General features: G+C 41.4%; 4 protein-coding genes across 7 annotated transcripts; 3 read left to right on the top strand and 1 right to left on the bottom strand.

The window, feature by feature from the left end:
* The first annotated feature begins 24,891 nt into the window (after positions 1–24,891).
* LOC147603657 (Transducin/WD40 repeat-like superfamily protein) lies at positions 24,892–27,552 on the top strand. 3 transcript variants are annotated; one of them, XR_015265524.1, is made up of 4 exons: positions 24,892–25,598; positions 25,866–26,169; positions 26,247–26,532; positions 26,973–27,552. XR_015265524.1 is itself a non-coding variant. In XM_086796007.1 (3 exons), the coding sequence occupies exons 1-3, from the start codon at positions 24,960–24,962 to the stop codon at positions 26,459–26,461; spliced, it is 1,158 nt and encodes a 385-aa protein (XP_086652133.1). In that variant the 5' UTR covers positions 24,892–24,959; the 3' UTR covers positions 26,462–26,693. The 3 variants fall into 3 exon arrangements, 1 of the variants encoding a protein (XP_086652133.1); XR_015265523.1 differs by having other exon boundaries at positions 26,966–27,552; XM_086796007.1 differs by lacking the exon at positions 26,973–27,552 and having other exon boundaries at positions 26,247–26,693.
* A 13,134-nt stretch (positions 27,553–40,686) lies between these two features.
* LOC147603656 (uncharacterized) lies at positions 40,687–42,054 on the top strand. The gene is made up of 3 exons (XM_086795952.1): positions 40,687–40,764; positions 40,867–41,145; positions 41,236–42,054. The coding sequence occupies exons 1-3, from the start codon at positions 40,687–40,689 to the stop codon at positions 42,052–42,054; spliced, it is 1,176 nt and encodes a 391-aa protein (XP_086652078.1).
* Positions 42,055–62,343: 20,289 nt separating this feature from the next.
* On the top strand, positions 62,344–64,913 carry LOC147603655 (uncharacterized). Its single transcript, XM_086795998.1, has one exon. It carries the CDS (start codon positions 62,827–62,829, stop codon positions 64,573–64,575), a length of 1,749 nt encoding a protein of 582 aa, XP_086652124.1. The 5' UTR covers positions 62,344–62,826; the 3' UTR covers positions 64,576–64,913.
* Positions 64,914–81,458: 16,545 nt separating this feature from the next.
* Positions 81,459–124,419, bottom strand: LOC147603654 (polyadenylation and cleavage factor homolog 4-like). 2 transcript variants are annotated; one of them, XM_086796362.1, is made up of 8 exons: positions 123,581–124,418; positions 101,179–101,280; positions 99,555–99,812; positions 85,010–85,639; positions 83,738–84,916; positions 82,937–83,461; positions 82,750–82,854; positions 81,459–81,970 (listed from the first exon to the last, which is right to left on the bottom strand). In XM_086796362.1, the coding sequence occupies exons 1-8, from the start codon at positions 124,190–124,192 to the stop codon at positions 81,935–81,937; spliced, it is 3,447 nt and encodes a 1,148-aa protein (XP_086652488.1). In that variant the 5' UTR covers positions 124,193–124,418; the 3' UTR covers positions 81,459–81,934. The 2 variants fall into 2 exon arrangements, with proteins under 2 accessions (XP_086652488.1, XP_086652487.1); XM_086796361.1 differs by having other exon boundaries at positions 82,937–84,916; positions 123,581–124,419.
* Positions 124,420–144,179: the final 19,760 nt, after the last annotated feature.

Genomic DNA, 144,179 nt, shown 5'->3' with positions numbered 1-144,179 from the left:
GATCTACAATTCTCCTTAGAAAAAAGGTGCCAGCGATTTAGCGAAAATCTGCACTTGTAGAAGGGGGTTTGGTGATTCGTTTGAATGGGCTGAAGCACAAGGCTTGTGGCTATGTGTGGCTAAAGTGGTTTGGGACAATTTTATGTATGAAGGGAGAGAGAGCTCCTCCACCAGCTGGGGGTACAGAGGCTAATTGAAAAAGAGGTAAAAAAACTTAATTATCTACCACTAATCCTAATTAGCTAAGTGATAAGCAAAATAATGGGCTCATAAACTTGATGGATTCTAGGCTAGGCTCTGATACCATGTTAAATTTGTAGCAATATGATGAGCTATGGTGGATCAAATGCTAGAATCAATATCATTAGAAAAGAGATTAGACGATAATTAAGATGTGATTAGTGAGTAATTAACTGATAGCTTAATGTAGGCATGGATAATAAAAAACCAGCAAATTCTCATTAGGCCGATACCTCAATTTATAGGGTTTACATCCAAGCATCTAATCCCACTGATTTCTCCTTGATTCACTCCACCTCTTTTGCTTGATTCTCTCCACCTCTTCCCAAAATATCTTCACACCTCCTAAATCTCCTCATGCTACCCTTTATTCTCTCCCAGTAGATACTTCTCACCTTTTCATAGCTTCTATCACATTTACAGATTCTCTTTTACAGCCTCTTGCTAAGGGCTTGTTCCTACACACACCCTATTCACTTGTATATTTCAACACATACTTGGGCACCTGTTCCAAGTGGTGCATATGGGGATTCTAACCTATGATAAGGTTGGCGATAAATTATTGGGTAATAATTTTAATGCTTTAAATCACAACTTTTACTCTAATCCCACAGCAAATGGAGCTCAAAACTTATGTTTTTCAAAGTGGATTTACACTCCTAATCACAAATTCTAAGCTATTTCTTAGCTCAATGAAATAAGATCAAAGCCTTATGGCCTTCAAAATCACATGCACATCACCAAAGGAATTCTAAGCTGTTTCTTGGCTCAATGAAATAAGATCAAAGCCTTATGGGCTTCAAAATCACATGCACATCACCAAAGGAATAAGGGTTCCTTTATTCCTCAAGATAGAGAACTTAAGATAAGAATTTTAAATGAAGCTCATAGTAGCATGATTTAGAATTAAAGATAAATGGAGCTCATAGTAGCATGATTTAGAATTAAAGATATATGCCTATACTTCAATAATCGATTATGTGTTCCCAAGATAGAGACCTTAAGATAAGAGTTTTAAATGAAGTTCGTAGTAGCCGTATAATGGGACACCCTGGATATGCGAAGACTTTCATGGCTATAAAGAAGAGTTTCTTTTGGCCTAGACTTAAGAGATATGTACTTGAGCATGTTCCTTAATGCTTAGTAAATGCGAGGAAGATTATATCCCTTAGATATTTGGTAGATGAAGTGGGAGTACATAAGCATGGACTTCCTTATTGGATTACTAGTGCATAAGCATGGACTTCATTATTGGATTTCTAGTGCATGAGCATGGATTGCATTATTGGATTGCCTTCAATTAATGCTGGACATGATTCCATCTTAGTTGTGGTAGCGACACTCATTTCATTCCACTAAAGAAGGCTTATACATCCCTTCATGTTGCCAAAGTCTTTTTGAAGGAGATATTCATACTCCATATGTGAGATCCCTCTGCCCCCTCCGTGCACCAGACTCCCGGTAGTAGCTGACAACGGAAGCAGCCCCCTCATGCGCGGGGCAGGGTTTCTCACTCGGGGCCTCGCCAACGAATGTCCGGGCACGAGAGTAGGCTGGTGGTCACTCCAAAAACCGAAACCGGAAAATTTTTCCATGCCCGAAAAGCGGGGACGATTCCACCTTTTTGAATTTTCTTAACGAATTTTTTTCTAAACGAGATCAATTATAAACTATCCTTCACCTGAATAAACCAGATAGAAGGAAACTATCGCTGATATAATTTGATCATTTGAGTAATTTCAACGCTTTTTTCCTAATAATCAAGATCAGGCACAACCGTTGATCCACTCAATTGAGAAATTTATCAGGGAATTAACTAGCTACTCGAATCCTAGCATAATCCTAAGATTTTTCAGTTTGATTATTAAAACTCCACTAATTCCAGCCTAACCCCATCCGGCCCATGGGTTAGCCGCCACCCTGCACTGGAATCGGTATCCAAACAAGTACTCACCCACCCATAATTGAAATGCCTTTCTTAACTTTAGCTTTAGAAAACAGATATGCACACACTCCTCTTTAAAACTTTAATGTAAAAATAATCCATTGACAAAATAGATATGATCACAGATTTCATAATTCAAAATTTTCATTCAATCCCTTGTTTCACAAAAATAGTACCAATCTGGACTCTCCATTGGGACCAGCTATTTAGCAACGAGATCCAGTAATAGATTACAATAATCATTTCGTCACCATATATATATATATCTTCCTCGACATACGCATGGGTGTCCTAAGCACCGCGAGCCTATGCATCGCCTGGTCAGAACCCTCCAGGATCCTCCTTAGGTGTCCTGGCACTTCACTTAGGGACCGCTTTATCGGGCCTTTGCCCATCGTACCGGAAGTGCACCATTTTTTACCATACCCAGGCTGGTCAAGACCTGGGCAGGTTTTTGCCGCGTGAGCTGTCCCTCGAACACTCCCCACTAGCTGTTGCAACCAAACTTCCCTTAGATAAACATATATGCCAAATGCTCCCTCCACATCATTCTGGCGTAAGACAGTCCTTTAAGAAAACAGGGTTTCTATGCAAGTTTTCAGTTTTGATTTTGTTTGAAAACCATGAATCATCTTAAATCCGTATTCCAATACTTCTAGATCCAGGTCTGAATTCCAAACAGAATTCCTCGAATTCTGTTAACTTGATCCTCAGATCAAAATCAAAAGTCTTAACTTAGTTTTAGATTCGATGGGAGATTTGAGTACATTTTTCCTGAACTGGGCACATCTTCATTAATTGAAATTGACGAAGGAATTAGGTCTTGGTCAATAGTCTGAATCAGAGTTTGGGTCGAGAAAGGTTCTTCCTAAACTATCTTTCTCGAAAGGTACTATTTCAATTTCTATTTTTCTAAATTTCATTCGATGAATATTTGCTTACAGATTTCTAAAACATGAATTTCTTATGAGGAATAAAATAATCATTTATCTCGATCTCCGACTTCTATAGTTTTATTGAATTTTCTCATTACCATCTTAATGAATATGAAACGGTAGCATTTCTTCTCACAGATTATCTACTTATTCATTTTTCTAATTTTTACAAAAATTAAACAGAGGATTAAGGAGAACCCTTATTTAATTATAAAGATTCTATATGCATCTAATTATGTATAAAATCCAATTCTGATGAAAGTCACAGTTTTATCATCATAAAAATCATTTATGTTGAAAATCACTCTTTTATCATGAAAGAATTTCTTTGATGCACATGTTTATGCATATAAATCATTTATGATGAAAATCACTCTTTTAATATAAAAGAATTTCTTTTATGCATATGTTTATGCATAAAAATCATTTATGATAAAAATCACACTTTTAATATAAAGAAATATCTTTTATGCATATGTTTATGCATAAAAATCATTTATGATGAAAATCACACTTTTAATATAAAGAAATATCTTTTATGCATATGTTTATGCATAAAAATCATTTATGATGAAAATCGCACTTTTAATATAAAAGAAATATCTTTTATGCATATGTTTATGCATAAAAATCATTTATGATGAAAATCACACTTTTAATATTAAAAAAATATCTTTTATGCATAAAAATCATTTATGATAAAAATCACACTTTTAATATTAAAAAAATATCTTTTATGTATATATTTATGCATAAAAAACATTTATGATGAAAATCACACTTTTAATATAAAAAATATATCTCTTATGCATAGAAATCATTTATGATGAAAATCACACTTTTAATATAAAAGAAATATCTTTTATGCATATGTTTATGCATAAAAATCATTTATGATGAAAATCATACTTTTAATATTAAAAAAATCTTTTATGTATATGTTTATGCATTAAAATCATTTATGATAAAAGTAACACTTTTATAATTTAAAAAAAGATTCTTTTATGCATAGAAATCAATAATGATAAAAGTAACACTTTTATAATTAAAAAAATATTCTTTTATGCATAAAAATCAATATGATGAAAATAACTCTTTTGTAATTTAAAAAAATATGCTTTTATGCATAAAAATCTATAATGAAGAAAGTAACACTTTCATAATAAAAAGATTATCAATAAGTATCTTTCATAGAATTTAATTCTATTGAAAATCATTCTTTTATAAAAATTAATCAATATGCATCTTTCTATGCATGAATGAAAATGACACTTTTAGAATACTCTAACGATGGGGATTATTCTTTTTTATTAATAAAAGATGAAATTTATTTCACAAATTTTTTAAAAAATTTGCCATAACCTCCTTTGTATGGCTGACCATTTTTCAATTTTTAGCTCACTAAAATTAATTAGAAGTTCACCAAGAGTATTTAAATCATTCTAATGTAAACATTTTCTACTTATTTAAAAGAAACATTATGAAAAATTTGATTTTATCCCATAATCAATCATCTAGGATAAAGAATGGTTGGATTTACTTAAAGAAGAGAAGGGAATGCCTTTTTTCAATGAGGCATAACATCATTTTCATTATAGAGAAGACAAAAATCATAAAAACCATAAAAAACCATAAAACGAATAGAAAAGAGAAGAATCTCCAACTTACAAAGGATTTTGAGAGCTTTCCTTTGGCTTGATGGTTTGAGGGTTCTACTCTTGTTTGGAAACAAGAGTGGCCACCAATCTTTTCGAAGAGGGAAGGTCAAAAACTAATGAATTATGAGTAAAATTCACAGTTTTTGGTACTTGGGAGAGGCAGGGTAACAGTGCAAAACACTATTGAGTTTCAACAAAGGCTAAGGCTTCTATTTACAGAAAAAAGTGAGCTTCTAACCAAGCCAACTGATTCTATAATTTTCCAGATCAGTTTGGTCAATTTTTGACCATTTTTGGGTCAGTTTAGTCCACTTTTTGGATCTAGTTGAAACAAGAGAGAGGAGAGATAAAAATATCACATTATTTGGGAGTTTAAAACTCATTCAAGCGTGTGAAATAGGCGCCTCCTTCACGAGGAAAATTCCCCCATACTGAGGTGTCAAGAATGCATCATTACTTCTAAATATCTCTCTTTTTTAACTATTAACCTTGTCCTTAGTCAACTCTTCATCTTATGTGAGTATTTACTCATTTTTGGGGGATTTTTCTTTTAGTCTTCTATTTATCTCCTCCCTACATTTGGATGAATCTTAATGGTCCATAGGAACCTTAATTTAAAATTTCAAAAAAATCTTGACTCCCAGGATAATGCCTCTTAAACAGATTATACTTAATTTCTAATGCACCTTCTGAAAATCTTTTTGAACTTCTGTTTTAGGGGAACTTATTTTAATAAGATGAGGTATTTTTCTATCCAAAAATATTTAAAAACTAAATATTCTCTCTCTAGAATATTTTCTCTCTCTAAGCCAAAGCTAGTAGAAACAAGATCTTTTATATTTCTGAAGAGGGATTTGATTACAGGGGAAGATGCTGGACATCTTGAGAGGCTGGGGAGGAATCTTACATTCTCTCCCACTTGAAAAACGCGAGATGTTCTCATCTCAAAACTGGGGGTAATCCCGCAACAGATCGGTTTCATTCTCCCAGGTGGCATCTTCAAAAGGATAGAACTTCCATTTTACCAATAATTCTCTGAGAATTCTGTTCCTGATCTTTTCTCAAACATCAAGAATTTCTTCAGGTTGGAGTTCCATCTGCCCTTGGGTTGAAGAGGTTAGGATTTCATCATCAAGCACATGATTTGGGCTTGGCATATATTTCTTTAGAAGGCTTACATGAAATACATTATGAACTTTGAGATAAGGAGGCAGAAGAAGCTCGTAGGCTAAGTCACCTACTTTCTTTGTAATCAAATATGGCCCATAATATCTGGGGGATAACTTCTTGTACTTCCCAAGAGATAAAGAACTTCTTTTGGGCCGTACTCGAATGAAGACCATATCTGCTTCTTTGAATTCTCTGTCTGTCCTCTTCTTATCTGCATATTGCTTCTGTCTATCCTAGGCAGCTTTTATATCTTTTACGAATTGCCTGCATCTGCTGCTCCATGTTGTCAAGCATCTGTCTGGACATCTTGACCCTAATCAATGGGTCAGACCAAGTTAATGGAGTTAAGCAATCTTGTCCATACAAAGCTTTGAAAGGGTTCATCCCAATACTTCTGTGATAAAAAGCATTGTAGGCGAACTCGACTAGGTGCAGATAGCTTAGCCACTTCTTGGGTTCCTGCCCACAACATGACCGAAGTATATCTTCGATTACTTAGTTTACCCTTTCAGTTTGACCATCGGTCTCAGGGTGATAAGCTGTGCTGAGATCCAAGAAAGTTCCCACTGCTTTGAAAAATGCAGTCCAGAACCTTGAAGTAAACTTGGGATCTCGATCACTTTTACTATTCTCCTAGGTAGGCTATGCAATCTGAAGATTTCTTTGAGGAACACTCTGGCCACATCCACTATAGTGTAGGTTTCTTTTACTGGGATCAGATGGGCAACTTTGGTTAGTCTATCAACTACCACGAAAATGGAGTTGTAACCTGATTGCACTAAAGGTAATCCAGTAATAAAGTCCATACTGATACATTCCCACTTCATTTGGGGGATGTCCAATGGATGTAACTTTCCACGAATTTTTACTCTTTCAGCTTTGACTTTCTGGCATGTCAGACATTGATGTACATGATTCAGTACATCCTTTTTCAGACCAAGCCAAAAGAAGCTTTTCTTTACAGACAGGTTTTGATGAAACCTGGATGTCCTGCTCTATAAGGCTGTCATGGGCTTCCTTCAGAATTTGATCCTTGGTTACCTCATCATTGGGAATGCATAGCCTGTGATTATAATACATAATGCCATCATCCAGGCTATATCCTTGAACTCTGTTCAACTCCTATGGAGTTTTGCTTTCTTGCATAAGTAGGGTAGCAATAGGACCAAAGAATCTATCCTGCATGATCTTCTCTCTTGCTTCAATAATCAAAGGATTTGATATTACAGTAATTGCAAGCAAGGAGGCTTTTCTGCTGAGGGCATCTGCTACCACATTTTCTTTGCCTGGGCGGTACTTGATTTCAAAATCAAATTCTTACAAGGTCTGTATCCACATTCTTTGGCGCATGTTGAGGTCCTTCTAAGTGAAGATCCACTTTAAACTCTGATGGTCTATCACATCAAAGTGAATCTTTTTCCCAGTAGTAGTAGTAGGTAATGTCTCCACAACTTTAAGGCATAGACTACTGAAAGTAATTCCACGTCGTGAACACCATAATTCCTCTCATGCGTTCTGAGCTTTCGGGATTCATAGGCCACTGCATGACCTTCCTACATGAGTGCACCTCCCAGGGCAAAACCACTTGCATCAGTTACTACCTCAAAGGGTAGAGAGAAATCTGGCAGCTTCAGAACGGGACTGGTTACCAAGGCGGTCTTCAGCTTATCAAAAGCACTCTGGCACCTGGCAGACCACTGAAATGGGGTATTCTTTTTGAGAAGGTTAGTCAGGGGGGGGAAGCTAAGTGAATCTTTTTCCCAGTAGTAGGTAATGTCTCCACAACTTTAAGGCATAGACTGCTGAAAGTAATTCCAGGTCGTGAACAGCATAATTTCTCTCATGCGTTCTGAGCTTTCGGGATTCATAGGCCACTGCATGACCTTCCTACATGAGTGCACCTCCCAAGGCAAAACCACTTGCATCAGTTTTACTACCTCAAAGGGTAGAGAGAAATCTGACAGCTTCAAAATGGGACTGGTTACCAAGGCGGTCTTCAGCTTATCAAAAGCACTCTGGCACCTGGCAGACCACTGAAATGGGGTATTCTTTTTGAGAAGGTTAGTCAAGGGGAAGCTATGAGAGCATACTTTGGTATAAAAATTCTATACCAACCAATCAATCCCAAAAATCCTCTGACTTCTTTCACTGTCGTTGGTTCAAGCCAATCTATGACTGCTTGGACTTTCGCGGAATCTGGAGAAATTCCATCTTTGGATACCAGAAAGCCCAAGTATTCAACATGGTCGGCAGAGAAAGTGCATTTGCTCTTTTTGGCAAAGAGTTGGTGCTTCCTTAGAATCTCAAGAACTTTTCGGACATGAGTCTCATGGTCAGCTGCATTCCTTGAGTAAATCAGAATGTCATCAAAGAAAACTAGAACAAAATCATCCAAGTATTCTCTGAGGACATCCTGCATTAGGCGATTAAATGTAGCTGGGGCATAAGTTAATCCGAACGGCATGACAGTAAATTCATAATGCCCATAGCCAGTATTGATGTTTGTTTTTGGTATATCTTGATCATTGATCCTGATCTGGTAATACTCGGATTTGAGATCTATCTTTGTGAAGATCTGGGCTCCATTTAGCCTGTCCAGAAGCTCATCAATTCTTGGGATAGGATACTTATTCTTAACTGTCAGCTGATTTAGACCTCTATAGTCCACACAGAGTCTAAGCGTTCCATCTTTCTTTTTCTGAAAGAGAACCGGCGCACCCCAAGGTGAAACACTGATTTAAGTAGAAGAGCAAAGGCCTGGTGATATTCCTCGATGGTTTTGCTCTCCTGCTTTAGCTCTAAGAATTCGTTCATTTTGATTTCCAAAAATCCAGGGAGACAAAATCTCTTTCTTAGATAGGTTTTTAGGTCGTTCTAGGACTGAGTATTTCTGTCCAGAAGGTTGGTGTCATAGTGGTTCCTCCATGCTACTCTGGCTGTTTCCACTAATTTCAGCCGGGCAAGAGCCATTTTGCTCCGCTCATTGTAGCCTGTGACGTCAAAATATTCTTCCATGGCTTCAACCAATTTCTCCACAGCCTCGCCCAGGTTCTCCCCTTCACCTTTGAAGGGTCCTGGCGCTGATCCTATGAAGAGCCTTGCGAACATCAGGGTCAAGCTCGTCATCTTCAGAGAGAGGTTCTGGCTGACAGCCATAGTTTCCTCGTCTCATGATTCTGCCAAAAATTTATATATTATTAAATTTTTACTTTGATATCATCCACGAGATCCTAAGACTTAAGAGGTTTGGAAAAGGGATTTGAGTACATTTTTCCTGAACTGGGCACATCGTTATTGATTGAAATTGACGAAGGAATTAGGTCTAAGTCAATAGTCTGAATCAGAGTTTGGGTCGAAAAAGGTTCTTCCTAAACTATCTTTCTCGAAAGGTACTATTTCAATTTCTATTTTTCTAAATTTCATTCGACGAATATTTGCTTACAGATTTCTAAAACATGAATTTCTTATGAGGAATAAAATAATCATTTATCTCGATCTCCGACTTCAATAGTTTTATTGAATTTTCTTATTACCATCTTAATGAATATGAAACGGTAGCATTTCTTCTCACAAATTATCTACTTATTCATTTTTTTAATTTTTACAGAAATTAAACAAAGGATTAAGGAGAACCCTTATTTAATTATAAAGATTCTATATGCATCTAATTATGTATAAAATCCAATTCTGATGAAAGTCACAGTTTTATCATCATAAAAATCATTTATGTTGAAAATCACTCTTTTATCATGAAAGAATTTCTTTGATGCATATGTTTATGCATATAAATCATTTATGATGAAAATCACTCTTTTAATATAAAAGAATTTCTTTTATGCATATGTTTAAGCATAAAAATCATTTATGATGAAAATCACACTTTTATAATATAAAAATATCTTTTATGCATATATTTATGCATAAAAATCATTTATGATGAAAATCAAACTTTTAATATAAAGAAATATCTTTTATGCATATGTTTATGTATAAAAATCATTTATGATGAAAATCACACTTTTAATATAAAAATATATATATCTTTTATGCATATGTTTATGCATAAAAATCATTTATGATGAAAATCACACTTTTAATATTAAGAAAATATCTTTTATGCATATGTTTATGTGCATAAAAATCATTTATGATGAAAATCACACTTTCAATATAAAAAAAATATCTTTTATGCATATGTTTATGCATAAAAATCATTTATGATGAAAATCACACTTTCAATATAAAAAAATATCTTTTATGCATATGTTTATGCATAAAAATCATTTATGTTGAAAATCACACTTTCAATATAAAAGAAATATCTTTTATGCATATGTTTATGCATAAAAATCATTTATGATGAAAATCACACTTTCAATATAAAAAAATATATTTTATGCATATGTTTATGCATAAAAATCATTTATGATGAAAACCACACTTTTGATATATATAAAAATCTTTTATGCATAAAAATTATTTATGATAAAAGTAACACTTTTATAATTAAAAAAAATATTCTTTTATGCATACTTTTATGCATAGAAATCAATAATGATAAAAGTAACACTTTTATAATTAGAAAAAAATATTCTTTTATGCATAGAAATCAATAATGATAAAAGTAACACCTTTATAATTAAAAAAATATTCTTTTATGCATAAAAATCAATATGATGATAGTAACTCTTTTGTAATTAAAAAATATACTTTTATGCATTATTTTATGCATAACAATCCATAATGAAGAAAGTAACACTTTTATAATAAAAAAATTATCAATAAGTATCTTTCATAGAATTTAATTCTATTGAAAATCATTCTTTTATAAAAGTTAATCAATATTCATCTTTCTATGCATGAATGAAAATGACACTTTTAGAATACTCTAACGATGGGGATTACTCTTTTTTATTAATAAAAGATGAAATTTATTTCACAAATTTTTAAAAAATTTCACCATAACCTCCTTTGTATGGCTAACCATTTTTTAATTTTTAGCTCACTAAAATTAATTAGAAGTTCACCAAGAGTATTTAAATCATTCTAATGTAAACATTTTCTACTTATTTAAGAGAAACATTATGAAAAATTTGATTTTATCCCATAATCAATCATCTAGGATAAAGAATGGTTGGATTTACTAAAGAAGAGAAGGGAATGCCTTTTTTCAATGAGGCATAACATCATTTTCATTATAGAGAAGACAAAAATCATAAAAACCATAAAAAACCATAAAACGAATAGAAAAGAGAAGAATCTCCAACTTACAAAGGAATTTGAGAGCTTTCCTTTGGCTTGATGGTTTGAGGGTTCTACTCTTGTTTGGAAACAAGAGTGGCCACCAATCTTTTAGAAGAGGGAAGGTCAAAAACTAATGAATTATGAGTAAAATTCACAGTTTTTGGTACTTGGGAGAGGCAGGGTAACAGTGCAAAACACTATTGAGTTTCAACAAAGGCTAAGGCTTCTATTTATAGGAAAAAGTGAGCTTCTAACCAAGCCAACTGATTCTAGAATTTTCCAGATCAGTTTGGTCAATTTTTGACCATTTTTGGGTCAGTTTAGTCCACTTTTTGGATCTAGTTGAAACAGGAGAGAGGAGAGATAAAAATATCACATTATTCAGGAGTTTAAAACTCATTCAAGCATGTGAAATAGGCGCATCCTTCATGAGGGAAATTCCCCCATACTGAGGTGTCAAAAATGCATCATTACTTCTAAATATCTCTCTTTTTAACTATTAACCTTGTCCTTAGTCAACTCTTCATCTTATGTGAGTATTTACTCATTTTTGGGGGATTTTTCTTTTAGTCTTCTATTTATCTCCTCCTTACATTTGGATGAATCTTAATGGTCCATAGGAACCTTAATTTAAAATTTTAAAAAAATCTTGACCCTCAGGATAATGCCTCTTGAACAGATTATACTTAATTTCTAATGCACCTTCTGAAAATCTTTTTGAACTTCTGTTTCAGGGGAACTTATTTTAATAAGATGAGGTATTTTTCTATCCAAAAATATTTAAAAATTGAATATTCTCTCTCTAGAATATTTTCTCTCTCTAGGCCAAAACTGGTAGAAACAAGATCTTTTATATTTCTGAAGAGGGATTTGATTACAGGGAAAGATGCTGGACATCTTGAGAGGCTGGGGAGGAATCTTACACCATAGTAATATTACCTAGAAGAATTGTCGGTGATTGAGATGCAAATTTCACATTCCATTTTTGGACTACATTCTTCAAGGCTATGGGATCCTCTCTAGATCTCAGTACTACCTATCACCCCAGAGGGACTGATAGCCAGACCAAGAGAGTGAACTAGGTGATCAAAGATATCCTTTGATCATTTTGTGGATGAGAACCCAAAAGATGGATGAAGTATCTTTGTTTAGTAAAGTTTGCTTATACTGCATCTCATTAAAGCATAGGAATAAGTCCATTATTTAAGGCACTTTAAGAATAAGATTGTGTAATGCCCTTGAATTAGTATGACCCACTAATCAGAGTGGAAGTATCGAGCAGATATTAGATAAAATAGATCATCAGATACAGTCAATATAGAAAGATATCAAAGCTGCTCAGGAAAGACAAAAGCAATATGCCAATCTAAAAGCGTACTTCCATAGAATTTAAAGAAGGTGACCCAAGAGTACTCCACTTTCCTTAGAAGCCATCACCCAGATATTGTGAACCCTATGAAATTACAAGGAGAATTGGAGATCAAGCTTATGAACTTTTGCTTCCTCCATACTTAAAGATCCACAATGTCTTTCATGTGAGCTTATTGAAGAAGTATTTACCAAGCCTAAGTCATATATTAGATGATGAGTGCAGGTTACGTTTGTTGCTCAAGGTCAAGTGAAGTTTAACTAGAAGAAATTTTGGATGCTTTATGAAAATTGAATCTAAAAGGAGTGTTTGATTAAATGGAAGTTCTTCTTGGTTGAAGATGCTACCTCGGAAAAGGAGGAAAATATAGGAAGAGATAATCACTAATTTGCAAGATGAGGACATGTCATATTTTCAAGTGGGGGAGAATATAAGATCATTCTTACTAAGCAGTAAAATTTAATTAATTATGAAAAGTATTTATGTTCATTATTTTAGAAAAAGTGTGTAAATAAAATTATTAAAGTCTTTTTAAATAAATTTTTAAGGTCTATGTGCAAAAATAAAAGGGAAGACCCTTGGGTCCACGTGCACACTTGAAAATTAAATTCATATTTAAAAAAAGATAAATATAATTGAGAAAAATAAAATTAATTAATTAATTAGGTGCTAGTGTCTAATTAAAAATATTAGAGTATTTAATTACAAGGTTACAAATAAACTAATATGCACCACTATGTGTGCACATTAATTAAATTAGTTGGACTAAGGTAATTCTTCTAAGGTTTGGAAAACTATGGTTTAGGAAAAAACAAGGTGGATTGGGTTGGCAGGGTGGTGGTTTATCTACCCATGGTATTTAGTTGATAGTTTATAGTAAATGGTTTATGAAAAACTAGAGTCATGCACCTTCAATTAGTTCACTTTAGATAAAGTGCAGGCATGTCTAAGGTTTAGTTTAGCCCCCAATTTCTATGGTGTACATGAGTTGCATGGTAGGTATGGCATGACATTAACTCTAGAGGACTAGTAGCATGTGGAGACTCCCATCCATCATTTTTTTGTATAAATACCCTCCTTCATTCATGAGAAATCCACAAGTTTTTCTTGAGGATTGGGAGGTCCACTTCATTGCTTTATGTACCAAGTACCCTTCCAATACTAGTACAATCTCTTTTCTAGCCCTTTGACCTCTTCAAAAGCACCAAAACCTCTTCAAAAGTACCAAAAGTACAACCTTTTTTCCCTAGGTAGGGAAGTGTAGAAAAGCTCGTGGATTCTAGGGTGCAGTGCAGGTCTCTTTTATCCAATTTTGATCAAAGTCCAAATCAAGCCCCAAAAGGTACAAGTCATATTTATAATTTAAAATTGACCTTTTCTAGCATTTATCTTGCTTTTTATTGGCCTAAATTGAATTAACTTAAATAAAATATCTTCAACATAAATCAATATGCAAGAACCTTATAATTTTATCAAGGTCAAAAGTTTTCATATGATTGTGTGCCGAGATTTAATTAATTCAATTAAATGAGCACCATGTTAATTCTAAAGCTTGGAATTGACCTAGAATGAAGGATTAATTTAATATTTTGAGAAAAGAATATTCTTTGTTTATACCCTTAAAAATAGAATATTGAAGCTGCCTTGTGTTTAATTTACCTTAGGTTAAAAATCTAGTCTAAGGATATAGCTCAAAATTTAGAGAAATTGATACTTTAGAATATGAGATTGAGCCTTGGGTAGGATGGAATAATAATCTTGATTTTTAGAAATTCATTAGGTTAAATTAATGAAGTGCATTAATTAATTTATGTGCATAAGTGTATACCTTGAGGATGCACACAAATGTGCACATTGATATGTATAAATTAAACCTCTTCAAAGAAATTTTGGTTAGAAGGATATTAATAAATTGAGAGTCAATATTTTTTAATAATTATTATTTTTAAGGTAAACCTAGGTCTAGAGAGAGAGAGAAATAGGATTAGGATTTTAGAGACGAAAAATGGCCTTAGGTGAATAAAGAAAGCTAGAAGGTGACCAAGTGGAATGCTTAGAATTCCTTTTGAATATCAATGCAAATAATTTTAGAGAGAAAATAATTTTACAAGTAAAATTCTAGAAAGAGAAGAAGATAATTTAGAGAGAGAAAGATAGAAGATCTCTTAAGCAAGTAGGATTAAGCATAGGGTTAAGTTAGAATCCTAAGTTTAGCTCAACAAAATCTAGTTAATCCCTGAATATGACTAGATTAAGTCCATCCTTCTTAAGAAAAGAAGATTTTCAAAGAGAGAAAGTCCTCGACAACCCTTTGCTCAAAAGATTGAGAGTACTCTAATCAAGAAAAGGGTGTCTCCCAAAAGCAAAGTATGGAAAGTCTTAAAAAAGGCTAGATTAAGAGACATTTGATGAAGAATAAGGATCTAGACAAGAAAAGATTATTGTGCCGCTAGATTCAAGAAGACCCAATCTTTAAGAAGTATGATAAGGAACTCTCAAAGAGAGGTAGTGTGACATGAAAAATTGATATCTTTTATTTTCAATTTTGTACATATTTTGATGGTTTCTCAATGGTAATAAGGTGGAAGCTTGTCCAAGAAGATTACGGCGCCCATAATGGAATAACGGCATGGTAATGCAGCGGCTTGGCAGCTACCCTGATAACAGCATTCTATCTTCAAATATAATGGTTTTACTTGACTTAGGGTGCACACATTGTAAATGCCACAAGTATGCTTGATAAATACTTTGGTATGGTAGATAGGCTAGTGATGTGGAAAATAAAAGTGGGCCTTTATGCTTACATGGATTTTAATTGTATTATTAATCCATAAGGCTACAAGTTGGGAAGTGTGGAAGGCATGTGGAGAAGTGTGTGTAGGTGCATAATTGGGAAAGATTCTTCTAGAATGCCTACATGGAAGAGGAGAATTCCGCCATGCGTAAGTGGGATCTCCACCTACATGCCACTTAGACTTGGCTATTATCTCATCACACTTTCAAAGTCAAAAAGTCTTCAATTTAATAATCAATAGAAGACTTAGTCTAAGAGGACAAATGATGGTGACATCTATCCTTATGTCACTGAAGGGTTAAAGATTTTTATGTTGTAATTTGTAACAATGGAAGAGAGGGTGATTCTCCACCTATAAAAGGAGCCCTCCTCTCCCTTTCAAATCAATGAATGAAGCCTCCTCAATTGAGCATTTTTGTATCATTGCCATTCTCTTATCTTCAAACCCTTATTTAAACACTCTCTTTACATGTGAATGTCTCATTTAGCATTAGCTCCTCATGCTTAACCCAATTTTGGACCTCTTTGATGATTCATGATAAGTGGGATAAGGAATTATTATCTTGGTGGGCCTGTGACTTCTCAAGGTAGCCCTTGCCTTATTGCCGCCCTCCTTTGGAGGTACCAATGGTTTTAGCGGTAATGAACATGTGGAAAGACTTTGGGGACCATAGGTAAATCTTTACGATTGTCCGCTGAGCAATGTTAACCCTTACCCTCTAACTTGAATCATGAAGGAGATGAAAGGCAAGAGGCTGTGTGAAAATTGAGGTTTCATGCAAAGAGAGGGAAGTGTAGTTTTTGTGGTCTAATACCCAAATTTCAACCGACAATTACTCATCACTCGGGTATTGGTTTCTAAAATTGATCATATGGCTAGGAAGCTCTTTATATGCTCTTTCCACTCATGTAACTAATTTCTTAATCCTTTACTTCATTGATGATCATAATTTCTCCCAAAGTTGCTAACTTTTAGGTGCATTTTGGTAGCTTTATAGTCTTGTAGTAAAATGCTCATAACTTTCAGGTGCATTTTGGCAGCTTTATAGTCTTGTAGTAAAATGCTCATAACTTTTCGCTCGGTTGCCCATTTTCTAAAGTTTTTATATAGGCGCGAAGCTCTCTTCAAGCTCTACGTACCTATGTAATCCTCTTTTGTACAATCTATATGGATTTAAAACTGCAATTCTCTATGTGTCTTTGTTTTTATAGACTTTTGGCCATTATTTCTTCTTAATAATGATTAATTTCTCTTAATCTTTTATCAAAAAATTAAATCCCATGTATTTTATCCTCTTGTAAGTTATTGCTATATTCTTTTACTTTAAGATGTTCTGTCCAAATCACCCAATTCGAATGGATGAACCTTACCAACATTCCCCTGTGTTTCCGTTCACATAATCTTGAGTCGGAAGATTTTCTTCCAACAAAGAATTGCCCTCTTGTTTGGAGCTGCAAGACTGGCAGAAATTCTTGCTTCTCCTGAGCCTTTTATCTTTCCTTCCATGAATTATGATCTCACCTTTGATGTGTGTATCTTTATCTTAACCTAGGGAGAGAAAGGGAGGTGAGGAGGCTGTGAGGTTTCATACAAGTGTGTTTTGATTCTAAGAAGTGACCGAAGTCAAAACCCCAACTTTGTGTCACATCTTTTAGTGGAGACGGCGAGCAGGTTTTACTTAGAATTATTCTATTTTAACCTCAAGGTCCCGCATGATTAAAGAAAAGTTATTTTGAAATAAGTAAATTTTCCTTGTTGCTACTCATCTTTTGGTGCAAGATATTCAACATTCCGGTGTTCCAAGGATCGAAAAGAGAAGACTCGGGGAGTTATCTCCGAGAGTTTAACCGAGCATGCCGCTTGACGGGTTGGTCTATGAAGGAGAGGGCAGAAATACTTCCAGATTTCTTGGAGGGTGTGGCCTTAGCTTGGCATGAGGCTTTGCCAGAGGAGTCCAAGAATGATTGGGAAAGGTTGACCAAAGCAATGAAGGAGAGATTTGGGACAGTGGAGTCACCAAATGCTTTACTATTGCAATTGGATCAGATTTTCCAAAAGGAAGGAGAGTCAGTTTCTGCCTTTTCAGTGAGGTATGAAGCCTTGTTCCATCAAATATCAACAAGCTCCTTTACATGTTGCTTCTTCTTTTTCACCTTCTATGGGAGATTCAAAGAGTTCTTTAGCAATGGAGCACCTTAAGATGAGCAAGTTTATCATGGCTTTGGATCCCCACTTGCATGGAAAATTTCTTAGCAAAGATCCCACTAATTTTAAAGAGGCTCTTCGTATTGCTTTGAAGGAGGCCACTCTTCATATTGAGTCCACATTCCAATCTTCTTCGAGTGTGCCGACCCCAGCACGCGAGTAGAGATAGCCTCAACATCTCAGGTACAAGCTCCATCCTTGGATCATAACATTGCACAACTTATGGCAGAATTTGCAGATTTGAAGTTACACTTAGTCAACGCAAGGCCACCTAAGGTTCCATGAGTTGAGGATAAACCTAGGGATAGAAGTAGTGTCACATGCTATGAATGTCAAGAGAAGGGGCACTATCGCACTGAGTGTCCAAAAGAGAGGATAAAAGTTTAGCACTTTTAGAGGAAACATGCTCGGAAGAAGAAGAGGAAACATTGATGCCATTAATGGCAAAAAGGGGTCGTAAAACTAGGAGCCAAGAAGAAGAAGAACAAGAAGATAAATCTGAAGAAGAGGAAAAAAATAAGAACAAGAAGAAGTCGTCTAGGAGAAAAATTGGACAATCTGACTTTCCTCTTGGACAAGGATCTCTTAGTTATGACCTCTTAACAGATCTTAGGGAGAAAACGGCACAAATCACATTTGGGTAGCTTTTGGCACTCTCTCCAAAGCTCAGAAAGGAATGGGGTAAGCTGGCTAGCAGCACAAGGGAATCTAAGAAAAAGAAGAAGAGGGATAATGGGACTCTTATGGCTCAAAAGGTGGATATTGATATAGGAGATGATGTGCCTGTGATGATTGATGTCATCATGGAGGGGCAAACAATTTCTAATGCATACATTGATGGAGGTGCGTCAATCAATGTCATGAGTGAAAAAACAATGAAAGATGCCGATTTAAAGTTGTCTTCTACTAACTCTCCCTATCGCATCAAACTTGCTGATAATACTAGGGTGAAAACCTTAGGAATTGTCAAGAATTTGGGAGTGGATGTATGTGGTATTTCTGTGCCTACAACTTTCCAGGTCATTCCTACAAACCCTGATGCTAGGGCTTACCCATTGATATTGGGTAGGCCATGGCTTTGCCAAGTGAAGTCAATTCAAAAGTGGGAGATAGGTGATCTTATTCTACAAGGTGAGAATAAGAAGGTCCACTACAACATCAAGAGTCGTCTCGCAAGAAAGTGGTAAGAGGTGAACCTTCAACTTCTGAAAGTTCAGAGTCAGAGTCATCCGATGAAGAGGAGACAAGTGGTAGCTCCGAGGATTCCATCTCAGAAGGGGAGATGGAGGGAGCTGCATTTGGTCTTTCCCTAGGAAGGGATCGAGGGGATGCTTGAAGAAAATGGAGCCTTGGAAGGGGAAGCTTCTTCAACCATGTTTAAGAAAGGAGATGTGGACCTCACTAGTCTTCACCAATATAATGAACTTCTTCTTGATGAGTCCATAGTAGGTACTGAAAGGGAGAATTACTTAACTTCTTTACAATTCTTGGTCCGCAAACCCAATCCTCTAGGAGAGAAGTTTGCAAAGTGGATTTGTGAGCTTCAAGAATTCTCTTTCACTTTTAGTACAGAAAACACCACTAGGGCCTCTCTTTGCAGATTTGCTTACAAGAAAGGAAGAGGAAGAAGGAACAGGAACAAAGGAAGAAGTATATGAAGATTTGAAGACACCACCAACTGCTTTCACCATGCATTTTGATGGAGCCTTTAGCCCTTCCAGGCAATGTGGGGCTGGGGGGGATAGTTTTATTTGATCCAGAAGGAAAAGAGGTATGGGTCAAGGGTAGGGAATTTCCAAAGGCTATATCAAATAATGTGGTTGAGTACAATGCATTAATTTGGGGATTAGAAGATTGCATAAAAGATGGAATTAAAGAGGTAGAGGTAAAAGGGGATTCGCAATTGGTCATCTGACAAATGAAAGGAGAATATAAGGCAAGGAGTCCTAATCTCCAAGAATTGTATAAAAGGGCAATAGAGTTAAAAGAAGCTTTTGAGTTTTGTAAATTTGTGCATGTTAACAAGAAGGATAATCAAAAGGTTGATGAATTGGCTACTAAAACTTTGGCTTCTTTCAAAGTAGCTATTCTTGCATTAATGGATACAGGTTGGCCTCAGCTCCAAGATGTTCAACACTATTTAGATACAGAATACTTCCCTCCTAGATTGAATCCTCAACAGAAGCAAAGGCTTACAAGGAAAGCTCATCCTTACACAATTCTAGGGGATGTTCTTTACAAGCAAGGTAAGGATAAGATTCTTAGGAGGGTAGTGAGCCTGGAAAAATCTAAAAGGATTATGGAATTATGTCATGAATATTCTGGTCACTTTGCCTCAGCTAGCACAACTCGGAGGATCCTTAACATAGGTTATTATTGGCCTTGACTCAGCAAAGATGTCTGTGAGTGGTGCAGAAGCTGTGAAGTATGCCAGGCATATGGGCGTAAGCAATTGGTTCCCGGACCCTTAAACCCTATCCCAGCATATGGTCCATTTGAAAGGTGGGGATTAGATTTTGTGGTCCACTTTCTCGTTCCTCACATGGGAAGTATTACATATTGGTGGCCACAGATTATGCAACAAGGTGGCCAAAAGCAAAGGCCATGGTCAATAATAAAGCAGTGGTAGAAGTGGCATCCTTTCTCAGGGAATACATATGTGCCCGATTTGGGTGTCCATTAGAAATACTTACGGATGGGGGAAGGTCTTTCAGAAATGACTTGATTGAAGCTTTGGTGCAGAAATTTAAAAAAAAGCATGCTATGTCAACTCCCTATTATCCCCAATGTAATGGTTTAGTAGAAAAAACTAATGGGCTGCTTTGTGGATCTTTGTCTAAGCTAGTGGATACTATGAAGAGATGCCAAAGGTCCTATGGGCCTATAGGACAACTCACAAACTCTCTCTTGGTTTCACACCTTTTCAGTTAGTTTATAGAATGGAGGCTATTTTGCCAATAGAATTGGAAATCACAAGCCTTCGCACATCTTTTTTTGCACGCTTGAATAATGAAGAAGAAACACATGCCCAACACCTAGTACAACTGGAGACCTTGGATGAGAGGCGACTTTAGGCACTTCATTCTTTGGAGGCTGCACAACAACGGCGCAAGGCAAGGCATGACACTCTCACGAAGAAGAAGAAGAAGAAGCCAAAACTCAAGCAAGGAAGCTTAATCATGAGGTATGATGGCCGTATGGAGAAACGGCTAGATAAGAAGCTTCTTCGACGCTGGGAAGGCCCCTTCATGATAAAGCAAAAGTTCAAAAATAACACCTATCTTCTAGAGGATGCAAGTGGCCAGGAGGTTCTCGGACGAACCAATGAGTACCCTCGAGCACCATGGCCAGTAGACCCCCAAGACAAGCATGGAGAATCTGCTGGAGAGAAAAGATGTGACATGAAAAATTGATACTCTTTCATTTTCAATTTTGTACATATTTTGATGGTTTTTCAATGGTAATAAGGTGGAAGCTTGTCCAAGAAGATTGCGGCGCCCACAATGGAATAACGACGTGGTGATGCGACGGCTTGGCAGCTACCCTAATAACAACATTCTAACTTCAAATATAATGGTTTTACTTAACTTAGGGTGCGCACATTGTAAATGCCACAAGTATGCTTGAAAAATACTTTGGTATGGTAGATAGGCTAGTGATGTGGAAAATAAAAGTGGGCCTTCATGCTCACATGGATTTTAATTGTATTATTAATATAGTATTCACCATAAGGCTACAAGTTGGGGAGTGTGGAAGGCATGTGGAGAAGTGTGTGTAGGTGCATAATTGGGAAAGATTCTTCTAGAATGCCTACATGGAAGAGGAGAATTCCGCCATGCGTAAGTGGGATCTCCACCTACATGCCACTTAGACTTGGCTATTATCTCATCACACTTTCAAAGTCAAAAAGTCTTCAATTTAATAATCAATAGAAGACTTAGCCTAAGAGGACAATTGATGGTGACATCTTGAAGATTTTTATGTTGTAATTTGTAACAATGGAAGAGAGGGTGATTCTCCACCTATAAAAGGAGCCCTCCTCTCCCTTTCAAATCAATGAATGAAGCCTCCTCAATTGAGCATTTTTGTGTCATTGCCATTCTCTTATTTTCAAACCCTTATTCAAACACTCTCTTTACATGTGAATGTCAAACACTCTCTTTACATGTGAATGTCTCATGTGAATGTCAAACACTCTCTTTACATGTGAATGTCTCATTTAGCATTAGCTCCTCCTGCTTAACCCAATTTTGGACCTCTTTGATGATTCATGATAAGTGGGATAAGGAATTATTATCTTGGTGGGCCTGTGACTTCTCAAGGTAGCCCTTGCCTTATTGCCGCCCTCCTTTGGAGGTACCAATGGTTTTAGCGGTAATGAGCATGTAGAAAGACTTTGGGGACCATAGGGGACCATAGGTAAATCTTTACGATTGTCCGCTGAGCAATGTTAACCCTTACCCTCTAGCTTGAATCATGAAGGAGATGAAAGGCAAGAGGCTGTGTGAAAATTGAGGTTTCATGCAAAGAGAGGGAAGTGTAGTTTTTGTGGTCTAATACCCAAATTTCAACCGACAATTACTCATCACTCGGGTATTGGTTTCTAAAATTGATCATATGGCTAGGAAGCTCTTTATATACTCTTTCCACTCATGTAACTAATTTCTTAATCCTTTACTTCATTGATGATCAGAATTTCTCCCAAAGTTGTTAACTTTTAGGCGAATTTTGGCAGCTTTATAGTCTTGTAGTAAAATGCTCATAACTTTTCGCTCAGTTGCCCGTTTTCGAAAGTTTTTATATAGGCGTGAAGCTGTCTTCAAGCTCTACGTAGCTATGTAATCCTCTTTTGTACAATCTATATGGATTTAAAACTGCAATTATCTGTGTATCTTTTGGCCACCATTATTTCTTCTTAATGATTAATTCCTCTTAATCTCTTATCAAAAAGCAAATCCCCTTATTTTATCCTCTTGTAAGTGATTGCTATATTCTTTTACTTTAAGATGTTCCGTCCAAATCACCCAATTTGAACGGATGAACCTTACCAACATTCCCCTATGTTTCCGTTCACATAATCCTGAGTCGGAAGATTTTCTTCCAACAAAGAATTGCCCTCTTGTTTGGAGCTGCAAGAAGGCAGAAATTCTTGCTTCTCCTGAGCCTTTCATCTTTTCTTCCATGAATTATAATCTCACCTTTGATGTGTTTATCTTTATCTTAACCTAGGGAGAGAAAGGGAGGTGAGGAGGCTGTGAGGTTTCATACAAGTGTGTTTTGATTCTAAGAAGTGACCGAAGTCAAAACCCCAACTTTGTGTCATAGTAGCCTTAAGATTTATCAAGGATTGCCTGGAAGGAATCTCAATATGAGATAAAGTACAAATTCAAGAGTTAGACTGTTGATTTTAGAAGCTTAAACCCTAGAAATAGAAATGACCATCCTTGTATGTGAAGAACCGACAAGATTAGTTGAATTATTTGAGAAGCAGGATATGTTATGATTAGAGGAATTCGACTTATTTGGAGTTTTGACTAGAGAGTTATGATGTCTTTTCGAGCTTGCGATGGACTATTCTTCTTTTCGGAATGAGATTATGATGTGTTTTTATTGAAATGCTGCTTATTTATTTGGAATACTATATCATATATTTGTTTGTGTGTAGCCCACACAAGTTTATAGATTGCTGTGTGGGTGTCATCCATGTGGGGTGTATCACACGAAGTTTATCGTCCGAGGCCTTGATCCCTCTTGACCAAACATGGGTGTGCTCTTGGCACAATTGGTGTTTAGAGTGAAACGGGTAGGGTAGTGCATGGTGGCTAAGTATGCATGCTGGTACTATTATATGGCTCTTGACGTTGGTACTTGGAGTGCTTGTGCTTCTAGGATAGGTGATGACCAATAGAAGCGACTCCTAGTATTTATTGACATTTGTGTTGAGGCGAATGTGAGACATCTTTCGATCATCATGGTGGTCTAGGAGTCATTAGTGTACCGTCATGGTCTAAGGATCATAGTCATGCGTGAGGAGATTTATGTTGATGAGGTGACACTAATGTGTTACTTGGATATTTGTTATGTGACGTGGACATATGATATATGCATGGTTTGAAAAGAACAATATATGTTTCTAAAGGATTGTTTTATAAAGGAGAGTGTGTGTGAACTCTTGTTTTTTGTAAGTGGTATGTGTGAGTAAAGTGGTAATTTCAATTATGGGTACACTTCACACCCGCTCCATAGGTCCAATGCAAGGTGAAAGGCTAGACCCATGGGATTAGATGGGGCTAGGCTGAGCCTATGGATTTGGTTGAAGTAGAAAAATGATTAACCACTAGAAAGTGGGTAACCTGGTGGACCCGAGAAGCATGTACTTTTTGAAATGAAACAAATATGTATCTTTTAAAGTGAGAAAAACCTCGGACGAGTAGTTTAGTTGGTAAATCATGTGAATAAGGATAGACACATTGTTGCATTCATAACCGAGGAGTCATTAGGACATCTTGTTGAGCTCGGAGGAGCCGTTCAATCTAGCCTAATGAAGGGAATAGAATTGGAGGAATCATAGAAAGCGTTTGAGGGAAATCAAGCCTATTGTATTCCTTACCAAGCGTCAATTAACAAGGGAAATGCTTCGTTGTGGAAAGGTCCATTGCATGCTCCCAATGCGAGATTGCTCTCCATTTGAGACTTATACTAGCAAGCTCTCATTTCCATTCCCACTCCTTACACTTCCTCAAGCGGGGTTAACTACCCACTCTCTATGCTTCTCTCTCCTAATCACTAGCTCCACTTACTTCCTCAAGCGGGGTTAACTACCCACTTTCTATGCTTCTCTCTCCTAATCACTAGCTCCATCCCATTCCTAAGCTTCCCTCTACTGAAGGAAAAGACTTCAAGCAAGAGGGTTTGCATGGCACGTATAGAGCTTGATTGTACTAGTGAGAACGTATAGAGCTTGATTGTACTAGTGAGAACTACACCGGGTGCCTAGGAGTACCTGATTATACGTTTAAAAGATTATTATCGAGCATGTTGTGGTTGAGATAACACTTGATGTTGCCAGTGGCAACAAGTAATCGAGTGATTGGCTACACCTCACATTCACGGCTTTAGGCCCATTACACATACCCCACCGCCCATGTATGGGCACACCCACGCCCATGTATGGGCGGGGGAGATTGCCGCCCATGAATTATGGGCGGTGGATACCCCCACCACATCAGCATGGGCAGGTAGGGGTATGGCGATGTGTAATGGGCCTTACAGTGGTGCCGATAGACTCGAATAGAGAAATGCTTTTGTATCAGGAATTACTTATAGTGCCCTTTGAATTTGGAACTTGAGAAGCGGGGTTTTAAGCTATGGCATTGTAGTAACACGGAAAGGAAAGCTATGAAGCTTGTAGCTGGGTCATATGAGAGGTACCTATGGGGATGGAGAGTGGAGAAGAAGAAGAGCCATCTGCAGCCCATCTTCTCCTATCCAGCCCATTTGGCCCCCATCAAGTGCATAGCCTCATGGGGCGCAGTGCTGGCGACAGGCGGGGCAGACGACACCATCAAGATCTTCGACACGAATGCACAGAGGGACATGGGAACCCTAGTCCACCACACAGGGGCGGTGACAACACTGTGTTTCTACGGCTCTGTGGTGCCCTCGTATCCAAGCAATCTGCTGAGCGGCTCTGAAGATGGCATGGTGTGCATATGGGACACAGACTCCTGGCTTCTCTACACGACCATGAAGGGCCACAAGAAGGGGGTCTCTGATCTCTCCATACATCCTTCTGGGCGCCTCTGCCTCTCTGTTGGGCGGGACTCCCACCTCAACATGTATGACCTTCTCAAGGGTAGGCGTAGCTTCACCTCCAAGCTCCCAGCTGAGGCCTCCCTCATCAGATTCTCTCCCCAAGAAGGCAATACCTACTCTCTGTGTGTGGAGAATACTGTCACTGTCCACAGTGCTGAAGATGGCCGCCCCCTACACAACCTAACTCATGACAAACGCGTGCTCTGTATGGCTCAACAAGAGGTACGCTCTTTGTGTTTCTTCTTGAAGTATACACTGCTGTTTTCTAAGGTTTCCTTATGTGTTTTTGCTTTGAGGGTTTCCTCCCAGTGTTTATTGCTGTCCTTTGGGCTTCAACTTTGCCTTTATGGTTTCCTGTCGTGTTGCCTTTGCCTTTAGGGTTTCCTGATGTGTTGCCTGCTTTCTCCTGAACTTTGCTTTTAGGGTTTCCTGTTGTGTTACCTCTTTCCATCCTTAGGGTTGTCTTGTGTTTTGCACACTTTTGGTCAGGACGATCTGATCTTCACAGGAGGGGAAGATCGCATTGTAAGGGCTTGGGATACAAGGAGTGCAAAGCTTGCCCTCTCAGTTATGAATGCACACTCAAATAGAATTAGAGGGCTCAGTGTCTGGGCCACAGACCTGACATCAGAGAATGCTCCTTTCTATGTAGCCAGTGCATCTTCAGATGGTTGCATACGTGTCTGGGATACCAGACTCCTAGGGAAACCGGACAGTGTGACCCCCCCAAGCCCTGTGATGGAGGCAGAAACCAAAGCTCGTCTCACCTGTCTTGTGGCGTGTTCTCTCAAAAGTAAGTTGGTTCAATTGTTTTGATGGGTACTTCAAATCTATGCAGCTGGCTGCCTGCTAACTCACTCCCACTTTCAGAAAGCGCACAAAAGACGCTCAACATTGATGATCGTTCTTTGACGGAAGAGAAACTGCTCTCTTCACCCAATTGGGCCTCTGTCAAAGATGCCAATAATGGGCATGACTTGAAAGACGCAATTAAGAGACCTGCTGCTACAGAGCTCAAACTTTCAGATAAGCCCCTGTCAAAGAAGTTGAAGAAAACAAAGGCCAAAAACATTGAGGATAAATAGTGCTCTGTCTTGATGGGAGAATGTTATCATCTGGACACCATGGCTTGTGTAGGAAGTAACAGTGACTACAGGTGACTCTTCCTTGCTCCTTTGCTTACACATACTGAAAGTGACTGCCGGTGACTCTGCCTTGCTCCTTTTCTTACACATGCTGAACTGTCTCACGAATGTCGGGGGTTTTACCACGTATTATTTTTGACTTAATTGAAGGAAGCAACAAATATATTAGCGTTTATCACCTAACATAGGGAGTCTTTTTCTCCTCTGCTGAGAGCCATCATGATCTAGCCAGGCGTAGGAAAGTGTTAGTTTTAGGTGACAAGATCGTCTTTCCAGTTTGCTTGCATATGCCAAGTTTTGATTGTAATAAGTTTTTTGTGCTTACTATGTCCATGTATGATCTCCTTTCGGAAAATTTGCTTTTGATGCATGGGCGTTAAAGTAATCTGGAGTTAACCTCTTCATGTTTTAGGTCCTCAGTTTCTTTTTGGGTTTTGTCTCAAGCTTACAGAGACATCCATTACTAGAGCACAAGCCTATGATTCAACACTGTGTTCATGGCGCTTCAAATGTTGGTTGGTAGCCATGTGTGAGCCTCCCAAGCATCTCAAGAAGTACAAACAGTGAGAAAGGGAAATCTTGCTATCAACTTATTAATAGGAGGCACAAGGTTTGTTTTGCTTGATGGAGAGACTGAGTCGTACCCTCCATCGATGGTGTTCCCACTCTCTCTCCTATACTCTGCATAGTCCTATCGAATGTAGCCTTGATTGTTGTGCTTGTCTATGACAGCCATTATAATTTCTTAAGCATTGGGAGGAACTTAAGTGGGGATGTATATTAGAAGCCTTGACAAGTTAGGAACATCAGGCATTTTCATCGATGGCTCGATTCATGAATCATAGGCAGAGTTCACTTTGCCATGTTTGGGAATCCTCCCATTTTCATAGATGTCTTGAATGACATATTTTCAAGATATCATTTGTGGGATGTGCACAAACTCTAATCATTATGTAGTGTTAAGTGTTTGCTATTTGTCATCCATTACATATTTTGTAATACACCAGCTCATGTTAACATGAGTTGAAATTGTCGATTTGGGTGTCGTTTAAAGGTGAAACTTTTCACAAGGAAGAGCCAGATTGTTGCATTTGTATGAGCAAAAAAACATAAGATCCAAGCTACAAGATTTTTTTCTTTTTTTTTGGAAAACTTGATTGCTAAGTTTGTGCATCAGCCAATCGAAAAAAGATAATATTAGAACTGAACTTACACTGTGTGTAGTTGCGTTTGATTTGCAATTTGGAGGTGTCTTGTCACTACAATTAATAAAATTTCTTTTATATTTGATGACCTAGGGAGTAGGAATATACCATATTTTTGCGTATTTGGTGAAATTCAATCAAATGGTTAGTTTTATTTATTTTCTGAGAAATTTCGAGAAACATTCATCTACACATTTGTAGTAGAGTACATAAGGCTTAGTTGCATGTTAAGCTTAAACTTTATTTAATCTTATAAGTGAAATATATTAGCACTCCAATAAGGTTTGCATGAAATTTTAGCTTGGATTTCTTTGGAAGATATAAAAGGGCAAAAATAAACCTAATTGGCAACTGATCTTTAATTGAGTATTAAAAACTTGCCTCAAGGTTCATATATTGGTCTCACTTTCTTTGATTTCAGTAGCAGCTAATTCATTGGAGACATTAGACTTATCCTTATTGGTTGGAGACATTTTGTGCATTCAAAGTCATGAGATGCAATAATTTATTATTTGCATAACACAAGTTGCATAATGGCCCTCTTAACTTTATGTGAAACTCCTCAGTAGCATTCTATGACGAACCCTTGACTATTTAATTGAAGTGTAGCTCCTCGATAACATTCTTGTCCATTCCCTCTTGATACTTTTTTTTTTTGGGGTCTTGCAAGGATTGGTATTGAAATTACATGTAATCACTTCTCTCTTTGGGAAGTGAGTGGATTTGAATCCAACACCTAGCTGAAGGGCTAGGTGCCGTCGTTGGAGTAAACCTAGGAGGCACTTGCACTACCAATCCATATTGCAGCTTCTTGAAAGTTAGGCTTGTGGTGGTTAGCTTCTTGAATTCCTTTTTCAACCTTCCCTTTCTTTCTATCTTGCTCACTATCCATTAGTTTGTCTCTTTTGTACCTCACACTTATTGTGAATTGTAATTTTAGAAGATCACAAGATTCTTTGATGGTAGATGGTCCCTCTCTTCATATAAACATCTTTTTTTTTTGAGTTTAGGTCCATATCCAATATATCTTCCATTCAAGTAAGCATTGTGTACTCTTGACATAAACATATCCCGCTTTGTTTTGAGCTTAGGTCCATATCCAAGATGCTCCCCACTTGTGAGCATTGGTACTATGTAGTTTGAATCACTACTAAAGAAAGGCTTGCAAAAAGTGTTTCATACAAGGAAACAACCAATGAATGCTCTCATGCTTGAATATTTATTGTCTAATATGTTGTTCAGAACAAATGAACCATTAATTGAAGAATGATGCATTCAAGCATCCCAATGGGAACCACAAATCTCCCATCATACAATATAAGTGTCCAAAGTTGGAATCTGCTCCTACTCAGGAATCTCAAGCAACAAGACTTGCCTTGTATAGATGGTCATGCACCCGAATGGGAACCACAAATCTCCCATCATACAATATAAGTGTCCAAAGTTGGAATTTGCTCCTACTCAGGAATCTCAAGCAACAAGACTTGCCTTGTAAGATGGTTAGCGTTAACGTCAAATTTATGCTTAGCTTTATACTTCAGCTTATAAACCCATTTTGTACCAATGGTCCTTTTACCACCATAAGGCAAATCTTCCAAATACTAAGTGTCATTTTTTAGGATTGAGTTGTACTTATCCTACATAGACTTGCATCCCACTGATCATTTTTATATGCTTTCTCGAAAGAAACAAGTTTCTCGTCATTCCATATATTGGCAATGAGAGCATGATCCACAAATGGATGATGAGAATGTGCACGTGTCTTGCTAGGCAAAGGTGTAGCTAATTTTTTATTCCACAAATGTCCGCACACCAACCATCGTGGCATAATTGTGGGTACTTGTATCACTGTCCTTTCCTCATCCACAATTACGTCATCAATAGGCTGATCGGCTGAAATTTGAGTCGATTGTCAGTATGGGCTCATTTGTTTGCAGCCCCTTGTTGAGCATTCATTTTCTCCACATATGGTTTATGGTTGTTTGGCATTGTACAAAGGTAGGAGTGTATCAAAGACGTTGCCATGTAAGCATACGTTTTGCTATTTTTTGCATAAAAGCACGGTCTAAATTGAGTTTGTAACAAAGATAATATCTCTACTCACAAAAATCTGCCTTGTGGGACCGGATGGTAGAGTCTATACCCTTTGCTTTATGGCATTTTATTGCCTTATCATCAGCTTATTGGGTTGTTACTTAGGCACAATGGTATAAGCAAGATAAGCAAAAGCATGCAAATGAGCCAAAGAAGGCTTCCTATCATTCCAAGGTTCATAAGAGATAGTTGTCTCCAGGGCCTTGGTGTGGGACATCTATTTAGCACATAAGTGGCACATATAATTACCTTTAACCAAAAAACACGAGGCAAATCATGGCCTCTAGCCATGCAATGTGCCATATCCATGAGAGATCTATTCTTTCTCTTAACCATACTATTTTGTTGAGATGTGTAAGGCTCTGTGCATTGATGTTTTATGCCTCTTTCAACCATATATATATGAAACTCCATTGACAAATAATCATCGCCTCGATCTGTGTATGAAGGGTGCTAACTTTAAATGTAGATACATTATTAGCCTTAAAAACAAAGTATCTAAAGCATGTAAAAACCTATGACTTTGTCTTTAACAAATACACCGATGTGTGCTAGGAGTAATCATTAATAAAAGTCACAAAGTAGAAATATCCCTTGATCGATTAGGACCACATATGTCACTATGTAAAGCTATAATTTTTGGATAGCCCTTACTGATCCATCGTGATGCCCATTGTATCTTTGCCCAAAATCTTTGACAAGGGCCTCAAGCTTTGGTAACTCTGACACCATTTCTTACCTTTTAAGGTACAACAAACTGCCAAGATTCAAGTGACCAAAGCAAGCATGCCATAGGTCCGTATGACTCATAGTATATGTGGCAATAACTGAACAAGCATTATGTGCGAATCTCTCATATACATGTCCAACTTGTATAGTCCATGGGTTAGAGTACTAGATATACCACAGTGATGTCTCCATCACTCTGATCATGAATTGTATAGAACTGTACACTTGTCACATCAACAAATTTGACCACTAAGCATGTCCTAGTAATGATAGGAGACTGACAGCACCACATGCAAACAAGACTAAGAGAGTGATTGTCCCACTATTTGCAATAGTGAGAGCACAATCTTACCAACTCCTTTCATTGGATATAATGAGTTGTTTACATATGTGATTGTGCCTCCTTGAGGAGTGTTACCATATTATAGTAGTGATGTGTGTGAACACACTTAGGACCGCCGGGGCACTTTTTCCCTCACTAGGAGGTTTTTTCCCCCGTGCATTGTATATACGCCCATTATCTTCTAGGGCTTGTTATCTTTCATTTTTGGCACTCATAATACACTACTGTGTTGTGCTCAAGCTTCCTTATCTTCTTGAAGTTGTGTGTGCATTCCTGCAACCCTAATTCCAACAATTGGTATCAGAGCAGGCTTCCTCCTCCCGGGCAGCATCACCGGCACCTGCCGCTTCATCTCCTCCGATTGCGACGAGGTTTCACGAGCGTCTGCAGGTTAGTATATGCCGTGGGAGAGCCCGATGGGCTTGTTCGTTTCAGAATTTTGATCTGAAGTCATTTCGCCCTCCGTTTTTGCATTCCAAGTACTGCGCAGGCAAAATCGTCCTACTGTGCAGATTTTCTGTCAAGATTGAAATCTGCAGGACAGGTGCCCATTCGTCTGTTTTGGGCTGTGCTACATAGCACAGGTCGATTTTATACAGGTTTACCTCTTACAGACAGCATTTACATCTAGTAGTACAGTCATTGGCCATGGCTGACAACAATGATGTATTCCGCATGTTGGCTGCTGAGGATAAGTTGGATGGCACCAACTATCCATTGTGGGCATATATGATGCGACATGTATTGGTAGCAAAGGGGTTATGGAACATTGTGCAGGGTATTGATGCACGTCCTATTGTGGCTGGGAATGCTGCAAACACATCAGAAACAGGTACTGTTGATGATGGTGCAGGCACAAGTGCTGTAGCAGCTGTTCGAGAACCACCACTTTCAGCAGAGCAGATTCGTTGGGATGGTAGAGATGCGCAGGCTCATGCCTTGATTGCGCTGTCTGTCAAACGTACCATTATCCCACATATTCGCTCCTGTAGGACTTCTAAGGATGCTTGGGATGTACTTGCCACATTGTATCAGGCAAGAAATGAGGCTCGTGTTGCTTACCTCCGAAAACAGTTGGAGAGTGAGCATATGAACGAAGGTGATTCTATGGATAGCTTTTTGACAAAGATCAAGGATTTCAAAGAGCAGCTCATTTCTGCAGATGAAATCCTGTCAGACAGTTCACTTGTGCAGACTGTTTTGAATGGTCTACCAGATTCTTATCAGGGTTTTGCTTCCACTCTTCGCTTGATGATGAAAGGCAATCCCAATGCCTTATCATTTGAGGAGTTAGTTTCTGTTTTGCTGCAAGAAGACCAGTCAAGGCAAAACAGGAATATTATGCGTGTCGCAGATCAAGCTTTCGTTGCTAGTCAGAGAAGCGGGAAAGGTAAAGCTGGCTTTTCTTCTAGTAAGCAGAAATCTGCAAATGCTGCGCAACCAAAGAAGGAAGACAAAGATGAGAAGAAGGGTGACAAACAGAAGACATTTTGCAAGTACTGTAAGGGAAATGATCATGTCATCAAAGCGTGTCCTAAGCTGGCTGCGAAAGAGGCTAAGAAGAAAGAGGCTGGTATGGCTGTTGCAGATGCCTCTCCTTCTAACAATGAATCTGCTAATGTTGTGCTAGATACAGAATGGGCATTCAATGCGCAGTGCAGTTATGACCCATCTTTGCATGACACATGTATGTCTGCAGTAGATTCAGATGTATGGTACTTTGACAGTGGTGCCACTAAGCATATCACCTCGCAGCGCAGTTTATTCACTTTCCTTGAGTCTGCTCCCACAGGGAATACTGTCACTTGTGCCAATAACTCCTCTTATCCCGTTAAAGGAGTTGGACAGATTGTGCTGAATGTTGCAAATGGCAACACCTTTACACTTTTTGATGCATTGTATGTGCCAGGGATCAAAAAGAATCTGCTGTCAGTCTCCGCATTTGCCAAAACAGGTTTGGTTGTAAAATTTGTGGATGACAGATGTACTGTTCATGATCTCTCTTGTGGTGACATCATTGTAGCATCTGGTTCACTATGTCGAGGGCTGTATAAGCTCAATATGGATGGCAAATGTGTAGAAGATTCAGCATGTGCTATTATGGATACGCAGGCTATTTCAGATGCAAAACTGTGGCATGCACGTTTTGGTCATCTGAATTTTGCAAGTTTGCTGCGCCTGCAGAAATCTGAAATGGTGTCTTCTTTGCCTAAGCTTGAGGCACCTGTCAAGCATGTTTGTGAGGGCTGCATATTGGGTAAAATGCAGCGTGCTTCCTTTCCCAAAGATGGATCAGTGAGAGCTGAACGCAGATTGCAGCTTGTTCACAGTGATGTTCGTGGTCCCATGCAAACTCCATCATTTGGAAACTACCTTTACTTCGTGACTTTCATTGATGATTTTACCAGGCATGCATGGGTATATCCTTTGAAGGCAAAGTCCGAAGTGTTTTTGTGCTTCAAACAGTTTTTGGTTATGGCTGAAAATGTGTCAGAAAGTAAGATGGGCACCCTCCGTTCAGATCGAGGGGGGGAGTATATGTCTTCAGAATTTAATGCATTTCTGGCTGAGCGTGGGATAAAACACCAATGTACAGTGCCGTATACACCACAGCAAAATGGTGTGGCTGAGAGAAAAAACAGGTCTCTCATGGAAATGGCAAGATGTATGGTTAAGAGTCAAAGTCTACCACATGGTTTTTGGCTTGAGGCTGTCATGTGTGCCACTTATGTACTAAACAGGTGTCCCACCAAAGCATTACAGGTTGTCACTCCATATGAGGCTTGGCATAGCCGCAAGCCATCTGTTGGCCATTTACGTGTTTTTGGTTGCCTGGCATATGCATTAGTGCCTGTGCAACATCGCAGAAAATTGGATGACAAAGCTGTCAAATGTATTTTTGTTGGATATAGTGCTGAGAGCAAAGGCTATCGTTTGTATCATCCACAGACAAAGCGCATTTTGGTTAGCCGTGATGTTGTATTTGTGGAAGATGCAGTTCAGCCCTTGGTTTCATGTACTAAGGAGACAGATATCAGCTCACGTGATGTCTATGATACATTGTTGCCTCTTTTCAGTGGTGCACAGTCAAGTGCAATACCTCATGAGGCAGTTTTTCAGCCTATGCAGGTTTTAAATGATGGCACAGATCAGCCTATATCTGATGCAGATGTGCATGATGCACTTGAGGATGAGAGACAAGAGATTGAGGGCTCTAGGAATATGCCTAGATGGCTGGTGCAGACTTTGCGTGACAGCAAGTTGGATGCCCCTTTGTCTAGTCGCACTCGTTCTGGCTCTCATGGTGCCTCTTATGCGTCAGATTGTTATGCATTGGCTGTTTCTAGTATGTGCGATGAAAGTGAGCCTGTTTCATTTGATGAGGCACAAAGTTCAGAAAATTGGATGGCTGCTATGCAAGCAGAATACGATGCTATTATGAAGAATGGTACATGGTCTTTATGTGACTTGCCCCCTGGCAAGAAGGCCATTGGCACTAAGTGGGTATACAAATTGAAGCGTAAGCCTGATGGCACAGTGGATCACCATAAGGCTAGGCTTGTTGCAAAAGGTTATGCTCAAGAGAAGGGCATTGATTTTGATGAGACTTTTGCTCCCACATGTCGTATGACCACTGTTCGTAGCATCTGTGCATTAGCAGCTCATAATGGTTGGAATGTACATCAGCTGGACATAAAGACTGCGTTCTTAAATGGAGATTTGCATGAGGAGGTGTATGTATCGCAGCCTCGTGGTTTTGTTCAAAGAGGGCAGGAAAACAAAGTGTGCAGGTTAAAAAAGGCTTTATATGGTTTAAAGCAAGCTCCACGAGCTTGGTATGAAAAAATACATGCATATTTGACTGCACATGGGTTTCAGAATAGTCCAACAGAAAGCACTTTGTATGTTAAACGTGTGGATGGTGTACATCTAATCATTGCTCTCTATGTCGATGACATGCTGCTCACAGGACCAAATGAGAGTCATATTGCTGATTTTAAGGCTGATTTGAATGCCTCTTTTGAGATGTCAGATTTGGGGCATTTGCATCATTATTTGGGGATACAATTTAAGCAGTGTGATGGAGGTATTGCTTTGTGTCAGACAAAGTATATTGAAACATTGTTGCGGAGATTTGGCCTTGAAGACTGCAAGCCTATTGCTACTCCAATGGAGACAGGTTTGAAGTTGAGTCTTCATGATGCTGGAGATCACTTTGATGTCACACTCTATCAGACAGCTGTTGGTTGCCTCATTTATGTATGCATTACGAGGCCAGACATTCAGTTTGCAGTCTCACAGGTGAGCAGATTTATGCATAGCCCAGGCATTAAGCATTGGCAGGCAGTGAAGCGTATCTTTCGCTATTTGAGTGGTACTCGGCATCTTGGGTTGTTTTATCCCAAGGGGGGATCATTGCCGCCAGATTTACATGCTTTTTCAGATTCTGACTGGGCTGGTTGTTTTGACACACGCGTGTCCACGAGTGGTTTTTGCTTCATGCTTGGAAGCTCATGCATATCATGGTTGAGCAAGAAGCAGCCTACTGTGGCCACTTCTAGTTGTGAAGCTGAGTACAGGGCAGCTTTCACAGCTACGGTTGAGTGTGTGTGGCTCAGACGCCTTATGGCTGATTTGGGTGTTGGGCAGCCATCTGCCACCACCATCTTCACTGACAGTCAGAGCGCATTGGCAGTTGCGCGGAACCCAGTGTTCCATGCTCGTACGAAGCACATTGAGGTGCACTACCATTATGTCAGGGAGAGACTCTCTGCAGGAGAGATCAGTTTGGCTTATGTGCCAACACAGGATAACCTTGCAGACCTTTTCACAAAGGCTCTGCCTCGTGAGAAGTTCGAAGCTTTTCGCAAAGCTTTGGGCTTACTCCCTTTTGTGGATTCGTCCACATAGCTAGACACTTCCCTATACATGAGTGCTAGCTCTTGTTCACCGCATCACTCCAGGGGGGATTTGTTACCATATTATAGTAGTGATGTGTGTGAACACACTTAGGACCGCCGGGGCACTTTTTCCCTCACTAGGAGGTTTTTTCCCCCGTGCATTGTATATACGCCCATTATCTTCTAGGGCTTGTTATCTTTCATTTTTGGCACTCATAATACACTACTGTGTTGTGCTCAAGCTTCCTTATCTTCTTGAAGTTGTGTGTGCATTCCTGCAACCCTAATTCCAACAAGGAGCAGCTCAAGGGAGGAAAACAAAATACATTGAGAAGTAATATGCTTGTTGCTAGCACCATTCTTAAAACATGGAACATGTTGATTTGTCACACTAACATGCATACATCATCATGGACAAAAGGGTCATAATTGTAGTGCATGCGATGATGCGTCAACCACCACAGTCATGTTGACTCTTTCTTCTTCTCCTTCTCCACCCTTTTTCTACATTCATTGATATAATGGCACAGCTTAATTGCATTTGACTTTCTTCTTTGGCTTATTAAGGTCATAATTGTAGTGCATAATAAATGCCCAATCATCATGTACATAGTTCATTCTCCTTCTTTTTAGCACTTGGTGATGATGCATCAACCACATTCATGCTGACTCTTTCTTCTTCTCCTTCTCCACACTTTTTCTACATTCATTGATATAATGGTATAGCTTAACTACATTTGACTTTGTTCTTTGGCTTATCAGCCCCCTTCTTGGCATCCTTGCCAGAAGACTGGATTGATTCTACCTTTGGCGTGTAGCTTCTCTAAGAGAGAAGGATTTGGCTTTACCTTTTTGATTAGAAAAACGATGATCTCCCACACGCATAACTATTCGATTTTTTTAGAATTTATCTTGACAAGAGAACCACAAACCAACTCATCAAATGTAAGGACATTGGGTTTACCCTTCATCATAAGCTAAAATTGGTATGAATTTGGTAAAGTTGTGGGAATAGCAGATACAAATGAACTATTTGGATAGGCCTCATCAATATATACAAGGTGCTCTCTGAGATCTTTAATCCTTGTAAGAAATCATCTATCTAGTCTTCCTCGCTTATATGCTCGGACTCTAACTTCTTGCACAAGTAGGCAACGCATGTACATGCACTTGCTGGTAAAGAGTAGCAAGCGCATCCCAAACTTGCTTAACAATTTTATATGAGTGAATATGAAGAATAATTCTCCTTTTTATTAAAAGTACCACCAACATATATGCATGTGCATCCCTACCATCCCAGTGGCTTGTTCTGCTATGGGAGGTGCAGAGTTACATATGAATTAGTATCACCATCCAAAGTTCCTATGTACTATTCTATGTTGGCAGCAAGACAGGGCGTGTGAGATGCTAAGGTATATGTGTAGACATACGGCATTGACTATGAGGAGATATTCAACTCGGTTGCTAGGATGGAAACCATGAGAGTAATCATTTTGCTGGTTGCGCAGTGATGTTCTTTACGCTAGACGGATTTAAAGAATGAATTTCTCCATGATGGTGGTTTATAGGAAAAGGTTTACATGATGTAAAGAATGAATTTCTTCACAGTGATTTATAGGAAAAGGTTTACATGATGTAACCACCAAGATATAAGAATCATGCACACCCCAATTTTGTTTATAGGTTGTGTAAAGCCGTATATGGCTTGAAGAAGGTACCTAGAGCATGGTTAGACAGATAGGAGAGTATCTTGTCACTATGAGATTTCAAATATCCAAAGCTAATTTCTCACTCTATGTATGAAAAACTGACAAGGAGTTTATACTAATTGTCATCTATGATAGTGGCGATTACATGTGACAAGGGGTTTATACTAGTAGTCATCTATGACAGGATGATTATCACAGGTGACAATGATGATGATATTCATGAGGTAAAGATGCTTCTTAGACAAAGTTTGAAATAAAAGATTTAGGTGAGAAGCTATGATATTTCCTTGGCATAAAAGTGATTAGGTCATGAGATGGGATTTGGATTTTGCAGAGATAGTATGCTTTGTATGGGATGATCAATTGTACCATTGGAGTAGAACATGAAGTTCTCTATAATGTTGGTGATATTTTGGGGACCATAGTACGTACAAGAACATAGTAGGGAGTTTGATATACATAACTATCACCAGGCTAGATTTGAGCTATACTATGAGATTGGTGAGTTAGTTTATGTAAGCCCCAAGGAAGCCACACTTAGACGTAGCTATACTGGGAGGATACTAAGGCATAAAGTTGACAATACATTATGGTCTTTTTTATGAGGCTAGAATATAGGTATATACACATGGGTACATAGATGCCAATTAGGCTGGTAATGTCTTAGTCTGGTGAGATCTACTAGAAGCTTTATGTTTTCTTTTCGGAGAATTGCCATTACCTAAAGCAACAACAAGAAGTAGACTATAGTTGCTTTACAAGTATGGAGGCTGAGTACAGGGGTGCTACTATGGAAACATGTGAGGTAGCTTGGTGGTAGAAGCTACTTGTAGATATGGGTAAGCCAATGGATAGGGATGTTGTCATTTATTGTGACAACATGATAAACATATCATATGAGTTAGCTAGTAATCCAACATATTATGCTACGATGAAGCACATTGAGGTACATTATCATTGTGTGAGGGAGAAGATTCTAGCACGGTGATGTGGATTTGGTATATGTCACCACAGAGGATGAGGTAGTAGCTAACATCTTCACGAAAGCATTGGATACAGAGAAGCTCTGTAGGTTCAAAAAATTACTTGGAGTGTATGGTATAGAATTAAGCTTGAGGGGAAGTGTTGAGACATCGAGCTCAACTAGTGCGGATATGGGTGACATGCCAAGATGATAGGTCCACACTTAAGCCACTGGCACGGTTAGTGAGATGATAGTTGATAATACACCAATAGTTTACAGGTTATGTTAACCACTTTGGTTTACATGTAAGGGTATAGTTATAGTGCCAACTCATATAGTTACGTTCACACTATAGACCAACCTTGTATATCTTAGTAGATGAGAACTTTCCCTTATAGTAGGTACTTGTCTCACCAGGTGGTGAACTTTTGCAGTTGCTTTCCTTGTATTTACCTAAGTAAATACATATATATTTTCTTTTTCTTTTTGTTCTTTAGTTGCTGTTGATTTCTACCCTCAGATATCTCTTGGATCAAGCTTCGACATTGCATGACCAGAGAAGGTGGACCATTGGGACTTTGTGCGACTGATGGTTTACTTGAGCCTTGGGACCCTGAAATCCTAGAAGATTGGGCACTGAAGACTTGACGAACAGTGGACCAGGACAGTGTACTTGGCCACTGAGAATGGTGCAGGACAGTGTGCCTGGCCATAAATGTAGATACACATTTGTGAATGTCCATGAAATGAAAAAAAAAAAGGTCACTGTGTCATGACCACATTACGTTTTTTGATGTGGTCACGAAAGAGAATGTTGGTCAGATGACCTGAAGGAATGCTTTGGGCATATCTCCTAAAATTTAGGAAAACTGCTATTTTTGGACAGTCATCAGATTTGAAATCTCTTCGCGTCAATCTCTCCGGAATGGTGCAAGGATTAATAATCACCAGAGGACTGATGTCAAAATGTTAGCAGATTGGGAGATTTTTAGACCGGAAGGTTGGAACGAGAAATGAGCTGCATGACTACCATGTGGCAGCTTTTAGGCCAGTTTCTAAGTACAGGAAACTCGGCACTTGCTTATCTTCCCCCTAGGCTCATTTTTGTGGGAAAAGCAGGTGGATTGTTGCAGAGGTTAAGAGCTATTGGAGCTTCCCCTTCCCTGTTCTCTATGCACTGAGGGTTGAGCTTGCTCCCCACAGCCTCTCTTAACCTATATCCAGCTATGGAAATGCCCCTCTAGTGGGCTACTCTCATGAATTATGTACAGCTGTGTGGGGAATATGCTTTTTGGCTGAGGAAAGAGCCTCCTTTGACAGGAACAGGAGCAGCTAACTGCTGCTCCAAAGCAGGAACATGTGAGGGTAGTTACCTCACCACGCAGGTGTCCAATTCAGCACTAAATTGGTGCTGTTTTTGAACTGTTCAGGGACTGTTCCAAGGCCCAGTTGATGCCAGATTGCAGAGGGACCTTGCTAGGGTCTACCAGGACAGTGTGGTGGTTGTACAGAGCTGAAAACAGGTATGCACAGAAAATACAGCAAGCTGAAATTCACTGTTTTGGGCTTATTTGAGTGGTAGAAGGCCAAGGAAGAGGACCAGGGACTTGGGATTTTGTTCAGGGAAGGTTTATGTACCGAAATGCTGCCAAAATTTTCTTAAAACAAGGGTTTCTTGGCTGTGAATTGCTCTTATAACTACAGATACCATACCCTTGTAATTTCCCTTGAATTAATTGATAAATAAATACCGAAAGGGGCGTCGGACTTCGGGGCCAATCTGGTGTTGAGTGAGGGAGCGAGGATTCTGTTCATAAAGTCCAGGTATTTAATTGAAAGAATTACTGCGTTATGTGTCCATAGCCCGGTTTCATGGTTCCATTGCCGGGATAGGGTCCTCTTTTCTGCAAGAGCCCAGACACGGATTGGATTGGGTGAACAAGAGACACACATAGAGAGGTACAGCTGATTACAAGTGAGAAAGATTACGAGATCTTTCTTTGGATACAGGATTCCTTTGAGGGCTTAGTAGACAGCATGGCAGATAAGGGAAAAGGAAAGCTCGTGGCAGAAGAGAGTTCCTCTTCTACCCGCCGACACCGTAGAGAGATGACAGGTGCCAGAGTGTCAGCATCTGAGCGGACACAGCCATTGTCATAGCCAGCCATCTCAGTAGAAGAACAGGAACAAGAGGATTTATTTCATGCGCAGCTCCTGAGCATGGTTGGTACCTTTGAACAGCTGGTGAAGAATCCCAGGATGAAGAGATATTTGCAGTCAAGGACAGGGGATTCCGAGGTTGAATCATCTCAGCATGCAATTGAGAGGGCACAGGAACAAGTGCCAAGGATGCCACAGCATGTAGAGCAGACACTAGCAGTGGCAGCTAATCTAGTGTAGGTTACACAGGCACAGGATCAGGCAGTTAATGGTCAGGGCAGTAATGCACAAATGGTTCTGCCGACCATTCCTCCTTTGGTTGCTGCCCAACCCAGTTATTTTGGTGGTGGGTCTATTTTCCAGGCCATGGCTAGACCGCCCACAGCTTTGCCAGGTTTGATGCCAAGAGCATCACCAGGGCTGATGCATACAGAATATGTGAATCCTCTTTATGCCAACATAGGTGTGCAGCCTGGACTTCAGACACATTTCAGCCCAGTTTTCATGCCTGCAGCACCTGTTATTGTGGCTGAATTTTCTCAGCCAAATGGACAAAGGGCAGCAAGGACTGGTGCAGAGAAAGTGCACAAGGATTTACCATTCTTATAGCCGCCGGTCTATAATTACTTGACCCCCAACAGCAGTAAGCAAAAGGATTACAAAGAAGGTGGTCAAGCAGTGAAGTTTGAGACTTTCAGTGGGATGCAGGACAAATTGAAAGCGCTGACTTTCATTCAGCAGTTTGATGCAGCATTCACTGGAGGCAACTTCATAGAGTCTTCTAAGGTGCAGAAGGCTGCTACTTTCTTGAAAGCTAACACATTGCAATGGTGGACCTCACTGTTGATGCAAGGACAGGCACCTGCTACATGGGTCCAATTCAAGCAGCAGTTCTCTTTTGCATGGCTGACAAACACTTTTGAAGTGGATGTGATGACAACATGGCACAAACTGGATGCAGCTAATTGTGCAAATCTGGAAGAGTACAATAAGAAGTTTTGGGATGCACTCTTGCCAGTAACTTCTTACAGGACAATGCCATTGTCAGAGCAAATAGAGAAGTACTGCTGTGGTTTGCCCAAAGAGATCAGGGATTACTGTATTAAGACCAATGTTTCCAACATGACTCAACTAATTGAGAATGCAAACATGGCTAATGCACTGCTTCAGGGAGGTTCAGGTGGTTTCAAGAGCACAGTGAAGAAGGAACCTCAAGGCAAAGGACAGAAGAGGCCACTGTATGGCAAGTCATTTGAAGAGAGAAAGGCATTGATGCAAGCTGGGAAATGTTTCATCTGTGAACAGAAAGGGCATATGGCTGCAAAATGTCCACAACAGCTAGCAAAAGATGCGGAGGATAAAGAAGGGCCACCCAAGAAGAAGACAATGCCGAGTGCAGGATTGGTACCTGACATAGTTGGTGACTAGCCATGTGATGATGCGACAGAATTGTGTAGAGCATGGGGTAAAATCAGAGATGCTACAGTGCTGATTTTCTTCGACCCTGGTGCTCGAGCTAACTTTATTTCACCGGCATTGGCAGCCAAGTTGGGAATTTGTGCTGAAGAGATGGGACCAGTTGGACAGGCTGATTTGGCATGCCCTGGGCATTCAGTTCCTGTCACTCCTATACTTGGCAAACTTCGCATGCATATACAGAGTTATGTGGACACAGAGGAGTTTCATATCATGCCCTTGGAAGGATGTGATGTCCTCTTGGGAATTCCATGGTCTCATAGGAAACATGCAGTGTTGGATGCTTTCAACAGGAAAATCACAATTATACATAGGGACAAGACTCATGTTCTGGATGTGAAGCTGAAAGGAGAGTCTGTCGTCCCAGTTATTTCTGCTTCTGCCATAACTTCAGTAATGAAAAATCATCTTTCTCCGTACTTGGTTTTTGCAAAGCAAGTGAATGAAGTTGAAACTGATTTGTCTGCACTAGACGAAGGTAGAAAAGCTTTCCTGTTAGACACTATAGTGACATGATCTGCTTTTTGAACCTGAATTTTGAATGACCTGTACACTTGTATCATATGTTTTGTTGCAATGTACAGTTTTGACATTTGTTGTCAATAAATGAATGAATGGACTTTCAGTGCTTTGAAGTTGTATCTGTTACACTTCAATGAATGATTATACGTATTGTGACACTAATAGTGCGGGGACACATGCTATCGCCCTGTGTTGCATCCGGAAACATGTATATTGAAAGGCTCGACTTGCGATGGCACTAATGGTAGTGGGGAATTCCTATCATCGCCCTGTGTCATCCGTTAGCAAGTAATACATGCAATGGCATTAATAACATGGGGAATCTTGTTATCGTCCTATGTCATCCATTAGCATGTGTGGTATGCAATCGAGGTCGCTTGCTTCTTTCAAGACGGGGGTATGTCACCAGGTGGTGAACTTTTGCAGTTGCTTTCCTTGTATTTACCTAAGTAAATATATATATATTTTCTTTTTCTTTTTGTTCTTTAGTTGCTGTTGATTTCTACCCTCAGATATCTCTTGGATCAAGCTTCGACATTGCATGACCAGAGAAGGTGGACCATTGGGACTTCGTGCAACTGATGGTTTACTTGAGCCTTGGGACCCTGAAATCCTAGAAGATTGGGCACTGAAGACTTGACGAACAGTGGACCAGGACAGTGTACTTGGCCACTGAGAATGGTGCAGGACAGTGTGCCTGGCCATAAATGTAGATACACATTTGTGAATGTCCATGAAATGAAAAAAAAAAGGTCACTGTGTCATGACCACATTACGTTTTCTGATGTGGTCACGAAAGAGAATGTTGGTCAGATGACCTGAAGGAATGCTTTGGGCATATCTCCTAAAATTTAGGGAAACTACTATTTTTGGATAGTCATCAGATTTGAAATCTCTTCACGTCAATCTCTCCGGAATGTTGCAACAAGGATCAATAATCACCAAAGGATTGATGTCAAAATGTTAGCAGATTGGGAGATTTTTAGACCGGAAGGCTGGAACGGGAAATGAGCTGCATGACTGCCATGTGGCAGCTTTTAGGCCAGTTTCTAAGTACAAGAAACTGGGCGCTTGCTTATCTTCCCCCTGGGCTCATTTTTGTGGGAAGCAGGTGGATTGTTGCAGGTTAAGAGCTATTGGAGCTTCCCCTTCCCTGTTCTCTATGCATTGAGGGTTGAGCTTGCTCCCCACAGCCTCTCTTAACCTATATCCAACTATGGAAATGCCCCTCTAGTGGGCTACTCTCATGAATTATGTACAGCTGTGTGGGGAATATGTTTTTTGGCTGAGGAAAGAGCCTCCTTTGACAGGAACAGGAGCAGCTAACTGCTGCTCCAAAGCAGGAACATGCGAGGGTAGTTACCTCACCACGCAGGTGTCCAATTCAGCACTAAATCAGTGTTGTTTTTGAACTGTTCAGGGGCTGTTCCAAGGCCCAGTTGATGCCAGATTGCAGAGGGACCTTGCTAGGGTCTACCAGGACAGTGTGGTGGTTGTACAGAGCTGAAAATAGGTCTGCACCGAAATTACAGCAAGCTGAAATTCACTGTTTTGGGCTTATTTGAGTGGTAGAAGGCCAAGGAAGAGGACCAGGGACTTGGGATTTTGTTCAGGGAAGGTTTATGTATCGAAATGCTGCCAAAATTTCCTTAAAACAGGGGTTTCTTGGCTGTGAATTGCTCTTGTAACTACAGATACCATACCCTTGTAATTTCCCTTGAATTAATTGATAAATAAATACCAAAAGGGGCGCCGGACTTCGGGGCCAATCTGTTTGTGTGTGTGTCATAAAGTCCAGGTATTTAATTGAAAGAATTAGTGCATTATGTGTCCATAGACCGGTTTCAGTACTCTTATCTTTATGTTATGGTTGTAGAGAAGTGAAGAAGATAGAAGAAGATTCATCCATATTCTACTCTTATGTGTGTGTGTGTGTGTGTGTGAAGAAGAAAGGTTACAAGGAGAGCTCAAGCTCACCCTCTCCCCCGTATTCTTCTCATTGTGGTTCCTGTGGCATTGGCAATGAGTATAATATTATTTTTGTCTAGGCCTCAATAATGGACACTTTGTGCTTATATGGTTTTGGCAACAAATTTCACACCAAACCATAACTTTTAATGGGAATAAGTGTGGGTGCCGACTTGAGGAATTGGCCTTACCCCTAGGGTACTAGCCTTGAGATTTCCCTTAGGGTTAGTCCTTCGACTACTGGCCTCATCAGTTTGCACTGAGCATCTGCCAACTTATCCATGTTCATGTCCTTGCTTAGCAATCCTTTTGGTGGTGTTTGGGCTCCTTTATCTACATAGGCTTTGGATGATGCATCCCCTCTCTCTTAGTTTGGACAGATGACTTCTACATCCCTACCTTGTGCAGACTATCTACTAGGTCCAGTGCCTTGTAACAAAAACACTCACATCATCAAAGATAGAGTGTCTATACCTATAGAGATGGTCATGAAGCCTTTTTCTTTTAATGTCAACCATGAATCGATCAATATAAGCAACGAGTCATCCATTATTTCTTAAGGACTACATCTCATATGGAGATACTTGTTTCAAGTAATGTAGACCTGTATGGACTCACATTTCTCTTGCTTGAGGTTGTAAATTTGTGCAATGGATCTCCATCTAGATCTACTAGGTGAGAATACCACAATGAAGATGTGTCGCAAGACCTCATAGTTGGCCTTTTCAGGTGGATTTAGTGCGTTAAAACATTAGCCAGCTCTTTTAGATCGAGTTAGGGTATTCAAAGAGTGAATTGGTCTCTAGCATATGCAAGATTGAATGGATTCACACATGTGTTCTACCTAAGTTATAAAAATAAAAATTTTTAAGGTTTTGGTTTTTGAAACTTTTTTTTAATAGGCCATGCTACGTCTGTGGGGCTCACACGTGTGGGCTCACGCTAGGTCTGTTAGCTCATGGCTCACACTTTGTGGGCTCACGCTAGGTCTGTTAGCTCATGGCTCACACTTTGTGGGCTCATGTCTATGTAGGGTCACGTCTAGTGGCTCATGCTATTTTTGTAGAAAATAAGATCACTTGATTCTGGTGAGCTAGTCTCATTTCACATCTAGTAGTAGGATCATGTCTATGGGCTCACACTTTATGGGCTCATGCCTGTGGACTCACACATAGCAGGGCTCATGTCTGGTGGCTCACACATTTTTTGGTATGAAAATAGGCTCACACAATTCTGGTGAGCTAGAGTCATGCCTAGATATGTGGGCTCATGTCTGGTGGACTCATGTCTTGTGGGCTCATGCCTAGTGGGCTCATGACTTATGGGTTCACAACTCACGCCTAGCTTAAAGAATTTTTCATAAAATATGCTCAAAGATTTTAATTTTAATGAAATATGAATACTTGGGCGGCACATGTTCCAAGTGGTGCATATGGGGCTTCTAACCTATGATAGGGTTGGTGAGAAATTATTGGGGTAATAATTTTAAGCTATTTCTTAGCTCAATGAAATAAGATCAAAGCCTTATGGGCTTCAAAATCACATGCACATCACCAAAGGAATAAGGATTCCTTCTCTTCCCAAATATGTAAATAGACTAACCTAATGAAAACAAGCTTAAAACCAAAATGAAAAACACTAAATCTAAAAGCTCCAAAACCTTATGTATTTTAGAGTGTGACCTCCTAATCAATATTGGGCAACATTGTTTGATCTCAATAGCTTGGAATAGATAGAAAAATGGAGCTAAGCCCTAGCCTAGCCCCTATGGATGGTGCCAAATATGTTTAAGTCAAGATCTTACCTTAGCCTTTCTTGTAAACAAAATATCGTTTAGTATTTTTCTTAGAGCCACAAATGTAACTTCCCGATGTGGGTGCACTAGCTCCTTCGTCGTGTCCTTACACTTCACACTGAAACGTTTCCTTTGCTAAGGGGGTGAAGGAATGGTCTCTTTTCCTAGATGGTGGTAAGAAGAGAAGGGCCTTTACGATGGTTCTCTCTCACAAGAGGTTGGATGGGGGAATAAGCTAATGAGAGGGAGAATCCTACACCCAAACCATCAAGCATGCAAGAATCCAACAAAATCTACACTCAAACCTATTCAAGCAAGCAAACCATTAAGCATACAAAAATCCAACAAAACAAAAGAATAAATGAGTAGGAAAGAAGGAGAGCCCATAATTCTTTTATTGTGCAAGGGAATGAATATGTATTGCTTAATATCAAAATTGACAAATGACTAGATTTCACACTAGTCTAGAAAAAACTTAAAAATAGTCCCAGGCCACTAGTTCTTCTCTTAAAGCAAGTGTGTACATGAAGTTGGTAATATTTGGCATTAAGCTCGCTTTATAAAGTCCACCGATGTCATACAAAAGATGGGCTTCTATTACACATGGTAAGATGGCAAAGCACCTTATGATAGGTTAAGCAGGTGAAATAATGTCAATCTATGAAGTGGTTAACAATGTACACAAAGTCTTCGAAACCCTAACTTGACATTATAGGCCCAAATGGGGACCCAAGATGAGCTTAAGGGGGAGGTGGGATAATTGCTTTTGGCAATTTTTAGTACATCTTCATGAGCCAAGTCTGCATCGCATAGTGCAAAGACTATGAATGTGGACCTACACGTAGTCAAATCATGGTGACCTCATGCATACAAGACTATATAGATGCATGGCCACATGACCTCCGGTGGAAGATTTGATAATGTGCTAGCAAGTTATGTATGACTTCATTCACCAAATGTTTCCCTCTGTCACACTGATGATTTCTATGGGGCACCCAAATCTGGTGAAGATGCTCTCATCCAGAAACTTGGCCACTTTGAGAGTAGTTTTGTCCCGCGACGAGTGACGAGTGGCTCTGGCCTCATCCCATTTAGTCACATAGTCGGTGGCCCACCAAAATGCACTCACACCGTGTGGGGGGGGAGGACTTTTAGGTGATGGGTTTTCCACAAAATCAATGCCCCACTTCTCAAAGTGCTCCCAGGGTGGGGAAGCATGGAGAGGCAAGTATTGCCTACTATTTGGTTTGGATCCATATCTTTGACATCATATGTCATATTGTTGCACACACTTTTGGGTTAGAGAGAATAGGGAGGGTCACCATAGACTAGACTGCATGATCTTTCGAGTGGTGACATGGGCAGGCAAGTGACCTCCACCTAGTCCAGAAGAATGAGCATCCTCCATGATGAGAGGAACCTCATGAGGGTTGACACATCTTTGACATCATATGTCATATTGTTGCACACACTTTTGCGGTTAGAGAGAATAGGGAGGGCCACCATAGACTAGACTGCATGATCTTTCGAGTGGTGACATGGGCAGGCAAGTGACCTCCACCTAGTCCAGAAGAATGAGCATCCTCCATGATGAGAGGAACCTCATGAGGGTTGACACATCTCCTCAACACTTCATCCTTACCCATCTTGTACAATTGTCCCTGCAATGAGCTAATAAGGCCTACTCTTAAGTAAAAGCATCCTCTTTGCCTTGGCATTGGCATTCTGGGGAAACCTAGATATGCTTAAAAGCATTACAATGTCCTCATACCAAGTAGGTGTGGCATCAACAACAAACAACATGCTGCCAGGGAGATCATCACAAATCCCATCTTTAGAGGTTAGCTCCCCACTTAGGATTCTAGATAGATGATCAACCATGACATGGTCCTTCCCTGGGCGGGCGGACCATAACCTTAAATTTAAATTCTTGAAAGAGAAGGAGCCATCTCCAAATCCTTCTGGCAACTTGGGCTTTATTCATCAACAAATACTTCAGTGCTTAATGGTCCGTGATCACCACAAACCCTCCCACTCTGGTTGAGTAGTTTCTCTCAGCCCTATTGAGCTGCCTACTTGCATAGTGGTTGGATAGGCCTATCCATCTTCAGTTCTACATTTGGCTGAGCGATCACTACTCCTATTGCTATTGCATTGGCATCCGTGTGTACATGCCGAATTTGAGGTGATGAGTACCAGATCCTGCACTAGCATGGGCTTGAGAAAAGTGAATGAAAAGCTATAGGGGAGAAGAAAACTTGAGCTCTTGCAATCACACACCCTCACAGGATCTCCGGTGGAAGATTTGATAATGTTCTAGCAAGTTATCTCTGACTTCATTCACAAAAATTTTTCCTCCCACACTGATGATTTCTATGGGGCACCTAAATCTAGTGAAGATGCTCTCATCCAGAAACTTGGCCATTGTGAGAGTAGTTTTGTCCTGAGTGGCTCTGGCCTCATCCCATTTAGTCGCATAGTCAGTGGCCCACCAAAATGCACTCACACCCGGTGGGGTGGGACTTTCGGGTGATGGGTTTCCCACAAAATCAATGCCCCACTTCTCAAAGTGCTCCCAGGGTGGGGAAGCATGGAGAGCCAAGTAGTGCCTACTATTTGGTTTGGGTCCATACCTTTGACATATGTCATATTGTTGCACACCCTTTTTGCAGCAGTTAGAGAGAATAGGGAGGGCCACGATAGACCAGACTACATGATCTTTTGGGTGGTGACATGGGCATGCAAGTGGCCTCCACCTGGTCCAGAATGAGCATTCTCCATGATGAGAGGAACCTCATGAGGGTTGACACATCTCCTCAACACTTCATCCTTACCCATCTTGTATAATTATTCTGCAATGAGCTAATAAGGCCTACTCTTAAGTAAAAGCGTCCTCTTTTACTTGGCATTGGCATTCTGGGGAAATCTAGCTATGCTTAAAAGCATCACAATGTCCTTATACCAAGTAGGTGTGGCATCAACAACAAACAACATGCTGTCTGAGAGATCATCACAAATCCCATCTTCAGAGGTTAGCTCCCCACTTAGGATTCTAGATAGATGATCAACCATGACATGGTCCTTCCCGGACCATAATCTCAAATTTAAATTCTTGAAAGAGAAGGAGCCATCTCCAAATCCTGCTGGCCACTTGGGCTTTATTCAACAAATACTTCAGTGCTTAATGGTCCGTGATCACCACAAAGTGATGTCCTAATAAATAGTGACTGAATTTTCGAAATGAGTACACTATTACCAAACCCTCCCGCTTTGGTTGAGTAGTTTCTCTCGGCCCTATTGAGATGCCTGCTTGCATAGTGGATAGGCCTATCCATCTTCAGTTCTACATTTGGCTGAGCGATCACTACTCCTATTGCTATTGCATTGGCATCCGTGTGCACATGGAAGATCAACTCCGAATTCGGGGTGATGAGTACTAGATCATGCACTAGCATGTGCTTGAGAAAAGTGAATGAAAAGCTACAGGTGAGAAGAGAGCTTGAGCTCTTGCAAGCACGCACACACTCATAGGACCTCTGGTGGAAGATTTGATAATGTGCCAGCAAGTTATCTATGACTTCATTCATAAAATGTTTCCCTCACACTGATGATTTATATGGGGCACCCAAATCTGGTGAAGATGCTCTCATCCATAAACTTGGCCACTGTGAGAGTAGTTTTGTCCCGAGTGGCTGTGGCCTCATCCCATTTAGTTGCATAGTCGGTAGCCCACCAAAATGCACTCACACCCGGTGGGGTGGGATTTTCGGCGGGTGATGGGTTTCCCACAAAATCAATGCCCCACTTCTCAAAGCACTGGCATGGTTGGTGAGATTATGGTTGATATGCCGCCAGTGGGATGACAACCACTTTGGAGTACTAGAGTTATGGCATAGTTATAGCGCCGGCTCATACAGCCACTTTGGAGTACTAGAGTTATGGCATAGCTATAGCGCCGGCTCATATAGTCGAGTTCACACCGTGGACCGACAATTATATGATTTTTAGGAGGAGAGTAATTTCCCTTATAGTATGTACTTGTAGAGAAGAGAAGAAGATAGAAGAAAATTTAGCCATCCATCTCTCTTGTCTGTCTTACTCTCTTGTGTGTGTGTGTGTGTGTGTGTGTGTTTGCTTGCAAAGAACTCAAGCTCTCCCTCGCCCTCGCATTCCCTTATATGGTATCAGAGCTCCAGTTGTGTGAGAGATAAGGAGACAAGCAAGAGGGAAGAACAAAACAAGCAAGGAAGCAGTACATTTAGATTTGGTGACATACAGGTTGTGTTGAAGTACCGCTACTACAGTCATAGAAGATACTACTATGTTACAAGTTTGTATACAGAAATTATCTGTTTACATGTTTGTGATTGTTGTAGGAAAACATGTCTAACAAAATTAATCAAATTGTCAGTGTGAGAAGTTGGACAAGAATAACTTCCATGCTTGGAAGTTCAGAATGACTAATTTCTTGATGGGTAAAGGATTTTGGGACTATGTCAAAGGAGACAATTAGGAGCCTCCAGAGTTGTGTGAAGAGAATGCCACTCCAACAGATATAGGGTGCAAGGAAAGTCATGTATTGGCTTTCAAGCAGTGTCAAAGAAACGATTGGTAAGACACATACAGGATCCCAACACTCCAGCAGAGTTGCATGGAAAAACCTAGTGCAGATGTTCCAGACCAACACAAAGGCAAGGAAATTGCAATTAAAACAAGAGCTGTATACTGTGGAGAAGAAAAGCATATCTATAAATAAGTATGCTTTAAAGATCAAGGGTATTGTTGAATTCATTGGGTCTATCAATGTATTTGAGAAGATGATAATTTAGTAAGTGTCTGTTTGAATGGGCTTGGCAAAGAGTACATGCCATTCAAGACCTCTATTGTAATACCAATTTTTTAGGATTTCTAAAAGTAATTTCTAGAATATTCCTAATTTCTCTTGAGAATCCCATCGTTCATGAAATTTTCAATTCCGCCCGACAATTCTCAAATCCAATGAAAATTTTTAATTTTAATGGATTTTTTAATTTTTTGGATAAAAAAATATATTTAAAAGGAATTTGAATGGTCACGGGCACCCGAATGGACACACCACATGCCAAACACCAACCCCACATTTTCTCGAAATTTAAAATAATCTTTGTCTAATTTTTCACTAATTTTTAAGAATTTTTTGAAATTTTTAATCAACCCAGAACGCATTTAGAATACGAACGGTCAAAAAAATTCGTAATTCCGACGGTTTTCCTGGAATACGGAAAGCCAAAAGTTTTGGGAAAATGAAAAGACAAAAAAATCGGAATGTGAAAGGTCAAAGGTTTCCGGAATACGAAAGGTCAAAAGTTTTTCCGGAATTCGGAAAGCCAAAAGGTTTCGGGAAAACGGAAAGCCAAAGGTTTTCCGGAAGATGAAAAGCCTCAAGAAGAAATTTTTAGAAAATTTTCAAAGATTTTTTTCTCAAATCCCGTAATTTCTCACCATTTTTAGGCTTTTTTCAAGCTTTTTTTGAAATATTATCAAAAGCTTTTTTTAAATAAAAAAACTCTTTTTTTAAAATGAAAAAAATAAGCTTTTTAGCTTATATGGGTTTTGATTTTTTTAAGGGGGGGAGCGTTTTTTTCCACCGGCCCTGCTGTGCGTAGCCCCCCCCTCTCCCGCCACCTACGCGTAGAAGAAATTGAGGAGGAAGAGAGAGTAGATTCTCTCTTCACTTTTCTCTCCTCTCCACCTTCTCCAATACCTTCCCTCTCCACCCTCTCCTTCTCTATTTAGAAAAGATTAACTTTAATCTCTTGATTAAAGTTTTTAATTAAACTTTTCTTAATCATAATTAACATTAATTATGATTAATGTTTTAAAAAATTCATTTTAAGAGAATTTCTCACGGAAAAAAGAAGAAAAAATCAGATTTGAGAGGCGGAGAGAGTCCCACGCACACGGGAGAGCATCTCATGCATCAACACGCTGTCCCCTACTGAATTTCAGTAGAAAATTGACAGAAATTTGATCGCATTCCCGTGGAAAAAACCTGCAAAAATGTATAAAAATACATTTTTAATCATAAAAATGCTCAAAAAATTCCTAAAAATTTAGGAAAAATTTCTAAAAATTCTAGAAATTTAGGGAATCCATTCTTCCAAAAATATCCACCATAAAATATGTGGTTTTTTTGTAAAAAGTTCCATTAATGCTTGATTTTAACCATAAAAAATAGGAAAAAATAGCATTAAACTCACGGAATTCCCCTGCAACGTCGATTCGTCCATTGAATTGTAGTAACACACGTTCCAATCACCATATCGATGATCCACGTGCAATTCATCAACACAAATCAATAAAATAATATTTTTATTAGTAAATATTAAAATTTACTTCAAAAAAAATCAACAACAATTAACTAGAGATTGCTCTGATACCACTGTTAAAACCCTAAGATCTCTCTAGATAATTGTTATGCATAAACGTGTATAAATCAGGCATAAACTCAACCACCCAACCACCCCCAAGCCCAAGGGAAACACTCTTGAATCATAAATGAAATACATCATACCTCTACCTTGATGTCCCATACCATCAAGAGGTATAATTCCAATCCAATAGCATGTAGCTATAGTGTGAAATGATAGATGAGTAGATATGGACCTCTACACAAGAGACCATAGCATAAGCCTCCAAGCCTCCAAGCCCCCATGAGTGTGCCCCATTCCCCTATTATATAGGAGGGCCCTCAAGTGACTCTTGACTTTCCATTCCCCATGTGTGACCCTTGGATGCCTGACCCTAACCTTAATCCTTAAGGTTAGTCCTAACCCATGCTCCACTAGAGCTTGTTTCCATGCTCCCATGCTCACAAGCCTAATGTGGGTTAGCCTCCTAGTATATGCACACATAATGTGCATATAACATAGTACACATAATGTACATATAACAAGATGTCTTTGATGAGATGAGTAGCTGGTATGCACCAACAGAGCGAAGGCAACAAAAGATGTAAATGTAAGAAGTGCTAATTCTACACCACATGTAGAGCAGCAACAATCACAGCAGCTGCTTAGTGGACCTGGAGAGTCCTCTAGCAATGGATCCAGTGTTGGTTCATGGTCAAGTAGGTTGAGGACAGATGTAGGTACACATGTATCACACAAAGGGAAGGAAAAGATAGATCAACCTTTTGTGCTTGATCTGTCAGCAGATCACTCATATGTGGATAGTGACTCTAGTGGCTCTGAGTAGAGCCTTGATGAGGAGCTTGGCATTCCGTCTGTGGTTACTCCTGGTGTAAGGAGAACCAGGGCTATTTTGAGGACACCTAGAATATAGGTCTATGAGGGTTAGGTACCCTGTTGACAGGTTGAAATATGATGGATATACAGTCCATCATTATGCTTACATGGTTAAATCAATATAGGAGTTAGAGCCCACTTGTTTTGAGCGGACACTTGGAAATAAAAAATTGGGAAGATGCTATGAATGAAGAGATGGCAGCATTGGATGCAAATGCAACATGAGAGTTAGTGCCTTTGCCTACTAAGAAAAAGAAGGCAATTGGATATAAGTGGGTGTATAAGGTCAAGCATAACACAGATGGTTTAGTGAGCAGGTACAAAGCGAGGTTGGTTGCCAAGGGCTATGCGCAAACCTATAGCATTGACTATGAGGAGACATTCAACCCGGTTGGAAGAATGGCAACTGTGAGAGCTGTCATTGCTATGGCTACAGTAAACGATTAGTCTTTACATTAGATGGATGTAAAGAATGCCTTCTTGCATGGTGATTTGCAAGAAGAAGTATACATGATGCAGCCACCAAGTTATGAGAGTGATGCAACCTAGATTTTGTGTGTAGATTATGCAAAGCCCTGTATGGCTTGAAGCAGGCACCAAGAGCATGGTTAAACAAGACCAGGGAGTATCTTGTCACCATTGGATTTCAAACATCCAATGTAGATTTTTTACTTTATGTGAAAAAGACAGATAGAGGGATTATGCTGTTAGTCATTTATGTGGATGACTTAATTACACTGGTGATAGTGATGCTGTTAGTCATTTATGTGGATGACTTAATTACACTGGTGATAGTGATGCTGACATACATGATGTCAGGAGGCTTTTGAAGTAAAAGTTTGAGATGAAAGATTTGGGTGAGCTGTGATATTTCTTGGGAATAGAGATGGTGAGATCACCTCATGGCATTTTGTTATGGCTTAGACATGTTGTCCAAGTATGGCATTTTGTTATGGCTTAGACATGTTGTCCAAGTATGGTATGACAGGCTATAAGCTTATTTCAGTGTCATTGGAGAAGAACACAAAGCTTTCCACAGATACAGGTGAGATTTTGTTATGGCTTAGACATGTTGTCCAAGTATGGCATTTTGTTATGGCTTAGACATGTTGTCCAAGTATGGCTTAGACATGTTGTCCAAGTATGGTATGACAGGCTGTAAGCTTATTTCAGTGTCATTGGAGAAGAACACAAAGCTTTCCACAGATACAGGTGAGATTTTGGAGGACCCCACTACGTACATGCGCATAGTGGGTAGCTTGATCTACATGACCATTACTAGGCTAGGCTTAAGCTATGTCATTGGACTTGTGAGCTAGTTTATGCAGGCCCCTAGGAAGCCACACTTGGATGTGGCTAGACGGATTCTCAGGTACATAAAGTTCACAGTTGATTATGGACTTTTCTATGAGGCTGGTACAGAGATATAGCTACATGGGTACACAGATACTCATTGGGCTGGTAGTGTTGTAGATAGGAGGTATACTAGTGGCTTTATGTTTTGATTTGGGAGTGCTGTTATGAGTTGGAGCAATAAGAAGTAACCAACAATTGCTTTACTAAGTATAGAGGCAGAGTACAGGGGTGTTGTTATGGGGCAGCTTGTGAGGTAGCCTAGTTTTAAAAGCTACTTGGTGATATCGGTGACCTCGTGAATAGGGCAGCTATCATATACTGTGACAACATAAGCTACATGGGTACACAGATACTCATTGGGTTGGTAGTGTCGTAGACATGAGGTATACCAATGGCTTTATGTTTTCATTTGGGAGTGCTGTTGTGAGTTGGAGTAATAAGAAGTAACCAACAGTTGCTTTACCCGACTACAAAGGCAAAGTACAGGGATGCTGCTATGACAACTTTTGAGGTAGCCTGGTTTCAGAAGCTACTTGGTGATTTGGGTGAGCCCGTGAATAAGACAGTTATCATATATTGTGACAACATAAGTAGCATACAGCTAGCCAGTGACCCAATATACCATGCTAGAACAAAGCACATTGAGGTGCATTATCACTTTGTGAGGAAGAAGGTTCTAGTAGGTGATGTAGATTTGGCATATGTTAGCATAGAAGATCAGGTGCTAGTGTGCTCAAAGTAATAATCTTTGATGCTAAATTTTCTTGAAGCTCGTGTCTGTACCCCCTTTTTGAAGGCTTTGACTATGAAGCTTATGAAATTTATAATAAGCTTTTGTTAAAGCTAAGGCTTAAATTGTCCAAAAGCTTGAAAATGTGAGACTATAGAGTTTTCAAATAGTAAAAGTTCAAAACTTTCAAAGCTTTTAAGATTAGAAGCTTTTGAATGTAAAACTTTAACCCTTTTGAAAACCTTCTTTTTGCCATGACGAAAATTTTGCTTGAGGTTTGCTATGTTTGTTGTGAGCTTTGAGGGTATACAATACTAAATCTTTTATGAAATTTTGGTTAAGGAGAAGAAAAATTTGAGAATTTTTGAGTAAAAGACTTTACATACTTTTAAGTTTAAGCTTTACACACACACACACATATATATATATATATATATGGTAGAGAACTTATAAGCATTGTTAAGATTTTGAGAAAAGGGCGAAATCTTTTAAAGGAAAGCTTTTAGAAAATCTTTTGATTACTAAAGCTTAAAGCTTTTAAGCTTTTTTTAAAAAAAATTAAAAAAAAGGAGAAAAACTTTAGGGTTTTAAGGTTGAAAACCTTTTTAGTCTTTTAAATAATAAGGCTTTTTTTTTTGGGAAAGCTTGAGTTATGGAAAGGAACGCGCGGCAGGGCCCGTGAAGAAGGTAGGCGACGGCGACCAGTACGAGGAGATAAGAAGGCGGAAAAAAAAAAAAAAAAGATAATCAGGTCAGCAGAGAAAATTTCAAAAATAATAAGTCCACTTCTTTTGTAGCCCCTTGCCCATCCACTTCCGTGATAGCTATGCTTCCTGAGAAAAAAAAAAGTGGTATTTAAAAAGTGGGAAGTGGTTTTTGGGAAAAAGGTGACAAGGATTTGTAGCCCTTGATTTAGATTCCATCCAATGGTTCACAACATTCCCATAAACAATTTAACCCTTTTGCCCAAAGGTTTCTTAAGCTTTGCTTTCTTTACTCTTTCCATTTTTGTGAGCTCCTTTCTTTGTCCAAAGTATTTCTACCTTTCATGCAGGCTTTTTTGCAGGCCTTTCTTTTTCTCGTGATAATTCTTCTTTGATTTATTGAAGCTTTAGTAATCCCCAAAAATCAAACCTTTGGCCTTCTTTGCTCCAAATAATTGCGTAACCTTGTTTTTGAGTTTTTCTTTAAAAATCCTTCTCTTTGAGTGGTCCCCAAATTTCTAATACCGCTGTCAGGATCTTTATGGACACTTGGAGAAGGAATTCTAATTCTCAACATAAAAATTAGAGCATAACATATATTTTCACAAATTAAAGGCATAAACCTTAATAAACAAAACTAAATAAACAAAGAGAGATGGATAATAGAGTACAGATCACCATCAAAGATTCGGTTGAATCTCCCCTAGATGAGTGTGATCCTTGTACCACTCACCCATATTTATATGTATTAGAAAAGGCTTGTTTTTCAAAAAGATAAAAAAAACAAAGCACAAGTGCTTTTGAGTTTTTGAGCGTAAAAGCTCTACAAAAATATAGTGAGCAATAGTATAAAGTTTTGGGCTTACCAAACATATAAAATACTATTTGATATGTACAAAGGTATGGGACCTTAGATTTACAAAAATGTTGATGCCTAAATATGAAACCATAAAAGGTATTCACATGTCTTCCAAAATATCTCATAGTGATCCAACACATGTTTCATCCACAATTAACACATAATAATCCGCCACTAAATCATCACCTTTATCCAAAATAATATCAGTTAGTGCTGCACATAGCTCATTAAACACATTAATCTTGACCATATCATAATAGTGCACACAGCTAATTAAACACATTAATCCTAGTAGACATCATACCAGCGCACACAACTAATTAAACACATTAATCCTAGTAGATGATATAAATACAAGGCGCATCCAAAATAGAATATGCCGAAATAAAATAATGGGTGTATCCATAGAGGTTATGATTAACATTAAAATAAAATAAAAATAGAATATCTTGAAATAAAATAATGGGTGTACCCATAGAGGTTATGACTAACATTAAAATAGGAAAAACACTATGGATGATAACTGACATTAGAGGAGATACCCTAAACTAACCTATATGGGTATAGGGGGATTGGATCTTAGGGAGATGGGCAGCCAATGATGGGGCTGCTCACTTGGTCTTCAACATAATCAGGTTTTTCTACTGTGGGAGATATGGAATACCAGAAATTGCATAGTCTTTTAGAAAGAAACCATTATTGGGGTGGATGTGACAGAGTTGATGCATAAATGTACATACATGTGTTGGTCTGTATATTATGTGAACAAGCTGAATAAGGATGAGATGGCACAGCTAATTCAGGCCTTGCAAATTGGCATAGCTTGACCTTTATATCTACTAGGGTGACTCTTATGCATACTAGGTAAACCTAACACGTTCTTCTCTTGTTTTAGGGTTGTACAAGGCTAGATGTGACTTTGAAATTTGGGCCAAAAACAAAGAGGTGGTATCTAAAAGAGAAGCAAACTATCTACACCTATGTTGCATTTATTGAAAACTAGGCTAGTAGTAAAAGTGTGGACAAAAAAAGGTGATGTCTTAGAGAGATAATCTCCCAAAGGGTGCACAATTGAAGCTATGATTGAAGCATGTATACAACTAGGATATCAAACTTCCTGGGAGCAGTCCTCTTTTGTGTTGGAAGATGAAAGGTGGAGTAGGGGGTGTGACGGGGTCTCAAATGTGGACACTTCAGTGATAGTAAGGTTAGCTTGACAAATAGGGCACCACACTAGTTCCCTCTTAGGGTAGAGATGGGGTTGACCAAATTGATCCCGGTTCTCCAATGTTGGGTCATTTGTTGCGTTAATGCAGTGGGCCAGCTGTTTGAATATATAGGTTGCTTGCATGCTTCTATATATATTTATGTATTTTCTATGCTTGTTTCGATTTTTTTCTCTTCCTTGCATTCTTATTTGTAGGTGTATCCAAATCTATGGATGCACCTCCCAGGAGGAGAGAAATATCTAGAGTTTCCAAACCTGTCAAAGTTAAGGACTTTGAGGTTTCTATCACTCTCGGTGTTGGAAGCACTGATGTTGACATTCCTTCTGGGCTCCTATTTGTAATTTCATAAGGAATGAATGCACGAAGGTCCTACTGACTACATTGGAGAAGGGCGGCACTATGAACCACTTGCATTGTCAAATCGTGGTCAAGATGCGAGCATCTTCTCTCATTGCTATCAGTAATGCACTGAAGTCCTACGTGTAAGCTGGATGGTGGGCTTGTCATGTGTCATGCTCTTTGTCAAGTGAAGATGCATACCTTCGAGGGCATGTTGGGCTATTGCATGAAGGATATGCACAAACTGCACTTGAGAGTTTTTGCCCATACTGAGGCAGAACTTTGTATGGATAGCATGGTCAAGGTGATCTGAAAAACCGAGTCTGCTTGACTTCTCTCAACATCTTTGAGAGGGCATTTGTGTTCATGAAGAACTTCCTTCCGAACTGAGTGTCAGCAACTCTAGGAGTGACTTTGCTCAAGATGATATGCATGCACGGGGAAGTTCTTTCCCTCTGCCTCGTGGGTTGTTCCTCATACATGAAATGGCATGAGCTTAGCTAAGGCAAGAGCCGTCTAGAAGTGCATGAAAGATCCTGAAAGTGATGATCTATCAGACATTCACAAGGTTTTCTTCCACGACAACTATATCGAGGGAGAGCGAGCACGTTACTTTTTGCATGGATCTCATCCCAGTAACACCGAAGTGGCAGAGATGAATCCAGTTGAAATGGAAGATGAGGAAGAGAAGATCCAGGAGTTTCTTCGGGCTATAACTGAACAACAAGAATACACTCCTGTTGCACCCCCTTTAGATCTCAGTTGCAGTTTTATAAATTTTCAAATATTTGTATATATTTCCTTGCCTGTATTTTGTATCTGAATCCAGCCATGTGTTGTGGCTATTTAACAGCTGTAAATATCGGTGCCAAAATGTAAACCAAATATGCAAATAATAAAGTGAAATATTTATATATATTTTCTTTTTGTATTTTTTTGTGTTTCCAAAAGCATGATACGATTAGTGACGTATTGTCGATATGTCAATATGACGAGCACATGTGAATATGATAATACCTTAGAGTGTTAATTCCAATAACCCAAGGTGTACAACCTTAGGTCATTCGATTAATTAGTGCCCGTCGTCGTCGCAAGCGGGCACTAATTAATCGATTAATTAGTGCCCGCCGTCGCAAGCGGGCACTAATTAATCGATATGTCACTGTGAGCGAATATGTCACAGCCTTTACCAATTCTTTCCCACAAGCGGGCACTAATTCTTTCCCACAAGCGGGCACTAATTAATCGATATGTCACTTCTGTGACCAAAGATGTCACAGCCTTTACCAATTCTTTCCCATGTTTATAATCTCTATTATATTTGGCGTGCCTGATTTACGTGCTTAATGGGCCAAGTTGGTATTATTTGGAGTTTATTTAACCACCTTTTCACCCTTGTAAATTACCAAGTAAAATGGCTTTTAAACGTGCAATTGTACTAAATAATATGATACATTCAAAGAATCTCAATGTTATATGAATAATTTAATCTTTTTTAAAAATTATGGCGATTAAGAATTTATAACATAGTTGAAGTTTACCCTCACCAAAATGTAAGTAGTGTGATCGAATTCTTGAAAATAAAGTATATCAATAAAACTTCGTAGTAGCTCAACGCACTTTATGATCTCTTTCTTTAATTTACACAATTCAAACTGAAACATATAATGTATTCATGAACTTATATATTATTACATCACATGCAAGTAAGCATTTCCACATGCCTCACCTCAACTTTCATGTTTTGACATGCACCAAGCCAATATTGCACTTCGACTTCAATCCCAACACGAGATACTTCTACCAAAGATAGCAATTGCAAGTTGTATTATCAATTATGCACATCAGTAACAATGATCACTATTGAGGTTATCATTGAAAAGAGCTTTTCTCTAATGGCAATTTAAGTGCATGGATTGTGCATAGACTTGTTCAAAATATAATAACCCAAAAGTCATAGCGTAGAGCAATTTGTCAAAACTTCCATTGTCACAAATATTGTAGTTTGTAGCCCTTAAATTTGAGGATCTAGGGACTGTAGAACCACTCTTTAAAGCACCACAATTTGCTCAATGAAACCGCCCTTCACATGTTGAGTTCATTTTGCTCATCCACATCAACATCTTGGGGATGGGCAATGGGGACTATGTAACCTAGCATTTAGGCACGGCAATTGTGTGTATCTAACACCCTTCTTGACAGGTAAAGCCTTCATTTAAGGCTTGACCGATAAATCCCCCTTTCAAGGGTATTGTAATTTGTAGCCCTTAAATTTGGGGGTTCAGGTAAGATTTCATCTTATTTTAAAACATAATAGACAGGCGATGATAGGAAATCACATTATGGACATTGAATCTCCTTATCAACATTATTGGAGCGTCTTTGGTGTTGAAAAACACGCCGGGGTTTGAGAGAGAGATATTGCTGAAATTTGAAGCCTTCAAAGGGCATCAAAGCCCTTCAAACCTTCTAGAGAAGGCCACTTAGAAAATAGGGTTGCAAAAGAAGGCCACACAGGGTCACTATTTTGACAATTTCTCTACCCTCGACTATAAAAGGCACAGTGCATTTAAGAAGGGGGAGCATGGCATCGACGGCACGGAAGTCGGGCGAGCATCCCGAGGCATTTTTAACGCTCGAGATTTAAAAAAGCCCGAGTCTGCTCGAGCGTGCCCGAGTTCAACACAGTTCGCTCGCATTCAACTCGGGGCCGAGATTTGAACCTGCGCGAATGCTCTATCGCTTCGCTACATGCGTTTCGCAGGTCCATGGGCGCGTGACTTGCTTATAACCCAACCCCTGCTACCCGAGTTCGCCCCACGGGAATCAGATGGATGTTTGTGTTTCGTTTTGCGGGCCCGACTTCTGCTCCGTCTCGATGCCATGCTCCCCGATTCTGACTTTTGCGTTGTTGATGCCACGCTCCCCGCTTCTTAAATGCACTGTGCCTTGCATACTTGAGGGTAGGGTTGATTTTTGATGCCCGTAATGCACGTTTTTGGCCATTTTGAACATAATTAACTTCTAATTTTTTTGGAGAGACGTCAAAAATTACATTAAGAAGCTCAAAAACAGGTGATTATGGGAAAAGACCGTCAGTTTTGATGGGCAGGGCTACACGTGAAAAAGCGGACGAAGTCCCAGCCGGTGGTGTGGGTTTGATTCGTGCTCTCTACAGTGTTGCGCGTCTTGGAACTGGAGTTGGGTGTGTGAGTAATGTATATAAACCGGTGTTTCTTGCCAAAATTTTATTTTAAAAAAAGCAACCTTGCCTGAGGTGAGGGTGTGAGAAGGGCCAACACGTGTGGCATGTGAGAACAACGGTGCGGCTGGGCGAGTCCCCGGACCCCCAGTTCCCACGTGTGCAAACAACCCTCATTCTGAGCCTCTCGTACTCCACACCCCCGCCCTTTTTGCTCTTTTCTTTGACTTTGCGCCATCCATCAAAGTCTCTCCTGCCATGACGGCTTCTCTCACCAACCGTAATCTTCTTGCGAGCCACCGAAAACAATCATTTGTCCCCGTCCATGTCCAGTGTAGCCCGTGCGTGCTCAATTTGACTTGGTTTTGGCCTCTTCTGCAACCCATTTTGGGTCCTCATCATGTGCTCTCTGTGCCTGCTCGGATTTTGTAGTTGCCTGGCTTCAGATCTAGGGTTTTCTGAAGCTGCTCAGTGCTACTGGTTTTGAGGGCTTCCTCCAGCTGTGCAGCCGGACAGATGGTCCGGCCAAGCCCATTGACGCTACAGACAGGGAGTATCTGGTGAGGATCTAATGCTGAGTGAGTTTCATATGAAATCAGGTATGAGAGTACATAAAGGAACACTGTAGAGAGAGAGAGAGAGAAGGGCATATCTGTATCGAACACACACACACACACACACACACACACACACACACACAGGGAGAGTACACGTTTGCGCTAGTAGCTTCCAACATGGAGCACATAACCCCATCTAGCTCCAATGATGATAGTGGCAAGTACCCTATCCTTGGACACCCTCAGTTTATGCACATCACCCCTGCCCATCATCAGAACATGCCCTTGTTCCACCAATCTGAAGATAGTTTCTCCTTAGAGATAGTCACGTCGCCGCAGCAGGATCTTGGTCAGTGCACATCTCCAAACCAGCCCCTGCCACGTTCTCAGGCCGTCCCAAACCCCCCTTCTCACTCAGAGCCCCATAGAGGAGAAGCTGTAGATGCATTCTCGTCCAATTACAACAGTTATTTTGGATACACATCATCTGTTAATCAGAACTTTGGCTCTGATTATGTAAGCATCCCACAGAATGCTCTGGCTGTCTCCTGCGCTTCGCCAGAAGCTTTATTGCATGTCCTCTCATTGATTCAACATAAGTTACAGCAGTTGCAGGCCGTTGTGCAGCTGATGGTTCAGGGAGGCGGGCAACACGGTATGCCTCAGCGGCAGCAATCGCTAGCAGCAGGTGTTACGTCTATTATGTCACAGCTGTTTGCAGCCACTGCCGGTTTGCTGCAGCAGCCAGCCTGGTCATCAATCCCTGTTTCATCGCCTGCTCGGCAGTTCAACCAGACATTTGATCTGAGATCTGACAGTTTTCATGATGATGGAGTGAACAATTCTATTTCAGCGTCACTTGGAAGCTTCATGGGGAACACACATGAAAGCTTCTTCCCCCCAAGCAGCGGCTGCTCTACCTTGATGGGTGGGGTGGCAACAAGCTCAGCTATGAGAGTGGGCATGGGAGGCTCAGAAATGGGTGTAGCAACCAGAACAATGGATCAGAGACGTAAGGAGCAAGGTTTAATCTCTTCTTTTGGTGACCTTAGGAATCCTCTTGCCCCTGGAAAAATACACAGTAACACTGTTGAAACCGATTTTGCAAAGGGAAGTCCTGGTAGTGCAGTTGAAGCTGGTAACGGTCGTGGTATGGATGATATTGGGAATCGAAGGATGTTTTCATTGGAAGATCGTGGTTATACTAGTGTTTTGAGGGATGATGATGATGATGGCGAAGGCGAGAGCCTCCCACCGGGGTCATATGAGCTGGTGGAGATGGCTGCTGCTGAGATTCTTGCTGAGCATACTCATTTTTGTGAGATTTGTGGAAAAGGTTTTAAAAGGGATGCCAACTTAAGGATGCATATGCGTGGTCATGGCGACGAGTACAAGACCCATGCTGCCTTAGCAAGGCCTGACAAGACCACTCTTGATCCTCCAATGGTCAAGCTAAGGAGATACTCCTGCCCTTATGTGGGATGCAAAAGAAACAAGAAGCACCGGAAGTTCCATCCATTGAAAACTATGCTGTGTGTGAAGAATCACTACAGGCGGAGCCACTGCCCGAAGGCGCTGACCTGTAGCAAGTGCAAAGTGAAGAAATTCTCAGTTGTAGCAGATCTAAAAACCCATGAAAAGCATTGTGGTCGGGACAAGTGGCAGTGCTCATGTCGGACGACGTTTTCTCGGAAAGATAAGCTCTTAGGGCACATAAGTCTATTTGCTGGGCATACTCCTGCAGTTCCAATACATGAAGTGGAGAGTGGTATAGAATCCTCTAGAAGCTCTTTCTATCCCGGATGTGGAGAAGGTTTGGAAGGCTTAGCACACAACGAAGGAGTTTATCTGGGCACATCAGGGTCTGCCAATGTTGCTCAGGGAAGTGTCCCAGCAATAAAGTGTTGCTGTGATGGCTGGAAGTAGTCATGGGATGGAGATGCTGTGCGTCATTGAAGTTCTGCAACAGTGGCTGAAGTACATTCATTAGCGCTGCTGACCTCCCTGGGGGAGGGGTTTGCTCTTCAAGAATGTGAAAAATGTGGTTTCTGTAAGGATCCTTTGTAACTGCTACTCTCAAAGCTAATGCGAGCCTAGGCATAGGTAGGATATGGCTGTGACAATGATGGATTATTATGCTATCTCATGCATTTTTGTATACATGCACTGCTGAAATGGCAAAGTTTTATGTTGATGTGTGCCAAGACTTATCCTGATTTCAGTTGGCTTTTAGTGGGATTATATATATGTTTTTCATTGCATGCCATTCTTTTTTCTTGGGCGCGCGCGCACGCGTATTGTGCTGGATGCCATGTGATCCTTCTTTGATCCCTTCAATATCTCCTCATCTTCCTTCCACTTAAAGCAGTTCTTCATTTTGATCCCTTTGATTCTCCTCATCTTCCTTCCACTTCAAGCAGATCTTCATTAAATGCCCTTTTTCTTGCAGTAATAGCAAGACTTGGGGGCTTTCTTTTTCTTTTTCTTTGTCTCCTCAGTTGAGAAAGCTTCTGAAGTAGACCCATGGATGTCGACAACTTCTCCATTGCTTGGACCCTTAGATGCAACAACTCTCGTCTCTTCCATCACAAGAAATGCTGCTCTACAGAAACAAGTGTCAAGTCTGACTGATTTGCAATGACACCTACCACTTGATCATAATGAGGTGGCATGGAGGAGAGCAAGATGAATACTGCCTCCTCTTCTACGACCACACTTGCACCATTTAATTGGTTGATTACACATCTGATATTAGGCTTGCCATCGTGTTGTCCTTGCCTATTTTCATTTGATCAAGTTTCTTTCTAAGAAACAAACGAGCTGCTACATTAACTTGACCAAATATACGTTTTAAGTCTAGCCCAAGCTACAATTGAAGACTTTGAGTTAGCCACCAGATGTATTTGAGTGTAGCTAAACCATGTATAACATAAGACAAAGCCTTGGAGTCTAGCTCCCATTTGGTTACTTCCTCAAGGTCTCTACCACTAGGTTTTTTAGTTGTGCCATTGACAATGCCCCTCGTCACGATTATTGAGTGCCACATGCATTTATATGGACCAAGTGGTGTACATTGATCCATCAAACTTTTCATGTTTATCAAAGTAACACCCCCATATCCCCCCCTCACCCCCCCCTCCGGCTCCAGCACGGCCCCCCCCCATGGCCATAATGAAAAGAAGCAAAAAGTATGTGTAGGAAATCCTTTAGTGCGGATTTTAGGAAGAGCTTAGTGTACTCACAAGATGGAATCACCAAGTACCATCACCATAGAGATGCATACTATCTGATAGGCCCTTAGAAAAAAACGTTGCCCTAGTAGAGTGATAGTAGTGAGGTTTGGGGGTTCTTCTTTTCTCGATTTTAGACAATTGCCATTGGCTTTAGGCATTTAAAGCCATGCCCTAAATCCACCCACTCTCAATCCCTTGACCATTGAAAGAAAATATGTGTAGTTCAAAAATATGCAGACCTTCACCAAAATGATTCAATGCCCACAAAGGATAAATCCAAACCCACAATGCCAAGGTTAAATGATGGTTTTCAAGCTGCAAAACCCCCCCTCTTAGTGGCATTTTAAATTCATCACCCATAAAACATTTAAAGCCTTCAAAGATACAAATCTAATTTTAGATTGGCCAAAAGTGTGTGTTAACTTTCTCAACCTTGCAAATCTGCCCAAAATCAGTAGAAAGCTGCGATTTTCAGTTCGTTTTTCATGCTGCAGGCACATGCCCTACCCCCCACCATGTTTGCACAGCTTCAATGTTCATCAATGCCCAATATCTCGTCGGATTGAGCCTGCCAAAGCTCTGTGGTATGTATTCTCCCATTTGATTACCCCCTCTACCACTAGGTTTTTTAGTTGTGCCATTGACAATGCCATCAATGAGTGCTATATGCACCTTTATGGATCATCTGTAATGCATTGATTCATCAAACTTTTCTTGTTTATCAAAGACACCCCACTCCTCCACTCCCCCTCCCCCCTCCCCCCTGCGCCGCGCCCCCCCCTCACCGCCCCCGGCCATAATGAAAAGCAAAAAGTATATGTAGGAAATTTTTTATAAGTGAGGATTTTACAAGAGCTTAGTACCATGTACTCACAAGATGGAATCACCAAGTACCATTACCATAGAGATGCATGTTACATGATAGGAAAACATTGCTCTAGCAGAGTGACAGTAGTGAGGTTTAGGGGTTCTTGTTTTAGACAAGTGTCTTACATTAGAGGAGGCATTTCAAACCATGCTCTTAAAGAAAATATATCTAGTTCAAAAACTGCCCACAAAGGATAATGAAATCCAAACCCACAACGCCAATGTTAAAATGATGGTTTTCAAGCTGTAGAACAACCCCTCTGAGTAGAGCATTTTAACCTCATCACCCAAAAAAATTAAAAAGCCTTTAAAGATCAAAATCTAACTTTGGAGAGGCCAAAAGCATGTGTTGACTTTCTTAACTCTGCAAATCTACCCAAAATCAGAAGAAAGCTACGATTTTCAGCCCGTTTTTCATGCTGCAGGCACATGCCCTACACCCCACCATGTTTGCGCAGCTTCAATGCTCATCAATGCCCAGTATCATCTCGTCGGATTTGAGCCTGCCAAAGCTCTGTGGTCTGTTTCTGCAGGCGATGCTTAATCTGGCTTAAACACAGCAAAATCATATAATTGCCGTGATGGCGGGACTCGCTCTGACCTGTTGAAGATCCCCATGTGCTTGAAATGTTGTGATTTGATGTCGGTTTTCCACACCAACAAAACCACACCACTGTATTTTTGTGCAGACTTTGTTTAGTGTTGACTTTGGATTAGTGCCTTCATTAGTGAGATTAATGAAGTCCAATGCTCATGAGCTCTCTCACACCTGTTGCATACAAGAACTTCTAACTCTTAATGCCTCTACCTTTGTGATTCAATGCATTCTTTGTAGAATTTTGACCAAACCAAAACATCTAATAAGTGTATGTTATCACCGATTCAATTGTAAACTTCCCAAGTTTTAGCCTATTCACTATCTAAACCTCCCAAGTTTTGTATTTTTGTCCAAAACAAACTAAATCTTCCAACATTTGGCATTGTGCCTTAAACCCCTTATAACTTTGGATATGTGTTCTAAACTTGTACATTTTTCCAAACTCTACTTGTGTCCAAACCTCCCCAAGTTTTGGACTTTTGAGTTCCGATGTAACAACAGAGTGCGACCACAATGGATGAGCTAGTGTACCCATATCAACAAGTTACAATTGTGACTCTAAGGTAAGGCCCAATGACACATGCTTCGGCAAGGCTAAGGTAAGCTCTCGATTTAGTGCCACTACTGGGGACTAGCCTAGGGCTTTTAGCTTTGTTTATCCGTCCATTCCAAGCTATTGGGATCACCCAATATTGTCCGGTGTGTATTAGGAGGTCACCCTCCGAAAAACCTACGATTTTGGAGCCTTGTATATGTTAGTTTTTTTGCTTTTGATTTATTTACATAAGGGCATTTTATTTTCATATCTTGGAAGCGAAAAATCATGGTTTCATATCTTGGAAGGGAAAAACCTTGGTTTTATATCTTGGAAGGGGAAAGCCCTAGTGATTTTATTTGCATTATGGCATTTTATTTTTATATCTTGGAAGGAAAAAACCTTGGTTTCTTGGTGATTTACATGATTTTGGAGCCCATAAGGCTTTGATCTTGTTGTATTGAGCCAAGGAATAGCTTAGTAATTGTGATTAATAGTGGAATTCAATCTAAAAACAAAAGCATTAAGCTCCATTAAGTGTGGATAGTGTGGGATAGTTATTTTTTATTCATGCATTTCATATTTTTTCTAGCATTGTTTGAATTGGTAGCTTAGAAGTATACAAATCCCAAAAAACACACATAAATACTTGCATAACAACCATTAACTAGGATTATGACCCTTAATCAATCCCCATCAAGGCTAAAAAACCTCAAAAAACTCTAAAAACATGCGAAATGAGCTCTTGGGTTAGGAGATGTAAGCCCATAGTCCCACGAAAAAAGATACAAGTCAACACACGTGAGCTTGTAGATGTGAACCATGAGCTATGAGCCTAGAGACGTGAGCCATGAGTCAAAATCAACTTGTAAAGGACATACCTACGCATGTCCTTTAAGGATTTTCTTGTCATACCATCTATACTAGCTATAATTTTCGAGAAAAAATCTTATCCAATAATTGCTATAATTTTCGAGACTAAAGTACCATTATTGCCCAATAATTGTACATCAACCCTACCATAGGCCTAGTGCATAATATTCCATGCCCTAGGTAGGCCTAACGTATAAAAGTAAAGTACATGACCCTAGTTCATATAAAAAAGGCAAGAGCCCATAACATGATCTACAAACGTGAGTCAACAAGTATGAGTCAATAAACATGAGTCAACACATGTGAACCTAGAGATGTGAGTTTGGATGCGTGAGTCAACAGAAATTAGTCAACACACACGTGAACCTAGGGAAAAAAACTAAAAATTTTCAAAACTCACCAAAAAAGTGTGAAAAAACGTATTTTTGGAGCTTGAGCAAAATGGACGTGTCTGAAATCATTTTTAGGCGTGATTTAGGAAGCACTAGAGAACATTTCACTAGAGTGAAACTCTTGATGTAAACCCGATCTAGACTAATTGTCGAAAAAGATAATACAGTCGACTATAATGCATCAAACCACACTTCCTCAAACCCACCTAGCCTTCCCAATAGACGATGCTCCCAAAGAGCTTTGGGAAGAGATGATCCAACTAAACACAGACGTGAGTAGAGAAACAACACAACACTTAGAAATAGCAGCCATCACGGTCCTTCGAACACCAAACTGGCTCTATAAACACCACCATAACTTTACGAAAATGGTATCAAACTAATTTTGGGCGAAGCTCCAGTGAAGGAACGAGAGGAGGACAAGGAACCTCAATGTTCACTTCCTTAGAAAGTGGTCAAACCATGTCGGACACCCCATAATGTTTCAAACATTTGGTGTCGATCTTGAGCTGGGATTATCCCAAGTTGACCACAACCACCAAATGTCAACAACCGTAGTTATATGATTATCAGGACATGTCTCCTTTACTATACCATTAGGAATAAGTGTTCCTCAAAACACACATTAGCAAGCACACCCAGTGCAAGTAGGAGTCCCACTTTACATAGGAGCTCATTACAAAAGTGTCATGACCAAAGAACCAAGTTCCAGTTCTTCTCCTTTTAGACAAGGAATATGGAATGTGGGGAAGGGTAAAGACCTAATGTCTGGGAGTACCTTGAACCAAAGGGATCCATCACGCAATGTGTTCTCAATTGCAGCAAGCCAACAACCTCAAAGCCAAGCCAACATAGGACAAGTGCCATTGGAAACTGCACATCCCAACCTCATATATGGCAATAAATCCCAAGCCTTGAAAATAGAGGGTTTTGTGTAACCACTTCCTTATGTTCTAGCATCATGTGAATATGCAGAAGACATGCTTAGTGTGTAGTCACTATGTTGGTCCCTTAGTCATTGTCCATTTCCTTGAGTGCCCTTACATAGTTTCCTTGCACATTTTCCTCATCACAAGTTTGACCTCAAGGGAATTGGATCTTTGTGAAGGCTCTTGACAACCACCCTATGAAATGGCCTCTCACTTTCAAGTGTGCCCTTAGTGTACAAGGAGGTTCATCCTCAAGTGCACAAGTAGGATCCTTGCATGCTTGACAAGGAGGTTCATCCTCAAGTGCACAAGTAGGATCCTTGCATGCTTGACAAGGTTCTCCCTCATGTGAATATGCCTTGCATGAAGGATCTTCATGCCAATGCCCACTCTGTGTAGGCTCCTCTTGTGGATGCTCCTTTTGTGAAATATGCTCACCCTCTTATGAAGGTTCCTCCTGTGAAGTGGGATTTGCTTCCTAAATATTTTCTTGAATCAGCCTCAAGTGCACGAGTAGGCTCATGCCATGCTTGGCAAGGTTTTCCTTCATGTGAATATGCCTCATGTGTGAAGGATTTTCATACAAATTCTCCTTATGTGAAGATGCTCCTATTGTGAAGGATTATCATGCAAATGCTCCTTATGTGTAGGCTCCTCTTATGGATGCTCCTATTGTGAAATATGGTCCTTATGTGTACACTCCTCTTATGGATGCTCCTATATGCTCACCCTCGTGGATTCCTAATGTGAAGTATGATCACCTTATAGATTCCTAGTGTGAAGTATGCTCACCCTCTTATGAAGGTTCCTCCTATAAAGTGGGATTTGCTTCATGAATATATTCTTGACCCTTCACCCTCTTGTGAAGGTTCCTCCTATAAAGTGGGATTTTCTTCATGAATATTTTCTTGAATCAACCCTAGGTTTGCAAGATCATTCTCCAACATGGTAAGCCTCCTCTCCTTTTTATAAAATTTGTGATTGTGCGTCATTTTTGTAAAATTCTATCATGATTCCTCACAAATAAATCCTAATCGATGATTTTAATATATTCCCATAGAAGATCTCATAATTGTGTAGGACTATGCACATTTTCCCTTTGCAAGAGTGTTTGAAGATTGGGTCCAGGATGCTGCTACATCAAAGAGTTGTAGCAACATCAAAAGTATGGTCCACCTCCTTCTTTTTTCCATGTGGTACAAATGTTGTTTAGAACTTGGAAATGTGTACTCACCAACCCAACCACACATCGCTCCAGGGGATGCCAATCTCTCAAAATTTAATTATGCCTTTGTCAAATAAGATTCCATTTTGTGCCATAGTTGAATAAAATTCCATTTTGCCTTTGTCGAATACGCTTCCATTTTGTGCCAGTGTTTAATATGATTACCTTGTGCATCTTCTGTAGTAGGTTTAGTGCACCACTACTCACACATGTCCTTGTGTGTACCTTAAGAAGCCTTGTTAACAAGCAACCTTATTAACAAGATTTGTGTGTGTATGTTTAGACTTCCTTCCCAATGAAATAGGCAAACATGCCCATGTCCCTCTAGGTCCCTCTAGCACACTTCCTTCCCAATGAGATAGGCAAACATATGATTACCTTATGGAATTGCATCTTCTCTAATAGGTTCACTGCACCACTTCTCACACATGTCCTTGTGTGTACCTGAAGAAGCCTTATTAACAAGCTTTTTGTGTGTATGTTTAGACTTCCTTCCTAATGAAATAGGCAAGAATGCCCATGTCCCTATAGCACACACCCTTCATTATATACATGTCGGATTACATTCCAATTGGCTTGGGCTTCATGTCGGATTGCATTTCAATTGTCTTGGGCTTTATCTACCATTGAACCCTCTAGCACACTCCCTTCATTATGTACATGTCAAACTGCATTCCATTAAACCAAACATATGCTCATGTCCCTCTAGCACACTCCCTTCATTACATACATGTCAAATTGCATTCCGATTGTCTTGGGATTTATCTACCATTAAACCAACAAAATAAGTATTGTTAAACTTTAACCTCCTAACATAATTTATTGTTTAGGCACTCTTACAATAACACTTGGGGGTCTTTTCCTCTTCTTTCATCTTGCAAGTTGCTATAGTTAGAAGCTTCTTCAAGCTACAACACAAACTAACAAATTAGCCTCTTCTTATGGAACCATAAGATCTAATACATATAAAAATGTCATCTTTGGCACTCACCTTGGATCATACACATGGCATTCCATTGTAGCCCAGTTTCTTATACACCTATTGTTGTCAAATTACACCCACAACCTTTTCAAATCCTTTTTGTTAGGAAGTCTCATCGTAATGATAAGATCTATTCCTAAGGTGGGTCCTCTAGTTGACATTTTGAAAGTAAAGTAATGTTCTATCTTATTTCCCCTCTGCTACCATGGAAACATAAGCAACATAATCCCTCTTTGAACATAGAAAGTCACTAAATGATTGAGGACTAGCCCCTTGTTGAGCTACAACCTCTAGCTTATAAACTTGCAAAGGAAAAGTTTGTCAGATTTGCAAGCACAAGGATGGTACATTCATTCATAAAATGCACTCACTAGTTGTTTTCAACAAGAGGCCTAAGCTTTTCTAATCCATTGGTAAGCTTTGTTTTCACCAATATCTCGTCTAGATAGTCCTTTCCTAACCACAAGAGGCTTAAGTTTTTCTAATCCATTGGTAAGCTTTGTTTTCACCAATATCTTGTCTAGATAGTCCTTTCCTAACCACAAGAGGCCTAAGTTTTTCTAATCCATTGGTAAGGTTTGTTTTCACCAATATCTAGATAGTCCTTCCCTAACCACGGTACTATCTCTTGTTACACACATCAACACATTCCTTTTTTACTCTAGTTTGCTAAATTAGTTTATTTGAGGTTCCAAGTTGCACCCCATGTTCATGTTTTCCATGTAGCATTATGTGCATGTGTATTGTCATTGGGCATGACATAATACACGACAACCACACATTTCCATGCAAGTGGCAAGATTTTTACAAAAGTGAAATTCCTTTTCTCTCATATGGGCCCATTGCAATAATCTTCTTCATGATCCCCCTAAAATTAGTTTGATTGTGAGCAATTATTCACATACAAGGGTATGTAATCTATAAACAATGTATCACACTAATGCATTGATTGGTTTTGCACACCCTTAAAAAGCTTATGTTTGAGATACCTAGCTTGGTCTACATATGCCCATCATACTTTTGATCTATCCCATCCATTTCCAAGAATAGACGCAATTATTGTTGTCAGAAACTCAACATCCCTATCAAAACCAACTTTGATAGAGTGTTTTCTTTTTTCAAACTTAAACATGCTATTATATGTTTTGGCCGTTGGGCACATTGTAATTATAAATTTAAAGGAGATCCCTTATGTTCAAAAGCTCAACCTGGAAAAAGAGGAGGTAATTACATTATGGATGCTAAAAAACAAGTATGTATTCCAAGGTGTTATTGATAAATAATCTTCATTTGTAGAAGCTCATCCTTAATATAATTAGTGAATGTAAGTTTGCCTTGCAATATGTTATTTGTGATTATTTCATAGCTATCATATTGTGTCATGTGTTAATATACATCATGTGGAAGACATAAAAAATGAAGAAGGGTAGTGAGGGATTATGCTCTTAAGCACTATATAGAAAATTTTAAAGATGACCGACTCATAGATTTTCTTGTTGCAGTATTGTCTCCTACTCTATTATTCTTCCAATGAGTGGTTGCCACCTTAGAACCTTTGCAACCCAAGTTTGATATGTATTTTAATCTAGTGTCATTTTTATTGCTTTTGATGTTGCACTTAGAGCTATTCTTGCAAGTTGTTAATCCTTAGATGTTATATAAAGCAAAAGAAAGTACACTTGAAAAAATCAGCACAAGCCCTCCAAAATGAGACTTCTCCATACCTTGTGCACTCCACCTTGAGATGAGTACAAGGTAAGGCATGGCTTAATTTACTCTACAAACCAAAAGGAATTCAACCATTTCCAATAAAAAAATATTAGAATGCATGTGGTTTCTTTTCTAAGAGACTGAGTTTTTTAGAATTATCATTCTTTATTTATTATTTTTTTTTTATTTTTATTTTTGGAGAATAATAAGTATTTATTTTTATATTAACAAGGCAAAAGTAGCCATTTACAACAAGTTCTTTTAAACATCTATTCTACTCCCAATCTCTATTAAGTAGATCATATATTTGATCCCACCCCTCATCCTCCCATACAAAAGAAGACATCTCCCAGACCAGTTGTGAAAGTTTGGACTAACGGTGACTACTTTGAAGAGTAGACTCCCTAGGGATGTACTTCTAACACTTTGCTTGTGGCTTGTATGCAATTACATTGTTTTTAAAGAAGGTGAAGGCCTTGTTAGTCCTTTTTGCAACTTGTATGATTATTATTATTTTTTAACTCATCTCTTGAGGAGTTTATATTTGCATGCTTATGAGCTTTACGGGGATGGTGGATTTTTAAGATAACATTAAAATTTCTAGAACATTTCTTAAGAAGTGTAGGAGACACTAAAATCCTACATTTCTTAAGAAGTGTAGGAGACACTAAAATCCTACCATAGCTTTCATAAAGTTGGAAGTATAAAAATAAGAACAATAAAATCTCCAAGATACATAAAAGATGTAGGCAAAAGACTCTCTAAAATTAGTCTTAGGAGGAGAGAGTGGGACTCATTCATAGTATGTAGCACCACCACCTAAAACTCTATTTTATCCAACCCATGATAATAAAAATTTGACATTTTTGACGATCAATATTCTTTCTACCAATTCACAAGAAAACTAAGCTTAAGGCCTACACAAGGAAACCCAAAACCTCTTCTAGAAAACTCTATATCAGTAACCTTAGCCCCTACTCTATTTGTAATGATAATTTTTTGAGATTTTTCTATTTGATCAAAATAGTGGCATCACTTATTAATTGTTATCATCAATTCTTTTTTAGCCATTAAATTTTATGACGACATTGTTGCAAATTATATGGTATTGAAGAATTTAATTTTCTTCCTCATTAAATAGTTAAGGCAAATAAATATTCCTTAGAATACCAAAAGTGAAAGTCTAATGTAAAGACCTTAAGTTTCCTAAGGGCTCTTATAAAATCATATATTACACAAGTGAGAGGTCACAATAACCTTCCCTCTACACACACACACACAATTCATGAGCTTCATATGAATACATTTATTAAAACAACACTCTTATCATTATTAACAAACACATTCATCTTGGTCTTCCCCTCACGTTTATGAGAGGTGTCCTCATGCTTTGCAAGACACACACGCTCTCTCTCTCTCTCTCTCTCTCTCACCTCCTCCTCCTCCTCCTCCTCCTCTAAGGTACTCCTATTTGGCTTGGAGGCACATCCCACTTCAAGCTTTTTAGTCAAGCTTCAAGCTATTATCCTTGACTATAACTCAGATGGAAACACCTTGCATAGGAGTGGCATTGGCCATACAAGAGCCCACAAGCCTGCCCCATTGGGGATTGTCAAGGCAAACTCTTCTTGTTGAAAGCATACAATGCTTCATCAATCACTCAATTGAGCTATCACAGGGGATGCACCTGACTGCGACAATTAGAATTTTCCTACAAACTCTATTCAACATTGCATTTGACGATCTAGAAAGGCTTAGAGAGTATCACAAATGGACACTTTGTTTATATCTCATACCAATTTATCTAACCCAATATATCTCACAAGGGGTATAGTTGCTTGACTTGTGGAGAGTTCTAATGATAATCATGCCAGGCATGCATACTACTACTATGGCATCCGCTTGGAACATGATTCATGGCTCTTCTAATACTATCTAATACAAACAAGAGGCATTCATGCCTATTGGGGAGCTTTAGCTAATGGTATAGTTGAGGGCACCCAAACCTTCCACATTCAAGAGACATCACATATTTGGTCAAATACTGCTCTTACTCGCGATCCATTTGAATAAGGTCTTCTAGGATGACCTAATATAGGTGCTTATAGACAGCCATATTACTCTTTGCCTAGTGATCTTCTTTGAAGCCCTTGAGAAATATATCACCATTCAACCCTCGAGAGCAATGAACTTTTCTTCCATGCTAAATATCCTCTCTAACAACAAAAATTGCACAACTATAAGCAAAAAATATGTTAGACTTGATTGGATGCCTTAGACAAAAACCTATCCATGAAATACTTTATTTAAGACAATCAACAATTTGAACTTGTTTCTCCACTAAAATTGCGATTTGTGAGACTACTCACACGCCAGCACCAACTTGACATATAGGATGATGGTTATCATTGTATGAGGTTGGAACTACGTTTTCCATTATGCACATTAGCACCTTGTATCAGCCACATGGGCTATTTGTACTCATCTCCGTTTGGCACATGTTTTCAACATAGATAGGTAGCTTTTCTTAATGTTTCTCTTCCATGATCGAGCATTTCTCATGGAGACATTGTAATACTTTTTTTCATCTCATAGAACTTTTAGGTCTTTTGTAGATGTATGTGTGTGTGTGTGTGTGTGTGCTAGAGAGCTAGATGATAAGAGAGATGCTAGTGCACTATACTAAGGCGCGCTTAGAGAAATTCAAGCCTTAGGAGTTTCCATCTTGGACCATTTTCAATCTCATGATAATCGATTATCGTGTTCATGAGTGGACAAGGTCCTGTGTGCAATGTTCCTAGCTAGGTGTTGTGTTTACATATGAAGTCCACCCTGCAAGTATAGTGCATGGGGTGTGCATCAATGAGCTCGTCCCGCATGTCTAAGACGTCAACAATGAATGTTGCTAAGGCTATCGTCCATCCTGGCTGGGAAAGAAAAGCTGCGAGCAAGTACTGGTCAGCAAAAAGTTCTAAGAATCCCACTCCAATATCCTCAAGGCAAGGCAGACAAGTAGAGCGTGAAGCTTGTCCCTCAACCCAGCCGGAGTAAGAGCGCATACATATGCTGGAGGATCGTCGTCTTGCAAGCTGCCAATGTCCTGTCCGCCATGTAGCCTATGGGATCCTGTACAGAGGGTCAACTTGCCTGACCATGGTACTGGTTTAAGGAGATGGGACTGTAAGCAGCTCCCCCTAGCAGCCGTGGAAGTGCTCTAAAAAGGAAGGCAGGTCTGACAACAGTAATGGAGGGATTTGGTGCAATGCTTTGCATGCTCCCATGTATATGTTAGAAGTCATCTCCTGTCTATTTTTATACACCAGGGCCTTTGTTGTGGGTGTGCCCGCCCTTATGAGGTGTTTTCTCATTTTTCCCCACTCTCCGTATTTTTTCCCATTTTTCTGTGGCTTGGGAGGCAGCCCTGAGTTGGCAGGAGGATCCAATTGCTGGCCGACTGCATCAGCATGTGTGTTGGGAGGCAGCCCTGAGTTGGCAGGAGGATCCAATTGCTGGCCGACTGCATCAGCATGTGTGTTCCCATTTTGGAGCTGGCCGACTGAACTGGACAGGTCGTGGATGTCCAGTCGACTGCTGCCTCACAACTGGCCGACTGGCTGCATATGCTGGTCGTGGAGATTCAGGACCAGTCGGCTGCCTGTAGCAGCACAGGCCGCCGCGACTGGTATATGGGGCCATATAAATAGGCCCCCAGTCCCCCATTCCATTTCGTATCATACTCGGGATCTTCTTGTGTATATAGAGCAGAGTTACACGTTTCTCTCTCTCTCTCTTGTTGTGATTTTTTGCACTGCATTTTGCTCGTGTTCCCAGATCTGGTCATCATCTCCGCTACGCATGCTGACATGGTATCAGAGCCTAGGCTCTAGATAGTTCTTGGGATTTGTGTGAGCAAGAGGGAGACTGCTGTGTTGCTGATTGGTGGACCGTACGGGACTGTTCGGAAAGAGGAGAAGCAAGAGGACGGCAGGCTGATTTGCTGGACAGCCACTTGCACGTGTTAGTTCTTCTTTGTTCCCACCCAGACACCCTTTTCAGAGTACATCCCCGCAAATGGCAGATCTATTTGAGATGGCTGAGAGGCATGTGAAGATCCCGACACTCCCCACGTTCCCAGTGGTTGGACCGTCAGTTGGACGAGAGCAACTACGGCATATGGAAGGTTATGATGGAATCTGTTCTGGAGTCTTACGAGCTCGCTGATTTCGTCGTTGTTGGGGTTCCACGGCCGGAAGTAGAGGAAGGGGAGTTACCGTCGATCCGAAGGGACCGGGAGGCTCAGACACACAGATGTGGGATCGTGTCAACACCAGGGTCCGTTCGTTTATCTTTCTCAACTGCACACCACAGGTAATCAATCATGTAAAGCATATGACGCTGGCCAGAGGTATATGGCAGCATTTGGCCTCTCTTTACAACAAGGTATCGCCCATGAAGAGGATTTCCTTGAAGTACAGATGCGGGTTATGAGCCCTGCAAAGTCGTTGACGATGCGGGAGCATATTAACAAGCTGCAGGCTCTTCAGCAGGAAGTTCTTCAGGCTGGGAAGGAGATATCGTCAGAGGACCTGGCCATAAAGTTGCTGTCGCACTTGCCCTCTTTGTACTCAGCATTCTACTCGTCTTTGATTACCAGTGGTGGCAAGCTCAGCACCATCACGTGGGAGGAGCTTGTGCCCATGGTCCTGGACCAGGAGGAACGATTCATGAACCCTCCTCAGGGTGGAGGTTCGGAGGCCTTAACTGGCCAACGGTCGAAAGGCCGTAACATGGGCAAAGGGAAGTCTTCGTCGGAGAAGTCTTTTGAGAAGAAGTTCGTTAACTGACCGCGAGAAACTAAAGGCAGAGAGGACCTGTAATGATTGTGGCGAGAAAGGCCACTATTGGAGGCAGTGTCCCAAGCGGAAGACCGAGAAGGGTGAAGATTCCTCAGCAAGAATCATGAAGACTCCGGCTTTTGTGCACCTGGAGATAGTGGACACCGATGTTTCATTTTCTTCGGGCAGGGAGGAGATTGGAGGACTCTCTGCAATAGATACTCGAGAGTGGATTCTAAATAGTGGTGCTTCCAGGCACATGACTCCTTCCCGTTCCGGTTTACAGGATCTTTGCAGGCTTTCTGGTCACATTCTTACTGGGGATACATCCACTATCCCAGTTCACAGTGAGGGCAGGATGGAGATAGTTCCCGATGGCAGAGGGGAGAAGCATTCCTCCCAGGTGTTGTATGTTCCGTCACTTGGTTTTCATCTGTTGTTGTCAGTGCATTAGGTTTGCAAGACTGGCGTACGGGTGGAGTTTGATGAGCATTTTGTTGCTCTCCGGGACAAAGCAACAGGCCAAGTGGTTTGGAAAGGCGGAGTGGAGAATGGAGTTTACAAGCTTTCAGCACTCTCTCTCCCAGGTCCTCAGGTTTGTGATGAGTGGCAGTCTGGTAATGGCCACTTAAGTGTGGATACGCTGCAGGTACAGGCTTTCCGAGACCAGATGGTGGATAGCTTGCCAATAGATGGCAGCAGTTGGCAAGAACTCTCCAGTACTGATGTTGGTGGTGGTCAGAGGAAACTGAACAGGCAACTTATGCTCTGATGTCTCATAGTATTCGGGACAAAGAACCTCCTGTAGATGAGGATGTTCTTTCCACGAGGACCTTTCGGAAAGCCAAGCAGGTAGCAGTTGATTACTTGCAGGAGGTGGTTTCTCCAGGCTTTGTGGTTCCTGATTCAGAGGGGGTGGTTGACAGGTGTCAGAAGGCCTTGCGTAGTCTTCAGCAGGTTTCCAAGACTTGTTTTTGCACCGTAATAGGTGTAGATCCTTGTGAGCAGTGTGATGCCTCTTTGACTCAGAAGCAGAATGGTTCATTGATCTGGTTGATGGACACCAGATTGGACGAGAGCTTCCTGATGAGGCATGGTTGCGGATGACTCTTTGGGAGGCAGGATTGCGTTTCCTGTGGTTTCTGCGGCATGCGAAGGATCATGGCCTCTTGTACACAGGAGGGGGATTGTTGGATGGAGTCCGACTCCACGGTTGGAGTGACTCAATTTGGGGAGGAGATCCGGACACGAGGAGATCTACTTCAGGCCCAGGAGCAGTTTTACGAAGCAGTAAAAGGCAGTCATCTTTTGCCTTGTCGTGGACAGAGGCAGAGTACCGGGCTGCTTGTGATGCTGCTTGCGAGGTGGTGAGGATGCAGAGGTTGCATTGCAGGTTTGGGCTTCCACTAAAGAAACCCATGGTCATCCAGAGGCACTTTGTTCGTGAACAGATCGTTGCTGATGACATCTTGCTAGAGTTCTGTTCGACGGAGGACAGTACGGTGGACCGCTTCACGAAGTCGCTATCTCAGGATTTGCTCAAGCGGCACCCTAGCTCCATGTGGTTGGTTTCATAGCCAGGAGCTGAGAGGGGGTGTTAGAAGTCATCTCTTGTCTATTTTTATACACCAGGGCCTTTGTTGTGGGTTTGCCCGCCCTTATGAGGTGTTTCTCATTTTTCCCCCCTCTCCGTATTTTTCCCCTATTTTTTCCCATTTTTCCGTGGCTTGGGAGGCAGCCCTGAGTTGGCAGGAGGATCCAGTTTTGCTGGCCGACTGCATCAGCATGTGTGTGTTCCCATTCTGGAGCTGGCCGACTGAACTGGACAGGTCGTGGATGTCCAGTCGGCTGCTGCCTCACAACTGGCCGACTGGCTGCATATGCTGGTCGTGGAGATTCAGGACCAGTCGGCTGCCTGTAGCACAGGCCGACTGGTATATGGGGCCATATAAATAGGCCCCCACCCCCCATTCCATTTTGTATCATACTCGGGATCTTCTTGTGTATATAGAGCAGAGTTACACGCCTATCTCTCTCTTGTGCTGTAATTTTCTGCACTGCGTTTTGCTCGTGTTCCCAGATCTGGTCATCACCTCCGCTGCGTATTCTGACAGTATAGAGGTGGCGCCTCTGCAGGAAGGTCTATGCGACCCGAGAGAGAGAGAGAGAGAGAGAGAGAGAGAGAGAGAGAGATTGTAGTTGCTGTCAAAAGACCCCACATAGTATGTCATGGGTATGAGAGAGAGAGAGACAGATTGTAGTTGCTGTCAAAAGACCCCACATAGCATGTCATGGGTATGCTCTATCTTGCATTGTTTGTATAACACCATGCACATTTGAGTAAGGACTCAACGAGGGAGAGTTTGGATGCCAACGACTGTGGAGCTTTGTGGGCACGGCTTGGCCATCCTTTGCTAGACACTTGCTTGACAAGAGCAATAGGTCATTCGTTGTGCAATTTTGGGAAGAGAATTGTAGAGAGAGAGAGAGAGAGAGAGAGAGAGATGCTTCGAGTCGATACCTCTATTAAACATTGACAACACCTTCAAACCATAAATTTGATTTACAGAAAACAAGAGACACACCAACCTAGTTTAATCATATCTGCTACCAAGAAAAGAGCATCCCACTAATCAGAAGCCACAAAAACATATATTCCTCCCTTGCATTGGCGTGTAGATTGTATTACAGAATATTAAAGCTCAAGCTCAGCTTGCATGGCATCAAATTAGAAAGGTAACATTGATCTTATCTCTGCAACCCTGTGAACCAGCCCTTCAATAATTCCCATCGAGTTATTTCAAATGGCAGGATTCTAACACAACTACAATGTGTCCAGGCCCATTCCCATATGTTAACCGCACCGATAATTCCCATCAAGGTATTTTGAGTAGCAGGATTCCAACACAACTATGATGTGTCCAGGCCCCTGCACAGAATTCCCATACGTAACGGCACCAGTACAGAAACCCATCACTTTTCCTCGAAAGCATAGAAGTGAGAACTCACAACCATGTGTAGCATTTCCTCGGCCATTTCAATCCTAGACCAGAGTGTGTACCATGTAAAATATGTTACACTTGCAGGATCCACCCTGCAGAGATTTTTAAAATCGTGCTTTTTTCCTGGCATGTTCCGCTTCCTACACATCCATTCGTAACCAGTCAGCATAAGACAAGACTTTTATTGTAAACAATTTTCTGACGCAATTCACCACAAAGAGTCAATATTTTCAGCAACACTCACTTGAAAGATCAGAATATGAACATGTTTATAGATGTCACTTAAAAGGATAGCAAAGACATCCCACACAAACCAAATTTTGTTTGAAATTATGGGTCTTCCTTCTAGGGGGCCACAGCCCTTGCAGAGATACCTTCTCTTAAATTCTGCAAAGCTTGTGACTAGGGTCTACTATCCCCACTTGGAGGGCGCTAAGCAGCACATGGCTCTCCCTCAATCAGTCAGCCCTTTTATTCTTCAAGCTCATAGCAACAAGGTTATGATCATAGGGTGAGAGAAGAGTGCATTGCCATCTCTCTTCTGTCGGTTTGGAAGAGCTGACCACCCACACCTGATGTCTTCTTGCTCGCCACCCCCCCCCCCATCGCCAATGGGCGGTACTTATATCCTGCATAGCGAGTGTTAATGGTTGAATGCCCTCTAAAGTGGACAATTGGGGAGGTCGAGATGCACACGGGCCAAAGAGAGAGCGAAGCATTACCATGAACCCACCAAGAGATTGGCAATCAGATGGTCTAAACACAAGATACCGTAAAGACATGTTGCTGGACAAGCTTCAGACAGGAACCCAACCATACCATATTTTGCACACATTATAGACACAAACAGCAAACAAAGCCCCTGCTACAGGCTGAGCATAATAAAGGTTAAGATTGCCTGAGTTTCGGAGCAGTGTACCTGATATCCATGTATGGTAAATCCATCCCGTGACAAGGGTGCTGTTGTGTTTCCACCTTGTACGTTTCCAATCTTCACAAGAGCAGGCGGCAACAAGAGTCCAGACTGCACCCACATATTCACCAACTTATGATCCAAACAGCTTATCATGCACTTTCTGTAAGATTGACCAGATGAATAGACTCACCATTGTGTCATCTTTGGGCAAGTAAGCCTCACCCGAATTCAATCGGCATTTTGCGTGTACTATCAGTCCTTTGTCTTTCATAACCATGCCAGGAACTGTGTTCAAATATACTGTTCCCTTATACATCCACTCATCTGTCTCATCATTATAACAGTCCTCAAAAGGCTCCCCACATAATGTACATGCAACTTGATTCTCATCTGCAGGTACTGCTGGTTCTTCATCCTCCTCTTTCTTTGCAATGCTCTCTTCAACAAAGAAACCTTGCGGCCGCAGATGATTTAAGACACAAAAATCCACCCCTTTGACCCATTCCTCCTTACCTGCAAACCATCCCCTGGATAGCTTTACTGATGGACTGTTTCTGGAAGCATGCCAGTCCATATGCTTCATCAAGTCATCCTGGGACTTGCATCTCAGCCCGCATGTCCTGCACTGTTGAAGCAGATTTGAGTGTAATCCCCTCAGGACAAAATCATGGCGTTCTTTTAGAAGATCCGGCTTAAATGCAGTGCCAATCGACTCCTGCGCAGTGTTCGTTGAGGAAACATCAGCAAGCATGGGGGAAAATTCCTGGCTTCGAAAGTTCAGAAAGGAGCTTGCCTTAGGCACAGCAGGAGGACCATCTATGGAGCCTTGTGTGGCCCCAGTTGCCGCATCTGAGTTCTGATTAGAAGCCAGAGTGGAAATTGTGCCTACGTTAGGCTGTGCAGAAGAACTAACTGGAGAAATAATTCCTTGTGCCATGAGAGAGGAGAGAAGAGATGTGATATTACTCAGCGGCTGCAATGGAAAGCTTACCGCCTGAGATGAAGAAGGTGGAGGTCCAGGAGGAAGAGGAGGATGTGTAAGTGACCGACCCAGATGAGCTGCTTGCACTGAAGCGCCAACAGGGGGTGGGACACCTTGTGTTGGCAAAGCAATGGTTGCAACAGGAGGAAACTGGGACTGTGGCTGTCCACTAGACATAGGCGGTAGAACAAGAGTAGAGAAATGTGCAGAATCACTACGAACTGAACCTGCAAAAGGATACTCAGGCGGAAACTGTGAAGCTTCAGATAGAGGCATGAAGCCACTGCTGAAAAATGCTGCCAAAAGCTCACTGGGATTGTGCTTTTGTGAGCCAGCCAGAGCAGCATCAGCCTCTGCCATTCGTCCAAGGTGTCGAGGATGAGAGAGAGATTCTAAAATCTGTTGCTGCTCTTCACCGTGTTGAGGTTGTGGAGTTGCCAGAACTTGCTCAGATTGAAGCACCTGAGCGTGCTTCTCTGAAAATCCTTTGAATGGTGGCAAGTGTTCTTGCAACTGTTGCAACGAGTGCAAGAACTCAGTTGGAAGCGAAAGACCTGGCATTGTGTGTGATAGCTTCTCAGGCACAGAAGCCTGATCCAAAGATGGGTTTAGTGCTTGTACTGATTGTGCCTTAGCAGCCTGAAATGAATGTGATGGTTGATGTGCAGGCAATTGCACAACTGACTGCTGTAGAGGGAGATGCATCGATAAATGCTGCTCAGGTGGCTGAGCTCTGTTAGTTACATGAGTCTGACCTTGATGTAATGTGTGAGTAGGATTAGTTGTCATTGGTGGCGGCAGTGGCAAAGCCTGAGGAACACATACATGAGAAGGCAGAAGGCTCTGAGGATGCATAGCAGTTCTTGTCAATCCTGAAGGCAGTCCAAAGGAATGCCCAGTCCCTGTCAATGCAGTCGTAGATGAACTGCCCGGACCTGCTGGTCTATGTAAATTTGGAGGAGAAGGGCGCCTGTTGGACTGAGTAAATGGAAAAGACCGCGGTCTTAGCTGCATTGGGGGACTCACACGTTGAGGAGAATCATGATGTAGCCGATCAGCAGGAAACTGATGCCCCAGACCTGAGCCAGGGTTTAGTCCAAACACGGAAGCCTCCACATCTGAGCTTCCTGCCACACAAATCCCAGTTTCTTGAATCCCGGTTTCTTGCTGTATAGTAGAACCTTCATGCTGTGGAAAACAAGTAACAGTGCTCTTTAGATCACTGAACCAAAGCAATCTGAGGAATACTGAGAATCATGGAATGGAAGAAAAGCAACATACTCTTTGAAAAATAGGGTTATTTCTCTCAGGTAGTGGTTGATTTGCTGCATGTAAGGTTGCATCATGATGCCAGACAGGATGGTCGAGAATGAATGGATTACTCCTGGGGTTCCCTTTGCCTAGTCCACCAACACCAGTCAAATCCTTGCCTGTCTCCCCTGGATACCAATCATCTTTTCTCAATGCCTCCCAGTGTCGCTCGTTCTCCACTAACCTTGGAATCTTGTCGTCCCAATTGTGGCCTTCTTCCTGCCATCCTTTCTGCAGGCCTCTTCCTTTCCCATGGCCACGCTGGGATGGGACCGCTGGCGGAGGGTTCTTTAACACTGGTGGAACTCGGATGTTACCATAGGCATCTATGAGGAGTCTCGAAGGTCGTTGCCTCCCATCATAAACACTTCCTTGTGCATACCGCTGCTGCTCCAAATCACTATCAGTGGGCCTTAACAAACTGCCATCTTCCTTTAGCCGACTTTTCTTCCAAGATTCCTGGTTTCTTGACCTCTCATCACCCATCTTAGCTCCTATATCAGTACAAACATAATCATAATCCAGAAAACTATCTGCAGATTTTTTGACAGGTCCAAAATCAGCACCAAAGCAATCTTTCGGAGCATCTGCTGTGAGTGGCTGTCATGCAAAAAAGGGCATACATCGTTAGCTATGATAGAAAGTTCAGCACCCTAAAAAATCATCTTTCTTAACCTAACTTGCAACTTGAAAAAATGAAACCAAAAATCCTTGCAGCCAGAAAGAGCTTAGAGCTAGTCTACACAAAAAGGGCTCGGCTGAGCATCTCTGTGTCCACTGCACCCACAAGAAGCTCCAGCAACATCCTCAGCTAATATCCTCGTAAAACCGAAAGCAGCTGGAGCCACTGGAAAATTTACAAAAGATTTGAGTACCACCTCCACTGTAGTTTGAATCACTGGTGTGAATATCCTTGAGACCACTGCTTCCCATGCTAAGTGGTGCTGCTGCGTGTCTTACGCAACCTATTTGGGTGCTTGGCATACGCACATGTGCAAAAAGAACTCAGATCAAAGCTGGATGATAAAGCAATTAAATGCATTTTTAGGGTTACTGTCACGTGCACGCCCCATGCCATGGCTAATCCTCGGCATGAACAGCATTAATCCCTGATCTAAGTCAGCATTTAGGGCATCATTAGCAGCATCAAAGCATTACCATCAGCAGTAGCACCATCAGATCAGTAGCATGTTTACTCGGAGGCTCAGCTCAGGTACCAAATCTATACAATGGTCTTCAGGACGAGAGGGCGGAGGTCTTGGTGGAAGATCATCCCTCAACATGATGTCCTGAAACTGCTAGAGGAGGCATGTCATCTGTGGTTCTAATGGAGTCACAGTGGATGTCGCTATCTGCCATGGGCGGACATAGATCATCGCACACTCAGCTCCTTTTCTAATAGCTCTAATAGCTTGAAGGTGGGAAATAAGTGGAATACCCTGAATGCTCCGATCCCCACGAATGATAGTAGGCTGAGGCAAACCTTCGACGATTGTGAAGGTGTCCTCCAATCAGGAATGGGCACATACTGGCAGAACCACTCAATTCCAAGGATCATGTCGCACCCGAGAAGGGGCAAGACAATGAAATCCCTCTGAAACTAAGCCTTCTGGACTTTGAAGGCAAACTATTGAGCTTTCTGGGAAATATGGGTATGTAGGCCGGGAGTGAACCTGTCCACGTCCAAATGATACAGCACAAGGGCACGTTTCATCTTGGTCGCCAACTACGGAGGGATGGCATTCTCGGAACTGCCCATGTCGAAGAAAACAACAAATTCTTGCTCCTTCGTTGTGCCATAAGCTCTTATGAGACCTTTCTGATGCTCCTCAACTCCGCCCTCCTGCTTATCATCGAAAACCACTGCGGGAACGGCATTCAAAGCGGGCAAAAGCTGAACAACATTGGTGGTTGAGGGCGGCGGTGGAGGGGGTGGTACAGTTGTGGCGGTAGCCACTGTAGAGGTTGGTTGTTTGCCTTTTTCCGCTTGCCATTTGGTACAATCCTTCTTGGCATGTCCCGTGTGGTGGCAGAAAAAACAACGGTTCTCTTTGAAGTACCGCTCCTCATCTGACTGTAAGAATCCTCCAGTAAGGCCCTCCTTCATCTTTTCTTCAGGGGTCTTCTTAGGTCCATCTTGTCACTCCTTCCCAGTGCTAGTCTGACCCTTCTTCTTTTGGTCCTTGTTGTTGGGAGCCCCCTTACTTGCTTGCTGGTTAGACGCATGGTTCTGCTGGGTGGTCTACGTCTATTGCTGCTGAGGTTTGGGAGTGACTGGAGCGATCTTGGGCTTGCCTCCATTGAGCATCATCTCATGATTCTGCGCAAGAGTCAAAGCCCTATCATAAGTCTGGGGTTCAAAATTTCGAACAGGGAACCAAATGTTTAGATCCAATCCTCGAACACTTGAGCTTCTCCTCTGCGGATTTCCCCAATTGTTGAGCTGATGTGATCACTTTGTTGGACTAGGTGAGCATAGGGGAACCATTCTCGGTAAGTTTGTAGAACTCATCTTCAAGATTTGTCATGTACTGCGGAGGTAGAAACCTAGTCTTCAAATCGGACACAAAGGTGTCCCAATCATAGTCCGGTAAGCCAGTGTAGAAATCTATGCGCAAACGGGACCAATGTTGCCACCAAGTGACTGCATCACCTATGAGGTGTGGAGCCGCCAAATGGACTTTGTCTTGGATATTTGTGATCTTGGAAAGTGGAAAGTGGGCAACAAACTGGTGAATAAACTGAGTCACAATTGAATGGTTGCACTTGTCGTCGTCCTCGGTGAAGTTCGGTTAGGCACGGATAACTGTTGTCGAGGCTATGGCTGGGGTTGTGGAGGATTGAGAAGGGTGGAAAGAAGTTACTAGAGTCGGAGTGTCTGTTGGAACTAGTCCCTCATGGGCCAATCGCTTGTGGTTCGCTTTTAGACTTGGAGCTAGCAAGTGATACAGTGATGTTTTTGGAGACCTCACATGCATGTCTTTGTGCCTTTAGGACAGCCTTGGAGGTGTTTTGTTTGGTAGTAGGAGCCACCATTAATTGGCACAAGTCCGTGGAACTTTGGATAAGTGATTCTCTGTAAGCAAATTCGGGTTTGGATGTGGGGTTCACTTGGATTGAGAGAGGATGCACTACCAAATACCTTGGCTGCCACGTTGGCATTGACATCTCCCCGGCACAATAGTTTGCGCATGTGCTCATGAGCATTAAAAGCAAACCTTAGCATTGGTGTAGCAGGAAGCTTGATTTGGCATCTAGAGCCTTGGTGGTTAACCAAGTGTTGTTGGCCACTGCTTGGTTTATCACTCCTTGTTGGGTTCATCACAAGGAAGGCCTTCTGAGATTATCTAGACCTTATTTAAAAATAATAATAAGGTAGCCTACACATTGCGCCTTCTTTAAGGAATGTGTGCATCCAGTCTTTCCTTAGGAAAGTTCTATGGTGGGACTCTAGACCTTGGGATTGGGGCACTCAAGGGGGCAGCTATGGATAGCCCATTGGATCGTCACATTGATTGTGAGGACCAAGGCAGCTGTGATGGCTGGGAGTGCAAGTATGGGATGTGTACTCATGTGGATGCTCACAATGCCAAGTTCTACATCGCAGCCACTAGCTCGAGGGTGGCATACCATATTATTCGGTTTGGAGCCTACGGTTGGGTGGTGAGTGCTAGCCTAAACCTTTCTTTGTCGTCTTCAATTTGTTGATGGTACATGTATGACTATGGATTACAAGGATTCCGATTCTTGGTTATGCGAGTTGGTCTTGGGAAAACACAAGTGATTTGATGCTTGGGCTGTTTCGATATCACACCCAGACTTTGCACAGCAATGCTTGTGATACATTGTGTCCAAGGATTACCAATGTGCCTATTGTGCTCGTGACTTCAGAGCAATGTGTGTAATGCACTATGTCCAAGGATTACCAGTGTGCATACATTGGACCTTGATCTTTTAGATGTCTCGGACTCTAGTATTTGTTATGAGAATGGGAAATCTCCAAGTTGTACATGCATTTGCTCTAGAAAACATTGAAGTGGAGACTATGGTGGATCATAGAGAAACATGGCTATGGCTATGGCATAAAGAGAGAGAGAGAGAGAGGTAAAACACGACTCAATATGAGAGTGGCAAAATGATTCAAATGCTTGCATGATTATCATTGAGAAAAGTGCCTTTAAATAGGTTCCATACATGCTAATAATACAGCTTAACATTTGTGATTAGGTGAGTGATTAGATGTGAGTGGGTGGCTCCATGATTCTCTCCACCTTTTTTCCTAAATTAGCTCTTGGATTTTAGCAAAGGTAGATGTCCATTTGACTTTTGTCTCGTGGTTATTTTCTCGATTTTATCCACTCTCTTTTACAAGAGTGTGTACACATGCCTTTATGCTTTTGTACTTGGATAAGACTTGTTTTCCAATACTCCCCCTCAAGCGTTATCCTAGTACACACTTCATGTGGATTAATCTACTATGACATAGTTTCACTAGAAGTTGTGTCTGGTTCTATCCTTCAAGTAGAGTTGATCATAGTCAAGCCATGCACATGCCTTTATGGTTTTGTATTCTCCAATGCTCCCCCTCAAGCGTTACCCAAGTACACACTTCATGTGGATTAATATATGCCTATGACATAGTTTCAATAGAAGTTGTGTCTGGTTTTGTTCTTGGAGTAGAGTTGATTGTAGTCAAGCCATCTTCTTTGTAGTAGACCTTTGAAAGGCCAATGAGTCTTCATACTCTGCAAAGTTTACATCTTCTTTGTAAGCTTCTTCTTCTTCCTATGTGGCATTAGCCTGTGCTTTCTTGTGAAAGGAATCCTTCTCATTGTGGTTGTTTTTCGCATAATGTTTACAAGGCTTCTCGGCATAGCAGTCCTCCTCTGCATGATTATTCCTCACAAATGGAACACTTTTTACCTTTGAAGTTCTTCTTTGTGAAGGAGGACGTTGTTGGGAATCAAGGTCTCACCATGTTTGTGTACGAATAGCCTCTTAAGGCTAAATACTATTGTGTGAATGTGTGTGTGAACCACCTCTTAGAGGGGTCACAATAATATCTAGATATTTGTGTGTGATTTGACATAAGCAATGATGTCAAGAGAAGAACCTTCTAGCATATAAAGATCCTGTACTTCCATTGAAGAAATACATCTAATACAAGTCTTATCATTTAGTTGTGTATTGTACTCTCTCTCTAGCTTGTGTTTCTCTCTCTTCATTCTGCTTATATCTTTGACCCTCCATAGCTGTCGCCTGTGTAAACACTAACCCTGTGCACTTCTATTTCCTAGAATTGGTATCAGAGCCATCAATTCCATCCTCTTTTCTCTTCTGGCTGTGCATAGTACCCCAACAGCAAACAACCCTTTGCTTATGCACGCCCGCTAGCTGTGAGCCTTGCCAATTATCAAAGCCTCGTCAATCACCAGCTACGCCCGTTCATCACAGCCTGCACATCTCATACTGGCCACCCCCCTCGCCAATCTACGCCGCGTGGGTATTTGGTGTACCACGTAGGTATTAAAGGCTTAAAGCCTTAGGAAAGGCTTAGTAAGCCTTACAAGGTTTTCATAAGCCTTGCTAAAAAGGCTTCCACACATCGATAGAAGCACTCACCCAGCTCAACAGTCAAAGAAGCCATACCTGCATTCCGAGAAGAAGAAAGGGAACCTTTGCAAGTATCAAAGCAACAAGGGGAAAACACCTCTGCAAGCATCAAGTAAGATTTGGGGCCTTCTCAATTTTTCTATAGACCACACAAATTGGAGCATTAATCTTAAAGTTTTCATCATTTTTCAAAATTGGAAGGTCCTGGACTTCTGAGACGTCTACAGAAGCATGTTGGTCCAATGAGGGCTTGGTACTTTGCTAATCACCCGCCATTTTGCTAGATTTGTCAGCCATTTGGTCCAAAAACCCTCTAGTTCCTTCCCTTCATGAGAAGGCCCCTACCGCATTCCTGGTGATCGCCAACCGGTTACATTATTAGAAGCTTACACCACAAGTCCCCTATAGCATCAATTTCAAAAAACCCCCAAATCTGAAAAAAAAACCCCTGATTTTGTACGAGACTAGACTCTGGCAGTGGATACATTCCTCTGTTAAGACCTTCCTAGAATCAAAACATATCAGAAACCCTGATTTTGTACGAGACTAGACTCTGGCAGTGGATACATTCCTCTGTTAAGACCTTCCTAGAATCAAAACATATTATGGCTTCAACAAATTTGTGCAAAAAATGTTACATGTTTTGTATCTGCGGCCTATATGAGCACACAGTGTCATGTGACGTGTGGAGAGTCATCTTGGATTCTTGAACTCGCCAAGACAAGCAAGTAAGTATGTGTGTCAAATTTGTGTGTGTTGTCTTTGTGAGTATGTTTGGGCTAGGACTTCGCAAAAATAAAGAAAAAGTTGGAAAATTGAAGCACTTACAATTACAAGCGTTTAGGGTTTTTTGAAAAATAGTCTTCTATGCCAAAATTGAAGCCCTTGCATTATCAAAATTTGAGGGTTTTCAAAATAGGACATAAATTGCCTAATTGAAGCTTCAACAAATACAAAAATTTGGGGATTTTTAAAATTGAAGCTTTTTGCATCGAATTGAAGTCCCCATAGTGCCATGAAGGGTGCGGTAGCATAGAAAAGATGCAGGAAAAGGTAACACCACCGGCATCGACAAGGAATTTTACCTTGATTTCCTCGAAATTTGTAATTTATATTCTATGTGTATAAGTGTTCTCTGCCCACGATGTCTTCCAAAATTTGAAAAATAATCTTGTGTGTATGTTACGTTTTCGCGTGTGTTTTCCTGCGTAACTATTTGTTTTGCCTTGTGTTATAAAAGACTCTATAATTTCCTCGTTAACCATGTTTTGAGTCAGGGGGATAGTTCTAGAGGCTGAAGAATCTTATGTGTGGTCAAGCTCCATTTACAGGCTTGGCTATGATATCACTATTAGCAGTCATCTCCTGTCTGTACATATTGCTCAGTGAGGGCCTTTGTTGTGGGTGTACCCGCCCAAGAGCCTTTTCTCATTTTTTCCCATTTTTCCATGTTTTTCCTATTTTTTTTGGGTCGTGGGAGGCTGTCATGTGCTGGCCGACTCTCTCTGTTGCTGGTCGACTGCTGTCCTTTGCTGGCCGACCATGTATTTGCTGGCCGACTATCCTTTTTCACAGTCGTGGACATGTTGTGGGTCCTGTCGGCTATTTTGACCTGGTCGACCAGTACCACCTGGGGGTGGTATAAATACCACCCTTGCCCCCACACTCGGAGTTGTATCGGATCTTGTATAAAGCAGAGTTTATACAGCTTCTCTCTCTCTCTCTTCTGTGTTTTCTCCTCTACACTCAGTTCTGCGTTTAGATTCAGGCTGGTGGTTCTCTCCTACATGTGCTCGTCTTTAGCGTGGAGTCTTGCTGCGTGTGCTCTCAGTTTTCTGTCTCATATCTGCTGCGTATTCCGACATGGTATCAGAGCCCCAGGTGGCTTGAAGTTTGAGATATTGGAGAGCTTGCGGTTGATTTCTTTAAGACCTTGGAGAGCTTGCGGGACTGCTAGTTTTTGGTGCTGATTGGAGATCTCTTGGGCTGTTCGAGACTTGGAGATCGGGTAGAAGGTGGCCGTCACCGTTGAACAGCCACCTTGCATATTACTTGCAGTGTCTTCTTCATTTTTTTTCCCATCCACCTTCCCTTCACAAGACCAAAGTAACCCCCCCCCCCCCCCCCCCCCCCCCCCCAAGATGGCAGACTTGCTTGAGATGGCTAAGAAGCACGTGAAGATCCCTATTCTCCCCACGTTCCCGATGGATCGATAGTTAGACGGGACCAACTATGCCATCTAGAAGGTTATGATGGAATCTGTATTGGAGTCTTATGACTTGGCTGATTTCATTATTGTTGGTGTTCCACGGCCGGACTTGGAGGACGGGGAGCTTTTACCCTCTACTCGGACAGAATGGGAGGCTTAGGCACAGTCGTGGGATCGTGTCAATGCCCGTGTGCGTTCTTTCATCTTCCTTAATTGCACACCACAGGTGATTAATAATATCAAACATATGACGCTGGCCAGAGGGATTTGGCAACATTTGGCTTCTGTGTATAACAGGGTATCAACCATGAAGCATATTTCCTTGGAAGTGCAGATGCGGGTGATGGATCCTGCAAAGGCTTCGACGATGCTAGAGCACATCAACAAGTTGTAGGCTTTTCAGCAGGAGGTTCTTCAGGCTAGGAAGGAGATCTCTTCAGAGGACATGGACATCACTTTGCCGTCTCATCTTTTACCTCTCAGTACTCGGCTTTCTACTCCTCTTTGATCACCAGTGGACAAGCTCAGCACCATCACATGGGAGGAGCTTGTGCCTATGGTCTTGGACTAGGAAGAGCGTTTTACAAACCCTCCACAGGGTGGAGGTTCTGAGGCCTTGACTGGCCAGCGATCGCAAGGCCGCAGTAAGGGCAAAGGGAAGTCTTCACAAGAGAAGTATTCCGAGCAGGAGCCCGACTTGGATTGTGACGCCTTGAAGGCAAAGAGGGCCTGTAACAATTGTGGTGAGAAAGGCCACTATTAGAGAAAATGTCCTAAGCGGAGCATCGAGAAGGGTGCAGATTCGTCAGCAGTAACCATGAAGACTCCAACTTTTGTGCACTTGGAGATTATGGACACCGGCGTTTCATCTTCTTCGAGCAGGGAGGCGGTTGAACTCACTGTTAGGGACACTCAGGACTGGATTCTGTACAGTGGTGTTTCCAGGCACATGACTCCTTCCCGAGAGTTATTACAAGATCTTCGACAGCATGACAATGTCACTAGCCTGGACATTTCCCAGTATGAAAGGGGTCTGGTGGACTCCAGAATGTCTGAATATTTGGAAAGTACAAGCTTTGGGAATGGGGAATTATCCTAGAATACAAAGGACCACACTCCTAAAATTTAGGAGAGTTGCTATTTTTGGCCCAACTCAGATGGAAATTCTATTCGCGTCATTACATCTAGAATTGAGCAGAGACCAAGAGTTGGCAAAGTGCCTATGATAGAATGTCTACTAGTTGGGATATTTTTAGAGGTAAAGATTATGGAAGGACCCATCTCTTAGATTGGGACATGTGGCAAGAAGGTGGACCAAAGTGAGACAAGTGGCCTGACACTTGTTAGAAAATGGATCAAAGTAAGACAAGTGGCCTCACACTTGTCACTTCAGCTATTGTGTGGCTCTCCACTTGTCATTGTAGCCTTCTCTTGCCATTTTAGCTCATGGGAGGCCCAAATCCATAAATTGGAGTCCTCTCTCTTCATTAATGAAGGCTCTCTTGCTGCACACTAGCCTCTACCACCGTTACAGGTTGCCCTAATGATGGCTACTCTCTCTCTCTCTCTCTCTCTCTCTCTCTCTCTCTCTCTCTCTCTCACTTGAAGGCTGCCCATGAAGAATACCGGCTGTTGGGGACTGTTTTGGAGGCTTCCATCGCGAAGAAATACTAAAGGCAAGGGTATTTAATCATTTATTATGATTTCTAGCCATTGTACTTGTTGTACCAGCCTTTGTACATGCTGTACCAGCCATTGCACTGGCTGTACCAGTCCTTTGTACTTGTTGTACCACCCTTTGTACCGGCTGCACCAACTTCTGTACTTGATGTACCAACCACTGTACCTACTGTACATCATGTACTAGCATTTGTACTTGTTGTACCTACTGTACCAACCACCATACCGGCTGTACCAGCCACTATACCGACTGTACCAGCCATTGTACCTACTGTACCAACTAAATGGAGAGTTGTACTTGCTGTACCAGCTCTATTGCATGAAGACCCATGGTTTTTGGGGAAGAATCAGTACCCACACGGAGGTATATGGATTATGTTGTTGGCTCGGCATTTCTACAGCCTATTTTCCGGCTTGGTTGCCTCGTGTTGGGCTGTGTTATGGCATTTGAATATGGATAATCCGGCATCTCTCGTGGGGAGAGTAAGGCCCTCAAAGCTTGTACATGATATTATTCTCCTTGGGTAATAAAATACTCCAAGGAGCATCTCTCGTGGGGAGAGTAAGGCCCTCAAAGCTTGTACATGATATTATTCTCCTTGGGTAATAAAATACTCCAAGGGGGGGGGTCGGCCCATTCCGGCCTCTATGCGGTGTCACACGTGCAAGCTCCATTTTCAGCATTTGTGGATGTTTTATCGCTTTTATGTTTTATGCAAAGTGATGATGGATATGTGTTAAGGCTGTGGCTATGTTTAAATGTTTTAATATGCATTGATGGTATCAACAAGTGTGTCAAAGGTCCTAGTCCCGTGGGCACCCGCCGCGAGTTACAGCCGGTCACATCCTGATTGGTGACAAGTCCACTATCCCTATTCACAGTGAGGGCAGGTTAGATATCGTTTCCGATGCAAGAGGAGGAAAGCATTCCTCCCAGGTTCTTTATGTTCCATCCCTTGCTTTTCATCTTGTTGTTAGTGCATGAGGTTTGCAAGACTGGTGTACGGGTGGAGTTTGATGAGCATTTTGTTGCTCTCCGGGACAAAGCAACAGGCTAGGTTGTATGGGAAGGTGGAGTGGAGAATGAGATTTACAAACTCTCAGCACTCTCTGTTATAGGTTCTCAGTTCGGTGATTTGTGGCAATTTTGTCATCACCACTTGATTGTGGATACGCTATGGTGGCATGCTTTCCAGGACCAGATGGTGGATGGCTTGCCAAATGTTGGCAATAGGCAGGGACATTCCCATTCTTGCGTTCGTCAATCAGAGGAGCCTTTACAGGTGAACTATGATTTGATGTCTCATATCATTTGGGACAAAAGAGCCTACTGCAATTGAGGAAGCTCTTTCCCAGGGGACTTGTAGGAAAGCCATGCAAGTGGCAGATGGTGACTTGCAAGAGGAGGTGTCTGTTGAGCAACCTCCAGACTTTGAGGTTCCGGGTTCAGAGGTAGTGGTTTACAGGTTCCGGAAGGCCTTGTATGGTCTTCAACAGGTTCCCATGACTTGGCATACCAAAGTTACAGTTACTGATCCTTGTGAGCAGGTTGATGCCTCTTTGTTTTGGAAGCTTGTTGGTTCATTGATTTGATTGCTAAACACTGAAATTGGACTTGAGCTTTCTAGTGGGGTTGTTGAGCTCATTCATGCAGGCGCCTTTGAAGACTCATTGGGACGCAGGGTTGCAGATCTTGCAGTATCTGCAGAGTATGAAGGATCTTGGACTCTTCTATGACACGAGAGAGGGAACGACGGAACAAGTCATACTTCATGGTTGGAGTGACTCAGATTGGGGAGGAGATCCACATCAAGCTACAGATTTACCTTTGGCTCAAGAGCTATTTCATGGAGCAACAAGAGGCAGCCAACTTTTTCCTTGTTATCTACAGAGGCAGAGTACCGGGCTGCTTGCGAGGTGGTGAGGTTTTAGAGGTTACTTGGCGAGATTGGATTTCCACTAGCAGAACCCAGGGTCATCCAGAGTCGCTTTGTTCGTGAGAAGTTTTTTGATGATGACATCTTGCTAGAGTTTTGTTCAACGGAGGACAATGCGACAGACCTCTTCACGAAGTCTCTACGTCAAGCTATGCTCTGGCAACACTCTAGCTCACTGGGGTTGGTTCCACATCCAGGAGCTAAGAGGGGGTGTTAGCAGTCATCTCTTGTCTGTACATATTGATTGCTCAGTGAGAGCCTTTGTTGTGGGTGTGCTCGCCCATGAGCCTTTTCTCATTTTTCCCCATTTTTCCATGTTTTTCCTATTTTTTTGGGTCGTGGGAGGCTGTCATGTGCTGGCCGACTCTCTCAAGACTGGCCGACTGCTGTCCTTTGCTGGCCGACCATGTATTTGCTGGCCGACTGTCCTTTTTCACAGTCGTGGACATGTGGGTCCTGTCAGCTGTTTTGACCTAGTCGACCAGCACTTGGGGGTGGTATAAATACCACCCTTGCCCCCACACTCGGAGTTGTACCGGATCTTGTATATAGCAGAGTTTATACAGCTTCTCTCTCTTCTGCATTTGCTCTTCTACACTCAGTTCTGCGTTTAGATTTAGGCCGGTGGTTCTCTCCTGCGTGTGCTTGTCTTCAGCGTAGAGTCCTGTTGCGTGTGCTCTCAGTTTTCTGTCTCATATCCGCTGCATATTCTGACAGTCACCATGTGGTCCCTTCACCAATCTTGACCAGTGTTTCACACACTGAGCAAAGCCAAGGTGTGAACCGAGTGTTCCACAGAAGAAAGCTGAAGCATTAACTGGCAAACTGACAAAGTTTGGCTTGAAAGATGGCTACTAAGCATGAGCAACATGGAATTTTATTCATTAATATGGCTTAAGATGGCTTATAAGGTTTATAAGTCAACAAGTTCACACATCATTAAAGTGTGGCCGGACTTATTATTATTTTGGGCATGGATCCCTGGATAGAAGGAGGCGCCTAGCATTAACTTGGGCAACAAGTTAGGAAAAGCTGAAAAGCACGTATTTTGGGCTTACCCAGCCACTTTTGGCAAAAAAGGAAAAATCACCAAGCCAACAGTAGGGCTGGTCACCTGTATAAAAGCAAGGAAAGGGTGGGCCTATACTGTGCTGTCTGTGCTGTGACTGTGGGTGACTGTGCGCTGGTCGTACTGTGTTGTCTGTGGGTGACTGTGCGCTGGTCGTTCAGCAGTCAGGTAGTGATCCTTCCCTTGTGTTGGCCGTACAGTAGCTGTCAGCAGGGACAATTGGAGGCCCTCCTTGCGCTGGCCGTACATGATAGCTGCCAGCACGTAGTCGACTTTTTTTCACAATTTGTGTACGCTGATTGTACACAGGCCGTAGAGCACTTCCTTTCCTCGATGCAACTACTGCAGCAACAGCTGGTCGCATAACGGTGTCTCTCTCTTTCTGTCCGTACAGTTGCAGTCCCATGTGTGACCTATAAAAGCATGTACTTAAATGATATCAATCTAATCAATCTACATTGAGTCATGCAATCATCTCTCTCTAGAGAATTGAGTCTCTCTCTCTTTTCTCTCTCTTACTACTTACATACATTCTCACGATGGATATCCTTAGGACTGTGTACTACTAACCCTAACCTACAATGGTGGGTTGTCCACCCTTCTCCACCTAGCATTTGGCTAGTTTCTATCACGTAACCCCACTAATTCCTCATGCATAGGACGTTTTTGAGGAAAGGGCCTGATTTTAGAGAGTGTGGAGGTGCTCACAACCAGGAAACAAGGCAAAAACCCTAATTTCACATTCAAGCCTATACAACCAACCCTAATGACGTACGACCAGCTGCAAACAGATTCTTCATGTTGTCCTTGACCTCTCCACAAAGCTTCATCGCCACGAGAAGAGCAACACTCCGGGAGATCAATGTTTATACGCTGTAAATTAGGGTTTACAGATGCTAGACAGCAAGACAAGTGAGAGGCAGCCATCTCATGCTTCTTCTTGGTGGAATCCATTTATGTACCAAGTTTCCTCGCAGGAAAATGCTTCGATCAGCTGCACATTAGGGTTTTCGGGCTGAAAATTAGGGTTTGCAGCTTCTAACAACATTTTTATAAGCTGTTTTTGCTGTTACATGGCTGAACCAGCATTAGGTTTGCATTGAAAACCCTAATTAGAGATTTGAAGCCATTTTAGGGTTCCATTGGCAGCCCCATGAACGGACTTTTGGTTGAAAGATCTTTGGGGTAATGTGCCACACCTAAAACTTTGGAATTCTCCTTGGGTGTTGTCCCCTAAGCAGTACAAACCCTAATTAGAGATTTGAAGCCATTTTAGGGTTCCATTGGAAGCCTCATCAAGGGACTTTTGGCTGAAAGATCTTTGGGGTGATGTGCCACACCTAAAACTTTGGGTTTGCATTGGAAACCCTGATTAGAGATTTGAATTAGGGTTTGCATTGGAAACCCTAATTAGAGGTTTGAAGCCATTTTAGGGTTCCATTGGAGGCCCCATCAAGGGACTTTTGGCTGAAAGATCTTTGTGCCACACCTAAAACTTTGGAGTTCTCCTTGGGTGCTATCACCTAAGCTGTGATGTCATTTGAACAAGAGGCTCTGACTCCTCTCTATCTTGCTATGTAGTGAGAGGGGTTTTCTCCCCATTTAATGTCATTTGGGCAGAGGTTGTCCTTGTGATATCGCAGGGACAGAGGGCTTTGACCGGCTACCTTGCATAGTTGCTTGGACAGTTAAGGCAATTCTTGTTTTACTATTTGCAATTGGAGAATTTGGTGCTTGGCACCCCATACTTGTACATCACTCTATTGGAACATAACATTCCTTCATTCTGGCCGTAGTGTGGTCTCTTGTGCATTCTGAACAAGTGCTACAGGAGTGAGTGTGTCGTGGAATCGTCTTTTCAATCATTTTCATGGTTTAATCCTTTAGTGTATTTAAGTGCAAATTTTAAGCAAACCTAAGTAAAGCCGATTTCATCAAGCACCATGAAAAAACATTTTTTTTATTAGTTTTCGTGAAACTGTAGAATAGATATGGAAGACCACTCACTTTGCTTGACTGTTGCAGCCGCTGCCTCTGCGCTTCAAGGTATGTAGGATTTACATGGATGCCATGTCCCGAGCGCTGAGGTGGAGACTCGGCAGGTTTGGCCACCACCAAATGACTGCTAAGGGCCGAATTGAACTGCAATTTTTCCTCTATCAAAAGCAATGGATCTCCAAAGAAAACCTCTCTCCACGTTTCAAACAGGCGCCTCATCTTCGGATGCAATGAAGGATCCACTTGTCTATAGGCTTCACAGAAAACCTGTACAATTCCAAGAAAATCAAAGGTAAGCTAGATACAAGCAGAAAACTGCGGAAAACTAGCTCTCTTAAGATTCAACTAATTACTCACACACCCTCTTGAGATCGTGCCTGCTCAATCAATCCCTTCAGCTAGGCCTTAATTATACCTTCCCCATGTCATAGACCTCCTCACTCTACATAAGATCATAAGCTCCATAGTTGCATAGAAACGTGTTTCTTACCTTACGAAACCATACAAAACGTTTCTTACATACAAACGTTTTTTTGAGCTGTTTTTTCCCCTAGGGTTTTTTTTTGGAGCTGTTTGATCTTTCACTTTCAAAGACTAGATTCCAAAGTCCAAAGTCCGGACATTTTTAAATTTGTGATGCTTAATCTTTACTATGCAATATGCAGCATGCCTTGGCATCTGCCCTAGATCCTGGATGATGGACCATAATTCACGTTTCATGCACTTGTATGGCGTTTTACTTTAATATCAGTGTGTTCGCATCACTTTTCAACCTTTTTACATGCTCGTATGCACAAAAACTGCATTTTTTCTGGTATATATCAAGCTAAAATAAGCTTTTTTTCACCCCTTCGATGTATGAAACATACATTTTCGAAATGTTTCAAAAAAATAAAAAACGTATGAAACGTGTTTTGTATGTATGAGGTGTTTCTAAAACGTTTGGCAACTATGATCATAACGATCATTGATAGCCAGACTGCCTGCCATCCATGTGGGTGGATTGCATTGGGAAGCATTGGGCCCATATTTGTGGGGAGGGTGCCCTGGGCACTCAACTGGGTATCTAACGCCACAACCAGTAGCAACTACCAAGAAAGCCAACCCTACGCAAAGGCACACCTCTTACATGTCACTTCAATCTCATTTATCTCCACTAAGCAGCTGAAACATGTCTCCCACAAAGTCACCTCCGTCTTCAGCAGCCTTCCGACTTCAGATCATGCCTGTGTTCATCACCTTTCACCCAAGAAATTTGTCATAACCTCTCATTCCTTCCCTTTATCCCTCTGATGGTCCAATTACAAAGAGACTTACAAAGGAGCATCCTGTGAGTGAGCTCAACCACACTAACAAACATTGATCCCTCCACAGGCTCAGCAGGTCCTAGAAGGATTTCCACAGGTTCTACAGAAATACTTCCATTTGCCAGATATCGAATAACAGCCACGAGAACTCACTTTGACTACAGGGCATTAGATCGGCCATTCTATGTAAGCACATAGCATTGACCTGATTCGTTCCTTCTGGTACAGCCCCTGGAACGCTTTTGTGAGAGGATTTCTAAAACATAATTATTTAAACCAGAGTCAACACAAGCAATGCTATTTCTCAAGAAAATTAAAGAACTCACTTCCGGTAACCTTGCAGCAAAAAGCTCGACATAGTCTCGACCAATATTCTTCACAATACTATCAAGGAGATACAGAGATGGTAACTTCTGATCACTTGGAACCTACAAAAACAGAAACAAATCATGACGCGTGCTTTGTTTGAGACAAGAAACAAAGCAAAGAGACACAAATGCCTTCCGGAAATCAGCCATGCAATCACATTAAGCCAAGGCAACTTAGACAAGAAGATATTGTAAACGAGCAATCAAAGAATGGTCTAACACCACCAAGCAGGAGAGTACATATAAAAGAGTACTCTAACAACACCAAGAGTACATATAATAGAGTACTCTCTCTCTCTCTCTCTCTCTCTCTCTCTCTCTCTCTCTCTCTCATTGTATTTTCTCTCTCCCAATGAACCCAAATGAACCCAGAATGTATCTGTTTCTTGTATTCACATGTTACCAGGGATAAATAGTTTTCTTTTCAATTTTTCATGATTCAGTATTCTCATGGATTCATTGTACTACCTTTTGATCTTATAGACCCATTGAGTCTTTGAGTCTTTTGAAGACGTCAATATTACTCTCTTTCTTTTTCTTTCTTTTTTCTGTAAGAGTTATTATATTATTCAGGTTAATGTACAGTCGACCATCTGGTCTTCATGTGACTTCCCGGATGGCCACTCCAAAGTTACAGCTATATATCCTGATCCTCCCTCAGTCTATGAAGCATGATGACCAGGTGTGGCGTGGATGGTCTGCATCCACAGTACAATCTGATCCTTTTCAAACAATCCAGCCGACTTAGTTGACGATAGCTGCCATAAGAGCAGTCCTCTCACCCTAGCTATGTGAGCAGAAAAACTTGTCGCCCCATCCAAAACAGAAGTATTTCTAGTCAGCCATATATGCTGGAGTCCATAGACAAAAGTTAAATAAGTGACCCATCTCCGGTTGGGTAATACCACAAGGAGTTCTTCCAAAAATCCATCCCCGAATCTGTGATCTCGTAGTAATAGCTGTCAATACTCAGCCAATGTAATCCCATACTTTCCTAGCCAAAGGGCACGAGATAAACAAGTGGAAAGTTGTCTCCTCACAAGTGATGCAAAAGAACCAATTACCCCTAGCAATCTCTCTCTCTCTCTCTCTCTCTCTCTCTCTCTCACCTAACATGATACTTCTCAGAGGGCCATTACAGATTTCTTTAGCCTACATGCATCCAATGGAATGGGATCACCAAATATGCATCATCACAACAAGCATACGTCAAAATTGAGAAGCATCAAACTAGACTGATTGTGTGTAAAATGTACTAAATCAATGACTTGGGTGTTGAAATTTGCTTAAATATCCCTCAAATGGAATGTCAAAGGTCTTGACCTTTGTACTAACCACAAAGTTCATATCCTCTATCCATTATTATTATCACCATATATGAATCTTAGTAGTCTACAACCATACACAATGTAATAACACCTAACAAATGAGTTGTGTCCTAGGTGCTAAATAAGTGAACATTATCCTTCAAATATCCCCCTTAATGGTCAACTTATTTTCCTTTACACCCATCATATCTCTTAAATACTAAAACTTTAGTTTTCCAAGTAGCTTTGTGAGAATATCTGCAACTTGTTCTTCTGTAGAACAATAGACCAGTTCCACTTCTTTCTCTTGAACCTTTGCACAGACAAAATGATAAAGAACTGCAATATGTTTTGTCCTTGCATGAAAAACTGCATTCTTTTCAAATTAATACAGCTTTAGTTGTCACAAATATCAGAGCCCGGTCTTCTTGATTCTCCATGACCTCTCCAAGTTAATCTCTGTCATGTGCACACCCGTGCCATGGCTAATCTCCAGCATGAACAGACTAATCCTTGACTAATCCATCAGTTAGGACAGCATCAGCGTCATCAACAGCATCAGCTTCATCAACATCAGCATCATCAGCAGAACAATCAGCACCATCATCATCTCCAGTATTATCACCATCATAGTCATCATCATCATCATCAAGGAGGGCATTGAAGACCTGTCGGCAGCCATCAAGACCCAGTCGGCTGGCAGCAAGGGTCCAAGGCAGCAGGTGGCAGGCGACAGACTGTATGGCAGCATAGTGGGCAGCGTTCAAGGCTAATCACAGCATTAAAAGGGATTTAATCCCTTTAATTCAGGTCCACATCAGGCTGACAGCTTCTATAGCTGGCCAACCAGCATCTTCCACCCGTATATAAGCAAAAGGCAGCATATTCAGTTCATTAAGTAGTTCATTCATCATCCAAGCATTCTCATAAGTCAATAGAGCATATGTAGGGCCACAGGTCAACCCCTTTGGGACTGACTAAGGGCCTCAGCCATGTACAATCATTAAGTCACCTATTTGTACAATATTAAATACAAGAAAAACCCTCACACCTCTCTCTAAAGTTAAAGAAGCAAGAAAGAATGGCAAATGGGCAATATACAGAGGAGGACAAGCAATCATTAAAGAATTCCGTACCCCACCCCCCTCAAGAGCAAATCCATCCATGGATGAAATATAGCTATTTTTATTTTGAACCTCAATTTCGAACTAGATGCAATAGAACCCATTGTAACTTAAACTCTTAAGAGTCTTAAGAGTTCATTTTGAGTTATTTTTTTTCAGTTTTATGCCTCTTTGGCATCGATACCCAGAGTGGAATGTAAATGGATGTACCGATCTGTCCCATAGGTCGGATTCGGCCTCCCGTGGACGTTAATATAACTTTCTTTCTCTCTCTCTCTCTCTCTCTCTCTCTCTCTCTGTCTTAATCATGTTTAATCAACATCTTGTTCTTATTCAGGCTTAGGGCTGTGGATCAGTAGAGCTGTGGTGCATGTCCCACACTCAAGCCTCACCCTCTAGAATGATGTAGAAGTGTATCGGGCTTTGCCTTGGACACCAAGTTTAGAGGCATACATGTGTATGTGGGAAAGAAAGTGAAAGCAAATAGAAAACACAGATGTAGGCCCAAGTACAAGACCTGTAAATGCTGAGAACTGATGTTTATTGCTGAAAACTGAGCATGAGGGAATCCTGTAGGTGCTGTACAATGATAAGAAGCAAAAGTAGCTGCTAATGACCTCAACAGTATGCAGAATAATGAGATGGAATGAGGGAAAAGGGGGACAACCCTTATATACCCCTCATGAGAGCTGGTCGGCCAGCTGTAGTAGGCCGACAGCACCATAATAGCATAAAAATGCTATAAAAAGCATAAAAAACTGGGAAAAATGCCTAAATAAATATGCATATGCAGGGCCTCATAAATGGCCAGTACAAGCATGAAAATGATGATGTAGACCATCTAGAGATGATATATTCCAACACCTCCTCTTCAGCGCCAGAGGGTCGGTCCAATACTAGCACGCTGAAGTAAGAACTCCAAAAGTAGCCGAATTTCGGTCCGGGGGATCCTTTGGTTGATCAATGTCGTGTAAAGCATATAAGACTAAAAAGGATCAACGAACACTGGACGAAGAAGAACACCACCTCCTCTCAAATCGGAAGGAAGAGGTACAAGTTGAAGTAATGGACATATCCAAAGCAGATGATGTAGAAGCAGCACCGGGATCAATCCAGAAGAAGTTGTTCTCAAGAAAGGGAACCACTGATAGCTCCAAGGAAAATGGTACCTCCTCTGTATCTACAACAAGTATCGATACCATAGTAGACACCTCCTCTGAAGAAGAAGAAACAATTGTGGGTACTGGTGAAGTCGGAGTCGATGACACCAAAATGCCTGGAGCAGGGCTAGGAACAACCACCAATAGAGCAGTCACTGGAGAAACCGCAGAGGTAGCAACTCCAAAATCCACCAAAGAAAGGTATGTTAGATGAAAATATTGTCTGGGGTAAAGATTCTCCTACAATAGGAGAAAGATGATCTTCACACAATGAATCCTCCTCTAGAGAAGGAGGAAATGAATTAACCTCTAGCACAAGAGGATCATCAAGGATAACTGAATCCGCCAGGGTTGAAGTTTGAACCAAAATAGACTCTAAAATAGTGGAAGTAACCACCAATGAGAATTCGATAGAACCCTATGAAGATGCCTCCTCTAGAACATAGGAAGCGAAATCCTCCTCTGAAAGCATATCTTGTAGCATAGGAGGGGAACCCAGAGAAATATCATCAACACCATGGAGAGGGTAGGCATGATCCTCTGCAATGTTAACGGAGGAAGAAATCAGTGGATGATCCTCAACCTCATCCGATGTGACCTTAACCTCTACTGAAGAAGTCATAGCTTTGGTCACTAGGATTGTGTCCTGTGAAAAGGGAGAAAGAGAATCTGAAACTGACAAGGGGGCCACTTTGGCCCTAGTCTCCTGATGTTGTGAGGCAATGTCCGAGTCCGAATACCACCTTTGAAGTTCAAGCCACGACTGAGAGGCATCATAAGAAGCAAATAAAAATTCCACCTGTATGGAAGGTGACAAAGATTGGATGATAACCATCCTAGCAGAAGCATCAAAAACTCCCCAATAAACACGATCCAATAACTGAGGAGAAGCGACAACAACCCAAAGACAAGAAGCCTCCAAAGTTAATTGAGTCCAGTATGACCAAATCTGATAGTTGGTAGAAGTAAGGGGAGGGTTCCCAGAAGCCATCACCACCAAGAATCCAAACCTCCTCAAGAAAGACTAGAAGAGAGGGTGTGTGGGAGATCCAAGCACTGGAGAAGAAACTGTAGAAGGAGCAGTAGGAGAGAAATCTCCTAAAGCCATGTTCTCTAACAAGAACCCTTCTCTTAGGAAAGGCGCTGAATAAAAAAATCAGCAAATCCTCCTCTCAAGCTGTGCACTGCAAGAAGAAAGGGAGGGAGGGTGGGAAACTAAAAGGAGAGGAAGAAGGAAGATCTCTGCAAGCTGAAGATCCATGTCCTCAGCACCTAGAAGAGGGCTTCAGCAATCCAATCAACAAAAAAATCAGCAATCTTTGCTGAAAATTCAAAAATACAATAGTCCCAAGCGTCAGATGAAGAAAACGCAACAATCATGAGGAAGCCTCTGCCTCCGGAAGAAAATGCAGCACCTTCCTCGCTGACATCTACAGAAGACGCAACAAATTGTTGAAGCCTCTGCTCCAAAATAGAAAACGCAGCTCTCTTCTGTTCACAGGTCTGTGTTTTGCTCTGATACCATGAAAGAAAGTGAAAGCAAATAGAAAACACAAATGTAGGCCCAGATACAAGACTTGTAAATGCTGGAAAGTAATGTTTATTGCTGAAAACTGAGCACGAGGGAAGCCCGTAGGTGCTGTACAATGATAAGAAGCAGAAGCAGCTGCTAATGACCTCAAGAGGATGCACAATAATGAGATGGAATGAGGGGAAAGGGGGACAACCCTTATATACCCCTCATGAGAACTGGTCAGCCAGCTGTAGCAAGCCGACAGCACCATAATAGCATAAAAATGCTATAAAAGCATTAAAAACTGGGAAAAATGCCCAAATAAATATGCATACGCAGGGCCTCATAAATGGCCAGTACAAGCATGAAAATGATTTCATGATGCTGTAGACTATCTGGAGATGATATATTCCAACAAGGCAAAGGGATAGCCCTATGGGCCACCCCATAAGACTTTACAGGCCTTGCCTACAAGGTGGGCAGCCCTTAGTGGCGGTACCCTAGGCAAAGGGATAGCCCTATGGGCCACCCCATAAGGCTTTACGGGCCTTGCCTACAAGGTGGGCAGCCCTTAGTGGCGGTACCCTAGGTGCCATGGAGACCCCATGCCCAAGCAACAAGCCCATAGGGGGCTGGGCAGCAGGTCAGCAGCCCCTAAGGGGCACAAGCTCAAGCATCATGCCTTGCCAGTCAACCTAATAATCACACGTGTGAAAAGGCACCTCTTTATTGCTGAAATAATCAGGTCGTGGGTCAACAGCAACAGGTCGACAGCTGTTTATGCAAACCAACTAGCTCCTCTAGGCACTATATAAGCATGGGGTAGGAATAGGCAGAAATCATCTCATTCTCTACAAGTGCTGAAAGTCCACGGCTGTAGACAAGCCAAGTGAAGGACCAAAGCAAGGTGGAAAGGTGTAGATCAAGGGATAGACTTCAGGCTGAAAGGTATCTCAGCTAAAAGAGCTGTCCAAGTCACCTCAATTCAGTCCAGGCTATTTCCAGCCAGAATATCGCCATCTACTCATTCAATAAAGCACATACACCATACGCGGTGGGTCCCCTTCAGAGGGTATTTGGGACCAAATACTATGTATTTGACCCCCCCGTCTCTGTGTGGACACTTTCGTCCCCTCTTAGTAGCTGTGATCACAAAAAGTTTGAATCCTGAGCTGATACAAAAAAAAGTAAACAAAAGTCTAAAATACACAAAGTAAAGCATGCTGAAGCTTGATAGATGCAATCATGCATGAATGATGACAAATAGTAAACTAGAGGAGCTTGATACATAGTAGCAGGGGAACCCCGTTTCCCCCCATTGGGAACGGTGGAACGCGTTCCCCCATCGCCTGAACCAGTGGAACGTTGGAAACGGGGGCTCGAACGTTGAGGTGGTCGAAAAGAGGTGGAACGGCAGGGAACGGTGGTGGAACGGGAGATGGAACGGGCGAGGGAACGCGAGCCTGCCATTCCCCCACGTGGGAACGCTGATGACGTGGATTTTTTTTAAAAAAATAGAAGCCCGTAAACCTTGCGCCAATCGCTTTTCGGAAATTCGCACCCGGGTCCCGTACGCCTTTCGCCCGTCGCTTTTCGGAGTTCACGCCTGTACCAGTGTAGTCGCCGTTGCTGTCCACGACTCCACGAGTCCACTGCCCGTACTGTCCTGCCCGTACGGCAGCTGTTCTGACATTCTGTACTACATAGTACAGTCGCCCCAGCCACTGGCAGCCAGGCCCCCAGCCCTTGCACTGTGCAGACTTGCAGTGTACACTGTACACTGTACACACAGTGACTACATTCATCTAAAAGGCAAGGCAGCAAGAAGCTTTTCTCTTTCTTCTCTCTCTCTTTTTTTGTTTGAACTTTGAACTTTTGGTGTTTTAAAAATTACCTATGGTGAATCACAATCTGGACTGCACACTGCACAGTCTCTCCCCATTAAACACGAGAAAAAAAAAGGACTCATTTCTCTGTAATGGTTAACTTTGAAAGCCTATTCAACTTTTTGCCCAAATTTGCAGACATCATGGCTTACTCGGGTTCAAAGCGATCGGCTTCGAATGCTACTTGGTGGGACGAGGTTGAAAGGCTAGAAAGGTATTCATCTAAGGGAGGTGCAACACGATGGAAATGCAAGCAATGTAACAAAGAGAAGTCAGGAGGAGCAAACCGTGTGAGAGCACATCTATGCCATGTAAACAATGAAAAAGCACAAGTGAACAAATGCCCAGGGACAACACCTGAAATGCGTAGAGAGCTTTTGGCAAAGTACCCAAGTGAAGTGGAGAAAGCATGTGCACAAAAGAAACCGGCAATTGATGCATCTTACTTCAGTACACAAGGGGAAGATGTACACTTGGGAGATGGACAACAGTATGGAGGACTTGGGAGCTTTGCATTTTCCCAAGATTCGCAGTCTATGGGTGCAAAGTTCCGGCAAGCAGCTTGGGATCCCCGCAAGAAAGAGAGGGTAGATGCAGCTGTTGCAAGGTTCTTTTATCATGATCATGTAGCATTCAATGTTGCCAGGTCTCCATATTTCATTGAAATGGTCCAGGAGATTGCACGGTATGGCCCAACATACAAGCCTCCTTCATATGAGACACTACGCACCACCTGCAAAAGGAGAAAGCTGCAATTGAATGTGCTTTAGAGTCTGTGCATGAAAGTTGGGCAAAGAATGGTTTGTCACTTATTGCAGATGGTTGGAGTGACACTCGAAAAAGGTCCATTCATAGCATGGTGGCTTATTCTCGAGGAAGAATGCAATTCATTTCCTCACATGATGCTTCTGGGACTGGAAAAACTGCAGATCAGCTTGTGGAAGAGTGGGCCGAAGGTATTGAGAAAGTTGGACCAGAGAATGTTATTCAGTTCTTAGCTGATGGTGAGGCAACAAATAGAGCAGCTGGTCTTAAGCTTGAAGACAGGTATCCGCATATCACATTTAGTCCATGCTTTGCTCATTGTTTGAGCAACTTATTGAAGAATGTTGGCAGCTTGCCATGAGTTGATCCACACATTCAAAAAGGCAAGGAGATAATAAGCTTCATTCAAAACCATCAGTTTATTTTGAATGAATTCCGCAAGAGATCGGCCAAAAAGGATCTCTTGAAGTACTCAAAGACACGCTTTGGTTATAACTTTCTCATGATGAAGAGGTTATCCAAAGTGCAATTGCCTTTGAAGCAGTTGGTTGTATGCAATGAGTGGATGGGATGGGCACTTTCTCGCTCAAGAGCCGGCATAGAGGTTGCAAGAACCATACAAGACTTCACATTTTGGGATGAAGTCAATACTATCAGTGCTATGATGAAGCCGATCATGCGCTTGATGCGGATTGCAGATGGACGGGAGCCATGCATTGGCAAGGTTTATGAGGGGGCTGACCGAATGATCGAGAAAATAGGGGAAATGGGCTTGTCTGATGAGAAATATGCAGAGGTTCGAGAATTATGTGAAGCACGATGGAATGGTTATCATTCTCCTATGCATGCTGCTGCGTATGTCTTGGATCCCGAGTTCCAAGGATGTGGACAAGAGGCCGATGATGAGGTGATGGATGGTTGGGAGACAGTGCTTTCTAGGCAGGTTCGTGATGCAGATAAACGAAGGTTGGTGAAAGACCAACTTGGATTTTATCGCAGCAAGTTTTTTGTAAGTGCTAATTTGCGCTTGCTTGGTGATATGGCATCTCCCAAACTAGAGAAGTTTATATTGCTTGATGAGGAGTCCTCGGATGATGAGGAGACACATGGACTTGCAGATCCTGGTCAGGATGGGATTGAAGATTTGGATGCTGCAGATGTTGGTCTTGATGATATGGCTTTCTTGGATGACATAGATGATAGTCTCCTTGATGGCATCACTGGCAGTAGCCATGCATGATATCTCCTTACTATTTGCATGTCACCTTGAGGCTTGGACTTTGAACTTGGATTGTTTCTTTTATCTAGGCTGTGCCATGTGGGCCACATTTTGTGCTTTTTGTCACTTATGTCATGTATGATGTGGGCTAATTTATTTTGACTTGTGAGATCTATTCAGTGTTAGTATCTAGCCATGCAAATTATGGTGCACTAGACTTTAGTGTGTCTCTGATTTGGTTATATAAATGAGCATTGTATGTTAAGATTCATCGTCATTTCTAGGAATTATCTAGGTCGTTCCCTGTTTCCGTTCCCCCTCGTTCCCGTCCCCCCTTTTTCTCGTTCCCGTTCTCTTGGTGGTGCTTTCGTTCCGTTCCCGTTCCCGTTCCGTTGCTACTATGGCTTGATAGCCCCAAAGACTAGAGTCCTCAATATAGAGTGTGGGCACTGGGCACTCAATCCTCAACATCCTCGATGTCCTCATCAGTAGTCTCCTCGGTAGACTCAATGTCACTCTTAGAAGAGGATGATGCTGGCTCAGCTGCCACACTCGTCTCAGCTGCTGCACTAGTACTAGCACCTCCTAATAATGCTACTGTAGATGCTCGTGTGCCATGAGCAGGTGCCATCAAATCCTCATACAACATGGCATATATGTTGCGCTCCTCGTGAGGAATCTCTGGGACATCTTTCATCTTCTCAATGTCGATTTTATCGACATTGACCTGACGAGGCTCTATCGTATTGCCTGACTGCTCAATTAGGCAAAGATTACAACGGCAATACACCAACCACTCCAACTGAGCAGTAGACAACCTGTCCCTCTTCTTTGTATGGAAGAGGGCCCATGTGCTCCAGTTCCTCTCAACAGGACCCGAATTGCAATCCTGTGAGAGGACTCGAATGGCGAGGCATTTCTGCCATTAAAATACAGAAACTTTGTAAGTACAGGGTACTAAAGTCTAAGTATAATCATCATTGATCAATGTATTATGTAAATAACAGACTTGTCTTTTAGAGTTGTACTCACCAAGTGAGGGCTACTGATCCCATACTTCTCCCACCATGAGACTGGCTGAAATGTCTCTCGCATGCATGCAGTCTGTCTACCAAATGCGTGGCTGGCATTCCGATACACTAGCCGCTCATCCTCCAAGCGTCTCATGAGCTCCACGTCTCCTCCTGTCCATTTCTGAATGTAATCTTGCCATCCATCTTCCAACTCTTCATTAATATACTGGACCTCACTACCCCAGAGAGGGTGCAATATGTGGGCAACAGCGTGGATTGGTCTATGGAACCAATCCCACCGGTCATTCCAAACCCATCGAATGTCCTCAACCCTGAAAATTAGCCATGAATGATCAAAGCTATTAGCTCACTCCTACAAGCTACGATAGATCATAGTACAATACAACTTACAAGTTACAACAAGAAGGCAGCTAGTTGGAAGTTCAGTACCTCTCATCTATCAAGAGAGTGCATCGGTTAAGAGTCTCTCCAATCCGGTCCATGAACTCGTACAAGAATCCAAGAGTGCTCCCCTCCATGTCAGTGATGCGAAGAACACTATAGATTGGTTGAAGAGCACTCAATAAAGCCTCTGTCTCCTTCCACCAATCTTCTCGCATCACTCTGCATGCAAAAGCAATTGCCTTCGGGTGCTCATGGTCCTCCCAGCTCATCCACTCTCGACTAACCACTGTGCGCATGAGTCCCTGTCGGACTCTCACTACCCTCTCAACCACAATGAACATATATGCAAACCTGGTTTGTGAGGGCTTCAAAAGCTCAAGGTCACTATTGGCACGAAACATTGCCAAGACCTTGGGCCTCTTGGTAACAAACTTCACCAACCTACGCGTAGTATCAAAGATGTTAGCAATCCACCTAATCTTGCCAAGATCTTCAAGTCTAGGCTATGGGATGCACATGGAGTCCATACAATCTACGAGAACTCATCCTCTAGCATCCGTCCCATAGAGACATAGTTGCTACCATTATTAGTGACCACTTGCACTATGTTTTGTGGGCCTATCTCCATGATAGTTTCGCAGAGGTGTGACCATATAAATGCTCCTATCACCACTATCCCAGGCATAGATGCATCAATGGCACGCAAAAACATAGTGCCCTTGCAAGAGGACACCAAAATATTGTACACATTCCTCTTGCGTATATCTGACCACCCGTCGCATGACAATGTGCAACCATACTTGCTCCAAGTGGCTTTTAATGGCTCCATCTCCACCTCCACTGCTTTTTGCTCTCTTCTGAGCTCTTTACTGTGCAAGGTCTCATAGGAGGGTCCCTCCCACTCACATCCAATGCGGCTGATTGCCCTCATGGCCTTTTTCCATCGTGGTGTGCGCACAATGTGAAAAGACAAAGCACATTGGATGAAAAGCCTAGTGAGTTCCCTAGTTGCATCTTTAATTGCCTGCTTTTGCATGCTTGCTTGAATGCTTGCTCTCTTTAGAGAGGCTTTGGGTGCTACGAGCAAAGGGGTTCGTGTTGCCGTGGGAGTGGAACTACCAGCACCCCCAAATCCTGCTTGTCACTTTGGTCTCATAGGCCCATTGGGTCTTTAGTAGATGCTTAATCTCTCTCTCTCTCTCTCTCTCTCTCTCTCTCTCTCTCTCTCTCTCTGTGCACTCTTATCTTCTCTACCTTGTGCTATTCATCGTCAAGAACCAAGGGTTGAAAGTATTATCAAAGTATAATCCTCGTCTGTAAGCTTCCACATGTTACACCCAAGAAAATCCATGCAAGGTTATCTGACATTAGCACATACTTCTTTATTGCCTTATTAATTTGAACATGGCTTACAAGAGGTACGGTACTTCCTGTAGTTACCAGCATCTATGGCACTATCACAACCTCTATATACATCCAGTAAGGGGGTCTACCATATAATATGCAGCGGAAGTCTTTGTTTTGGAAGATCCTGTCACACAAATGCTCACACCGTCTTCTGTATCCTGAGTTTCCTGAGCTTAGCAATCCACTTTAATACTTCAAACTTTAAAGAGATGAGAGAGATATATATGAGAACTGTACACAAAATTGGGTCCCGAATTACCCACTAAAGGCCCCCCTATGCCGATAACGAGATAGTATTTGCTTTATTACTTTAGAGAGAATGACTGTGGACTGTAGATAAGCCAAACGCAAGATCTCGGAGGATCGGAAGCCTGGCTGAACTATACACGGCTGTAGAAACACCTCAATGAATTGATCTCGAGCCTATGCACTCTTCCCAAGGGCAAGAGGAAGGGCTGCACACCTGAGGCTGAGAAAGGACTGTAGTGGACTGTTCGAAGCCATGTAAATATGCTGAAATGCTTATGAATGCTGTGTTACCTTCACCAGATGACTGCAGCATGTATGGATGATGCACAGAGGGCGGAGGCACTGCTGTAGGGCTGAATACGCAAGGTAAACTGCTGTAGAACTGCAAACTCAGGACTGAACTGACCTGAATACCTGCTGGTGGTGATCTATGCTCAAACGCAGAGGGTACCTACTGAACTGGGGCCTGAAAGAGTGCTGTATGCAGGCGCCTGTAGGCTGAAAGGACAGAACTGCTGCGTTAGGGTACAAATGGCTGCGCCTGAGGGCTGTAAGGGACTGTAGAGCTGCTGAACTGCTGTATGAGACTGTTGAATTGCTGCGTTAAACTGCAGTGGCTGCTGGAAGCAAAAACGCAAGCTCCCAAGGGTGGAGAAGCAAACGCAGAAGCTCCAATAGGATTAGTCTAGGGCTGAAGGTGGGGATGCTCCTAAGGCTGAGGATGAAGGCGCCTAGCTTCTGAAGACTGAATGAAGAACTAAGCCCTATGCAAGCCTATTTATACTAGATAGGGGTTGGTCAAGTTGGCTGGTCATAATTTAATAAACTTTATGTTTATAAATGGCATTAAATGCTAATAAAATATCATAAAATATTGGAAAAATAGCAAATAAATCCTAGTAAATTTCATAAGGCTTCTGTGATGTTCTAAATGATGCACAAGCATATGAATGCATGTTATGCAAAATGCAGAGTGCTTTCTAATGCAAACCCTAAGGCTTCTACTAACTCTACATGCATGACTGATTCTCTCCAAGTGGGTTAAGGGAATTGACTGACTGACTGACCCGCTAAGGCTGAGGAATGACCTACGTAGCTCGTGCCTGACTTATCCTGGACTGAGGATGTACAATGGGGTCACGGTGTACGACAAATATCATCCTACTGGGTTCTACTAATGTACAAATGTTGCACTGCTGATGATGAGCCAGTTTGTCACCATGCACTGAGTGCAGAGTGCATGCGACATTCCCTCCTGCTTAGCTTGGCGGCAGGTTCATGGCTTCCAAGTAGTCCGCCAACAACTAGGGATACTCCTGGAAAAACTCCTCGTCTAGCCATACGGCTTCGTGGGTACCTCGATCTCGGAATTTCGTATAGAACTGACGTTCCGTCAACCGGAACCATGCTTCTATCGATGAAGAAGGATCTGCTCGGGCTCAATAACTTCTGCTTCGTCTACCACGTCTGGTTGCTATTCATCTGAAACATCAAACACTTCTGGACCAACATATGGTTTTAGCCAAGAAACATGGAAAACATCATGCATTGTCCAACTGGTAGGCAACTTTAACTTCATGAAGACATCACTTAACTTCTTAACTATTGGAAAAGGGCCAAAACTATGGAATGAAAGCTTGGGACAACGTTTGCCCACTTGTTTTATGATACGTAGATAGACCCGATCCCCTTCCTTGAAGTGGACATCTCGTCTAGACTTATTTGCATGTCTACTATATGCTTCCTGAGCTTTGGTCAAGCCGTCCTTGACTGACTCAATGATCTCGGAAAATGCTTCTGTGGTTTTATTAGCCTCTAAAGATGGAGACACCATTCTCGTCAAAAGAGAAGAAAAACGCGACCAAAGGCTGCTTTATATGGAGTCCGTCCGACACTAGATGAATGAGTGTCGTTCAAGATAGCTTGGACCAATGGAAGATAATGTTCCCATTTGGACTGCTGGTCATGACAGTATGACTTGAGAACATCAAAGGCCAACTGGTTATAAATTTCTGTTTGGCCATCTGTCTACGGATGGAATGCACTAGACAACTGCAACTTAGTTCCGAAGTTTTCAAATAATGCCCTCCAGAAATGCGAGGTAAACTTGGAATCTCTATCTGATATTATGGTGCTAGGCAAACCACAAACTCGATACCAATGCTTGAGAAACAGATGGGCTACATCCTCGGCTGTGGCCATATGCTTGCATGGGATGTGCATGGGATGAGCATGCAGAATTTACTAAAGCCATCCACAATGGTAAAACACTAAGTGTTACGAGATCCGGTGGATGCTAGTAGAGGCCCTACAAAGTCCATAGATATGTCAATGAAAGGTCAGTCGGGGATAGGCAAAGGTTGAAGTAAACCTGCCCTCTTTGTATGGGGAACCTTGACTTTTTGACAAATCTTACAGGCTTGTACATGTGCATAGACATCACGCCTCATCTTTGGCCAATAAAAGGACCGTTCTAATTTCTCGAGGGTATTGTTGATACCCCTTTGTCCTCCAACTAAGGAGTCATGGGCATCGTGGAGAAGAGCGGAACGCTTTTCCTGAGTAACACAGAGATGGTTCTTGTAGAACAACCAACCGTTCTGTACTGAATAGTGGCCAGGCTCAGAATTGAGGGCCAAACTATACTGAGTACCAAACTCAGGGGAGTCGACATATTGGTCTTTCATACTATCTAAGTCCTTCCCCATGATTTCGAGAATGGTAGATTCTTAGACTGCCTGGATGCTGTCCTTTCGACTAAGAGCATCTACTACGGGGTTATGCTTACCAGGGATGTATTCAATCATACCTCCAAACTGTTGGAAGATTTGACTCCACCTGGCCTGTCGATCACTCCACTAGGCACTTGGCATAGTCTGAAGCCACTTAAGTGCTTGGTGGCCTGTTTTCACTGTGAAAGCCTGTCCATTAAAAAAAGGCTTCCAATGTTTGAGCGTTGTGATCACACCCAAAAGCTCTTTGTTATATACCGAATAATTCTTTTCGACGACATCCAACTTTCTATTGTAATATGCCACGGGCCTATTGTCTTGCTAGGCACCTATGGCTACATTGCTGGCATCGGTGATGACCTCGAAAGGTTCGTCCCATGATGCTAACTTTAATACAGGTGCTTCTGAGGCAGCTTTTTGGAGTGCACGGAATGCATCAAGCGCCTTGCCTGTAACTGAGACTTTCTACTTGCGAGTCTTCACCCCCTTGAGCAAGTCGGTAAGAGGTGCTGCTGCAAGGTTGGAAAACTGATGGACATGGGTACTATAGGCTTGACAAAGACCTATGAATGAGCGGATTTCTTGGGCAGTCTTAGGAATGTCCCAATCTAAGATCTCCTGAACCTTTGATGGATCCAGTCTAATCCTTTGATGGATCCAGTCTAATCCCATCGGAACCGATGATGTAGCCTAAATACTGAACTTCCTTAACACCAAAGACAGACTTTTTGGCGTTTATGTAGATCTGATTATCTCGCAAAAGTTGCAAGACTTTCTCCACATCTTTCTCATGCTCCTCCGCAGTGGCTGAGAAGACTAGTATGTCATCAAGGAATATGAAAACACACTTCCCAATGTGGACTGCGAAAATCCTAGACATCATCTTATTGAAGGTTGCGGGTGCATTTGTACGTCCAAAAGGCATGACTACGAACTCGTAGTGACCACGCTCTGTCCGAAAAGCTGTATTTGGAATGTCAGCTTCAAAAATGCTTGCCACTCTAAAGAGCAAAAGAAAATCTGCTTGGCTCCAAACTCAAAGTAGGACTACACATCACATCCAATAACCTCGAACAAATGAACATGGAACACATCCTGTCCATAGTCCATAGTCTCCGCTAACCAATAGTTCTGGAACTCATCCGAACCATGAAGGAAACTTGGTTGATCCTGGAACTCATCCGGACCATCAAGTGAACTTGCTTGTCTTCATACTTGGAACTCCGACACACGGGTCCCATGCTCCAAATTTAATATAAGCGAGCTTTTTGAAAGCCCCCTCTCCCGCCCACAAGCCGTTTCTGAAAGACAGCACGCAAGGGGATGCCCATAGGATCAGAGCAGGACACCAGTCATGTTCGTTCCAAACTGTAAGGCCTTGGGACTCGGGAGAGCTAGGGTTGTCACTAGACGAGTCAGTGTCAGTGTCATGTGACTTGTCTTTGCCCTTCTTTGAAGACTTGCCCTTGTCCCTGGCTTTGCCTTTGTCCTTTAGACTGACAATCCTTTGACAAGTGGCCTTTCTTCCCACACTTGTAACACCGACTCCTTTGACAAGTGGCCTTTCTTCCCACACTTGTAACACCGACTCCGAACTTTCTTCTGCACCGTCGAGAGTGCTTGATCAGGTCCAATAGACGATGAAACTTTCAACTTCCCCTGAGAAACTAGGATGGATTCCTCTTCCAAGAGGAGAGTACACCTCGAGGGAACGTGTTGTGATCTGAACCCACAAAGCTCGGAAAACCATGTCATAATCTGTAGGAAGCCTGATGAGGAGGAGAGCAGCTAACTGAGAAGAGGTCAAGGCAATACCCATTGCCACTAATTGGTCATGAATTACCTTAACCTTCATCACAAACGACTGCATGGAAGTCCCTGCTGTAAACTCCAGAGAAAAGAGCTGACCCAATAGGTTGACAGATCGCATTGTAGAGTCCCGTGCATATAGGTCTGTTAGCTTTCTCCAAACAGAAGCAACACAATCCAATGTTTGCACGGCAAGGGAGACCTCTAGTGAGATGGCTCATACAAGTGCAGAGTGAGCTTTTGAGTCTTGATTCTCCCAAGCTGAAAGTTCTGCGAGAAAGGCATCCTCCTGGTCCTAAGTCCACTTCCTAGAGCTGGTAGGGCGTTCGGGCTTTCGTTCGTGGCCCCCCTAAAGTGAACCAGACCTTCATCTGTAGCTTCCAGTGATCATAGTTTGTACCACTGAGCTTGTCCTCCTTGTTCGTGCAAGGGGGACCCATGTCTGCCTCAAAGAAGCTATGTCTCAAACAACCTCTATAGCTAAGCAATCCACGTGCTCTTTCAAGCACCTTTCCACAGGATCCAACTAGGGACTAATAGCCCCCTCTGAAGATGCAGGCTGTTACAGCAACAAAAGAAACCCAAAAAACACACCACCGGGAACCTCCTACCAAAAGAGGGAGGGGATCTTGGAGGGAGAAGAGCTGATGTGCCACTTGTCTGATGCACTCACCGAATCTGCAGCTAGAACTCCTCCACTTGCCTCTGTAGAAGAAAACGCAGCCTGGGGGCTGGCCAACACCAGTTGGAGAGCTTGTAGAGCAAAAACGCAGCTAAGAAAGAAGAAACGCAGCCACTGTTTGAAGGATCTACAACCTGGAGAATCTAGGGAAGCAGAAAACGTAGAGGAACAGATTGTGCAACAGCCACAGCCTGGGCGAATGATACCATGAAAGAATGCGCACAAGTGGAAGCAATGAACATGAGAGAGAGAAAGATTGCAAGCAAGAACTGAGCTTTATTAGCTTGAGGTTACAGAGTACAAGAGCCAGCAAATAGGGCAGTGAATGATATGATAGAATGAATAAAGGGAGCACCTCTTATATACTTGTGCATGAAGCAGTCGACTGTAGGAAAGAAAACACGCCGACAGCTCCACGACAGCATAAATAGAAAGATGCAATATTTTAACACGAATTACCCATTGAAGGGCCCCCTATCCCGATAACGAGATAGTATTTGCTTTATTACTTTAGAGAGAATGACTGTGGACTGTAGATAAGCCAAACGCAAGATCCCGGAGGATCGGAAGCCTGGCTGAACTATGCACGGCTGTAGAAACACCTCGATGAACTGATCTTGAGCCTATGCACTCTTCCCAAGGGCATGAGGAAGGACTGCACACCTGAGGCTGAGAAAGGACTGTAGTGGTCTGTTCTAAGCTATGTAAATACGCTGAAAATGCTTATGAATGCTGTGTTACCTTCACCAGATGACTGAAGCATGTATGGATGATGCGCAGAGGGCAGAGGCACTGCTGTAGGGCTGAATACGCAAGGTAAACTGCTGTAGAATTGCAAACTCAGGACTGAACTGACCTGAATACCTGCTGGTGGTGATCTATGCTCAAACACAGAGGGTACCTACTGAACTGGGGCCTGAAAGAGTGCTGTATGCAGGCGCCTGTAGGCTGAAAGGACAGAACTGCTGCGTTAGGGTACAGATGGCTGCGCCTGAGGGCTGTAAGGGACTGTAGAGCTGCTGAACTGCTGTATGAGACCGCTGAATTGCTGCGTTAAACTGCAGTGGCTGCTGGAAGCAAAAACGCAAGCTCCCAAGGGTGGAGAAGCAAACGCAGAAGCTCCAATAGGATTAGTCTAGGGCTGAAGGTGGGGATGCTCCTAAGGCTGAGGATGAAGGCACCTAGCTTCTGAAGACTGAATGAAGAACTAAGCCCTATGCAAGCCTATTTATACTAGATAGGGGTTGGTCAAGTTGGCTGGTCATAATTTAATAAACTTTATGTTTATAAATGGCATTAAATGCTAGTAAAATATCATAAAATATTGAAAAAATAGCAAATAAATCCTAGTAAATTTCATAAGGCTTCTGTGATGTTCTAAATGATGCACAAGCATATGAATGCATGTTATGCAAAATGCAGAGTGCTTTCTGATGCAAACCCTAAGGCTTCTACTAACTCTACATGCATGACTGATTCTCTCCAAGTGGGTTAAGGGACTTGACTGACTGACCCACCCGCTAAGGCTGAGGAATGACCTACATAGCTCGTGCCTGACTTATCCTGGACTGAGGATGTACAATGGGGTCACGGTGTACGACAAATATCATCCTACTGGGTTCTACTAATGTACAAATGTTACACTGCTGATGATGAGCCAGTTTGTCACCATGCACTGAGTGCAGAGTGCATGTGACATACCATAACGTTTTTATGATCAAGATAATCCCCTGTGTATGCGAAGTTTGTCAATTATGGGTGTACATCCACCCCTCTCCCCTCAAAGGTTGCATTTGCAGTCATCTACATACCCATGTCTTCCACATTTGAGACCTATGGTGGCAACCATCTGTACATATATGAAGTTATCAGTGGAAGGCTGAAGCATCATCAAACAAAAACACAGCAGGTTGATCCTTTAGTTTGCCCCATGCTTTGCAAATCACCCTACTTTTAGGCTCATGCGGCAAATTACCATGTACATATGGCACCACATTAACATGATGCTTTTCCATGTTTGAGTTGGGGGGCAAACAACTTCTTTCCCCTGCCATCTTTACCTTGGGTAGCCTAAGATGCTTGCACAAAAGCAAGCATCCAGAGAAAACCACCTAGAGGTTAAAAAACAATCACGCACGCTAAGAAAAAAATCCTTGTAAAAACAGACGTAGGTATCGAGAGAAGACACGCTAGCACACGCTAAAAACAATGCAAGGTCTTCCCTCGGTAGTTTCGAGTTCTCTCTCAATATTGTGTGCGCGAACCCTCTAGACTCTCTCCTTCTCTCTAGCTGTAAACTTTGAGAGACCCGTTATGTGTGTGCATTGGGATATGGTGACGGCATATCAGCTATTGTTTCTAGTAGTAGGCGCTGCTTTCTTACTTTTGCTATTTTCTGGGGATGGCCATGGGGCACCTATCACCACGCTCAATTTGTCCAAGTGTCAACAAGCTGTTGCCAGGTCTCGCCAGATCCAACAATGTATCCACTGACACAAGCTCTCAACTGTTGCCTACCTGCTAAGGACAAGGTGATAAAATTCTCCTCCAACAAATTCTCTCTCATGGATTGGTTAATTAAGCAGCACGCTCCTAATTGAGATCTCTCTCTCTCTCTCAGTTTTGGGGAGATAAAGTTGATATGCTGAGATAGAGGAGAGCAAAGATGAACACAAAATTATATTGATGACAAGAGAAGGAGAGGAGCGCCAGTCCTCGAGGGTTGTGCATGTTCTTACTCGCACCTTTTCAATTATTATCTATTAGTTACTAATCACGATTTAATAAGTACAAATACGTTAATATCTTAACTCTCTCTCTCTCTCTCTCTCTCTCTCTCTCTCTCTCTCTCTCTACACGCATGTGTATGCATGAACGTAATGATGTTATGCACAGCTCAGCACATATCAAATGATGCTAAGACATGAACAAAGCGAATATTAAAATAATATCACCACCACCACCGCGCAAAAGCGCCATCAACATAACACTGCAAGTGCACTTCTCTTGGCTCTTCCTACCTTGGCACCGCTGGTACCTCTACTTTCATGAACGTATCCTAGGCAGCCTTATACATGATCCCAGCTTTTCTCTGCTATACTGAAACTAGGATAACCAGATCAATGGCAACATCAGCTCCCTTTCTTCACCATCAATGGTAGCATAGTGTACAATGCTATGTTGCTAATCGTAACCAAGCCAACTTGCCACCATCTTTGGTTTGACCAACTCCCTCATCCAACACGTCCTACACATCCTCCTCTCACATCGTCAATGAAAGCCTCAAAGTCATGTACCAATCCATTGTCACAACTTTCACTGCCGACATGTTCATGGGAGGCGCCTCCAGATAGTTGTATAGCGTGATCTCCACCAATCCCTACATTAGTTGTTCTTCAGTTAAAAAAAGGGTTTACTTACTATCTATTTTGGATGTTTGCAATTTTGCGATGTAGGGTGGACTCTGATCTCTCAATGCAAGCGTGTTGAACACACCTATAGGGAGAGCCTGGGGATGAATGCCCACAACAGCATCCACTACTGGACAAGCAACCCTGAGATAGAGCTATATGGGGGCATGGGCGTTTTCAAGTAACTAAGGATGGAAGAGCTATTGATCTTGATCATTTTAATACGTTGATATGTACGCTAGAGGGCAGGGTTGCAGGCATGGACACAAAGAAGGGTTGTCCGGCTCTGGCATGGCTAGCAAGAGAAGGAAGAGGCGGGGGTTGGGAGAATGCAGGGGCGGGGGTTGGGAGAATGCAGGGGCGGGTGGGTGCACTTTTTTAAAGAAACATTTAATTAAAGAACAATAGCCACTTGCAATAGAAGCTTTGCTTGCATCTTACTTTGTTCTTGATTTGGATGTTTTTTTGCATATGGCGACTTTGGTTACGAGGTCAAAGATAACTTGTGTGCACTAGCAACAGTTATACTTCTACACTAATTAGCGATCGTGAAACAGTATCACACAAGACTTGTCACATCATCGACTTCAATATCGCAGACTAACAAAGGGATTTCTATTTTTCTCTCTTCTATATTCGAACAAACTAATGGCCACTTTCAACACTGAAAGTGTATCTTTGGTCCACTTTCGATACCGAGAGTGTTATTTGGGAAACAGGGGAAGGGCACATTCCCTTATGTTTATAAGATTTTGGGAAGGACTGTGCCAACTCCCCACCATACTTGATGTATGGTTTTTTTTCCACTCGTAGAAACAAGCACAAAATTTGTATAACTTGAATAACGACATGTAACTCAGATTCAGATGTGCTAACTAATTTGTAATTATACTTTTTGTAAGGTACTTCAAGATCTCCATCAATCAAAAGCATCGGCGTGCGGTTCATCGATAGCAGACGGGCCTCTAGCACCCTTTCCAAGTATGTTTACAGATTCATGTTCGTTCGATCACTTCATGTACAAGCAAATATGTTTACAGATTCATGTTCGTTCGATCACTTCATGTTCGTTCGATCACTTCATGTACAAGCAAATAAGGCTACCCAAGCATCCTAGTTTGCATCGTTGGCATCCTTTGACACATTCTTCGCTGGTTGTCCACCCTTTTTCTAGTCATAACCAGCTTTGAATTTGCCTTAGTTGTGACTGCAAGTGGCTTATTTGAGGGTCATTTCATGTGCAAGTGTCAGGTACCATAGCCGAATAATGCCCCCCGCATGTCCATGGGGTGCCCCAACTAGCATGCACATGACAAGAGACTATTAACCAATCAGAAAGTCTCTATCGTGTCCATATTCAGGGTTACCTAGATGCTAGGTAAAAAGAAGACGGAGGAGAGAGGACCTTCTTGATTGAGGTTGATGTTCATGCGGTCAAGAGTAGTTGCCTTACTCCCAAAAACAGACATCCACTGACAAACAGGTAGAGACATTATAATATGCTGCAACACTTCAACCTGTCCGGCTGCACAGGCGAGAGTTCTATACATACCTGCTGTAGAGGGGTAGGATGTATGCAAGTGGCTGCAAGGCCACGTTAAGATCATATAATTGCAGTTAAATTCATTCTTTCATGGATTTAATTCACATAATTAAGCCATCTATGCTACAATGCTTACCTCTAGAATGTGGGCACAAATGGTGGCAGCAATGCCCTTGGCAGCATGTATGTTGTCACCTGCTATGATGGTGAGTTTGGTGATGATGATTTTTGAGTTCATAGTAAGCTCAGCTAATGCAATGCTGTACTGGGCAACAACTTCCTGTATAGCTTCAGGAGACATATCCTTCTCTCTCTGCTGTTCTACAGCCGGACCATCCTCTGCTGCTGCTCTGCTTTTCTCTTTCTCGTCATCCCTCTCTCTACCTGCTGAGACCCTAGGAGGCCCTGCAAAACCCCAGTCAATCCTCCTATCGTCAAACCCTACTCCGCCAACATCAAGGCGCCGGTCTGGGGACAGGAAGGCGCTTTCCGGCAGCTTTCTGCCGGGTTTCAGCTGCTCTCTGTCGGAACCCTTCACCGGAAACCCTTCGCTTTCGGGCAAAAAAAGCTTCTCTTTGTTGTCGCCGTTTCCGCTGAAACGATTCGTCATAGCCATGGCCATGTTTGTACCCTCTTCGTCTTCAATTTTCTCGTCGTCGTCTTCTTCGTCTTCTGTTACCTCCTTTCTCTGCAGTGCGAGCTCTCGCTGCCTGTCCAGAATGCGTCGCTGCTCAACCGGAAAATTCATGGTGCCCTCACATCAAAAACAACACAAAAAATGCAAATGCTGCCACTCCATGTTTGAACCCATACATCTTCTTGGCAGTAAACCCGCAATCTTTCAAGGTTCTCCAGAGACTGTCCTGCTGTTTCCCTGAAAACCCATCTCAAAATAGCTCAAAATCTCTACACACACATAAGCTTAGAATAACCTTCTGTTTCCAAGTTCCCTTCTGACGTGGACATCCACCCGGCAACGTGGACATCTACCTGGCAAAGCTTAAGAGCTAGTAGCTGGCCTGCTTTTATTCACTGTATGAATCCCCCACCTAATGTGAAACTACCTTAACACGCATTTCAAACCCTTTGCAGAGTACTTACACGTGTGATATGGTTTTCAAATGGAGGTCTGCTCGTACAAGCATGCTGAATCATTTGTCAAATCCCTTACTCGAAGTTTGGGCCTTCTATTAATATCTAACCGGGCTTAACACGCATTTCAAACCCTTTGCAGAGTACTTACACGTGTGATATGGTTTTCAAATGGAGGTCTGCTCGTACAAGCATGCTGAATCATTTGTCCAATCTCTTACTCGAAGTTTGGGCCTTCTATTAATATCTAATCGGGCTAACACCCCCCGCCACATGTCATTTTTTTTTTAGCTCCGTCTTGCCAATGAGGCCACATCTGCACTACACTGCACCACGCCACCTCCATGCAAAGCAGAGCCGCCGCCTCCTTCATTCTCTCGCAGGTTGCAGGTCTGCCACCACTCCATGCAGAGTCGGCTCCCTTCAATCTCGTAGGTTGCAGGGCCATGCAGAGCCACCTCCTTCAATGTTGCAGCTAAATTTGAATTCGAGTGACGTTTCCTTCTTCATCTGCAGATGTCCTCCTTACGGCCTCCCCTCCTTGGTCTGCTTTCGATTGCCCTCGCCTTCTCTCCTCGATCTACTTCCAGTTGGCCCTCGCCTCCCCTCCTCGGTCTACTTCCGGTTGCTCTAGCCTAGATCTCTCTCTCTCTCTCTCTCTCTCTCTCTCTCTCTCTCTCTCTCTCTCTCTCTCTCTCTCTCTCTCTCTCTCTCTCTCTCTCTCTCTCTCTCTCTCTCTTTGTTTTTGTAGGTTGTTTGCTTTATGTCAACCGCGTTGCGTTCTCTGAGGTAAGTCCGTCTCACACATGTTGCTTTCTCTGAGGAAACAAAGCATCACAAAAGCCAATTGTAATGAGCATTATCAATAGCAGCATACATGATTCACTGAAAGCAAGCGCGCGCGCGCGAGAGAGAGAGAGAGAGAGAGAGAGAGAGAGAGAGAGAGAGAGAGAGAGAGAGAGAGAGAGAGAGAGAGAGATTTCTGTGGGTTGCTCATGCAGGTGAGCTCCCCTCCTCCGTCTGCTCCCCCGAGTCCTGCAAGCATCAGAAGTAAGCCCGGTCTCCTTATGCTTCCGTGTATTCGCCGTTATTACGTGCAGTATATCATCGTGTGTGTGTGTGTGTGTGTGTGTGTGTGTGTGTGTGTGTGTGAGAGAGAGAGAGAGAGAGAGAGAGGGAGGGAGGGAGCCCGCCGATGCGCATGCAGCAAGCAACTTTCCAAGACATGTGTGCAGTAATTTGTTGGGTGTGTGTGTGTGTGTGTGAGAGAGAGAGAGAGAGAGAGAGAGAGCCCGATGCGCATGCAGCAAGCAACTTTCGGGGACCATTGGGTGTGTGTGTGTGTGTGTGTGTGTGTGAGAGAGAGAGAGAGAGAGAGAGAGAGAGAGAGCCCGATGTGCATGTAGCAAGCAACTTTCGGGGACCCATAGAGAGAGAGAGAGAGAGAGAGAGAGAGAGAGAGAGAGAGAGAGCTCACATACACATGCAGAAGTGTTCGAGAGAGAGATAGAGAGCTCTCTCTCTCTCTCACATACACACACACACACATGGAGAAGTGCTCTCTCTCTCTCACACACACATACACACACACACACATACACATGGAGAAGTGCTCTCTCTCTCTCACACACACACACATCCATGGAGAAAAATATAAGGACTTGCATGTATTCATTCAAAGAGACATGTACACACACTAAAGGGAAAGCACCCATATTTTACAAATTGAAACACACATGTACACACACATAGTAGTTACAATTATGCTATTTACACCCATGCGCACGCATATAGTAGTCACAATCATGATTCTTACACCCTTGTGCACGCATATAGTAGTTACAATTATGATTCATACACTTGCACATAGTAGTCATGCATCAACTTACTTATATGTATATATGTATGTTTGACAGAGATGGAGAAGGTGACTTGCATTTTTTTTAGCACATGAGGAGTACTCTTTCCTTTGACGAAAGGGTGAAGTTGACTAAAGAATTTGAGCATCTCTATTTTTCGTGGTCCACACTGGTTTGGACCATGGGTGGTTCATGATGGTTGGATGGAATGATGTTTTAAAAATTATTATACGTTTAGATTTACAAAAGTTAGATGAAAATATTGCGCTAATGAATATTAAAAAAAGCCTATACTTTATTGATCTTTATGAAATAGACTATAATTCTGGTGATAGAGATCTAGTATGGCAAGTATTTGATCAAGTTTTAAATGTATCTGAAAGCAAAAGTATATTCGAAAATAAATATGGTTGTGTTCTTCTTTTGTGCCCATTGGTGCTAGCAGGTCCTTTATGGTATTTGAATGGTTTGTTTTTTTTATATAAAATATTGTGTTTGTCTGTCTCATTTTTTTCATGATTATTATTAATGTATAGTTTGATTATTTTTTATGCAGAACATGGCATTAGACATTCTAAAGTTGACCTATGACAATAATAAATTGTCAAATACGATCTTCTTTGAGGAGATGCCACAATTGGGTTTTTTTGGATACTAACCTAGCCCAAAATGGGAAGTTCTTGGATTTGATGAATGGGATGATCCCAATCCATGCTATATTTATATAGTCTTAGACCCCTATAGGCTAGATGACAATCTCAATCAAAGAGACATTGGGATTAGTAGATGGCTTTTACATTGTGGGTAGCAGATGTAATAGCTTTGAGGAAAAGCGCTGCATTTTTAGGGAAATACTGAAGTGCATTTCGTTAAGGAAATTGGTAAAGATAATGTAATAATCTTTAAGATTATTGATTGATGTCTACATATAGCTACTCTTGCCTTTTTTTTCTATGAATTTGGTGTGAAACGTAGCCAAGACAAGGTGAGAAAAATAGAGAGACCATAAGTGTTATAATTGTTTTGGTGTGTGTGATTGTATAGAGGCAACTTTTGTTTTTATGCATGCAAGAATACTCTTGCCCGTTAGGGACGGGTCATGCCATTAGGTATGGGTATAGCTCTGTGTGTGTGTGTGTAAATAAGTAAGTGTGTGTGTGTGTATAGGTACAAGTATGCTATGTTGTTCATATGTATAGGTGGTCTATGTGAGATAGATAGATGTTGTTCATATGTATAGGTAGTCTATGTGAGTACCATGTAAACATGTATGTGCAAATATATGCATTTACATAAGGATAAGTTAAAACATATATATGTATATATACTTGATTGCTTCTATGCATGGGTACATATGGATGTATAGCTATGAATGCGTATATATAATGTATATATATATATGTGAACATATATATTTACAAAAACATAAATATATATGGATAGACATTGTAGATGTATGTGTATATGTATATATGTTTATATGTGTGCCAGTTCCTAAAGTATGGATGTATGTGTGTATGTATATGCAAAGAGATTTTGTGTGCCTGTATAAACATGAGAGAGAGAGAGAGAGAGAGAGAGAGAGAGAGAGAGAGAGATGTCCATGACTGTAAAGAGATTTTGTGTGCGTGTATAAACATGAGAGAGAGAGAGAGAGAGAGAGAGATGTCCATGACTGTCTTCAAATTTAAGGCCTATTCTATGGTACCCAAACCTCTGTTGAAAAATACAAGTGAATAGGGTGAGTGTGGGAACAAGCTCTTGGATAGAGGCTGTAAAAGAGGAGATGTAATTGTGAAAGAACCTGTGAAAAGGTTAGAAGAATCTACTGGGAGAGAATAATGGGTAGCATGAGGGAATTTAGGAGTGTGGAGATATTCTCGGAGATATTCAGGGAAAAGAGAAGAGGTGGAGAGAATCAGGCAAAAGGTGGAGATATTCTGGGAGTGAAGGCACCAGATCTGGGCTCCCCGCATACTCTGTTTTCTGCACACAAACCAGAGCATTAATTTGCTAATCAGTGATTAATCAGTGCTAATCACTATACTTTGGTGCAATTGAGGGTTCAAATTAACCATTAGGTATCTGATACAGATCCCTATAACTTCAGATTGCAAATCGGAGTTGGTTTGATACTCCAACCATCCCGTACAAATTGGTTACCCTTAATTTAGTGTAATTTCTGGTAAAATTGTGCTGATAAATTTGTGAAAATCATCATTTTGCATTCAACCCTTGGTTAATGCCTGTAAATCTCACTCAAATTCAAGATTATTCACAGCCAGAGTTGCATTTGGAATGTGCATGAGAATGAATGCTATACGCATTATGTATTGGGCACATTTTATCAGTGTAAAAATGGGAACAGAAACTGCCCTTGTCCAGATTAAGGCAAGAGGTAAGACCTCCCGCATAAATTTGGGTTTGCATTGCATAATGACAAAAGATAAACATAAAAAGCCCAAAGGAACTGTCAGCAAAACATTGAAACATGTTGCTCACATGGAGCAAAAAGACTTGACGGACGAGCTCATGGCCCCAGCCATGAAAGAAGAAGAATATCTCTTCCCAAGAAGAGGATCCACACCATGAAGAAGACCTGAAGGAAGACATGGACACGAGAAGAGAAGCTGCCACAAGAAGAGAAGCTGCCCCGAGAAGACTGGAAGAAGAGACGGACGCGTGGAGAGATGCTGCCACGAGAAGAAGACTGAAGAAAAGAGAAGATGTGAGGCTCCAAAGAGTGAGGAGCCATGTGAAAATCTCTGAGAGAGAGAGAGAGAGAGAGAGCCCACAACCCAATGTAACCTGCCCCAATAAAGTAAAACCACCTCTGAGCCACCGATGATGTAGGCCACGTGGTAGATGTATGTGTGGGCACTTTAGTCAAGGTCGCGGGCACTTATAGTAGCCTTGGACACATAGAGAGAGAGAGTGTCAAGGACTATGGAGTTTAGGGACTTGAGGCACTGGTCGTGGACTGTCAAGTAAGAAAGAAACTTGATACAGGGTCCAGGTGTGCTGAGATAACTTGAGGGGAGGAGTAGACACTGGTCGCGGACTACCAAGTAAGGGGAGGCAAACTTGGTATAGGGTCTAGGTGTTCTAGGAGTATTCACTTGAGGGGAGGTGTTGAAAAATACAAGTGAATAGGGTGTGTGTGGGAACAAGCTCTTGGATAGAGGCTGTAAAAGAGGAGATGTAATTGTGAAAGAACCTGTGAAAAGGTTAGAAGAATCTACTGGGAGAGAATAATGGGTAGCATGAGGGAATTTAGGAGTGTGGAGATATTCTGGGAGATATTCAGGGAAAAGAGAAGAGGTGGAGAGAATCAGGCAAAAGGTGGAGATATTCTGGGAGTGAATCATGGAGAAATCAATGGGATTAGATGCTTGATGTAAACTCTATAAATTGAGGCATAGCCCTAATGAGAATTGGCTGGGTTTTGAGTATCCATGCCTACATTAATCTATGTGCTAATTATTCACTAATTACATCTTAATCACTTGCTAATCACTTTGTTAATTATGTTGATTCTAGTGTTTGATCCACCATAGCTTATCATTTAGCTCAAATTTCAACAACCTCATGTCCAGAGGATGGGGGATGCATTGTCTCCTCATCACGAAGTTGTCTTTTTTAATGGTGTGCTTAGCTCAGCCCATCAGAGACGAGTCTCGCCACTAGTCTTGAGTGGTGTCATGAGTTTCCTTCTACAATTAGGTCCATCATAATGGAATAATCACTCCAAATGATAGCTTTTCAATATTTTGGTGGTTAAAGACATTTGTATCAGTCAATCCTACTTCCATAAAGAGGAGGAGGAGCATAGGTTGAGCACATCAATAGCTCAATAGCCTAATCTTTCATAGAACGAAAGTCCATCATGGTTCTTGATGGCATTATGCATGTCTACAATGGCTTAAGGAGTTGCTCATTGTTTTATTAGCAAAAGCCCCATTGCACTGAAATGTTGTGTAGTTGGAGCATGTTACTTTGGTCTCCCCTTCTTCTACACATCATTGATGGCAGGTATAGGTAGTGAAAGCCAATATTTTGTAGTGCTCAAATGATCAATGTCATGTAGTGTTCACATTGATGGCAAGGCTAGGTAGTGAAAGCCAATGTTGTGTAGTGTTCACATGATCAATAAATCCAGTCTCTTGCTAACAAGATAGAGGATGATTAAGGATCGAGCATGTGCTTATTTAAGTTATCGTAATTGTAAGCCTTATTTAATTTAATCATAATAGTAAGCCTTACTTGAATTATATAATAAGGCTCTCTCAGATTGACACAAAGTGGGGCTTGTGTTGTTGAAAGCACTAAGCAAGTTGAAGTAGCCACCAGTGTGTGGGGCTTGTGTTGTTGAAAGCACTAAGCAAGTTGAAGTAGCCAGTGTGTTGCACTAAGTGGGGCTTGTGTTGTTGAAAGCACTAAGCAAGTTGAAGTAGCTAGCGTGTTGCACTAAGTGGAGCTTGTGTTGTTGAAAGCACCAAGAAAGTTGAAGTAGCCAGTGTGCTGCACTATGGACTCTTGCTAGCTCCCGTTAAAACCACTTCACTGTAAGGCGCTTTGCCATCTTACCCTCTTGCACAAGCACCTATCTTTTGTAAAACGGCGCCAGAACATATAAAGTGGCCTTACCATAATCTTAATTTCAAATAGGGAAAGTCTAATAATTTTGTGTACATGCTTGCTTAAGACTAGTAATAATAGTAGTCGGACCATTTATAAGTTCTAACCATCCTAGGGTGAATAACAGTCACTTGTATATAAGTCAATTTTGACAATAAGCAATATACATTCATTCCCTTGCAATTTTGACAATAAGCAATATACATACATTCCCTTGCAATTTTGACAATAAGAAATACAGATTCATTTCCTTCCAATAGAATACTTGTGATCTCTTCTCTCCTCTGTTGTTGCTTGCTTATATGCTATTGAATCTTGCTTGATGGATGTATGCTAGATAGGTTTGATTGTAGTTTTGTCTCTTCCATTAGCTTCTTCCATGTCCACCTTTTGTGAGAGAGGACAACCACCACAAAGGTTACCTCTTCTTGCCTCACCTAGGCATAGAGAGCTCTTCCTTCACCCCCATAGCCATGGAGCATTTTGATGTGATAATGAAGTAAGGACGTGATGGACAAGCTAGCGTGCCCATGTAGAGGAATTGCATTTGTAGCTCAAAGGTATCAGCACATAATTCGGCAATGCTAAGGCAAACTCTTGCCTTGAACATATTTGGCGCCACTGACGGGAACTAGCCTAGGAGTAGCTATTAGGACCACCCAATATTACCCGTTGTTGATTAGGAGGTCATACTTCAATATTGCTCTATGTTGAATAGGAGGTCACACTCCAAAAAAGATCCGATTTTTGAGGTTTGGATGTGTTTAGTTTTTTGTTATTTATTTTATCTTGAAGAGCATTCTATTTTCATACTTGGAAGTGAAAACCTTGATTTCATTGGTCTTTCACATAATTTTGGAATCCATAAGGCTTAGATTTCATTGCATTGAATCAAGAATTAGTTAGCAATTATGATTAGGAGTGAAATTCACTCCAAAAACATAAGCTTTAAGCCATTAGGTGGAGATTAGGATGGGAATGTTAATTCTTGTTCATGCATTTCATATTTTTCCATGCATTATTGGAATTGACAATTTAGAAGCATGAAAAATCAACACACACAAAAAATCAAAAAACACTTAATCAATTGCATAACAACATTAATTAGAATTGGGAACATTTGGTGCTCCTATGAGGAACATTTTATTAGGGAATGTTCTTGTAAGGAAGTATATCTTATTTCCAAGAACTAATAAAAAGAATATTTTCATGATAAATAGAATCAAAGAATGAACCACAATTAACAATAACCTTCTTATTCATTATTTACCCTCCCACATGGATTTACTTCATTAAACGATGAATTGATAAGATATGCCATATATTTGTGTTTATATTACTTATTATCATAATATGACACTCTTCATGATTCTTGACATTCGCACTTGAATTTTGATAAGGAAATGCAATGGAATGCTATAAGTAATATAATCATGTATTGGAAAGGCAACGAAAAGGCATATTTCTGTTCATTATGTTCTTTATTTGAAGGAAATGCAATTGAATGCTATAAGTAATACAATTATATATTGGAAAGGCAACGAAAAGGCATATTTCTGTTCATTCTGTTCTTTATTTGTTTGTTTTTTGGAAATATTGAGGGTTTGGAATTGATGAAGGGATTTAATTGGAATTGTCTCTCCTTTAATTGATGAAGCGCTTTAATTGGAATTGTTTGTCCTCTAATCTAGCTTTCCACGTACATCTCGTTTATTATCTCGATTGCTAGTCATACTTTATAACCTTCTTTAATCCACAACATGTTCATTATCTTCCCTTCCTTTACCAACATTTCTTAGGCCATTGAACATAACCATCCATTAATCAAGTTTCATTATAACATGTCGGGTTTCCTTGTCATGACTTGGGTTTCATTTTATGTTTGAATTGGATTCATTAGATTTTGTTAGATTGATTAGAATTTTCCATTAAGAAAATTAAGAGTGAAAGGAAAGGGAATTATTATGTTTGACAAGGATATATCATTTTGTTATCATCATCGTCATTCAAAACATTAAAAAGTCACATGAACATCAACAATTTAATTCAATAACCCATCAAAGCTATGTAGCTATGCAACCATGATATCACACCACAACAAATTTTGAAGCATAATGAAATGAATGTGATATCATATGTTAACGTTTGACAATCTAGATGTATATACAGTGGAAAATGGAAATAATGAGTGATGAATATGATTTCGATTGCACATTTAGAACATGAGTTGCATTGATGTTTGGAAAAATATAAGTTATCACTTATGAAGATCAAGCTAGAGGTTCATGTAATACAAGATAATATCATCTTGATTTGTTTGGTGGAACATATTTTATCAAAGTGATGAAGTAGCCTTGATCCTCTTTATACCATCATTACCTTCCACAAAGTAAGGAGGTTCAACATTTCTCAAAAAGTCAAGAGCACACATACGCTCCTACACTATACCAAACCTTAAATTTATCGGATTAGACATGGTAATATAAGATATCAAACTCCTCTTCTGCAATGGCTTCATTGACATTAACATGAAGATCAGGAAGCTGAATACCCAATGTAGTGTTAGAGTGATAATCATGGTTATGTTTTTTATGGCAATGTGCTAAGAATCCACAAAAGTATGCATACAATCGTATAGTAGGGATTTGACTTTGACTTTGCAAAAAGGATCAAAAATTGACATGTAACTTTTAATGCATGCATGTATATATGAAAAATTACTAGGAATAACTAGCCAATCAACCAATGGACCATACAATGAATCTTAAGCACCATGCATGTCTACGAGGAGTTGCAACACATCAAACACCAATTCTTGAACAATATGGGGTGGAGGTGCATCAAGAAAATCAGACGATGATGGTAATGGAACTAAAGGCCAGAAATAATGGTAAAGACACAAATGACGCATCCTAATAGCAAACACAACCAAAAAAAATGGGGGAGAACATCAAGGTGAAGAGGAAGGAGGAATGGGCTCGACATTAGGAGATAAAGGAATATCCACCACAATGAATGAAATGGAAGTAAAAATTACACCAATAGTACTAGACTCATGCACACATTCATGCACGTCTATGGGAAATCATAGCATCACAAACACTAATTCTTGAACAATATGGGGTGGAGGTGCATCAAGAAAATTGGATGACGATGATATTGTCACAAAAGGTGATTGTGAAATCATATGAAAAGTAAAGTCCACAAATGATGATAAAGATATAAATGACACATCCACACTAGCAAACATAACTAAAACAAAAGAGAGAGCTAATATAATGGAACATGAAGATCGAGAGGACGGAGGAACCCCACATGCCAATAAAAATCCAGTTCATTTAGGATCACCAAATCACCCCGCATAACATAGAGCTCAAAAGCATAATGTTGTCATTCACACAAGATTCTAGCTCCTAAAACACTCAATGTACTTGCTCCTCACTCCAAGGATTTATCCTAGGAACCCTCAAGAGGTAATATATCATAGAAATATAAATGCATATATACATGAGTAAGGGCAATAATGGACTGAAGGGACTCCTAAGCACTAGTAAGACCATCCATCTACTTGCCAAAGTTTTATGTTGTCTCCGTCAACCCAAAAAGGAGGGAAACCTTAGCATGCAAGGCTAGTAACCAACCCTTAGGCATCAGATGATGATATAGAAGTAGGGGTAGGGGGTATAACATGCGTATGCAACTTCTCCTTGAGGCAATCAAGATCAGTCTCATGAGCCTCACAAAGTTTCTCCCTCTCCTCCAATTGAGCAATCTCTAGATCCTGAGACCTAGTTGCTACCTCCTCCTTGGATCTTGTCAGCTCCTCTCTACACTTCTCCAACTCCACTTTCATCCTTGGCATCAATCAATGATCCAATGGTAGGGACATTTGCATAACCATCCCTAGGGAGATATAGGACTTTAGCAACTATACCCTCATCTAAGGATATGCTAATCCCATCAATCATGCATTCCTCTATAGTACTTTAGCAACTACACCCTCATCTAAGGATATGCTAATCCCATCAATCATGCATTCCTCTATAGTACTTTAGCAACTACACCCTCATCATCCCATCAATCATGCATTTCTCCTTTAGCAACTATACCCTCATCTAAGGATATGCTAATCCCATCAATCATGCATTCCTCCTTTAGACATTAGGAAGAATATTGATCACACAAAACAACATCCATATCCGACATCATTAATGGCCATAACCATCCGTAGGGAGATATAGGACTTTAGCAACTATACCCTCATCTAAGGATATGCTAATCCCATCAATCATGCATTTCTCTATAGTACTTTAGCAACTACACCCTCATCATCCCATCAATCATAACCATCCCTAGGGAGATATAGGACTTTAGCAACTATACCCTCATCTAAGGATATGCTAATCCCATCAATCATGCATTCCTCTATAGTACTTTAGCAACTACACCCTCATCATCCCATCAATCATGCATTTCTCCTTTAGACATTAGGAAAAACATTGATCACACAAAACAACATCCATATCCGACATCATTAATGGCCATATCGTGTGGTCTCTTAGTTGTTTCATATTCCATGGTAGGATTTTCAATGCAATTCTTTGGAAAAAAGGATCTCGGGGAAGGGATTTCATCTTCATTTACAAACATTCATTCATTTGGAAAAAAGGATCTTGGGGAAGGGATTTCATCATCATTTGCAAACATTCATGCCATGAGATCATGAGTCATAGTTAGAGCTAAGCTCTTCCTCCCTTTGCTCAAGGATTGGCTCGAGAAACCCAAAGAAATTAATGGAAAATTTTAAAAAAATTTCTAAATATTTTTTAATTTTTAGAAAATTTTAGGTATTATTTGAGTGGGTGAAATAGAAAGATAAGGATTTAATTGCATGGAACCATACCAAAAGTAGTTTGGAAAAAGGAAAACAGGGATGGGGGATGATGGGTAGCATAAGGGAAGGGGGAAGATTTTTTTAGATATATATATATATATATGTATGTATGTTGAAATATATAATGTACAAGTGGTAACGGGTGAGAGAAAGAGGTGTGAACACACCCTAAATAAAGTGGGCATGTGGGTAGAAAATGGATCTAGGGTTGTCCCAACCCTAAACCTTGGTGGACCCTATATAAAGAATAGAAGACCTCACTTTTTGTAACACAACACAACCAACACATGTGAAGGTGAAGGTCAAGCCAACTTTGGAGTGGCTAAAATAAAAGGTAATATAGAAGCTTTCTATACATCTTGTGTTCTTACTCTCTCTCATATATGTTGCTCTATCTTGCCATCAACTATTGCTTCCGTTGTGCATTGTGCAGACTCCCCATAATTTTGACATGGTATCAAACCCTTGCAAAGGCCAAGTTCCCTTCAAATCAGCTTTTCTTTCTCTATCAAAGGCATGGGCGACATCATCAAAAGCAGTATCAAAAAAACGCAGCACGTTGTCCACTGCAGTCCATCTCAGTTTCTTGCGTTTTTTCCTTCGTCGTACTCCGTCCATTTTGCAGTATTTCGTCACTCGTTACGCTTAACATCTTGTGTATGTTGTTGCTTAATCAATAGCGTCTGTAAGCTGCTTGTTGCTTATGCAACATCGTGGCAAGCACTGTATCAACAACTCTCTGCTGGTCTCGCTGGCGTCGTCTCGATCTAGAGTTCTTCCGTCAGCAGCCTCCGTCCATTCTGCTATTTCAGTCATCGCTTTCCGTCTATGCCTGTCGCATTGTGTATGGTGATTACTGTTGCTTAAGCAACACCCTTGGCTGCTACAACACAAGCCTCAGCAACAGCTGGTAGCAGCGCAGCGCCATAGCGCGCCATCTGTGAGTGGAAAAAAAAAAAACACACTCCAAGGTTTTTCAAAAACCTTTCGTTTTTTAACAGAAGTTTTTTACACACCTTTGTTCTTTTTAAACCTTTCTACTATCAAAGGTTTTCAACCTTTGCTCAACCAAAGGATGTCGCTTATCCTTGCTCATCCAAGGGTGTGGTAACTTTTTCACGAAAACCAATCCTTAAATTTTTTTTGATGGACTCATGTGCATGGAAATCGTCTACCGTATTGTAATAGAGTTAGACACTGCCCTTGTGTTGATAAACATGTAGTAAGACCTCTCCTAAATCAATGTTCACATTGGTGTATGTATTTTTGCATCATGATGATGAAGGGGAAGGTGGAAGCAAGAAGCATATTGAGAAGCACATGAATAAGCTATTAAAACATGGGTGGCAGCCATGTGTTAGTCTATGTGGAAGCTGGACTAAGGAAGCTAACATGATTGGAAGGAGACATGTACGCATGAAGCGTGTCTACCATGAGAAAGGATTGGAGAAGCATAAGATGCAACCAATGAAGCCAATGTAATGAAGAATGGTACATCCAAGACGATGGTTTCATCAAAGCGAAGGATCAACAAGGGTGGTAAAGCCACTATGGAAGAGATGGTACCAAAGATGTTACTAAGGTTGAGGGGAATTTTGTAAGTTCAGCAACTCTTATAGTTGAAGAGTGAAGCATGTTTGCTAGAATTGGGAGTGAACCACATTTCTCTATAACTCATCACTTTTGTAAAATCCTAATTTATAAAGGCTACCTACCTTGTCATCTATTGTATGGTTGAGAGGGGGTCATTTTGTTCTTATATGTCCAATGTTCACCTTGCTCCATATTTGGCATTGTTTTATGGTGGCATTGAGAGGGGGTGTTAAAATATATGATGTACAAGTGTGGTAAAGGGTGAGAGAAAGAGGTCATGTAGGTGTGAACACACCCCAAATAAAATGGGCATGTGGGTGGAAAAGGGATCTAGGGTTTGGCCCAACCCTAACCCTTGGTGGACCCTATATAAAGGGCAAGAGGCCTCACTTTTTGTAACACAACACAACCAATACATGAAGGTGAAGGTCAAGCCAACTTTGGAGTGGCTGAAATAGAAGGTAATATAAAAGCTTTCTATACATCTTGTGTTCTTGCTCTCTCTCATATATGTTGTTCTATCTTGCTATCAACTATTGCTTTTGTTGTGCATACTCCCATAATTTTGATAATATGTGTGTGTGTGTGTGTGTGTGTGTGTATTGTTGTTGTTTTTTGGAAGTTTTGATGATTTCGAGGGGACCATTTTCTCTTTTGAGCAAAGAGGGAAATTTATTATTTTTCCCTCTTTTGGAGCAAAATGGGGAAAGGGAGAGTTGGTTTGTGTCATCTCATTTTGTAATAAATAAAATATGTTCCCTTTTGTCCTACTTTCTAAGAAAATATGCGATTATCTATGTCCAATAAAATTTGGGAATTTTTCTTTCTTGTGCCTTTAAAAAAAAGAAAAAGAAAGGTTTCTCTTCAAAAACAATAAGGGAGGGGAGAAGGGGAAAAAAGGGGGCGGGGGAACATGGATGTGTGTTTATTGTAGAAGAGAGAGGAGAGTGTGAATGTGTGAAAAATAAAAGCATGAGAGGTACCACTACATATTTGATCATGACCATGGGATGTGTAAGTTTTGTTGAAATTTGGGCATTGTGATGAGCTATGGTGGATCAAACACTAGAATCAACATCATTAACAAAGTGATTAGTAAATAATTAAGACATAATTAGTGGGTAATTAACAAATAGATTAATGTAGGCATGGATACTCAAAAACCAGCAAATTCTCATTAGGGCAATGCCTCAATTTATAGAGTTTACATCATCTAATCCCACTGATTTCTCCATGATTCACTCCACCTCTTTTCCATGATTCTCTCCACCTCTTCACTTTTCCCAGAATATCTCCACACTTCCTAAATCTTCTCATACTACCCTTTATTCTCTCCCTCTCACCTTTTCATAGGTTCTTTCACATTTACGTCTTCTCTTTTACAGCCTCTAACCAAGGGCTTGTTCTTGCACACATCCTATTCACTTGTATTTTCAACACCTCCCCTCAGATGCATATTCCTAGTACACTTAGACCCTATACCAAGTTTGCCTCCCCTTACTTGGTAGTCCGTGACTAGTGCCTCAAGCCCCTAAACTCCATAGTCCTTGACACACTCTCTCTCTATGTGTCCAAGGCTACTATAAGTGCCCGCGACCTTGACTAAAGTGCTCACACATACATCTACCACATGGCCTACATCATCGGTGGCTCAGAGGTAGTTTTACTTTGTTGGGGCAGGTTACATTGGGTTGTGGGGTCTCTCTTTCTCTCTCTCTCAGAGATTTTCACATGGCTCCTCACTCTTTGGAGCCTCACATCTTCTCTTTTCTTCAGTCTTCTTGTCGTGGCAGCTTCTCTCCAGCTTCTCTCCACGCGTCCGTCTCTTCTTTCAGTCTTCTTGGGGCAGCTTCTCTCCACGCGTCCGTCTCTTCTTTCAGTCTTCTTGGGGCAGCTTCTCTTCTCGTGGCAGCTTCTCTTCTCGTGTTCATGTCTTCCTTTAATTCTTCCTTTAGATCTTCTTGGTGTGGATCCTCTTCTTGGAAAGAGATATTCTTCTTCTTTCATGGTTGGGGCCATGAGCTTGTCCGTCAGGTCTTTTTGCTCCATGTGAGCAACATGTTTCAATGTTTTGCTGACAGTTCCTTTGGGTTTTTGATGTTTATCTTGTGTCATTATGCAATGCAAACCCAAATTTATGCATGAGGTCTTACCTCTTGCCTTATTCTGGACAAGGGCAGTGTCTGATCCCATATTTACACTGATGTAATGTGTCCAATACATAATCTGTATAGCATTCATTCTTATGCACATTCCCAAATGCAACTCTGGCTATGAATAATCTTGAATTTGAGTGTAATTTGTAGGCATTAACCAAGGGTTAAATGCAAAATGATGATTTTCACAAATTTATCAGCACAATTTTACCAAAAATTACATTAAATCAAGGGTAACCAATTTGTATGGGATGGTTGGAGTATTAAACCAACTCCGAATTGCAATCTGAAGTTATAAGGATCTGTATCAGATACCTAATGGTTAATTTGAACCCTCAATTGCACCAAAATATAGTGATTAGCATTGATTAATCACTGATTAGCAAATTAATCCACTGTTTTGTGTGCAGAAAACAGAGTATGCGGGGAGTCTAGATCTGGTGCCTTAGACTTCAAATGAGCTCAAACGCTTTCAAAGCCATCAATAGCAATGAGTCTAGTAGAGGATTAAGCCAAGAACCACAAGATTTGACCAAATATTGAAAGCTTAATCTCTGTTTTACCAAAGTCACCTACAAATTTGATGAAGAGCTTGGATCTCACTGTAGACTTGATGAAATTGAATTCTGTCTTCACCAGCTTGTAGAGCATGCTTGAAAACACCTTAGGCTAAGAGGAATTAGAGTGATTCACCCTGAGTGAGTGTAGATGTTTGGCCTAATTTTATGTGTGCAAGGAGAGGGAGATCCTCCATTAGCTGGGGGTACAGAGGTGAGTTGAAAAAAGAGGGAAAATTATAATTTTCTACTAATCCTAATTAACAAAATAATTAGCAAGATAATGGGCTCACAAATTAGCATGGCTCTGATACCATGTTAAAATTTGGGCATTGTGATGAGCTATGGTGGATCAAACACTAGAATCAACATCATTAACAAAGTGATTAGCAAATAATTAAGATGTAATTAGTGGATAATTAACAAACAAATTAATGTAGGCATGGATACTCAAAAACCAGCAAATTCTCATTAGGGCAATGCCTCAATTTATAGAGTTTACATCAAGCATCTAATCCCACTGATTTCTCCATGATTCACTCCACCTCTTTTCCATGATTCTCTCCACGTCTTCACTTTTCCCAGAATATCTCCCACTTCCTAAATCTTCTCATGCTACCCTTTATTCTCTCCCAGTAGATTCTTCTCACCTTTTCATAGGTTCTTTCACATTTACGTCTTCTCTTTTACAGCCTCTAACCAAGGGCTTGTTCCTGCACACACCCTATTTACTTGTATTTTCAACAAGTTTGTGTGAAAGCCTTTGAGTCAAGAATATTGGGATTCCATATTCAATAATTAACTTTAGGAGATCTAAGATTTCATTAAAGCTCTTAGATTAAGAAAATTAAGTTTTTAAGCCAACATTCATCCCCCCCACCACAAAAACTTCTTTACCATTTGTTGGAAGCCTACTGATTTTGAGCTTGATCCATGCGTGTTGAAAAGGGGAGAGGGAGAGAGAGAGAGAGGTAAAGGTTAGGGGTGTTACTACCTTAGGTTATTAAGGTTTTTTATGTTTATAAATAACTAATACCTCGGTTGCCCCTTTTGTTGTATCATGTGCTGGTGGTGATGACGGGTGAGTTGACGGTCGCTTCAAGTGGCCAACGATCGGGTGGTGTAATTGGCTGCACAATGTAGTAGATAACAATGCCATAATTATGGCAAGGGTAGGGATGACTAGTAGGTTGTATGGCAGCTCAAGGGAAGGCTCCAACAAGTGGTAATGGTTGGCACTTAGAGGGTAGGCAATAGGTGGGGTAGTGGACTCCAGTTACAACACTAGGCAACACTAGGCAACAAGTAGATGGACATAGCAATGATGTGGTGGTAGTGGAAAGTAGGATTTGAGAAAGCGAGAGAGCTTAGAAAGATACAACGAAGAGGGAGAGCCATGGAAAAATCAAGAAGGAGAGGGGGGCATGGTTCATTCCAGGTGGATAACTAGGAGTTGTGGGGAGGTGGTTGGATTGAGGGGAGAATGGTTTTGGTAAGTGGTTTTTTTCCTCCTTTTTTCATTTGTGTGTGTGTGTGTGTTTACATAAGGCAAGACATGGGACAAGGATTAGAGGGTCGGGTGGGTGTATGTGAGTGTGGTGTTTTTTTTAATAAATGGAAAAATAAAAGTGAAGGGTGGGTGAGTTTTATTTTCGAGCATGGGTTTATGTGCTGTTGTTTCTTTTTTGGTAATAAAGACAAACACAAGGGGGGGAGGGGGGGTCACTTAGAAAGAAAAATCAAGAGAGCTAGGGGGTGAGTTCGCATGTGGGGGGGAAGTGCAACAAAATGGGGCCATGTCCAAGCAAGTAGACATGAAAACGGCATGCATGGGTAGACGATGACACAAAGTTGACACGCTCGTAGGATTATCTTAGGAAAAACGGCTTTAAAAATCGGCATTCAAGTATTGGGGCTAAGGACCAAACTTGATACACATCTTGAAGATAGTAGGCAGAGGGTCATTGCAAAGTAGCAAGGTTATTGGGGCATGGGAAAGAGGGATGGATGCACGTGCAACGCGGCGGTGTGATAACGCTCACGGGAGGAGCGATAGAATTTCTTCTCAAGGAGTTGTAGAGCTTGGAGATCTCAAGGGTTATGAGCTTGGCCATTGGAAAGGTCCTCACGATAGTTGTAGTTCACCAGGTTATCTTCTTGTTGGATGTGTTCAAGGGGGGTTTGGATGAGCCATAACAATTTACTTGGTGTCAGGACCTTAATGACATTTGGAGAATAATTTATTTCTCAAACACAAAAATTAGAGCAAACCATAGACTTAAAACAAATTAGTAGCATGAATCTGATGTAAACAAATTTTTGACAAAATAAATAAACAAGAAAGCTTGAAAATAAGAGAGATATCACCGTCGACACAAGATTGGGTTCAATCTCCCATGGATGAGTGTGGCCCATCATACCACTCATCCATATTTATATGTATTAAAGCTTGCTTTTGAAAAAGGCAACTCTAAAAATAAACCTTAAGAGCATATGTGGTAGAGGACTAGCAACCCATCCACAGAGTATCGTGGCATATGAGTCCAGTTGTTGGCAAGGCTAAATCACTACCCCAAATGAATTTTTGTAGAGTTCTGTCAATCTGAATTTTTATGCCGTGAAACTGCAGGTAGTGTAATTCACGTTGTGAGATAGCAACAAATGGTTCGCGTCGTGAACTATTTTCTGCACTTTCACGTGTTCAATGGTTGCTTTGAATTTTGGGTCCACGTGCACTGATTTGAGTTGGTTGGTCTTAATTTGCAAATTTTAAAGCACTTTCCTAACTTGAATCTGACTGTCCTTAGTTTGTGAACTAGATCCATTACTAATAGTTCACACTATGAAACTGTAGAAAACTGATCACGTCGTGAAGTAGTAAGCAATGGTTCACGTCGTGAAGTGTTGAATAGTTCAAGCGTGAAAAGGAAGACACTTCACGCCATGAAAAGGCACATCGTGAGACCAAAAATGGTTCACGCTGTGAAAAGATAGACAGTTCACGCCGTGAAGTATTCTCTATTAATTCACAGAATAAGATTCCATAGGATCTGTTGTGCCAGAGGTGTCAGGATAAGGTACCCTATTTTTAGCAAGGTAACCCCGTAAATTGCGACGCTGATTATGGAAGCGATTCATGCCATGAGATAACATGAAATGGTTCACGTCGTGGTTTTCCTGCACTTTCACGTGTTAACTCCCACGTTGACAAAGTGAAGATTAGGTGTAAATTACCTATCTAGATGCTCCAAAATGGTTGTGCTAGTAATAAGGAGTGTTTTAAAAAAAAAAGATTTTGGTGATTTTTTCAAAAAAAACAAAAAGCAGAGGGTATCACACTGCTCATTCACGCCAAGTTTGGTGATACAAACATCAAAATTTAAAAGAAAAAATAGTGTAGTTTTCCTCTAAGGTCACCCAAGTACTCACCCACACAACAAAAACAAACAATTTCTCACAAATCTTTACTTCCACTCAAACCTTATCCATTCATTATTTACATAATGCACTACCTAAATGCAAGGGCAATGACGAAACATGTATAGTGGGAGATGAGACTCAAGGAGGACGAAAGAAACAATGTTGTTTCCCCAGCAGCGGTGCAAAAAATGTTATGGGCTACCACACCTCCCAAGAAGGAACTCTAAACATTCACCATTGAAAGAAGCAATAGATCACAATCGTTCATAGGGTACTTACCCAATACTTTGAGCTTGTGTCCCTTGAGGTCTCCAAGCTCACTTCAAGAAGCTCCAATCCTCCAAGCTCCACCTCCACGCTATTACCGTAGAGTTGCTTACACCACCACACAAGACAATCTCTCCCTCTCACTTCTCTACACAAGCATACAAGCATAGAGAAGGCACATGCACTAGAGTACACTCTCACACTCTCTCTCAAGACAAGGCAAGAGCTCTCATAGCACAAAGGGGGATTGTGTCCATTA

This window comes from Cibotium barometz, chromosome 63, assembly GCF_041138505.1.
Source record: "Cibotium barometz isolate CiBa-2024 chromosome 63, ASM4113850v1, whole genome shotgun sequence".
NCBI classification, from domain to species: Eukaryota; Viridiplantae; Streptophyta; class Polypodiopsida; order Cyatheales; family Cibotiaceae; genus Cibotium; species Cibotium barometz.
The sequence above is the reverse complement of the archived record's forward strand: the minus strand, read 5'-3'. Positions and strand labels throughout refer to the sequence as shown.

Coding starts and splice junctions, on each gene's coding strand:
- LOC147603657 (XM_086796007.1), top strand. CDS start 24,960: ATGAAGCTTGTAGCTGGGTCATATGAGAGGTACCTATGGGGATGGAGA. Junction 25,599..25,865: donor TCTGTATGGCTCAACAAGAG/GTACGCTCTTTG, acceptor ACTTTTGGTCAG/GACGATCTGATCTTCACAGG. Junction 26,170..26,246: donor TGTGGCGTGTTCTCTCAAAA/GTAAGTTGGTTC, acceptor TCCCACTTTCAG/AAAGCGCACAAAAGACGCTC.
- LOC147603656 (XM_086795952.1), top strand. CDS start 40,687: ATGGTTGGTACCTTTGAACAGCTGGTGAAGAATCCCAGGATGAAGAGA. Junction 40,765..40,866: donor CAAGGACAGGGGATTCCGAG/GTTGAATCATCT, acceptor AATCTAGTGTAG/GTTACACAGGCACAGGATCA. Junction 41,146..41,235: donor TTTTCATGCCTGCAGCACCT/GTTATTGTGGCT, acceptor CCATTCTTATAG/CCGCCGGTCTATAATTACTT.
- LOC147603655 (XM_086795998.1), top strand. CDS start 62,827: ATGGAGCACATAACCCCATCTAGCTCCAATGATGATAGTGGCAAGTAC.
- LOC147603654 (XM_086796361.1), bottom strand. CDS start 124,192: ATGAATTTTCCGGTTGAGCAGCGACGCATTCTGGACAGGCAGCGAGAG. Junction 82,855..82,936: donor TGCCCAAAGATGACACAATG/GTGAGTCTATTC, acceptor ATGTGGGTGCAG/TCTGGACTCTTGTTGCCGCC. Junction 81,971..82,749: donor TTACCATACATGGATATCAG/GTACACTGCTCC, acceptor ATGGATGTGTAG/GAAGCGGAACATGCCAGGAA.